Raw genomic sequence first — 138256 nt, 5'->3', positions numbered from 1 at the left:
GACTTTTAATTGGATGGACATTTCTACGTTTATGACTTCATTGTTGACGTGTTGTTACCACGGGGATCTATTTGGCCATAGATTGTAGAGCTGGAAGGGACCTCCCAGGTCATTGAGCCCAATCCCCTGCACACTGCAGGATCTTCACAAATACCTCCCCCCCCTCCACACCCCCAGTGCCCCTCCTCCCTGCCCAGAAGATGGCAAAAACCTCCGGGATCCCCTGCCTAAGGGGAGAAAAATTGCTGACCTCAATGTGACAATCAGCCTTTCACTGGACACAGAAACAGCAATGCTGTCATAGAATCATAGCATCCTAGAGTTGGAAGGGACCTCTAGGGTCATCTAGTCCAACCCCCTCCACAATGCCGGAAACTCACAAACCCCTCCCCCTAAATTCACAGGATCCTCATTGCTGTCAGGTGGCCATCTAGCCTCTGTTGAAAAACCTCCAAGGAAGGAGAGCCCACCACCTCCCAAGGAGGAAGCCTGTTAGAATCATAGAAGAGTTGTAAGGGACCTCCAGGGTCATCTAGACCAACCCCCTGCACTATGCAGGAAACTCACAAACCCCCCCCCCCAAATTCACAGGATCCTCATTGCTGTCAGGTGGCCATCCAGCCTCTGTTGAAAAACCTCCAAGGAAGGAGAGCCCACCCCCCCCCAAGGAGAAAACCTGTTACAATGATAGAAGAGTTGGAGGGGACCTCCAAGGTCCTCCACAGCACCCCCCCCATAGCTACAGCCCTGGTTACGGGGATGCTTCACTTTCGCAGCTCCAGCCAGTGGGGGGGGGGTGTCGAGGAAGAGGAAGAGTAGAAGGAGGTGGGCGCTTCCATCTCCCCCCTTATCATGGGGAGGTGCCTCACTCTGTCCCCCCCAGTGTCCCCCCCTCCCCAACCACCTGCCCGGAAGAGCGGGGGAGGCCCTTCTCCACTTCTACTTCCTCCTCTTCTTCCTCTCCTCTTCCTCCTCTACTTCCTCTTCTCTTCCTCCTCCTCTTCTTCCTCCTCCTCCTCTTCGTTCTCCTCCTCCTCCTTCCCTTCCTCCTCTTCTCTTCCTCCTCTTCTTCTTCCTCCTTCTCCTCTTCTTCCTCCTCCTCCTTTTCTTCCTCAATTCCTCAGTGAACAGGCTTCCTCCTTGGGGGGTGGGCTCCTTCCTTGGAGGTTTTTCAACAGAGGCTAGATGGCCCTCTGACAGCAATGCAGATCCTGTGAATTTAGGGGGAGGCGTTTGTGAGTTTCCTGCCTGGTGCAGGCGGCTGGACTAGATGACCCTGGAAGTCCCTTCCCACACTAGGATTCTAGTCCTAGATCTCGCCTGGGCTCATCACACCTGCAGGGGAGGGGAGGGGAGGGGGCAGGCCCGTAGCCAGGGGGGCATATTAAAGAGTCAGGGGGCACTTAACAGGTCCCCTCCCCTGGCCAGCGTGGCTCTGACCCCGGGCGCCCGACCTTCCCTTCTGCCCTCCCCCGCCAGCACAAGCCCCTGGGGGCTAGCAGAGGTGGGAGGGGCACCCAGTGGCAGCCATTGCAAGGTCTGGGGGGAGCAGCGGCTGCTCCAAGGTGCCCCTCCCACGCCATTTAAACCATGGGGAGAAGGAGGGGGAGCTGCAGTCCCTCAGCTGTTACACCCGTGGTGGGGGAGGGGGAGGTCAGGGGCACCCCACAGGAAGTCAGGGGGCGGGGCCTCTACAGCCCCCCCCCCCCCATAGCTACAGCCCTGGGAAAGGGGCTGCTTCACTTTCGCAGCTCCAGCCAGTGTGTGTGTGTGGGGGGGTGTCGAGGAAGAGTAGGAGGTGGCGCTTCCATCTCCCCCCTTACCATTGTCGGTGTATGGAGTCCTCCTTCCATAGCATGACAGGAGCAACAAGGAAGCAGGTGGATCTATCTGACAGGTCAGGTCAGAGTAATCTTGTCAGCAAGCCGGTTCTGGCTGGACAATACCTGCTGGAGGCAGCAAGTATATGGACTGCCTTGATGGGCTGGTGTACATATATAAGGACTGCATTGCCTATATATAGTTCTCTCACTCGAGAGGTGGATGCTGGCGGAGCACTCTGTCTATCGGATCTATGATTATCACCGCACTAGTTACTTTGGATATATTCTGTAAATACACTGATGCTGGTGTGTGGCCCACCTTCTTTCCAGAGCTTGCTCTTGTACATTTCCCTTTTCCTCCCTCTGCACACACACGACGCAAAAATCATGGGGAGGTGCCTCACTCTGTCCCCCCCAGTGTCCCCCCTCCCCAACCACTTGCCCGGAACAGTGGGGGAGACCCTTCTCTTCCACTTCTACTTCCTCCTCTTCCTCTCCTTCCTCTTCCTCCTCCTTCTCCTCCTCTTCTTCCTCTTCCTCTTTCCTCCTCCTCCTCTTCCTCCTCCTCCTTCTCTTCTTCCCCAGTTCCTCAGTGGAAGACGCTTCCTCCTTGGGAGGTGATGGGCTCTCCTTCCTTGGAGGTGTTTCAACAGAGGCTGGATGGCCATCTGACAGCAATGTGGATCCTGTGAATATAGGAGGAGGTGTTTGTGAGTTTCCTGCATTGTGCAGGGGGGTGGACTAGAGGACCTCGGAGGTCCCTTCCAACTCTCGGATTCTATGCCTTGGAAGCCCAGAAGTGTCCCACGTTTCCTGCTTAATGGGAAAATGCTGTTCAGACACGACAAATGCGATCTTTCAGCAGGGTTAGCAAGAGCAAGAAGAATCTTGCAGGGCATATTCCGGGAGGGGCATCTAACTTCTCCCTCCCAGATATTCACTCCCATACAGGTGAGCTTGCTGCAGCGCCAAGCCCAGGTGAGGGAGAGGAGGAGGAGATGAAAGGCAGAAGGCCAGCCAGGGCCAAGGGTCTGCAGGAGCTCCCCCGGGAGAGAGGGGGCAACCGTCTCCCCCCCCCCCGCGCCAGCCTCTCTTGCCAGCCCCTCCTCCTCCTTCCAGCTGGGGGGGGGGAGGAGAGAGAACTGCATTTCCCAGAAGGCCTTGCAAGCCCCTGTCAAGTCAGCCCCGCCTTTTCCAGGGAGGGGAGGGGGCAGCATGAGCAGCCCCCCTCTCCTCCCCTCCCCCGCCTGCTGGGGGCAGGATCCGGCTCCGGCACCTTTACAGCAGCAGCAGCGGGAGGAGGAGGAGGGCAGGTGAGCGGAGGGGGGTGCAAGACGGAGGGGCGGGGGGAGGAGAGGCTCAGCTCCTTCTGCAGCCTTGGAGGGGGGCCGGGCTGATCCGGAGCCGCTTCTCTTTCTGGCCTTCCCTGCGGAGAAGCCCTGAGGATCAGGCAGCCTGAAGGAGCGGGCCTCGGGTTTGCAAGGGGGGGAAATAGAACAAAGTATAGGAGGAGTTTAATTAGGCCAGTTTATGTTCACAGAGCTAGAGGTAAGTTTTAGAGCAGTGCAGAAAGTCTCTGCAAAAAAAAAAAGTTAAAGCAGAAACCTCTGGAAACACAATGTTGATATATTTCTGGGGTCAAACATGCAGATTAATATACTAAATGCAGGTAGCCGTGTTGGTCTGAAGTAGTAGAACAAAATAGGAGTGAAGTGACACCTTTAAGACCAACTTAGTTTTGCAGAGCTGGACTTTCTATCCCAGCCGTTGGCTGTGAGATCTAAGGAAGAAACAAGAAAATACTGGATGAAATTTTATGCCTGGCTAGACACTCAAGACTCTTAAGATTCTCTGGTGTGAACTTATTTCTCCTCCCCACCCCCCGTATTTTATATTACAAAATTGCCTTTACTGGAATTGTCAAACTAATAGATAACTTAACCAAAAGATTTATAGTATACAATTTTAAAATGTTGATGATGTTTAGTATAATATGGGACAATTTATATAAATAAAGTATTGAAGATGTAAGCTTGTATTTTTTGAAAGTATCTTTATGCAGAATAAGGTTAAAATGTATTCTGCTCTCTATTCTCCCAATCCCCTACCCTTACTCTTTCTGAAACAAAACTTTTTAAAATGGAAGACCAACTTAGTTTTATTCAGAACGTCAGCTTTCGTGTGGATGCACATTTCTTCCGATGAGGAATCCGGTTCAGTGAGCAAAACCACACATAGCTGGTAGTCAGTGGCTCAGAATGCGAAATGGTACAGATTTAAGATTCAATGACAGAATAGTAAAATTATCTGGTAGTGAGTGGTTTAGAATGCAAAATGGTACAGATTTAAGATTCAATGACAGTATAGTGAAATTATCTAGTAGTGAGTGGTTTAGAATGCAAAATGGTACAGATTTAAGATTCAACGACAGTATAGTGAAATTATCTGGTAGTGAGTGGTTTAGAATGCAAAATGGTACAGATTTAAGATTCAATGACAGAATAGTGAAATTATCTGGTAGTGAGTGGTTTAGAATGCAAAATGGTACAGATTTAAGATTCAATGACAGAATAATGAAATTACCTGGTAGTGAGTGGTTTAGAATGCAAAATGGTACAGATTTAAGATTCAATGACAGTATAGTGAAATTATCTGGTAGTGAGTGGTTTAGAATGCAAAGTGGTACAGATTTAAGATCCAATGACAGAATAGTAAAATTAAGAAATTGAGCAAGCCTTTGATCTGAGTCGCATGAGCATGCAAAAGCAATAAAACAGTAATATGTCAAAATGTAAGAATGTCTGTTAATAACTATATTGTATTAAGCCTGGTCAAAAAGAAGGTATTTATATCTCAAAAGATTTCCCATCCAACTATTATTATCCCTTTAATATACTAGACAGTCTTTTTACAGTCAGGGTCAATTCCCCTCCCCCCCCCCATTTAATTTGTCTAGATTAAGAGAAGCCCAAGTTCATGCAGATTTCTGGATTTGTATTTCTTGGAGACTCTCAGTATATAATCAAGGGAGTGGGCGATGGGATCCTTTTCTTCTTGAAAGGACAGGAACGGTTGTTCACGCGGGCCGTGTTCCCCTCTTCCAGAGCTCCCCGGTGTCCCTTGAGGAGGCGGCCATGTTCTTCACGGAGGAGGAATGGGCCCTGCTGGATCCAGGCCAAAGAAAACTCTTCTGGGAAGTGATGGAGGAAACGTACGAGATGGCCGCCTCTCTGAGTGAGGCTCTTTCCCCTTTTATTATGAACACAGCAGAGCAGGGAGGGGGCCTTTGACCCTCTTGGTGTTTCGAACCCACTTCCCCACCTTTCCCTTTTTGTCCTTATGGTGTAAGGCTTCCCCTCAGGGATGAGATGTTTGGGGAGGGACGGTGGCTCAGTGGCAGAGCATCTGCTTGGCAAGCAGAAGGTCCCAGGTTCAATCCCCGGCATCTCAACTCAAAAGGGTCCAGGCAAATAGGAGTGAAGAGTGAAAAACCTCAGCTGGAGACCCTGGAGAGCCGCTGCCGGTCTGAGTAGACCAGACTGACTTTGAGGGACCCAGGGGGGTCTGATTCAGTAGAAGGCAGCTTCAGAGGTTCTTTGGGTCACTGCTGGGAGGGAAGCTTTGTGTTGAGCTGAAGAGGACAGAGATAATGGAAAGGGGGTGAGAAAACAAGAAGGAAGATTCATTCATATGCACAGGAAGCTGCCCCACAAAACCACAAATGAGCAAAGAAACCTTCTTTCCACATTCTGAAGTGCCTCACTTTTTAAAATTCTGTCTGGGTGTTGCTGTTGCAGGAGACTACATTTCCCAGGAGGACTTGCGAGCGCCAGAGAGATCTACCCTGCCTTTCCTAGGTGCCCCGGGGGCAGTTTTCCCTCCAGATGGAAATAAAAATATATGGAGTATGCCCTTCCCCGGGGCCTCCCTCCTTTCGTGCTTCCCCTGGCTTGGGGGAGAACTTGGCCTTTGCTCGTCTGCAGGAAAGGTGAGTTTAGGGTGTGGAAGTGGAAGTGATGGCCGGAAGGAGTCCTGAGAGAGAGAGAGAGAGAGAGGCAGAGAGAGAGATGAGGCTTCCTGGCCAAGATCGGGGGGGGGGGGGGGGGGGGTAACGTGCTTTCACCCCCTTGAATATGTTCCCTACAGCCAGCCTGGGGTTCTTCTTATCTTAACTCTTACATGGACCCCCGGTCTGACCCAGCAGGGCTCATTGTCTGGTTCGGTGCAGTGGTTAAGTGTGTGGACTCTAATCTGGAGAACCGGGTTAGATTCCCCCCTCCTCCTCCACATGCAGCCATCTGGGTGACCTGGGGTCAGTTACAAGTTCTCTCGGGGCTGTTCTTTCAAGAGCAGTTCTTTCAGAGCTCTCTCAGCCCCTCCTGCCTCACAGGCACAGCTCCCTCTATGCTGCACTGGGGGGTGCTGGTGCACAGATGTTCAACAGGCTGCTCATAGGTTTCTGCTGTATGCTCACCAGGCATTTTCCTTCCTTTGAGCCAGTTTGGTGTAGTGGTTAAGTGTGCGGACTCTTATCTGGGAGAACCGGGTTTGATTCCCCCACTCCTCCACTTGCACCTGCTGGGATGGCCTTGGGTCAGCCATAACTCTGGCAGAGGTTGTCCTTGAAAGGGCAGCTGCTGTGAGAGCCCTCTCCAGCCCCACCCACCTCACAGGGTGTCTGTTGTGGGGGAGGAAGGTAAAGGAGATTGTGAGCCGCTCTGAGACTCTTCGGAGTGGAGGGCGGGATATAAATCCAATATCTTCTTCTTCTTCTTCTTCTTCCTTTGGAAACAATGGAGGATGCGGTCACCTCCTTCTGCGGCTCATAGAATTGGACTCCTTGGTCTGATCTTTTTGAAATTTGGGGAGGTGTTTGAGGAGAGGCAACAGCAGCTACGCTGCAAGTTTGGTGCCTCTACATAAAAAAGCAACCCTGAAGCCCCAGATACTCCAGGTGGATTCTCCATTATAACCTATGGGGCCCATAGACTATATTGGTCTCTATAGGCTACACTGGAGCAGGGGGGAAGCGTATTTTGACACCCCTATTATGCTTTTTAGTATGATTTATGATTTTGCCTTATCAGAGAAAAGTGGGATATAAGTATTTGAATAAAGAAGTAAGTTAGTCCTGGAGCATTTAGAAAGGAAGGCTGTGATGACTAAGAGCCAGCATGGGTTTCTCAAGAACAAGTCCTGTCAGACTAACCTGATCTCTTTTTTTGAGAATGTGACTACCGTTGTGGGATGAATCTGGGCCACCATATTTTTATTTTTTGTTGCTGAAACTGGTTGGTGGCCAATTCTGAGGCTCTTCTCTTTCACATTTTTATCATAGATCAGCTTAGAAATGTTTCAGGCAGTATTCCCCCCCCCCTTGTTTTGACTCACATCCAGTTCCCCGGACAAGAGGCTACTCTTAGGTCAGAATATGGAGAACCAGAAGGTCAAGATGTCAGACAACAAGGAGGCTTCTTCTCTCCCCCTCTCTTCAGTCTACATGCAGAACATCTCCTAAAGCATGATGGATTAGAGCGGGGGGGGGTCAAAGATGCGACCTGGGGGGCCGAATCAGGCCCCCGGAGGGCTCCTATCAGGCCCCTGAGCAACTGGCTGTCATCTGCCTCCTTCTCCCTCTCCCTTGCTTCCTTCTGCATCACAGCTTGCTTTGCCAGGCTTGCTCAATCGCACAGGAGCTACAGAGCAAAGCCTCTGTTTTCTCCATTGGCTGACGCTCCTCCCTTGGGGAAGAAGGGGGGGGAGGGAGAGCTTGCTTTGCCAGGCTCTCTCAATCACACAGCAGAGCTATTGAACCAAGCCTCTCTTCCTTCTATTGGCTGAGGCTCCTCCCCCTCCTGGTCCCTTGGGGAAGGAAGGAAAGAGCCGGAGCTTCCTTTGCCCAGTTCCCTGGATCCCAGGGGAGAAATACAAAGAAAGCACCTTTAAGACCAACGAGTGCTAATGTTTTAAGCATGTTTTATTTTAAAGTTTTTCAAAATCTTTACTTGTTTTTGCCTGTGTCCTTTATAAAGTTATCTCTCTGCTACCTGGCATTACACTTATGAGGCAGATGGCCCGGCCTGACGAGGTCTGATTTATGCCAGATCTGGAGCTCAGAACAAACGAATTCAGCACTGCTGTATTAGAGTTCTGTGGAGCTGGAGTGAAACTTGGTGGAAGGAGCATTCCAACTTTGAGACAGGCAGAGGGCCCCCGATTGGTGGCAGAAACGGTGAAGACTAAAGAGGACTCCTGTGGAAGGCTGAAGCAAGGGGGCAAGGGTAGCCCCGAACATCCAGGAGACAGAAGTAGGGAGTGCTCCCAGATTCGACAACTTCCAGGCTGGTGATGGAGAAACTTAAATGGTTCCAGATTCTCTGTTTCTTGGCTCCCTCCTCACCCAAAGGGAGACTGGACCAAAGAAACCAGAAGGAGAAGTCAGGCTGGGAAAGGCAGCCCCTGCAGGAGCTGGGAAAGGCTTTTAAGGGTGAGGTTGTGTCACTTGTGCCAAAGATACCCTGGTCACGTTATGAGAAGACAAGAACATAAGAACATAAGAGAAGCCATGTTGGATCAGGCCAACAGCCCATCAAGTCCAACATTCTGTGTCACACAGTGGCAAAAAAATTTATATACACACATACACTGTGGCTAATAGCCACTGATGGACCTGTGCTCCATATTTTTATCTAAACCCTTCTTGAAGGTGGCCATGCTTGTGGCCGCCACCACCTCCTGTGGCAGTGAATTCCACATGTTAATCACCCTTTGGGTGAAGAAGGACTTCCTTTTATCCGTTTTAACCCGACTGCTCAGCAATTTCATAGAATGCCCACGAGTTCTTGTATTGTGAGAAAGGGAGAAAAGTACTTCTTTCTCTACTTTCTCCATCCCATGCAAGAGAAGACAAGAGAAGAATAAGAAGAATTGCAGATTTATACCCCGCCCTTCTCCCTGAATCAGAGACTCAGAGTGGCTTACATTCTCCTATATTTCCTTCCCGCACAGCAGACACCCTGTAAGGTGAGTGGGGCTGAGAGGGCTCTCACAGAGCTGAACTTTCAAGGACAACTCCTATGAGAGCTCTGGCTGACCCAAGGCCATTCCAGCAGCTGCAAGTGGAGGAGTGGGGAATCAAACCTGCTTCTCCCAGATAAGAGTCCGCACACTTAACCACTACATCTATAGTCACTAGAAAAGGCAGTCATGCTAGGGAGAGTGGAAGGCAACAGGAAAAGAGGAAGAACAAACAGGGAATGGATTCATTCAGGTTTTTGCCTTGAATCTGTCACTCACCAGCCCCCACGGATCACACGGCCTGGGGCGACTCAGCCTTTGGTTGGTTAGAGAGGAGACAAAACGGAAGACGCTTTGCCTTTAAGTCGGGCAGTTTATGTTTACACAGCTGGATGTAACCATTAGAGCAACACAAAATGTCTCTGCAGACAACAATGTTAAAAGCAGAAATCTTCTCTCAAACATTATTTGTCTTTATTTCTGGGATTAAACATGCAAGATAGTATAATGTCAGCCTTACAGTCAATTATTCCCCCCCCCCCCCCCACACACACACACACATTTAACTGGATTTGACCAAGAGAAGCCCAGTTCTTTGCAATTGTCGGAGTTTATATTTCTTGGAGACGTTCAGAATATAATAGCTGGCAGAGTCTGAAAAAGAAACTAGTTCTATTTTCCGTGCCTTTTGATTCTATAATTGGCTAGATCCAAATAGGCAGCTGTGTTGGTCCGAAGTAGTAGGACAAAATAGGAGTCAGTTGCACCTTTAAGACCAACTTAGTTGTATTCAGAATGTCCTCTTTCGTATACATGCCCACTTCTTCAGACGAGGAAGAGACAATTGATTGGCTGGTGGGGTTCTTCCTTCTTTCTTGAGTGGTCAGAGACAGGAACAGATGATCGAGAGGGCCATATTTTCCTCTTCCAGAGCTCCCCCGTGTCCTTTGTGGGGGTCGCCGTGTTCTTCACAGAAGAGGAATGGGCCCTTCTGGATCCAGGCCAAAGAAAACTCTACTGGGCTGTTATGGAGGAAATTTTGGAGACCGCGGCCTCTCTGGGTAAGGATCTTTTCTGCTTTGTTACAATTGCGGAAGAGAAGGGAGGGAGGGAGGGAAACTTCCTTTGCCAGTCTTTCATTTCAGGGCACACTTTCATGTCCTGTAGAGGAAAGAGCACGCTTGGGATCTTTCAGCTCCTGAAAAAGAAAGCACAGCATATTTTCATGCTGCAAAGAGAAACCTGTTGATGAAGAGGGCTCTGACTGGGAGAGATGGACCCTATCCAGCTGGGTTCCTGCTAGGACATCCCCACGGCTCCTGTTTCCTTCTAAGGTCTTTCTATTTGGGGGCCCAGCGGCTCTCTTCCTTGGACTGAGTGGGGCTGAGGGGAGGAGGGAGGAAAAGCCCCACGGATTGGACCAGGCCAGAGAAGGGGCTTCTGTTCTGCGTCTTCAAAGTCCCCGATTCAGTCGACAGCACTTGGAAAAGGAGTTGAGAGAGGAGGAGCTTCATTTGTAGGGCCCCCCTCCCCTCCCTGGGCTGTAACCTCAAATCTCCAGGAATTCCCCAGTCTGGTGGTTCTAGGGTTGCCAAGTCCAGTTCAAGAAATATCTGGGGACTTTGGGGGTGGAGCCAGGAGACTTTGGGGGGTGGAGCCAGGAGACATTAGGCGTGGAGCCAAGATCAAGGCTGTGACAAGCATAATTGAACTCCAAAGGGAGTTCTGGCCATCACATTTAAAGGGACAGCACACCTTTTAGATGCCTTCCTTCCATAGGAAATAATGAAGGATAGGGGCACCTTCTTTTGGGGCTCATAGAATTGGAACCCCTGGTCCAATCTTTTTGAAACTTGGGGGGTATTTTGGGGAGAGGCACTAGAAGCTATACTGAAAATTTGGTGCCTCTACGCTAAAAAACAGCCCCCCCAGAGCCCCAGATACCCATGAATCAATTCTCCATGATTTTCTATGGGAATAAATCTCCATAGGGAATAGTAGAGTTTTCAGCAGACAGTTCCCTCCCCTCCCCCCGCTTTCTGATGACCCAGAAGCGGGGGGAGGGCCTCCAAACCGGGGGATCCCCTGCCCCCACCTGGGGATTGGCAACGCAGTCTGGTGTTTCCAAGACTACCTCTGCCTCCTGAGTAATCATTTCCTCAGGCCCAGAGTCATGGTGGGCGTTGGAACAGATTGTTGTTAATTCGCACAGTGGAGTCCGACTCTTTGTGACCCCCCGGACCACGTCATGCCAGGCCCTCCTGTCTTCCACCATGAGCGGGAAGCCCCCCCAAATTCCTTTTCAAAGTCATCAACAAATAAATAACGTGCTACAGGCATCGAAGAAAGACAGAGGCTGCAGTGCGGCTCGTGAGCCACCTAGAGCATTTCGCGTGCTTTGAAACCTTTGCGGAGACCGTTGGGCCCAAGCGAGCCTTTACTATTGTATGGATTTATGATTAATCCTTTGCCTGATGAAGAATTTGGAAACAGCACGATAGCTGACTCACCTGTTGCATTCATAAGAACAGAAAAGAAGCCTTGTTGGATCAGGCCAATGGCCCATCCAGTCCAACACTCTGTGTCACATAAGAACATAAGAGAAGCCATGTTGGATCAGGCCAATGGACCATTCAGTCCAACACTCTGTGTCACACAGCGGGCAAAAAAAGGAGGTTCACAAGTTGGGCTAGAAGCCCTCCCATTCTGCCCCCCCCCAAGCACCAAGAACCCAGAGCATCACTGCCCCAGACAGTTCCAATGATATGTTGTGGCTAATAGCCACTGATGGACCTCTGCTCTATGTTTTTATCCAAACCCCTCTCGAAGCTGGCTATGCTTGTAGCCGCCACCACCTCCTGTGGCAGTGAATTCCTTGCACGATGTTTCCTTTAATGGAGGATTGAGAAATACATTTTCAACTGATTCACTTTAATATTGAAGACTTTCAACAGGAGCTGCACTGCAATTTGAGTCTTTCTTCACTGCTTATAGCATGTTATTTATTTGTTGATGACTCTGAGAAGGAATTGCATGTTTCTAATGCAGTAAGGATTTGGGCGGTATAGTAAAGGTGGCTGGATACTTTCCCTTTAAACTGGCTCCGACTGCTGCTGGGCCCGGCCCAGGGGAGTTGCACTTCAAAGGCTGGAGCAGCCCTTTCGAGGCCCTGTCGCCTGCCTCAGCCAGAGCTTGAAGGCAGACAGTACTGAGTGGTGGATTTGCAAAGACCACTAAAGGCCTTTGTTTCTTATGGGACAGGCACTGCTGCTATTATTTTGGGGTGTTGAGACCCCCTATGTTCTCCCCACCTCTCCGATTCTTCTGCAAGTCTAGATCACTTTCCAGGTTTCTAGGATTATCTATTTTGTCCACATCGCCAGTCTCTCGATTTAACTGTTGGATATATTTATTCTTTTTTATTTAATCAAAATATTTCAACATTTTTATTTTATTTAATCAAAATATTTTATGTGTTGCCTAAAGGTCTGCTAGAAACCTTATTAACCTGAATGGGAGCTCAAGAGCAAGCTACTGCAAGAGTGGAAAGAAAGGAATCAGCTCCTTCTTCCCTTGGTCACCCCTTTCTTCTTTTCCAGGTCATCCTGATGTGTCTTTAGATATTGCTGAGGTTTTTGCAAGCCCTTGGCTCTGGTTATAGAAAGCACCATTGACTACTGACCTTACCTGCTAACTGGTATTTTGTAACTTTTTCATTCATATATGATTTTGGTCTCTCTTTTGCAGTTGCAGATGTGTTTGAGAAGGAATCAGGAGGGAGAGTTGTGGTAAAAGACAACAACATACAAGTGGAAGCACAATCCGGGGGTCAAGCGGTACCCAAGAGACATTGCAGAAAGAACAGGGAATGGAAACAGAAGCAAAGGAAAGAATTGGTGGTCTGTCAGAGCAGAAAGAAGCCTGAGGTCTCAGCCCAAGATGAAACACGGAAGAGAAAGAAAAGGTCTAATGGTACCATGAACCAGAAGGGGTCCAGCTGCCAATTCAGTACTAAAACATCTCAGAAAGTTCCAGCATTCTTGAAAAGGCATAAATGTGTGGAATGTGGAAAGTGTTTCCACTGGAGTCAGTCACTAACTATCCATCAAAGGGTTTGCACAGGGGAGAAGCCATATAAATGCTTGGAGTGTGGGAAATGCTTCTCTCAAACTGGCACCTTAAAAACACATCAAAAGATTCATACTGGGGAGAAGCCATATAAATGCTTGGAGTGTGGAAAGTGCTACTCCCAGAATAGCAGCTTGACTGCACATCAAAATATTCATACTGGGGAGAAGTCATTCAAATGCTTAGAGTGTGGAAAGTGCTTCTCTCGGAATTACATCCTAAAGGAACATCAAACAATTCATACTGGGGAGAAGCCATATAAATGCTCTGAGTGTGGAAAGTGCTTCTCTCTCATTGGCAGCCTAACTACACATAAGAAGATTCATACTGGGAAGAAACCATACAAATGCTTGGAGTGTGGAAAGTGCTTCTCTCAGAATGGCAACCTAAGAGCACATCAAAAGATTCATACTGGGGAGAAGTCATATAAATGCTTGGAGTGTGGAAAGTGCTACTCCCATAATAGCAGCTTGACTGTACATCAAAAGATTCATACTGGGGAGAAGTCATTCAAATGCTTAGAGTGTGGAATGTCCTTCTCTCGGAATTTCATCCTAAAGCAACATCAAACGATTCATACTGGGGAGAAGCCATATAAATGCTTTGAGTGTGGAAAGTGCTTCTCTCTCATTGGCAGCCTAACTACACATAAGAAAATTCATACTGGGAAGAAGCCATACAAATGCTTGGAGTGTGGAAAGTGCTTCTCTCAGAATGGCAACCTAAGAGCACATCAAAAGATTCATACTGGGGAGAAGTCCTATAAATGCTTGGAGTGTGGAAAGTGCTACTCCCATAATAGCAGCTTGACTGCACATCAAAATATTCATACTGGGGAGAAGTCATTCAAATGCTTAGAATGTGGAAAGTGCTTCTCTTTCAAAGGCAGCCTAACTGCACATAAGAAGATTCATACTGGGAAGAAGCCATACAAATGCTTGGAGTGTGGAAAGTGCTTCTCTCAGAATTACGCCCTAAGAACACATGAAAAGATTCATACTGGGAAGAAGCCATACAAATGCTTGGAGTGTGGAAAGTGCTTCTCTCGGAATTACGCCCTAAGAACACATGAAAAGATTCATACTGGGAAGAAGCCATACAAATGCTTGGAGTGTGGAAAGTGCTTCTCTCGGAATGACCAGCTAACTAGACACCAAAGGTTTCATACTGGGAAGAAGCCATATAAATGCTTTGAGTGTGGAAAGTGCTTCTCCCAGACTGGCGGCTTGACTGTACATCAAAAGATTCATACTGGGGAGAAGCCACATAAATGCTTGGAGTGTGGGAAGAGCTTCTCTCAGAATGTCCAACTAAGGTCACATCAAAGGATTCATACTGGGGAGAAGCCATTCAAATGCTTGGAGTGTGGGAAGAGCTTTGCTCGGAATTACACCCTAAGAGCACATCAGACAATTCATACTGGGGAGAAGCCATATAAATGCTTGGAGTGTGGAAAGTGCTTCTCTCGGAATTACACCCTAAGAGCTCATCAGAAGATTCATACTGGGGAGAAGCCGTATAAATGCTTGGTGTGTGGAAAGTGTTACTCCCGGAATGGCGGCTTGATTGCACATCAAAAGATTCATACTGGGGAGAAGTCATTCAAATGCTTCAAATGTGGAAAGTGCTTCTCTCGGTATAACACCCTGAAACAACATGAAAAGATTCATTTTCGGGAGAAGCCATATAAATGCTTTGAGTGTGGACAGTGCTTCTCTCAAAGTGGCCACCTAAGGTCACATGAAAACATTCACACAGGGGAGAAGCCACATAAATGCTTGGAGTGTGGGAAGAGATTCTCTCGGAATGGTACCCTAAAAGAACATCAAAAGATTCATACTGGGGAGAAGCCACATAAATGCTTGGAGTGTGGGAAGAGGTTCTCTCGGAATGGCAGCCTAAGAGCACATCAAAAGATTCATCATGGGGACCTCCGTTGAGGAATGCGGGTGGGCTGAATTGAGGAACGACACGGTCAAGAGTCCAGTTTGGAGGAATCCCCCAGCTGTTGATTGATCTCTCTGGGTCTTAAGAGATGGTGAAAAGCTGGCTCCTTTTGTCCAGCGTCAGGAGCTCCCCGGGTTTTCCTACAGAGTCCTTGTTTTAGTCCTCAGACTAGAGTCCTGGAGATGTGAGATTTATGATCCAGCTCAGAGCCCTGCCAGAGTCTTTTTTGGGGGAGGGTGGGAATGCAGCCTGTCCCTTCCTCCCATCCTAAACTTCAGAGGAGTGCTCCACTGCTCTTGATAAGGAGTGACTTTCATCTCCAGCGAAGCAGCCCGTCTCTCAGACATGTCGGTGGGAAAAAATAAACCTCTCTCTTACAGCACTTTCCATGTAGTTGGTTTTCTCAGACACTGGTGCAAGAAGCATTTGAACAAGAAAATGTTATTGAGGAATTCTGAAAACGAAACATTTGCTTACCTGAAGGTTTCTTCACTTCCGTGGAGCAAAATCATCCAATTATTTTTCCCTCCCCAAGAGGCTGTTGTTACGCCTACTGGAAAGATTGGCTGTTTTTTCTTTTCTTCCCCTTTTGCATGGTTGGATTTATAAAGTCATATTACTTGGTTAGTTCCTTTTCTGAAAGTTTTCAGTAGTTTGGGGCTTGGCTATTCTACACCTGGGAAGGACACTCCCCCACCACCATGATCTGGAAGGCATCCCAAAAGTGTGCACAGCTCTGCCTGGAGGGAGAGGGGGGGTGACCTAACCACTGTGGATGACTTCCCCCACCAGAGAAGATGATGATATTGGATTTATACTCTGCCTGAATCTCAAGAGTCTCAAAGCGGCTCACAATCTCCTTTATCTTCCTTTTATATGTTTATCTTCCTTTTATATGTTTAACTTTAATTGTTAAATTCAATGTTTTATCATCTATGTTAATGTATGAATTGTTGTGAGCCGCCCTGAGCCGCCTAGGCGGGGAGGGCGGGATAGAAATAAAATCTATTATTATTATTATTATTATTATTATTATTATTATTATTATTATTATTATTATTATTCCTCCTCCTCCACAACAGGCACCCTGCGAGGTGGGTGGGGCTGAGAGAGCTATCGCAGAAGCTGCCCTTTCAAGGAAAGAGCATCAGAGTGGCCTACAATCTCCTTTATCTTCCTCCTTCACAACAGGCAACTGAGAGAGCTCTCCCAGAAGCTGCCCTTTCAAACACAACCTCTGCCAGAGCTATGGCTGACCCAAGGCCATTCCAGCAGGTGCAAGAGGAGGAGTGGGGAATCAAACCCGATTCTCCCAGATAAGAGAGCACTGGCTGACCCAAGGCCATTCCAGCAGCTGAAAGTGGAGGAGTGGGGAATCAAACTGTTCTCCCAGATAAGAGAGCTCTGGCTGACCCAAGGCCATTCCAGCAGGTGTAGATGGAGGAGTGGGGAATCAAATCATTTGTATAAATAGGGAGTTGTCCAAAAAGACCGCTACTACCATGTTTAACTTTAAAAGGGGTAAATACACTGAGATGAGGAGGCATGTGAGGAGGAAACTGAAAGGAAAGGTACATACAGTCAAAACCCTTGGGGAAGCTTGGAGACTATTTAAAACTATAATCCTAGAAGCTCAGATAAAATACATACCACAAGTTAGGAAAGGCACAAACAGGCATAAGAAAAGGCCTGCATGGTTAACAAACAAAGTAATGGAAGCTGTAAAAGGTAAGAAGGACTCCTTTAAGCGGTGGAAAACCAGTCCAAGTGAGATTAGTAAAAGGGAACACAGGCTGTGGCAAATCAAATGCAAGACTGTGATCAGGCAGGCAAAAAGGGACTATGAGGAGCATATTGCAAAAAACATAAAGACCAGCAATAATTTTTTTTTCAAATATATTAGAAGTAGGAAACCAGCCAGGGAGGCAGTGGGGCCCTTGGATGACCATGGGGTAAAAGGATAACTGAAGGAGGATAGGGAAATGGCTGAGAAGCTGAATGAATTTTTTGCCTCCGTCTTCACTGTGGAAGATGAGAACTTTTTGCCCACCCCAGAACCACTAATTTTGGAAGGGGTTTTGAAAGATTTGAGTCAGATTGAGGTGACAAAAGAGGAGGTCCTACAACTGATAGACAGATTAAAAACTAATAAGTCACCGGGTGCGGATGGCATACATCCGAGAGTTCTGAAAGAACTCAAAGTTGAACTTGTGGATCTTCTAACAAAAATCTGTAATCTTTCATTGAAATCTGCCTCCGTTCCTGAGGACTGTAAGGTAGCAAATGTCACCCCCATCTTTAAAAAGGGTTCCAGAGGAGATGCGGGAAATTACAGGCCAGTCAGTCTGACTTCAATACCGGGAAAGTTGGTAGAAACCATTATCAAGGACAGAATGAGTAGGCACATTGATGAACACGGTTTATTGAGGAAGACTCAGCATGGGTTCTGTAAGGGAAGATCTTGCCTCACTAACCTGTTACATTTCTTTGAGGGGGTGAACAAACATATGGACAAAGGAGACCCGATAGATGTTGTTTACCTTGACTTCCAGAAAACTTTTGTAAAGTTCCTCATCAAAGGCTCCATAGAAAGCTTGAGAGTCATGGAGTAAAAGGACAGGTCCTCTTGTGGATCAAAAACTGGCTGAGTAATAGGAAGCAGAGAGTGAGTATAAATGGGCAGTCTTTGCAGTGGAGGACGGTAAGCAGTGGGGTGCCGCAGGGCTCGGTACTGGGTCCCATGCTCTTTAACTTGTTCATAAATGATTTAGAGTTGGGAGTGAGCAGTGAAGTGGCCAAGTTTGCGGATGACACTATATTGTTCAGGGTGGTGAGAACCAGAGAGGATTGTGAGGAACTCCAAAGGGATCTGTTGAGGCTGGGTGAGTGGGCGTCAACGTGGCAGATGCGGTTCAATGTGGCCAAGTGCAAAGTAATGCACATTGGGGCCAAGAATGCCAGCTACAAATAAAAGTTGATGGGGTGTGAACTGGCAGAGACTGACCAAGAGAGAGATCTTGGGGTCGTGGTAGATAACTCACTGAAAATGTCAAGACAGTGTGCGTTTGCAATAAAAAAGGCCAACGCCATGCTGGGAATTATTAGGAAGAGAACTGAAAACAAATCAGCCAGTATCATAATGCCCCTGTATAAATCGATGGTGCGGTCTCATTTGGAGTACTGTGTGCAGTTCTGGTTGCCGCACCTCAAAAAGGATATTATAGCATTGGAGAATGTCCAGAGAAGGGCAACTAGAATGATTAAAGGGCTGGAGCACTTTCCCTATGAAGAAAGGTTGAAACGCTTGGGACTCTTTAGCTTGGAGAAACATCGACTGCGGGGTGACATGATAGAGGTTTACAAGATAATGCATGGGATGGAGAAAGTAGAGAAAGAAGTACTTTTCTCCCTTTCTCTCAATACAAGAACTCGTGGGCATTCGATGAAATTGCTGAGCAGACAGGTTAAAACGGATAAAAGAAAGTACTTCTTCACCCAAAGGGTGATTAACATGTGGAATTCACTGCCACAGGAGGTGGTGGCGGCCACAAGTATAGCCACCTTCAAGAAGGGTTTAGATAAAAATACGGAGCACAGGTCCATCAGTGGCTATTAGCCACAGTGTATGTGTGTATATAAAATTTTTTGCCACTGTGTGACACAGAGTGTTGGACTTGATGGGTCGTTGGCCTGATCCATCATGGCTTCTCTTATGTTCTTATATTCTTATGTATAAGGCCAATGGCCCATCCAGTCTAACACTGTCTCACATAAGAACAGAAGAGAAGCCATGTTAGATAGATAGATAAATTTATTGTCATTGTTCTCAACAAAAGGAGAGCAACGAAATGAGGTGCTCTTCCACAAACATACCAACACATCAAACACACATATTCATAAACCATTTAAATACATCTTAAACCATTTAAATACATCTAAAACAGATAAACATTCATAAAACCATTAAAACCATTTAAACCATTAAATACATCTAAAACAGATAATCCTTCATAATCCTGCATTTAACCTAACCACAGCACTTGGATAGAAACTGTCCTTAAATCTGTTTGTCCTAGCCTTCAACACTCTATATCGTCTACCTGACGGTAAGATCTCAAATAGCAAATGGCCCAGATGTGAAGGGTCCCTTAGGATCATTTGTATCTTCCTTTTACATCCCATATTATACAGATCCACCAATGAGGCGATCAGGCCAATGTTGGATCAGGCCAATGGCCCATCCAGTCCAATACTCTGTCTGTCACAGGCTAATATATGTGTGTGTACATACATATATATACATATATATATACACACACACACACACACACACACATATACACTTTAGCTAATAGCCAATGATGGACCTCTGCTCCATATTTTTATCCAACCCCCTCTTAAATCTGGCTATGCTTGTAGCCGCCACCACCTCCTGTGGCAGTGAATTCCACATGTTAATCACCCTTTGGGTGAAGAAGTACTTCCTTTTATCCGTTTTAACCTGTCTGCTCAGCAATTTCATCGAATGCCCACGAGTTCTTGTATTGTGAGAAAGGGAGAAAAGTACCTCTTTCTCTACTTTCTCCATCCCATGCATTATCTTGTAAACCTCTATCATGTCACCCCGCAGTCGATGTTTCTCCAAGCTAAAGTGTCCCAAGCGTTTCAACCTTTCTTCATAGGGAAAGTGTTCCAGCCCTTTAATTATTCTAGCTGCCCTTTTCTGGACTTTCTCCAATGCTAACCAACTTTGTTGGTCTTCAAGGTGCCTTCCTGGACTCAGCTTTATTTTGCTCTTCAGACCAACACGGCTACCCCACCAGAATCTAATTTCCGTTATTATTATTTCCTGCTTCAGCATCTGTTAATGGTAAAAGATTGAATGGAAGAACAATGTTGGGACCCGATGAAGAGGATAGAAGTTATGCAAACCGGTGTTGCAGCGAGGATAGGAACCCAGAGCTGGAAAGGAGCTGCCTCGTTCAACCTCCTGCCCGACGCAGGAAACGCACAGCTACCTCGTGGCCCGCTCACACCCGCACACCAGAGAGCGTCTTTGGGAGTCTCGCTTTGCCTTTCGAGTTTCGATCTTTTGCTTGCATTACTTCCTCCTGCCACCAGATGGTGCGCGTGTGCATTGAAAATTTCTTTGACCCGTTTCCTCTGAATCCAGCCCCAGGAGCCTTTTTAGAGGCCTGCGAAATGTGTGGGGGGGGGGGGCGTTATAAGACCTCTAGAGAGTCAAAGTTCCCTTTGTCAGATATCTAATGGCTCTACTGCAGACAATCTGACTTTTTTTCTAATCCCTGGGGTGGGTGCATGATTAAAAGACTTGCACAGGGCAGAAGCAGAAAAGACTCCAGCAGCATCTTAAAGACTAACAAAAGAAGTGAGCAGAGACGCTCAGGGAACAAACTCTTTCCCTGCCACAGATTCGATCCCTCATCTTCTTCTCTGATCCCTACTCTTGCGTGAAGAACTCTAAAATAAACTGAGTAGCTTCTGGCCCATTGACTCTGACAAAGTGGTGCCGGCTGCAAGCATAGCCAGCTTTAAGAGAGGACTGGATAAAAATAGGGAGCAGAGGTCCATCAGTGGCTACTAGCCACAGTGTGTGTGTGTGTGTGTGTTTGTGTGTGTATATGCATGTATGTGTGTATGTATGTATATGTGTGTGTGTGTATATATATATACACACACACAAACGCACACACATATATATTGACCACTGTGTGACACAGAGTGCTGGACTGGATGGGCCATTGGCCTGATCCAACAAGGCTTCTCTTATGTTCTTAAAGTCTGCCTGCACAGAGCCAGTTTGGTGTAGTGGTTAAGTGCATGGAGTCTTCTCTGGCAGAACCAGGTTTGATTCCCCACTCCTCCACTTGCACCTTCTGGAATGGCCTTGGGTCAGGCATTGCTCTGGCAGAGGTTGTCCTTGAAAGGGCAGCTGCTGTGAGAGCCCTCTCAGCCCCACACACCTCACAGGGTGTCTGTTGTGGGGAGAGAAGATATAGGAGATTGTAAGAACTGTCCTTGAAAGGGCAGCTGCTGTGAGAGCCCTCTCCAGCCCCACCCACCTCACAGGGTGTCTGTTGTGGGGGAGGAAGGGAAAGGAGACTGTGAGCCGCTCTGAGACTCTTCGGAGTGGAGGGCGGAATATAAATCCAATATCTTTATCTTCCTCACAGGGTGTCTGTTGTGGGGGAGGAAGGGAAAGGAGATTGTGAGCCACTCTGAGACTCTTCAGAGTGGAGGGCGGGATATAAATCCAATATCTTCATCTACCTCACAGGGTGTCTGTTGTGGGGGAGGAAGGGAAAGGAGATTGTGAGCTGCTCTGAGACTCTTTGGAGTGGAGGGTGGGATATAAATCCAATATCTTCATCTACCTCACAGGGTGTCTGTTGTGGGGGAGGAAGGGAAAGGAGATTGTGAGCCGCTCTGAGACTCTTCGGAGTGGAGGGCGGAATATAAATCCAATATCTTCATCTTCCTCACAGGGTGTCTGTTGTGAGGGAGGAAGGGAAAGGAGATTGTGAGCCGCTCTGAGACTCTTCGGAGTGGAGGGCGAGATATAAATCCAATATCTTCATCTACCTCACAGGGTGTCTGTTGTGGGGGAGGAAGGTAAAGGAGATTGTGAGCCCCTCTGAGACTCTTCGGAGTGGAGGGTGGGATATAAATCCAATATCTTCATCTACCTCACAGGGTGTCTGTTGTGGGGGGAGAAGATATAGGAGATTGTGAGCCGCTCTGAGTTTCTGATTCAGAGAGAAGGGCAGAACTGGAGGAACTTCAATCGAGACCCAAACTCATTACAAAGTATAGGCGTTTATTGAGAACTGCAGAGCTGAAGGTACAGGATAACACTGATACCAGTGTCTGGCATTCAGATACATTTTATGTGGTCAAAGTAACAATAATAAAACGATCTTTCACACGGTTGCAGACAAGTGTCTCTTTCCCAGGACTTGTTATCAGGAGGGAGGATGCAGTCCCGCTGAGAAGGCCTGCTCGGCCTGCCTTCAAAGGCCACCTGCAGATGTTGACCAGAGGTTATCTGTCACCCTCCAGTGAACACAGGGTGTTTGAAATGCAGAGCATCCTGTGTTAGTATCAAGTTACAGCATGGCGTTGGTTTGGCTAACAGCATACAGAAAAGTTACAAGTTCTGACAGGTATAAATCTGCAGTCTTATTGTTCTTCCACTAGCAGCTGCTGGAATGGCCTTGGGTTAGCCATGGCTCTCGCAAGAGTTGTCCTTGAAAGGGCAGCTGCTGTGTGAGCCCTCTCAGCCCCACCCACCTCACAGGGTGTCTGTTGTGGGGGGGAGAAGATATAGGAGAATGTAAGCTGAGTCTCTGATTCAGAGAGAAAGGCGGGGTATAAATCTGCAGTCTTCTTCTTCTTCTTCTGCAGTGCAGTGAATAGAATTTTGTGGGCCTTCCGGGTGTCTGACTGGATTCAGACTTTGTCCTGCTGTTTTGGACCGACACGGCCGCCCATCGGGATCCATGGCTCTGAAGAAGCATGCCTCCCCCATGGAAGCTTCTTCTACCCAAAACGAAACTTTGTTGACCTTCCCGGTGCCCGGCTGGATGCAAACTTTGCTCTCCCTCTTGTCCAACACGGCTGCCCGCCTGACTGCAAAATCAACAGTGGAGTGTTCTGTCATTGCACCCTGTTGCGTTGCTGGGCGGCTGGCCAGTGAATGGGGCCCACCCCAGATTCCAGAGTGCCACCTGGGGGCAGCGGCTGGCAGGGGATTGACCCCACAGCCAAGGATCGGGCGTTCAGGGTTGGGGGCAGGGAGGCCCTGTGTCCAGCCGACATGTGCAAAGTGGCTGGGGGGGCATTCCAGAAAGCAAGCCTGGGGGTCTCTCTTTGGCTGTGGCCTTGGGGGAGGGGGAGACCCTCTTCCAGACAACGTGACCCAAACCCTTCCTTGGAGGTTTTTAAACAGAGGCGAGATTCTCATCTGACAGCAATGCGGATCCTGTGAATTTAAAGGGAGGTCTTTGTGAGTTTTCTGCATTGTGCAGGGGGTTGGACTAGATGACTCTGGAGGTCCCTTCCAACTCTAGGATTCCTGACGGTTAAAGTGGTTCCTCAGTGGAACAGGCTTCCTCGGGAGGTGGTGGGCTCTCCTTCCTTGGAGGTTTGAAAACAGAGGCTAGATGGCCATCTGACAGCGATGAAGATCCTGTGAATTTAGGGGGAGGTGTTTGTGAGTTTCCTGCATCGTGCAGGGGGTTGGACTAGATGGCCCTGGAGGTCCTTTCCAACTCTAGGATTCTATGATTCTAACCCGACATGCCTGCCTCATAGGATTTCTGTGGCTTCCGGATAAACCAATTTGCACTTGGATCCTTCTGGTGAGGCCAGAAGGGGGCTCGATTTTGGTTCTGGGGTAGGTAGGGGGGATGATAGACTGCCTGACCCCTAACCTATCTTGCTTTCTGGGGCTGTGGGGAGGGTCCAAGACCCCCCTGTAACAATACGGACTCGAAAGAAGCTGGGGGACAGAGCTGGAAGGGGCCATCCAGTCCAACCCCCTGCTTAGTGCCAGTTTGGTGTAGTGGTTAAGTGCACGGATTCTTATCTGGGAGAACCGGGTTTGATCCCCCACTCCTCCATTTGCACCTGCTGGAACGGCCTTGGGTCAGCCAGAGCTCTCTTATCTGGGAGAAGCGGGTTTGATTCCCCACTCTTCCACTTGCACCTGCTGGAATGGCCTTGGGTCAGCCATAGCTCTTTTATCTGGGAGAACCGGGTTTCATTCCCCACTCCTCCACTTGCAGCTGCTGGAATGACCTTGGGTCAGCCAGAGCTCTCTTATCTGGGAGAACGGGTTTGATTCCCCACTCCTCCACTTGCACCTGCTGGAATGGCCTTGGGTCAACCATAGCTCTCTTATCTGGGAGAACCGGGTTTCATTCCCCACTCCTCCACTTGCAGCTGCTGGAATGACCTTGGGTCAGCCAGAGCTCTCTTATCTGGGAGAACCGAGTTTGATTCCCCACTCCTCCACTTGCAGCTGCTGGAATGGCCTTGGGTCAGCCAGAGCTCTCTTATCTGGGAGAACCGGGTTGGATTCCCCACTCCTCCACTTGCAGCTGCTGGAATGGCCTTGGGTCAGCCATAGCTCTCTTATCTGGGAGAACCGGGTTTCATTCCCCACTCCTCCACTTGCAGCTGCTGGAATGACCTTGGGTCAGCCATAGCTCTCTTATCTGGGAGAACCGGGTTTCATTCCCCACTCCTCCACTTGCAGCTGCTGGAATGACCTTGGGTCAGCCAGAGCTCTCTTATCTGGGAGAACCGGGTTTGATTCCCCACTCCTCCACTTGCACCTGCTGGAATGGCCTTGGGTCAGCCAGAGCTCTCTTATCTGGGAGAACCGGGTTTGATTCCCCACTCCTCCACTTGCAGCTGCTGGAATGACCTTGGGTCAGCCAGAGCTCTCCTATCTGGGAGAACCAGGTTTGATTCCCCACTCCTCCACTTGCACCTGCTGGAATGGCCTTGGGTCAGCCAGAGCTCTCTTATCTGGGAGAACCGGGTTTGATTCCCCACTCCTCCACTTGCAGCTGCTGGAATGGACTTGGGTCAGCCATAGCTCTCTTATCTGGGAGAACCGGGTTTGATTCCCTAGTCCTCCACTTGCAGCTGCTGGAATGGCCTTGGGTCAGCCAGAGCTCTCTTATCTGGGAGAACCGGGTTTGATTCCCCACTCCTCCACTTGCAGCTGCTGGATTGGCCTTGGGTCAGCCAGAGCTCTCTTATCTGGGAGAACCGGGTTTGATTCCCCACTCCTCCACTTGCACCTGCTGGAATGGCCTTGGGTCAGCCAGAGCTCTCTTATCTGGGAGAACCAGGTTGGATTCCCCACTCCTCCACTTGCACCTGCTGGAACGGCCTTGGGTCAGCCAGAGCTCTCTTATCTGGGAGAACCGGGTTGGATTCCCCACTCCTCCACTTGCACCTGCTAGCAAGGCCTTGGGTCAGCCATAGCTCTGGCAGAGGTTGTCCTTGAAAGGGCAGCTGCTGTGAGAGCCCTCTCAGCCCCACCCACCTCACAGGGTGTCTGTTGTGGGGGAGGAAGGAAAAGGAGATTGTGAGCCGCTCTGAGACTTTTCGGAGTGGAGGGCGGGACATAAATCCAATATCTTCATCTACCTCACAGGGTGTCTGTTGTGGGGGAGGAAGGTAAAGCAGATTGTGAGCCGCTCTGAGACTCTGTCCTTGAAAGGGCAGCTGCTGTGAGAGCCCTCTCAGCCCCACCCACCTTACAGGGTGTCTGTTGTGGGGGGGAAGATAAAGGAGAGTGTGAGCCACTCTGAGTGGAGGGCAGGATATCAATCCAATATCATTATGAATGCAGGGTCAGCCTAGAGCTGGGGTGTCGAATTCATTTGTTATGAAGTCCAGATTTGACATAAATGAGACTTTGTCGGGCTCGGCCACATGTGTTATAAAATGTAACAGTAGGTGGCAGACATATTAGTCAACATGAGTCAACAGTGTGATGCGGTGGCTAAAAAGGCCAATGCAATTTTGGGCTGTATCAGCAGAAGTCGAGTGTCCTGATCGCGTGAAGTGATGGTATCGCTTTACTCTGCTCTGGTAAGTCCTCACCTGGAGTCTTGTGTTCAGTTTTGGGCACCGCATTTTAAGAAGGATGTAGACAAGCTGGAAGGGGTCCAGAGGAGGACGACAAAGATGGTGAGGGGTCTGGAGACCAAGTCCTATGAGGAAAGGCTGAAGGAGCTGGGGATGTTCAGCCTGGAGAGGAGGCGGCTGAGAGGTGATATGATCACGATCTTCAAGTACTTGAAGGGTTGTCATATAGAGGATGGTGTGGAATTATTTTCTGTGGCCCCGGAAGGTAGGACCAGAACCAAGGGGTTGAAATTAAATCAAGAGAGTTTCCGACTCAACATTAGGAAGAACTTCCTGACCGTTAGAGTGATTCCTCAGTGGAACAGGCTTCCTCCTGGGGAGGTGTTGGGCTCTCCTTCCTTGGAGGTTCTTAAACAGTGGCTAGATGGCCATCTGACTGCAATGAAGATCCTGTGAATTTAGGGGGAGGTGTCTGTGAGTTTCCTGCATTGTGCAGGGGATTGGATTGATGACCCTGGAGGTTCCTTCTAGCTCTAGTATTCTATGATCCTATCCCACGGTGACCAGTTGCCCTCAGTGGCAAAAAACTTTTTTGACAGGTATGCCCACCCTCCCCTTCCTGTGATAATACTCCAGCTTGAGCGACATTGTTTGTGGCACATTGGACAACAAACTTTTTGTTCTCACCAGGGTGGATAAGGCTGGGTTCGGATGTAAATAAGCACTTTAGTTCATGGAATGCCCTTTGGCATTCTGGTGACCGGTCCAAGTGCACTCTGGACTTCTTAGCTTCTGCTCCCTCCCCCTTCGTTTTCGACAAGTCTGTGAGGGGAAGGGCAATGGTTGCAATGTTGCTGACGAAATTTCTGTAGAAATTTGTGAAACTGAGGGAACTTTGTAACTGCTTCTGGGTTTTTTGGAGGGGGGACAATTCACTACCGCCTGGATTTTGGCAGGGTCCTTTCCCAACACCCCTGCCAAGACTCAGTAGCCCAGGAAGTCTAGTCCTGTTTGATGGAATTCCTATCTGGAGAGTTTAGCAAAAAGTTTGTTGTCATAGAGGGTCTGTTCCACGTGGGAAGGGAGGTCGTTGGAATAAATCAAAACATCATCCAAGCAACAAAGCGCATTCTTAAACAAGTGCTTTTGTAGAACTTCATTGATAAGGTCCATGAACACCCCCAGAGCGCCCCTCCACCGAAACGGCGTGACCAAACACTCAAACTGGCCGAAGGGGGTGTTGAAGGTGGTTTCCACTCATCTCCGTCTTTGATGCATACTCTAAAGTAAGCCTCCCGTCTGCTCTCAAAGGAAACATATATAAGATGATTTATAGGTGGTACATTACTCCTCAGAAGCTCTACAAGATATATCAGAACACCTCTAAGAGATGTTGGAAAGGCCAGAAAACAATTGGCTTGTTTTATCACACGTGGTGGCGATGCGAAAGGGCGAGAAGTTACTGGACTCAAATACACACCTGGCTACAAAAAAATACTTAAAATAAATATAAACCACCTACCCGAATTTTATCTTTTGAGTATATGTCAAAACCCCATTTCTAAGACACGAGCTAGATTTTTGGTTCATGCAGCTACGGCAGCAAGAATGATATATGCTAGGTACTGGAAGACACCACAAATACCTAAGAAGGAAGAATTTGTGCAAAAAGTGTTGGAAAGAGCTGAAATGGACTTTCTCTCAACCAAATTGTTTACAAGTTAAATCAATGTAAAGAGGTTTGGCAGCCCATGTATGATTGGTTGAACATGCAGAAATTGGAACGGAAGGAGATTGAGACACAAGAGGGCTCGTTCCCCTTCCAGCCTGTCCCACCCCAAAGATAGCAGGTAGAAGGGCCAAGTGGAAACACTCGCCTCCGTCCCTGATACTGTGCAACGCCAGGTCCATAAATAATAAAACCTCAGTCCTGCAGGATTTTTTTATCAGACAGGACATGGACCTGGCTTGCGTGACGGAGACCTGGGTGCGAGAAGGGGAGACAGTGGCTCTCTCCCAAGTGGCCCCTCCAGGGTTCTCCGTAGTTCATCAGGTTCGGACTAGCGGGTGGGGGGGGAGGGCTGGCTATTTTCATACGGGAGGATTGCTCCTTCAGGGCGCTCCCTCCGCCAAAGATCGTAGGCATGGAAAGTGCTGGCCTGGTGTGGGATGTAGGGGAGAGTTTAGCAATCTGGCTGGTGTACCGTCCGCCTAGCGCACGGTACCCTACCGTCCCTATGGAGGCTGTAGCCGGCTGGGCATTGGAGCACCCTCGGCTTATGGTCTTGGGTGACTTCAATGTCCATGCCGAGGACGCAGCGTCCACTCGAGCAACTGACCTAGTGCTTTCCATGGCAGCACTGGGACTCTTCCAATATGTAACAGCGCCCACGCACCAGGCTGGGCATACATTAGACCTGGTCTTTGCGGCGGGAGTTGGAGTGGATCAGATTTCTGCCGAGGCGGTGCCATGGTCTGACCACTATGCCCCGAGGGCTCATGTGAATACGCCACCTCTTCTCCAGAGGGCACCTTCCCAAGTCCCTTGGCCTGGCGCTGGTGAGTGTGCTCCTGCAGGCCACAGCCGGTGCCCAGGGCTCTCTCAGCTGAAGAAGCAGCCAGGAAGGGGACCCAGCCATCGCCGGCAGGCAGGCAAGAAAGAAAAGGTCTCCAAAAGACAGGCTTAGGCAAGGCGGCAAGACCCTGAGCCAGCCAGCCAGCTGCAGGCTCTTGCGTGGCCTCCTCTCTCTCTGCGCTGGAGGCGTTTGCCCTCTGAGAGCCCCCTGCCCTTGGGTCCCTGCTGCTGCCCCAGGTGCCCTCACAACCTGAGGCCCCTGAGCAAGAGGCCCTCTCCTCTGGTCCCCAGGGAAGCCCACCCCTTCAGCTCTTTCAGCGCGGTGAAGGCCCAGGTCTCACGGAGGGGGTCCTCGTATTGGCGTAGCATTGCTAGCAGGAACCCACGCACGCTCCCCAGTTCTGGACCCCTGGCTTCGTACAGGCTCACATACCATCTCCTGGCCACTCCCGTCAACTTTGATCCCAAGTAGTCCACGTGGCTCGGCTCGTCGGGGAAAGTGTTCCCCCAGTAGTGCATGTAGCTGGTGGCTTGGATGGTGAAGTACTCCACTTCCTCCGGGTCTCCATCGTACTTGAGGTCGAGTTCTCTGGACTTTCCCGGATCCCGGGGCGCTGGGCCCCCTGGAGGTGGGGCAGGTGGTGCAGGTACCGGCGGTGGTTGAGCGGGCAAGTCTGGTCCACGGGGTTGCCGCCGTTCCATCTCCCACAGGGTTTGCAATCGGTCGATTTGTTGCCCCACCTCCCTGGCTATTGCTTCGGTGTTGCTTTGGATCTCTCCCCGGAGGTCCTTCGCCAATCCTTTCATCTGGGTTTTCACCTTCCCTAGGATTCTTTCCTCTAGCCGGGCGGCCTCACTCTCTCTCCCAGGGCCCTCGCCTCCATCCTCCTCCGAATCGGGTGAGCTTACGCGGGAGGCATCGGCCTCTTCCCCCGACTCTTCCGAAGTTCTCGTGACGGGCTGAGGCTGCGTCCATCAGTGCCGTGGAGGTTCTCGGCTTCCACTGCTTGCGGCTGATTAACAGTGTCTGGACGTAGGAGGGGGAATCGATCCCCGCAGCGCGCCTCGGTCCAAGGATGTGCCACGGAGGAGTTTTCGGTTCCCCTGGAGGTTCTCCGTTCCCCGGAACTTTTTCAGCCATTTGACTTCAAAGTGGCCGGTTCAGATAAACCCCTTTTTTAAGGGATTAGTCTCAAAATGTCAGGCGATGGAATCTCAAGGTGGTATTCATTGAAACAATGTATACTTTATTGGAAACTCATAGCTGGATACAAAAATTGAGACTAATGCCTGGGACCAGGCGGTTTCTAGTCTTAAGGAATCTACATCAAAGGGTTTTCTAAACAAAGCCACTATTCCCAAAACACGAAGGGAGGGAAGGTGCAAACTTTCACACAGGGGCTCCAGCTTATCTTCTTGCCCTGGGAAGATGCCTGGGGGCATGTTATCTACCAACGGTCGCATTCTTTTGTTCTATGATAACACAAGCAAAGTTCACACACCAGTTGCTAACTTCTTTGATATGCGCAGTGGTTACAGAATAATAAAAGCATTTGGTTAGTATGGAGAGTCCCATATGGTTAGTATTCTACATTGATATTATAATGACATTACAGAGCTTGACATTCATGGAGAAGAGGAAGAAGAGGAGCAGGAAAGGACACTCAATGAAATTGCTGAGCAGTCGGGTTAGAATGGATAAAAGGAAGTACTTCTTCACCCAAAGGGTGATTAACATGTGGAATTCACTGCCACAGGAGGTGGTGGCAGCTACAAGCATAGCCAGCTTCAAGAGGGGTTTGGATAAAAATATGGGGCAGAGGTCCATCAGTGGCTATTAGCCACAGTGTGTGTGTGTATATAATTTTTTTTTTACCACTGTGTGACACAGAGTGTTGGACTGGATGGGCCATTGACCTGATCCAACATGGCTTCTCTTATGTTCTTATGTGACACAGAGTGTTGGACTGGATGGGCCATTGGCCTGATCCAACATGGTTTCTCTTATGTTCTTATGTGACACAGAGTGTTGGACTGGAGGGGCCACTGGCCTGATCCAACAGGGCTTCTCTTCGGTTATTATGTGACACAGAGTGTTGGACTGGATGGGCCATTGGCCTGATCCAACATGGCTTCTCCTATGTTCTTATGTGACACAGAGTGTTGGACTGGAGGGGCCATTGGCCTGATCCAACAGGGCTTCTCTTCTGTTCTTTTGTGACACAGTGTTGGACTGGATGGGCCATTGGCCTGATCCAACAGGGCTTCTCTTCTGTTCTTATGTGACACAGAGTGTTGGACTGGAGGGGCCATTGGCCTGATCCAACAGGGCTTCTCTTCTGTTCTTATGTGACACAGAGTGTTGGACTGGAGGGGCCATTGGCCTGATCCAACAGGGCTTCTCTTCTGTTCTTATGTGACACAGAGTGTTGGATGGGGTGGGCCATTGGCCTGATCCAACATGGCTTCCCTTATGTTCTTATGTGACACAGAGTGTTGGACTGGATGGGCCACTGGCCTGATCCAACAGGGCTTCTCTTATATTCTTAAGTCACAGAGTATTGGAATGGATGGGCCATTGGCCTGATCCAACAGGGCTTCTCTTATGTTCTTATGTGACACAGAGTGTTGGACTGGATGGGCCATTGGCCTGATCCAACATGGCTTCTGTTATGTTCTTATGACCAGGGGGAGGGGAGAGAACGAAGCTAAAAACGATTTCTGCTTTCATTATTTATTTATTACTTTAAATTTCTATCTCGCCCTCTCCGCAAGCGGACTCAGGGCGGCTAACAACATACATTTTTACAATTTACAATTCATTCTCATGAACTATTTCAGGTTCATTCTCAATTCATTGCTACTGGGGGTGGGGGGAGGGAAAATTTGGGTTTCCCACCTCAGGGACCAGACACACTTTCTTCCTGGGCAGGGGAGCTGGTGAGGAGACATCATGTGGGCAGGGGGATGGATGGGGGTCTTGGGCACCCACCGGAGGGCAGGGGGGAGGACAGTGGTCTTGGGCACCCACCGGAGGGCAGGGGGAAGGATGGGGGTCTTGGGCACCCACCAGAGGGCAGGGGGAAGGACGGGGGTCTTGGGCACCCACCGGAGGGCAGGGGGAAGGATGAGGGTCTTGGGCACCCACCAGAGGGCAGGGGGAAGGACGGGGGTCTTGGGCACCCACCAGAGGGCAGGGGGAAGGACGGGGGTCTTGGGCACCCACCAGAGGGCAGGGGGAAGGACGGGGGTCTTGGGCACCCACCAGAGGGCAGGGGGAAGGATGGGGGTCTTGGGCACCCCCCGGAGGGCAGGGGGAAGGACGGGGGTCTTGGGCACCCCCCGGAGGGCAGGGGGAAGGAACTGGGCCATTTCAGAAGAGCTTCGCTGCTTCTTGACGAGTGAAAACCCACTGCCTGATGAGAGGACTGGGAGCCAAGTCCTATGAGGAAAGGCTGAAGGAGCTGGGGATGTTTAGCCAGGAGAGGAGGCGGCTGAGAGGAGATAGGATCACCATCTTCAAGTCCTTGAAGGGCTGCCATATAGAGGATGATATGGAATTGTTTTCTGTGGCCCCAGAAGGTAGGACCAAAACCAAAGGGTTGAAATTATATCAAGAGTTTCTGACTCAACATTAGGAAGAACTTCCTGACCGTTAGAGCGGTTCCTCAGTGGAACAGGCTTCCTCCTTCGGAGGTGGTGGGCTCTCCTTCCTTGGAGGTTTTCAAACAGAGGCTAGATGGCCCTCTGACAACAATGAAGATCCTGTGGATTTAGGGGGAGGGGTTTGTGAGTTTCCTGCATTGTGCAGGGGGCTGGACTAGATGACTCTGGAGGTCCCTTCCCACTCTTCTCAGATTCTATACGCCTGGTGGGAGGTGGCGGAGCTGGAAGGTGGGTTTGCAGAGTAGCCCTTTGGAGGAAAGGAGGGGAAAGCGGGCTCCTGCCGCCAGCTTCAGTTGACATTGTTGTGCTCCTTGAGCAAGGAGGCCTGGTCTCCCTGCGGCTTGTGTGTGGCGGGGCGGGGGGAGGGGAGGGGGCTGTTTGCAGGAAAGGGATGGAGAAGATGTTTCATCATCCGGATTTGTGGCGAGCAATTTCGGGGGAAGGGCTGTTGTGGAAACATCTGCTTGGCGAGTGTGTTGTCGGCATTCATGGGAAATGAGGCCTCTTTCTCCCCCCAGTGAGAAAAACCCAGGGAGCTGGTGCTGCTCTCTCCTGCCTGCTGAAAGCTCTGACTATCTTCAGGGCAGGGGGGCTGTTTCCTAGCAGGGAGGGTGAGCAGAGGGGCTCTTCAGTCTGCTCCCGCCCCCCCCCCCGTGGTTTCTGCTTCCCACTGGTCTGGTGGAGCGGCAAGGCAGGGCAGAGCGCTGGAGGGAGTGCCTGGGGACCAGGTTCGAATCCCACTCTGCCCAGGGGGGAGCTTGCTTGGGGCCCTTGGGCCAGGCACCCCCCCAGCGGTGGGAGGGGGGCAGGGAGGGCGGGAGGATGGGCCCGTTTCCTGCGAGGCGAGCTTTGGCCGGAGCCCCCTCCCGGCGCCGAAGTGGGCAGGCCCAGGCCTTTCTGCAGCAGGGCGGGAGCGCGCCCGGGAGGGGGGCTGGGCGGGCATCTGCGCGAGTCTGCGGCGGTGGAGGCGGCGGCGCGCAGGGCCGGAGCGCGTAGAGGAGAGCTCCGCCCGGCCTTGCCTGCATCCTCCGGAGAGCCGCTGCTGCTGCTTCCAGCTCCAGCTGCAGACGCCGCCTCTTGCACGGCCGTTGCTCTCCTGGTCGCTCTCGCTTTCTGCGGCGCGGGGGATGGCGCTGGCCGTGGGGCGCGCGGGCCGCTGGTGCTGCTGCTGCTGGTGGTGGTGCTGCTGCTGGTGGGGCGGGCGTCGCGGGGGGTGGCGGGGGGCGCTGGCGGCGGCGCTGGCTGGCCTGGGGGCGGCGGGGGCGCTGGTGGGCTGCGGGGCGCACGAGGAGCTGCTCTCGCGCGCCCTGGCGCTCTGGGTGGCCGCCCCGGTGGAGGCCTCCCCCGGGCCGCCCGAGCCGTCGGTGTCCCCGTCGTCGTGGTTCGCGCTGGAGCCGGCGGTGCCGGCGGGCTGCGGGGCGGGGGCCGGCGCGGGGGAGGCGCCGCTGCTGCTGGCGCTGGTGGCGAGCGCGGCGGGGCACTGGCGGGCGCGGGCGGCGGTGCGGGGCAGCTGGGGCAGCGGCGGGGCGGTGCGGCCGCTCTTCGTGGTGGGCGAGGCCGAGGGGCTGCAGGCGGCGCTGGAGGGCGAGGCGCGGCGGCACGGGGACCTCCTGCAGGGCCGCTTCGCCGACACCTACGGCAACCTGACGCGCAAGACCCTCTGCCTGCTGCGCTGGGCCGCCCTCCGCTGCCCCGCCGCGCGCTTCGTGCTCAAGGCGGACGACGACGTCTTCGTGAACGTGCCCGCCCTGGCCCGCCACCTGGCCGCCCTCGACGCCGCGCGCCCCCTCTACCTGGGCCGCGTCCACTGGCGCGCCCGCCCCGACCGCCGCCCCGCCAGCCGCCACCACGTGCCCGCCGCGCTCCTCGCCGCCGCCGCCTACCCGCCCTACTGCTCCGGCACCGCCTACGTGCTCTCGGCGCCCGCCGTGGCCGCCCTGCTGCGCGCAGCCCCCCGCCTGCCGCCCGTGCCCGTCGAGGACGCCTTCGTGGGCCTCCTGGCCCGCCGCGCCGGCCTCGCCCCCCGCCACCTGCCCCGCATGGCCGGCGCCGCCCGCCTCCTGCCGCCCGACCCCTGCTGCTACCGCCACGTCCTCTTCAGCGTGCACGGCCTCGACCCCCGCGCCATGCAGCGCGCCTGGCAGCAGAGCCCCCGCGACGGCCCCGCCGCCTGCAGCCCCCTCCAGCGCGCCCTCGGCCTCCTCCGCTGCCGCTTCCTCGCCTGGCGCACCAGCAGCCCCTCGCCCGCGCCCCCCTGAGCAGGCGCCCGCCGTCGGGGGACCACGAGACGCCCGGCCTGGCGCACCGCTGCTGGACCTCCGCCGGCCCCTGGCGCCCAGGGCTGGCCCGGAAGGGCCACGCGGCTTCTCCTCTTTGACGCGTGGGGGGCCACCGGGAGGACTGCTGCAGTTTGGCCCGCTGGGGGACCTCCAGACGGCACCTGGCCTTGGACCGCCCAAGACGCAGAGGGGCCGTCGGCCTGGCCCAACGTGGCTTCTCTCGGCTTCTTTCTGCTCCGGCTTCTGGGTGCTGGAGGGCGCAACAAGGCGAGGGCTCCTGGGGGACCTCCGGATGGCACCTGGCCTTGCGGCACCGCATGACCCAGAGAGGTGGACTGGAAGGGCCGCTGGTCCCAGGCAACGCAGCTTCTCTTCTTTGCCACTTGGGGGGCCACAGAGGGAAGGCTCCGTCTTCCTGCTGCTTGCAGCGAGGACCTCTGGATGGCATCTGGCATTGGACAACCGCATGATGCAGAGGGTTGGACTGGAGGGGCCATTGGCCTGATTCAACATGACCCAGAGAGGTGGACTGGAAGGGCCGCTGGTCCCAGTCTTCTTTTCCACTTGGGGGGCCACAGAGGGAAGGCTCCGTCTTCCTGCTGCTTGCAGCGAGGACCTCTGGATGGCATCTGGCATTGGACAACCGCATGACGCAGAGGGATGGACTGGACGGGCCATTGGCCTGATTCAACATGGCTTCTCTTATGTTCTTTCTGTTCTCTGACTTCTGGGTGCTGGAGGGAGCAACGGTGGGAGGACTTCTCGTGTCCTGGCCCCACTCGGTTGACACCTGCCTTTTGGCCACTGTGTGACATAGAGTGCTGGACTTGGCCCTATTCAACATGGTACATTTGCAGCACTGATGCTAAGTGTGCTCTCTAAGCTGAGTTAGCGTGAGCCGGCTCACAGATTTTTAGCCTCCAGCTCACACATTCTTGTCATAGCTGGGATGACCCCAAAGCACAGTAATGTATGCAGGAGCTCACAACTTTAATACTAGTAGCTCATAAAGTAGAATTTTTGCTCAGCAGACTGCAGCTTAGAGGGAACATTGGTGATGCTCGTGCTTGAGGGAGGGGCAACAGTGGGAGGGCTTCGAGTGTCCTGACCCCACTGATGGACCTCCTGATGTCTCCTGGGTTTTGGCCACTGTGGGACACAGAGCGTTGGACTGGATGGGCCACTGGCCTGATCCAACATGGCTTCTCTTATGTTCTTATGTGACACGGGGTGTTGGACTGGATGGACCACTGACCTGATCCAACATGGCTTCTCTTCTGTTCTTATGTGACACAGTGTTGGACTGGATGGGCCATTGGCCTGATCCAACAGAGCTTCTCTTATGTGACACAGAGAGTTGGACCGGATGGGCCATTGGCCTGATCCAACAGGGCTTCTCTTATGTGACACAGAGCGTTGGACTGGATGGGCCATTGGCCTGATCCAACATGGCTTCTCTTATGTTCTTATGTGACACAGAGTGTTGGACTGGATGGGCCACTGGCCTGATCCAATATGGCTTCTCTTATGTTCTTATGTGACACAGTGTTGGACTGGATGGGCCATTGGCCTGATCCAACATGGCTTCTCTTATGTGACACAGAGAGTTGGACCGGATGGGCCATTGGCCTGATCCAACAGGGCTTCTCTTATGTGACACAGAGTGTTGGACTGGATGGGCCACTGGCCTGATCCAACAGGGCTTCTCTTATGTTCTTATGTGACACAGAGTGTTGGACTGGATGGGCCACTGGCCTGATCCAACAGGGTTGCTCTTATGTTCTTATGTGACACAGAGTGCTGGACTGGAGGGGCCACTGGCCTGATCCAACAGGGCTTCTCTTATGTTCTTATGTGACACAGAGTGCTGGACTGGAGGGGCCACTGGCCTGATCCAACAGGGCTTCTCTTATGTTCTTATGTGACACAGAGTGTTGGACTGGATGGGCCACTGGCCTGATCCAACAGGGTTGCTCTTAAATTCTTAGGGTATAGATGGAACTCTCTGTCTGGGGCAGGGATGCTCTGTATTCTTGGGGCTTGGGGGAGGGCAGAGTGGGAGGGCTTCTAGAGTCCTGGCCCCACTGATGGACCTCCTGATGTCTCCTGGGTTTTGGCCACTAGAGGAGCCTGATCCAACCTGGCTTTTCTAATGTTATTATGTCTGGGGCAGTGATGTTCTGTATTCTTGGTGCTTGTGGGGACACAGTGGGAGGGCTTCTGCAGTTCTGGCCCCACTGATGGACCTCCTGATGGCTCATGGGTTTTGGCCACTGTGTGACACAGAGTGTTGGACTGGATGGGCCACTGGCCTGATCCAACGTGGCTTCTCTCATGTTTTTACAAAAAGAAGCAACTGGCACAAGCAGGTATTCTGTGAATGAGAACAGTCGTTTAATGCAGCTTTGAGTTTTACTGGATGGGGGGGGGGAGGGAATCAGCAGTCCACACGAACACATGATTCTGCCTTCTACCTAGTCTGGCTGCAGGTTCCTTGAGGCCGACACCGTCTGTCCAGAGCAGCAAATGATCTCCAGAGAGTCCATCTAAGCCCTTTCACATCTTCCCACCTCCAAAGCCCTGGAGGATGGAAGTTGGAGCTTCTTCCTGGGTCAGACCAGAGAGGGTCCATCTAGTCCAGCTTCGTAGTCCACTCCTCGAAGCTGGAGAGATTTAGTTCAGGAGCACCTTAAGAAACCAACAGTAGGAGTTCTCCAGAGTCGAAACTCTAGTATTAACAAAAGAATCCTTGGCTCTCAAAAAACCCAACCCAGAAAAACTGGTTGTCAGAAAGACCAAGACCTCTCTCCCTGAGAAGAACCGAGGCCTTCCCCTGAGAAGAACATCAGAAGAGCCCTGCTGGGTCAGACAAGGGAGGGTCCATCTAGTCCGGCCTCCTGTCTCACACAGCCCCACAAGATTAAGAACAGAATCCAGAGTTTTGACATACCCCTCCCTCCTAGTCCACTCCTCCAAGCTGGAGAGATTTGGTTCAGGAGCACCTTAAGAAACCAACAGTAGGAGTTCTCCAGAGTCGAAACTCTAGTATTAACAATGGGGCAGAGAGCCTGCTTTGCGGGGAGGGCGGGATATAAATAAAAAGTATTATTATTAACTAAGGAATCCTTGGCTCTCAAAAAACCCTACCCAGAAAAACTGGTTGTCAGAAAGACCAAGACCTCCCCCTGAGAAGAACCTCAGAAGAGCCCTGCTGGATCAGACCAGAGAGGATCCATCTAGTCCAGTCTCCTGTCTCACACAGTGGCCAACCAGTTCCTCTGGAGGGCCAACAACAGGGCAGAGAGGCTGAGGCCTTCCCCTGAGAAGAACCTCAGAAGAGCCCTGCTGGGTCAGACCAGGGGGCGTCCATCTAGTTCAGCATCCTGTCTCACACAGGGGCCAACCAGTTCCTCTGGAGGGCCAACAACAGGGCAGAGGCCGAGGCCTTCCCCTGAGATGAACAGCAGAAGAGCCCTGCTGGGTCAGACCAGGGAGGGTCCACCTAGTCCACCCTCCTGTCTCACACAGAGGCCAGCCAGTTCCTCTGGAGGGTCAGCAACAGGGCAGAGGCTGACGCCTTCCCCTGAGAAGAACCTCAGAAGAGCCCTGCTGGGTCAGACCAGGGGGCGTCCATCTAGTCCAGCATCCTGTCTCACACAGGGGCCAACCAGTTCCTCTGGAGGGCCAACAACAGGGCAGAGAGGCCGAGGCCTTCCCCTGAGAAGAACATCAGAAGAGCCCTGCTGGGTCAGACCAGGGAGGGTCCATCTAGTCCAGTCTCCTGTCTCACACAGTGGCCAACCAGTTCCTCTGGAGGGCCAACAACAGGGCAGAGAGGCCGAGGCCTTCCCCTGAGAAGAACATCAGAAGAGCCCTGCTGGGTCAGACCAGGGAGGGTCCATCTAGTCCAGCATCCTGTCTCACACAGGGGCCAACCAGTTCCTCTGGAGGGCCAACAACAGGGCAGAGAGGCCGAGGCCTTCCCCTGAGAAGAACCTCAGAAGAGCCCTGCTGGGTCAGACCAGGGGGCGTCCATCTAGTCCAGCCTCCTGCTCACAAAGTGGCCACCCAGTTCTTCTAGACAGCTAACAATGGGGCAGAGAGGCCGAGACCTTCCCTGAGGTTGCTTCCTGGCTCTGGGATTCAGAGATTGACTGCCTCTGAAGGTGGAGGCTCCCTTTAGTTACCGTGGCTGGTAGCCACTGATAGACCTTTTCCTCCATGGACCCCCTTTTAATGCCGTCCCTACAGCCTCTGGCAGCGAATCCCACATTTTAATCACTCTCTGTGTGAAGGAGTATTTCTTTTTCCTCCCGTTGGATCTCCCACCCACCAGCTCCATGGGCTGCCCTTGACCCCTAGGATTCAGGAGGGACGAAAAGTCCACGATCTCTGCTGTATGTGCCATTTATGTACCTGTATCATGTCCCACCTGCTGGGAATTATTAGGAAGGGAATTGAAAACAAATCAGCCAGTATCATCATGCCCCTGTATAAATCGATGGTGCGGTCTCATTTGGAGTACTGTGTGCAGTTCTGGTCGCCGCACCTCAAAAAGGATATTATAGCATTGGAGAAAGTCCAGAAAAGGGCAACTAGAATGATTAAAGGTTTGGAACACTTTCCCTATGAAGAAAGGTTAAAACGCTTGGGGCTCTTTAGCTTGGAGAAACGTCGACTGCGGGGTGACATGATAGAGGTTTACAAGATTATGCACGGGATGAAGAAGGTAGAGAAAGAAGTACTTTTCTCCCTTTCTCACAATACAAGAACTCGTGGGCATTCAATGAAATTGCTGAGCAGTTGGGTTAAAACGGATAAAAGAAAGTCCTTCTTCACCCAAAGGGTGATTAACATGTGGAATTCACTGCCGCAGGAGGTGGCGGTGGCTACAAGCATAGCCAGCTTCAGGAGGGGGTTAGATAAAAATATGGAGCAGAGGTCCATCAGTGGCCATTAGTGGGAACCTTTTGGCTCCTGTGTGACACAGATGTTAGGCCAAATGCCCTCAAAACGAGGTTGGGGAATTAGTTTAATGGACACTTGGCTTTAATAGGAATCTTTTTATCAATGTATACCAGGCTCAACCATTCAGAGAGTGATGCTCAATAAAAGGACTCTAATTTAATAAAAACCAATTGTAATTTATTTAGAATAATAGTTCTTTCACACAAGGTAAAAATACAAAACAATCACACATTCACACAGGTCTAAGGAAATACAGATAGATTGATAGGGGTAACATATATGGGTAGACAAACAGGGTCATATTTACCATCGTAGACTTCAGGGAAGGTTTCCAATGGTGACATAAGAGGACAGGGGAAATGGACCCAAAACTGTGGCCAGAATTGGAGATGGATCTAGACAGCGGACCTGGGATACTGTTAGATGCACCCATGAGTGGAGTTGGGTCAGAGGTTAAATAGGCTCCCTCAGACCCTACAGGGGCTGGGAGGTCTTGGGGAGGAGCAGGGGGAGTCTCTATGATGACCAAGGAGGCAGGACATTAGCAGAGCCAATGGTGAGTCCCTTGCTGACACCTAATTGGATGCCAGTTTGGGCCAATGAACTTCACCTGAGTCCGGTGAACCTGGAAATTTCCAAGCTGCAATGCTGCCTGGGGCGGCTCCAAGGTATTAGACTAGGGTGAGAATGGGAATGGCTGGATACTTAAGGTTAAATGGGATTATCTGGGAAGGTGACAATAGGGAATCAAATACTGGCCTAGGTACCACCCGGGTAAGACAAAAGACTTGATGAAGACAGGAGATGTTCCTCCTCTTATCTCATCTTCTGCTGGCAGGATCCATTGTCTAGGGTTCTGCTAAACAATCAGGACTAACAGTTGGGCTATTAATCCATTCATGAGGCAAATGGGTTGCTTGCAGGCAAAGGGTGACACAGGGTGATTACGTGATCTTCCCACTGAGAAGGAATGAGTCCAGCCTGGCAGAGTATGCTTGGATCAGGAAAGCAAGATGGATTCTGCTGTTAGCCTTTGGTTCATGGAGACAGGCTGGAAACATGGTGGCCTGGCTTCTTCCACTGCCGTGGCCAAGACTGGGCACACAAGGAGCAGCTGGAGCATGTCTGTAGTTCTGGCTCACACCCTTCAGAGATGTAGAATGCAAAGCTGCCACATAAGCCTTAGAAACTGTAAGCAAAGTCCACTTCTTAGAGCAGATGTGTGAGAGTCAAATCTCCAGGCACCCTGGCAACCATACTGGTGATCATGATGTCCATGTGTATGAAAGGTAGGGGGCTTTTCCTCACACAGAGCATTTGACTGGATGGGCCCAATCCAACATGGCTTTTCTTATGTGACTCAGAGTGTTGAGGGGGTGAACAAACATGTGGACAAAGGAGACCCGATAGATGTTGTTTACCTTGACTTCCAGAAAGCTTTTGATAAAGTTCCTCATCAAAGGCTCCTTAGAAAGCTTGAGAGTCATGGAGTAAAAGGACAGGTCCTCTTGTGGATCAAAAACTGGCTAAGTAATAGGAAGCAGAGAGTGAGTATAAATGGGCAGTCTTCACAGTGGAGGACGGTAAGCAGCGGGGTGCCGCAGGGCTCGGTACTGGGTCCCATGCTCTTTAACTTGTTCATAAATGATTTAGAGTTGGGAGTGAGCAGTGAAGTGGCCAAATTTGCGGATGACACTAAATTGTTCAGGGTGGTGAGAACCAGAGAGGATTGTGAGGAACTCCAAAGGGATCTGTTGAGGCTGGGTGAGTGGGCGTCAACGTGGCAGATGCGGTTCAATGTGGCCAAGTGTAAAGTAATGCACATTGGGGCCAGGAATCCCAGCTACAAATACAAGTTGATGGGGTGTGAACTGGCAGAGACTGACCAAGAAAGAGATCTTGGGGTCATGGTAGATAATTCACTGAAAATGTCAAGACAGTGTGCGTTTGCAATAAAAAAGGCCAACGCCATGCTGGGAATTATTAGGAAGGGAATTGAAAACAAATCAGCCAGTATCATAATGCCCCTGTATAAATCGATGGTGCGGTCTCATTTGGAATACTGTGTGCAGTTCTGGTCGCTGCACCTCAAAAAGGATATTATAGCATTGGAGAAAGTTCAGAAAAGGGCAACTAGAATGATTAAAGGGCTGGAACACCTTCCCTATGAAGAAAGGTTGAAACGCTTAGGGCTCTTTAGCTTGGCGAAACGTCGACTGAGGGGTGACATGATAGAGGTTTACAAGATAATGCATGGGATGGAGAAAGTAGAGAAAGAAGTACTTTTCTCCCTTTCTCACAATACAAGAACTCGTGGGCATTCGATGAAATTGCTGAGCAGACAGGTTAAAACGGATAAAAGGAAGTACTTCTTCACCCAAAGGGTGATTAACATGTGGAATTCACTGCCACAGGAGGTGGTGGCGTCCACAAGCATGGCCACCTTCAAGAGGGGGTTAGATAAAAAAATGGAGGCTATTAGCCACATTGTGTTTGTGTGTGTGTGTGTATGTATATATATATATATATATATATATATATTTGGCCGCTGTGTGACACAGAATGTTGGACAGGATGGGCCATTGGCCTGATCTAACATGGCTTCTCTTATGTTCTTATGGACTGGATGGGCCACTGGCCTGATCCAACAGGGCTTCTCTTATGTGACTCAAGAGTGTTGGACTGGAGGGGCCATTGGCCTGATCCAAGATGACTTCTCTTATGTTCTTATGTGACACAGAGTGTTGGACTGGATGGGCCATTGGCCTGATCCAACATGGCTTCTCTTATGTTCTTATGTGACACAGAGTGTTGGACTGGATGGGCCACTGGCCTGACCCAACATGGCTTCTCTTATGTACTTATGTGACACAGAGTGTTGGACTGGATGGGCCACTGGCCTGATCCAACAGGGCTTCTCTTATGTTCTTATGTGACACAGAGTGTTGGACTGGATGGGCCATTGGCCTGATCCAACATGGCTTCTCTTATGTTCTTATGTGACACAGAGTGCTGGACTGGAGGGGCCACTGGCCTGATCCAACAGGGCTTCTCTTCTGTTCTTATGTGACACAGAGTGTTGGACTGGAGGGGCCATTGGCCTGATCCAACAGGGCTTCTCTTATGTTCTTATGTGACACAGAGTGCTGGACTGGAGGGGCCACTGGACTGATCCAACAGGGCTTCTCTTCTGTTCTTATGTGACACAGAGTGTTGGACTGGAGGGGCCATTGGCCTGATCCAACAGGGCTTCTCTTATGTTCTTCCGTGACACAGAGTGTTGGACTGGATGGGCCACTGGCCTGATCCAACAGGGCTTCTCTTCTGTTTTTATGTGACACAGAGTGTTGGACTGGAGGGGCCATTGGCCTGATCCAACATGGCTTCTCTTATGTTCTTATGTGACACAGAGTGTTGGACTGAATGGGCCATTGGCCTGATCCAACAGGGCTTCTCTTATGTTCTTATGTGACACAGAGTGCTGGACTGGAGGGGCCATTGGCCTGATCCAACAGGGCTTCCCTTATGTTCTTACGTGACACAGAGTGTTGGACTGGATGGGCCATTGGCCTGATCCAAGATGGCTTCTCTTATCTTATGTCTCTTTTCCAAACGGAAGAGTCCCAGAGTCTTAAAGAAGCTGCTCTAACCCCTTATCCACAGAGACTGCACCGTAGAGCTATACCAGGGCAATATAATGTCAGCCATTTTGTGTTCTGTCCCTTTCCCAATCCCCGCTAGGGTTTGCCTTCTTCATCGCTGCAGCACACTGGCTTGGTCCTTTCATTGCGTTGTCCACTACGACCCCAAGATCTTTTCCTGGTTCGGTCTCAGCAAGTTTAGATCTCATTCATGTACAGTTGAGACTGGGGTTCCCCATGTGCAGCGCCTCACGCGATGTTGACGTTCATTTGCCGCTTGGTGGGCTGAGCGCCCAACCTGTGAAGACCCTCCTGGAGTGATTGGTTTATATTTCTTCGGAGCCCGGCTGGAGGTGACTTGTGGCGAAGTCACAGTATGACAGCAGGGGGGGGTCTTCACAGTCAGCCTCAGGGGTTTCTGCTGTCCTGAATACTTTTGTGCCATCTCTGGAAACTTGGCCATGTCAAAAGTCCTTTGAGAGCCCATGGACATAATGTCCGCAGTGTTCTATCCCACTCAAAGTGGGCTCTTGGGATTCATTGGTTTGAAAACAATGCATTCAGCCTCTGGGCTGAACTGAGATATTCTGCCTAAGAATCAATCCGTAACAGGTTGACTGAAGAGAAGGCAGGAGTTTATTCATTCCAGGTGGAAAGGGAAAAGAAAAACTTGTATCCCAACCAAAGATCGCGCAGTGTTACTTGTTAAGATTTTAATTTAAAGGCAGTATTGAAACGCTTCAATAAAGAATAATGATACAAGAAACACTTGTCTATTGTCAAGGAAATTAGAAATAAAAATGTATATGTCATTCCATATCCTGTCTTAAAATTCAAAAAATAAAAGTTTCTGGCATTCTTAAGTGTTTTCAGCAACCTCAGTCTCAGAATTCGGAGCGGGGGGGGGGGGAGAGGGTGTGGCTATCATAGATCCTCAGTTCTGTAAATGTCACATGACTTAAAACCAATTGGTTTCCTCCGAGACAGCCAGTTTGGTGCAGTGGTTAGGAGTGTGGATTTTCATCTGGGAGAACTGGGTTTGATTCCCCCCTCCTCCACTTGCAGCTGCTGGGATGACCTTGCGTCAGTCACACGTTCTCTCAGAGCTGTTCCTCTCAAGAGCAGTTTCTGTCTGAACTCTTTCAGCCCTGCCTCCCTCCCAGAGTGTCTGTTGCGGGGAGGGGAGACTGGAAGTTGCTCTGAGACTCTCAGTGAAGGGTGTGGTCGAAATGCAGCTTCCTCCTCTTCCCAGGAGGTCAGATCCCTGGAGGCACTTGCTTGGCATTTCCCCAAAGAATGCTAGACTTGCTTTGCATCTGCCTCGTGCTTGTATTTCTTCTGGGCACGAGGCCATAGATTCATTCCCAAGGATGAGTCAGCAAGAACATTGCTGATACAGTAAGAATCATGGGCGTGTTTGCAGATTTGAAAACAAACGCACACTCCCAGGCCTGCCCTCTTCAAAAACCTGCTCCTTTAGAGTCAGGCCGAGCCCACTGGGGGCCCCCACCAATCTTCCCTCTCAGCTGTGGAGTCTTGTGAGCAAGAATTCCACTCTGTGAGCAACTGGCATTAAAGCTGTGAGCTGCTGCAAGAATTAGTTTGCTCTGGGGACATTTTTCTTGAGTTGAGACAAAAAATTGCGAGCTAGCTCACACTAACTCAGCTTAGAGGGAACACTGGTCATCACCACCACCTATGTGCCTCCTCACTTTCTCCATGAAGGCCAAAAGGTATCTCAAAAAGTGAGCTGTGGCTCACTAAAGCTACTCCCCGCCCACCACTGTGGTTAGTCTCGAACAGGGGTAGAATCCTAGAGTTGGAAGGGATCTCTAGAGTCATCTAGTCCAACCCCCTGCACAATGCAGGAAACTCACAAACGCCTCCCCCTAAATTCACAGGATCTTCATTGCTGTCAGGTGGCCATCTAGCCTCTGTTTAAGAACCTCCAAGGAAGGAGAGCCCACCACCTCCCGAGGAGGAAGCCTCTTCAACTGAGGAATCAGAACGGTAAAGTTCTTTCTAATGTTGAGCCAGAAACTTTATTGATTTAATTTCAACCTATGGGTTCTGGTCCTACCTTCTGGGGCCACAGAAAACAATTCCACCCCATCCTCTAGATGACAGTCCTTCAAGTACTTGAAGATGGTGATCCTATCACTTCTCAGCCGCCTCCTCTCCAGGCTAAACATCCCCAGCTCCTTCAGCCTTTCCTCAGAGGACTTGGTCTCCAGACCCCTCACCATCTTCGTCGCCCTCCTCTGGACCCCTTCCAGCTTGTCTAGATCCTTCTTAAACTGTGGTGCCCAAAACTGAACACAAGACTCCAGGGGAGGTCTTACCAGAGCAGAGTAAAGCGACACCATCACATCACGCGATCTGGACACTCGACTTCTGCTGATACAGCCCAAAATTGCATTGGCCTTTTTAGCCGCCGCATCACACTGTTGACTTAATGTTTACAATAAACAAGTTTGGCTGGCCAAACTTGCTTAATGTAAATGCTACGTAGAATAAACGGCAGGTGTTTGAGAGCAGGAAGGCAAGCAAATAGAAGGGGGAGGTGGAAAGAAAGCAACTTTAAATGCATCCTCCAAACTGCCAGTTGGCCACCCCTTCCCCAGCCTTGCTGTTGCTGCAGGCCAGCTGGAGAAGGGAGGGGGGGTGGCACTTAAATGCCTCCCCCTCCCTTCTCCAGCAGGCCTTCAGCTGCTGGAATGGCTTGGGTAGCCAACTCTTGCAGAGTTGTCCTTGAAAGGGCTGCTTCTGGAAGAGCTCTCTCAGCCCCACCCACCTCACAGGATGTTTATTATGTGGGGGGAGGTAAACGAGATGGTAAGCAGCTGTGAGACTCCGGGCTGGGGATGTTTAGCCTGGAGAGAAGGTGGATGGGAGGGGATATGAGCACCATCTTCAAGTCCTTGAAGGGCTGTCATCTAGAGGACTGGGTGGAATTTTTTGTGGCCCCGGAAGGTAGGACCAGAACCAGTGGGTTGAAATTAAATCAAATGAGTTTCCGGCTCAACATTAGGAGGAACATCTTGACTGTTAGAGTGATTCCTCAGTAGAACAGGCTTCCTCGGGAGGTGGTGGGCTCTCCTTCCTTGAAGGTTTTTAAACAGAGGCTGGATGGCCATCTGACAGCAATGAAGATCCTGTGAATTTAGGGGGAGGTGTTTGTGAGTTTCCTGCATTGTGCAGGGGGTGGACTAGATGGCCCTGGAGGTCCCTTCCAACTCTAGGATTCAGAGTGGAGGGCAGGATATACATCCAATATCTGATTATTGAGAGAACCATTTTGGTGCAGTGGTTAAGTGTGTGGAATCTTATCTGTGAGAACTGGGTTTGAGTCCCCACTCCTCCACTTGCAGCTGCTGCAATGGCCTTGAGTCAGCCACAGCTCTTGCAAGAGTTGTCCTTGAAAGGGCAGCTTCTGGGAGAGCTCTGTCAGCCCCACCCACCTCACAGGGTGTTGTTGTGGGGGAGGAAGGGAAAGGAGATTGTGAGTTGCCCTTTCAAGGACAGAGTCTCAGAGCAGCCTACAATTTCCTTTCCCTTCCTCCCCCACAACAGACACCCTGTGAGGTGGGTGGGGCCGATAGCTCTCCCAGAAGTTGCCCTTTCAAGGACATTCTCAGAGGGGCTTACACTCTCCTTCCCCTTCCTCCCCTACAACAGACACCCTGTGAGGTGGGTGTGGCTGAGAGAGCTCTCCCGGAAGTTGCCCTTTCAGGGACAGAGTCTCCAAGCAACCTACAATCTCCTTTCCCTTCCCCACAACAGACACTCTGTGAGGTGGGTGGAGCTGAGAGGGCTCTCACAGCAGCTGCCCTTTTAAGGACAACTCTGCTAGAGCTCTGGCTGACCCAAGGCCATTCCAGCAGCTGCAAGTGGAGGAGTAAGGAATCAAACCGGGTTCTCCCAGATAAGAGTCCGCACACTTAACCACTGCACCAAACTGGCTCCCTTTAACCACTACGTCACCTTGTCCTAGAGCTCTTCCCGCAGTGTTGGGGGCTTTCCTTGCCCGGCACTGGTACTTAATTCGCATCCTGAGTCAGGATTGCAGACTTGCTCCAAGCTACAGTGTGGCTGCAGGAGAAGCCCTGGAAAGGAAGCAGGAGGAGGGGTTTGCTTGGGGTCTGGATTCGAGTCCTGAGTGGGACAGATCCATCCTATGGACTGCACATTTGACCCCCCTGCTGTAGAGACAAGAAACAGAGCCCAACTGGTCCCAAGAAGTAATCCATTCAATTATTTTAAAAAGATAGACAGAAAGGCGTTAACATGGGCTTCTCAATATGCCCTTTTAGCCAAATCAATCCAATTACCAGCAACACTTGCCGGGGTTTCCGATCTCCCCGAGATGCAGCGACTGACCTCTTACTGGGTTTAGAAAAACAAAGAGCTTAGAGACACAGGAATTCGACCAGACTTTCAGCATGAACCCACGTCACAGGGACAGTCCGAGTGGACACTGCAAATCTGGGAGATGTTCCGTTTGTCCCTTTTCTTCGTCGGTTCAAAGGTTTGAACAGCCAGAAGGGATCTCTGCGGGGACTCCTTGCAGACGCCGCTCTGCTGCGACTTTTCTTCTCCGTTTTGCTAAAACGTCCCATCGACTGTGGTGAAATCTTGGTCGTTACAGAATCAGTTGCAGTGAAACTGTGCGTGTTACACCTGGCAGCCATTCCTCACAGTGCTGACCCCCCCCCCCCAAAAAAATCTGGCTCCTTCTCCCCTCCCTGGCATTTCACCCCTCAGGCCTTCTTTGGGGTCCCTGCTGCTGGGAACCGAACCGGCCACTTCCTGCTCCAGCCCCATCTCCCCCCACTGAGGACCTGGCCGGGGTTGGAAGGCAGGAGCCCCCCCGCCCCCAAAGTCCCTCTTCCATGGGGGAAGGGAACAGGAGGCCTGCCCACTGAGCGATGGTGGCAAGGCAGCCAATGGGAGAAGAGCATCAGAGAAGCCCTGCTGGATCAGGCCAAGGGCCCATCTCGGCCTACACTCGGGGCCCAAGCCCAGGCCCTCTTCTGCCAGCCAGGCCAGACCCTCCCACAAGAGCCTGCCTGGGTGGCCCACCCTTGGCCTGTGCGCTGCCGCTGCCCCAAAGAAGCCGGACTCGGGGGGGCAGTGAGACGGGGAGAGTGTTGTGCACACACACACACACCCCTGCCAGCAGATCCCAGGCCTGAGAGCGCTCGGGAAGCCGGGTGGCTGGCCCATTGCTGGCCTCTGACCTGCAGAGGGGGCTGCTGGTCTAAGGGGGGGGCTGGAGAGGTCAGAGGAGGGAAGAGGCTGGAACAGGCAGGGCCACCCCTTGGCTTGCCACTGTGCAGCCCTGGCACGGAGCCCGAATTCAGCTGCCCGCTGGTAACAAGAGGTCCTCGTTTGCACAGCCCAGCTGCGGAAGGAACCGCTGGCCCCAACCTCCCCGGGGGCACCTCAGGAATAAGGCCCCCCAGGCTCTGAAAGGGGTGGGCAGGCTGGCTGCGAGAGGCAGCTAGAGCAGGGGTGTCAAACATGCAGTTCGGGGGCCGAATCAGGCCCCCGAGCAACTAGCTGTCATCTGCTTCCTTCTCCCTCTCTCTTGCTTCCTTCTGCATCACAGCTTGCTTTGCCAGGCTTGCTCAATCGCACAGGAGCTACAGAGCAAAGCCTCTGTTTTCTCCATAGGCTGAGGCTCCTCCCTTGGGGAAGAAAAGGGGGGAGAGGGAGAGCTTGCTCCTATCAGGGGCCTGAGCAACTGGCTGTTATCTGCTTCCTTCTCTCTCTCTCTTGCTTCCTTCTGCAAAGCAGCTTGCTTTGCAAGGCTTGCTCAATCGTACAGGAGCTACAGAGCAAAGCCTCTCTTTTCTCCATTGGCTGAGGCTCTTCCCTTGGGGGAGGACGGGGGGAGGCAGAGCTTGCCTTGCCAAGCTCTCTCAATTGCACAGCAGAGTTACTGAGCCAAGCCTCTCTTCCTTCTATTGGCTGAGGCTCCTCCTCCTGGGGAAGGAAGGAAAGAGCCAGAGCTTCCTTTGTCCAGTTCTCTGGATCCCAGGGGAGAGATACAAAGAAAGCACCTTTCAGACCAATGACTGCTAAAGTTTTAAGCATAAGATTTTTTTAGAAAAAAAAATAACTGTCTGTGTCTTTTATAGGTAATCTCTGTGCTACTAATCTTAAATAGGTACGCACAAGGCCTGGCTTGAAAAGGTCTCATTTATGTCAGATTCGGCCCTCATAAGAAAATGAGTTTGCCACCTCTAGGCTAGAGCATCAGACTAGACTGGGGAGGCCTGGGTTCGAATCCCCACTCTGCAGTGGAAGTTCACTGAGTCACTCACCGGGTGGGTGTGAGGATACACTAAAGAGGGGGAGAAACACAAACTGCTCTACACTGATGGGACGAGAAAGGATACTTTGCCTGGCGCGAACAACATTGGAACATTTTGTTTTCCTCAAGGCGGAATTGGGCAGGGTAGGGTGGGGGGGGCACAGAATTCATCTTCCACCGAAGGGACATGCCAGAAAAATCAGCCAGAGACCAGCAGCCTCATTGCCCCCTCCCCCCAGCCTGGCAAGAGACAGGGTGGGGGCTCTCCTGCTGACCCTCTCGCCCCTCTGCCCTCAGACTCCCCCATCTTCTCACCCCCATCTCCCCACTTTTCCCCAGAAAGGCCCCAGAAACTGCCAGTGCTCTGGCCCTTAATGCCTCCCTCTCCCACCCATCCCACCTGCCCTCCGCAATTCCTAGGCCTTCAGCCCCCCTTGCCAGAGACATTTTGCTGCCTTTGCCTCTTTTGGCAAGCAAGAGGCCGGCAGAACTCGCCCCCCCCCCCCACGGTGTACCAGTCAGGAAGGAGAAAGTGTGGGCCGGGGGTCTGGTGCTCCCCCCACAACCTCCCGAGGGCCAAAATCCCCCCACCCCACCCCCACAAAGAAGGAGGCAGGTGAGAACTCTGTAAAGGTGCTTTATCACAAAGGTCCTTCCTTGGGGGGCCTCCCCACACAAGTCCACGTGCCAGGCCCAGAAGCACAGCCCTCCCTTTTGTGACGCCAGGGGGCATCAGAGGTCCCGGCCCAGAAGTGGAACATGAACAGCAGCCGGGACGGCCGAGAGCCCAACGCCCAGGGGCCCCCAGCAAAAAGGGCCCCCTCTGCTCCTGCCACACCCGATGGGCACCGGAGGCCCCCTTCGCCCCCACTGGGGCAGCCTCTCCTCCTCCTGAGTGGGCGCCTACTTCCGGAAGCGATCCAACGCTGAGCGCGGAGAGGCAGGGATCCCCTCTCGCAGGGCCTCCCCTTTGCGGGCCCGATCCTTCTCCGCCAGGCTCTTCCGAATGGCCACCTGAGGACAGGAAGCCGCATTAGCAAGGAGGGGCTGAGCATAGAAGCCTCGGGGGGGGGGGGGCAACATGACCGTTGTCCGGGGGGGGGGGGAGGGCTTGGCCAAGGCCACCCCCTTTCCCTTTCGCACACAGCAGGGAAGCAGAGGTCCCTGAGGCCGCAGAGGCCCTCTGCCCGGAGGAATCATCCTAGAAGAGCTGGAAGGGATCCCCAGGGTCATCTAGTCCAACCCCCTGCACCATGCAGGAAACTCACAAACCCCTCCCCCTAAATTCACAGGATCCTCATTGCTGTCCGATGGCCATCTAGCCTCTGTCTGAAAACCTCCAAGGAAGGAGAGCCCACCACCTCCCAAGGAGGAAGCCTGCTCCACTGAGGAACCACTCTCACGGACAGGAATCCTAGAGTTGGATGGGACCTCCAGGGTCCTCTAGTCCAACCCCCTGCACCATGCAGGAAACTCACAAACCCCTCCCCCTAAATTCACTGGATCTTTATTGCTATCAGGGGGCCATCTAGCCTCTGTTTAGAAACCTCCAAGGAAGGAGAGCCCACCACCTCCCAAGGAGGAAGCCTGTTCCACTGAGGAACTGCTCTAACAGGAATCCTAGAGTTGGATGGGACCTCCAGGGTCCTCTAGTCCAACCCCCTGCACAAGGCAGGAAACTCACAAACACCTCCCCCTAAATTCACAGGATCTTCATTGCTGTCAGATGGCCATCTAGCCTCTATTGAAAAACCTGCAAGGAAGGAGAGCCCACCACCTCCCGAGGAAGCCTGTTCCACTGAGGAACCGCTCTAACGGTCAGGAAGTTCTTCCTGATGTTGAGCCAAAAACTCTTCTGATTTAATTTGAACCCACTGGTTCTGCTACCTTCCGGGGCCACAGAAAACAATTCCACCCCATCCTCTATATGACAGCCCTTCAAGTCCTTGAAGACGGTGATCCTATCACCTCTCAGCCGCCTCCTCTCCAGGCTAAGCAGTCCCAGCTGCTTCAACCTTTTCTCACAGGACTTGGTGTCATAGGAGCTGAGAAAGTCTCCAGAGTGACTCCAGTGTCCCCTCTCAGCTGAGTTTTTAGCCTCCAGCTCACAGCTTTTTGTCTTGGCTCAGGAAGTCTGGCCCCAGAGCAAACGAATATTTGCAGGAGCTCACAGCTTTAATGCCAGGAGCTCACGAGGCAGAATTTTGGCTTGCCCGACTCTGCAGCTTAGGGGGAGTCCTGGACTCCACGCCCTTTTTGGAGCACCTCGTGAAGACCCGCAGCTCACAGGCAGTGACAACAGAGCCCTGCTGAATCAGAATCCGCCCAGCCCAGCCTCCTGCCTCACACCCCGCCCCCCTGGGCACAGAGGCCGAGGCCTTCCCCTGGAACTGCCGCCAAACCCCTGGGAGCCTCTGGCTGGGAAGGCCCAAACGGGGGCGGCACAAAGGAAGAGAAGGAGACTCACCCGCTGCTCCTCGGCCGCTACCTTCTGTTTGCGCTTCAACCGGCCCCCGGCCGAGTCCTTCCCCTTCAGCCGCCGGCGGGGGGAGAACTTTTCCTTGGCTTCGGGGTCGTAGCCCTGCCGGGGGGGGGGGAAGAGGGGAGAGGGTGTGAGGCCCCCCCCAGTGCAGCTTCAGCAGCACCCCCCCCCCCCAAATGCACCCCCAATTCCACTGAGGGCAAGCGCAGTCGAGACCCAAGTCCAGCAGCAAGACGCCTCCGGTAGGGTCAGGCATGGGCCACTGCCCTTCCTCGACCCCCCCCCACCCGCCAGGCCCCCGCGATGCCCCTCACCAGCCTGGCCACCCGCTCCTGCCGCTGCTGCTGGAGGGAGATGGCATCCACTGTGCCCAGCTGCGTGGAATCCAGCGAGATGAGCTCCGATGGGATCTGGGGAAGGGGAAAAGCACCGATTCAGGGGAAGGGCTGGCCCCATCATCACCCCCACGGAGAGGACAAGTGGGAGGCCCCGAGGCTCAGGTGGCCAGTTGCCTTCGGCCTGCAGGAGGCAGCCCCCGCCCAGACCCAAAGCCCCACTGGGCAGCAAGGTTTCGGCAGGACCGTGCCCTGCAGGGGCGGAAAGGGGTGCCCAAGGCTGACACCCGCTTGCTCCTCAGGACCCCCAGGGCAGCCCCCCCCCCATCCACAGAGACCTCTGTGGGTGATCCAGCCACAGGAAGCTCAGAGGGATTTCACTCTCCGGCCGGGGATCTCTGAGTCTCTCCTGGAGGAGGGAGATGTGGGGGGCGAGCAGGCAGGCCCCCCCCCAGGAGGTGTCTCTTCGGAAGGTGCTGCCAGTGGACTGTCGCTGCTCAGACACCATCTCTCCCTCGCCCCAGCTTTCCTCTGCAGCTTGGTTCGCTTGCTCGAGCCACCTAGACGCCGCTCTGTCCGCCGGCCTTCTGCAGACTGCCGCGTTTACACAGAGAGGAGAAGGCCTCCTCATCTCTCCAGCTGGACCCTAGTGCTTGAAGGGCCCCCCCATGGGACCCAATCCCATCCAGTGGGGAGGGGCTGGAGGAATGCCCTCCCCCCCCCAAGGTTACCTTCTCCAGCAAGGCCTTGACCTCCCACTCCTGGCGTTGCTTCCGGCTCCGGAAGGGGTTGCTCTCCAGGGCATCGAAGTTGGGCTCTCCGGCTCCTGAGACAAGGGAGGGTGGGTGGGTGGGTGGGTGGGCATCAGAGGGGCCCCCCGCTGGCTCCAAAGCAGCCCCCACCGGCCCCCCCTTACCTGGCACCAGGAGGCTGGCAAAACCTTCTCCGTGGCCGACCCCCAGCACGTCCTCAAAGGGGCAGAAGCGCAGGCCGTGGGCGGGGCGGGGGAGGGCGTGGCAGAGGTACGGCTTCGGGGAGGGGCAGACCAAGATGTCCTTATGCACCTGGGGGGGAGGGGGAGAGAGGGGAGACATGGGGCACAGCCAGGAGCTCTGGGGACCTTCCCTAGGCCAGCTGGCACAGAGGGCACCTTCCAGAGGTTCCCTGCAAAGAACGCCCAGCTAGGTGGGCCCTGCCCAGATCCAGCCCGGCCCTTCCGATGTGCCCAGGCAGAATCGCAGGCCCATCCCTGACCCCTCCTCCCACCCAGCCAGGGGACGGCGGAGATTCCAGAGCGAAGAGGGCAGCCTCACCCACACACAACACCCCGGCCCCTTTGTCCTACCACACCGGACAAGAAAGCAACCAACGTGTGCAGCAGATGCCACAAAACGGGGAGGAATGGCAGTGAACCCCCCAAGAGCCCAGATCCGAGGGAGGGAGGAGAGCAAGGCCAGGCCCCGTGGGGTGGGAAGAGGCCTCGCTCCAAGCCCTGAGAAGCCTGGCTGGCGTGGGGGGCTGGGAGGGCCATGGGCCCCACTGAGGGCAAGAGGGGTTCTTTCCACCGACCCTCCCGCCCCAACTTTCCCTGTCCCTGGGGGCTCCGCTCTGGCTCCTGCCCCTCATCCCGAGGGATCCCTGCCCCCCGAGATACCTGGACCACCTCCTGACAGGCAGCTCCCAGCAGACCCCTCTGGCTGAAGTCCAGGTGGCCGGCCCCCGTGGGCAGCAGCAGGGAGTGGAGGCGCCGGTAGGCCCGCAGGTCGTAGATGTGGAGCTTCCGGTCCAGGCCTGAGGTGGCCATGTACCTGCCGGGAGAGAGCAGCGGAGGCCTTGTCCAATTAGGGGCTGCAGGCAGGCCTCTCCCATCTCTTCTCAAGCCAAGGCTGGGCCTTTTCCACGGCTCTGTGGGAGGTGCTTCCTGAAGCCCCCCCCCCTCAGAGATCTTTGGAAGGGGCTGCAAGGCCTGCCGGCTGGTTGCCACGGAGCTGGAGGCCCTGAGGGCGGAGGCAGCTTTCGAGGGGGGGGGGGCTTGAAGAAGAAATTGGATTTATATCTCGCCCTATACTCTGAATCTCAGAGCGGCTCACAATCTCCTGTATCTTCCTCCCCCACAACAGACACCCAGTGAGGTCAGTGGGGCTGAGAGAGTTCTTACAGCAGCTGCCCTTTCAAGGACAACTCCCGTGAGAGCTATGGCTGGCCCAAGGCCATTCCAGCAAGTACAAGAGAGCCAGTTTGGTGTAGTGGTTAAGTGTGCAGACTCTTATCTGGGAGAACCAGATAATTGATTCCCCCCTCCTCCACTTGCACCTGCTGGAATGGCCCTGGGTCAGCCAGAGCTCTCTAATCTGGGAGAACCGGGTTTGATTCCCCCCTCCTCCACTTGCACCTGCTGGAATGGCCTTGGGTCAGCCATAGCTCTCTTATCTGGGAGAACCAGATAATTGATTCCCCCCTCCTCCACTTGCACCTGCTGGAATGGCCTTGGGTCAGCCAGAGCTCTCTAATCTGGGAGAACCAGATAATTGATTCCCCCCTCCTCCACTTGCACCTGCTGGAATGGCCTTGGGTCAGCCATAGCTCTCTTATCTGGGAGAACCGGGTTTGATTCCCTACTCCTCCACTTGCAGCTGCTGGAATGGCCTTGGGTCAGCCATAGCTCTCTTATCTGGGAGAACCGGGTTTGATTCCCTACTCCTCCACTTGCAGCTGCTGGGATAGCCTTGGGTCAGCCATAGCTCTCTTATCTGGGAGAACCGGGTTTGATTCCCTACTCCTCCACTTGCAGCTGCTGGATTGGCCTTGGGTCAGCCAGAGCTCTCTTATCTGGGAGAACCGGGTTTGATTCCCTACTCCTCCACTTGCACCTGCTGGAATGGCCTTGGGTCAGCCATAGCTCTCTTATCTGGGAGAACCGGGTTGGATTCCCCACTCCTTCACATGCACCTGCTGGAATGGCCCTGGGTCAGCCAGAGCTCTCTTATCTGGGAGAACCAGGTTGGATTCCCCACTCCTTCACATGCACCTGCTGGAATGGCCCTGGGTCAGCCAGAGCTCTCTTATCTGGGAGAACCAGGTTGGATTCCCCACTCCTCCACTTGCACCTGCTGGAATGGCCCTGGGTCAGCCAGAGCTCTCTTATCTGAGAGAACCGGGTTTGATTCACCACTCCTCCCCTTGCAGCTGCTGGAATGGCCTTGGGTCAGCCATAGCTCTCTTATCTGGGAGAACCGGATTGGATTCCCCACTCCTCCACTTGCACCTGCTGGAATGGCCTTGGGTCAGCCATAGCTCTCTTATCTGGGAAAACCGGGTTGGATTCCCCACTCCTTCACATGCACCTGCTGGAATGGCCCTGGGTCAGCCAGAGCTCTCTTATCTGGGAGAACCAGGTTGGATTCCCCACTCCTCCACTTGCACCTGCTGGAATGGCCCTGGGTCAGCCAGAGCTCTCTTATCTGAGAGAACCGGGTTTGATTCACCACTCCTCCCCTTGCAGCTGCTGGAATGGCCTTGGGTCAGCCATAGCTCTCTTATCTGGGAGAACCGGATTGGATTCCCCACTCCTCCACTTGCACCTGCTGGAATGGCCTTGGGTCAGCCAGAGGTCTCTTATCTGGGAGAACCGGATTGGATTCCCCACTCCTCCACTTGCACCTGCTGGAATGGCCTTGGGTCAGCCAAAGCTCTCTTATCTGGGAGAACCGGGTTTGATTCCCCACTTGCAGCTGCTGGAATGGCCCTGGGTCAGTTATAGCTCTCTTATCTGGGAGAACCGGGTTTGATTCCCCACTCCTCCACCTGCAGCTGCTGGAATGGCTTGGGTCAGCCAGAGCTCTCTCATCTGGGAGAACCAGGTTTGATTCCCCACTCCTCCACTTGCAGCTGCTGGAATGGCCTTGGGTCAGCCATAGCTCTCTTATCTGGGAGAACTGGGTTTGATTCCCCACTCCTCCACCTGCAGCTGCTGGAATGGCCTTGGGTCAGCCATAGCTCTCTTATCTGGGAGAACCGGGTTTGATTCCCTACTGCTCCACTTGCAGCTTCTGGAATGGCCTTGGGTCAGCCATAGCTCTCTTATCTGGGAGAACTGGGTTTGATTCCCCACTCCTCCACTTGCAGCTGCTGGCATGGCCTTGGGTCAGCCATAGCCCTGGCAGAGGTTGTCCTTGAAAGGGCAGCTGCTGTGAGAGCCCTCTCAGCCCAACCCACCTCACTGGGTGTCTGTTGTGGGGGGAGAAGATACAGGAGATTGTAAGCCGCTCTGAGTCTCTGATTCAGAGAGAAGGGCAGGGTATAAATCTGCGATTCTTCTTCTTCTTCTTCAAGTGGAAGAGGGGGGAATCAAACCCGGTTCTCCCGGATAAGAGTTTGCATGCTTAACCACTACACCAAACTGGCTTCTTTTAACAGAGCAAGATTTAATTGTTATCACGGGATCCTAGAGTGGGAAGGGACCTCCAGGGTCATCTAGTCCAACCCCCTGCACAAGGCAGGAAACTTGCCAATGCCTCCTCCACACACATACCCCCCAGTGCCCCCTGCAGGCTCCATGGCCAGAAGATGGCAAAAACCCTCCAGGATCCCTGGGCCAACCTGGCCTGGAGGGAAACTGCTGCCGTTCCCCCCACAAAGTGCCCTCACCCAGGAGGAAAGGTAGAATTATGGCTGTTTTAATAAAGGTATAAATAATAAAGGTCCTACTCACGTCCCGGAGCCGTCAACAGCAAGAGCCCTCACGGCCCCGCGGTGGCACAGCATTCGCACCAGGGGCTCCTTAATGCTGGGGCTCCACAAGGTCACTGTGCCTGGAGGAGGGGAGGAAGAAGCCGGTCAGCCCCTGAGGGAAGAGCCCCAGGCGGTAGGGGGCGGGGGGGGGAAGAGGAGGAGGGCGCCCCACTCACCATTGCTGTGCCCCAGGTGGACGATGGCGTTGGAGGGGTTCTGGCTCATGACTCCCAGCCGCCCCCCCTTGGTGCAGATGGTGGCCACCTCCTTGCCCACGGAGATGTCCAAATACTGGAGGAAGCCCGTCTCGCTCTGTGCAGTGGAAGGAAAAACAGTGAGGGGCCCCTCCCCACTCGCAAAGCCCCCCCCCCCCGAAAGCCTCGCTCCCTCAGACTCGATCTGGGCTGGCCTTCTCTCAGGGGAGGGGCCCCAGCCGATGCCCCCCAAGTGGCCCCATCCCAGCCTCCACGGGGAGGCAGAAGAAACAGCGACCTGAGACCACACGTCAAATTACAAGAAATACAATCACACACACACAGTGTGACATACTGGCTAGTACTTTGTGCACAGGAGAATTTTGTTATGTGTGGAATTAATCTACTTCAGGCGTGGCCAACGGTAGCTCTCCAGATGTTTTTTTGCCTACAACTCCCATCAGCCCCAGCCAGCATGACCAATGACTGGGGCTGATGGGAGTTGTAGGCAAAAAAAAAACCATCTGGAGAGCTACCATTGGCCACCCCTAATCTACTTGAGACTGCCTCATCCAACAAAGTTCTGTATAACTAGGAATTCTTAAAATAAACGTATCATGTTAAAAAAAACAAAAACCCTTACTAATCTTTTGTCACATTAAAACGAAGTCCAACCCTGCAATATTACAACGGAAAGTTCATCCAATGAGCACCCGGAGAGAGGCTCATTTGGTCACGTCTTCCTCAGAAGGGCTTCTGTTTCCTTCCAAGTTATCCGCCTCTTGGTCCAATTCAGGGTTGACACTGGGACCAGCCAGGCCCGAACCTCGTCTCTAAACAGATGCAAAAGCCTTCTGGATCTGGCTCTCCGCAACCCCTTTCTTTTCTTCGGAATTTCTCATCCTCCTAATACCTCTTCAGTGTTGGTATCAGCAGCAAGGCAGGCCCGAACCTCCCGTCTTCCAAACCAGGAGGCTTTTGCGTCTGCTTAGAGACGAGGCCCAGGCCGGCTGGCTCCCAAGACCAACACTGAAGTAGAACTTTGAAGAAAACAGGAACACTCTTGAGGAAGACTTCGACGAAATGAGCCTACATCTGAATCCACCAGGAGAGAAGAAGTCAGAAGAGAAACTTCAGTTCAGACCAGCTCGTTGAAGCCTCGTGTGAAACGGGGCATTTAGCGCATCCCTGTTGCATCTTATTGCCTTGCTGCGTTCCATCCAGATACTGGCTAACAGAAAAGAATTGGAGCACTGGGCTCCGTTTCCACGGCATTGCACACCACTTCCCGACTCCAGTTTCAAGGGACAGACTGTCAGATATCAATGTAGGAATGGTTGTTTCGCGAGTAGTTTTTCTTTGCACTTTGTGATACGCTGTATTTTCTATGCATAATTTGCTATATAAATAACTGAATTTCTAAGCATTTGAGGTTGATTTAACGTGAATGCCTGTGCCTCTCTCCAGCCCCCAGCAGACCGGAGGAAGGAGGGGCTCTGAATGGGCAGGGGGTGGAAGCAATGTCCGCCCCCCACAACTGTCCGTGGAGGAAAAGGGGGGCTGCTCTGGAGTTGCAAGCTAGCACAGGGCAAGTCCTCTCTCTGCTTCAGTGTTGATGGTTTTACGCTATAAGCTGCCCTGAGCCCATTTTGGGGCATAAATGAGAGAAATACACAAAGCCCCTCCCCCCCCCCCACTCACCGCCGTGGCCAGCAGGAAGTGGTAAGGGAGGAACTCCATCTGCTGGATTCTGTGGAAGCGCTTCAGGCAGTTGAGCTCCACCCCCTGGTTGTCGTAGACGTACAGCCACTGACGCTGGGCCACCGCAAACATGGTCTCCGTGTGCAGCCACCTGCCGCAGAGGAGAGGGGGGGGGGTCAGCAGCAGAGAGAGAGGCCCCCCTCTCCACCCACGGAAGAGGGACTTCCTGTCCTGTGCAGAGGGCTGGACTAGACGGCCCTGGAGGTCCCTTCCAGTTCTACGGTTCTATGAAGACCAGGTGCGAAGTTTTACATAATCATTTGCACATTTCATCTACGCTTAACTATCTCTCAGTGGGGGAGAGCAATTCCGTGTACTATTTCTGCATTCAAAAGAAACTTTTGGGGAGTTTCTATCCCACCATTGTATCCCCAGAATGTCAAAAAAGCCCTGCTGGATCAGACAAGCAAGCGTTCCTCTAGTCCAGCATCCTCATGACTCACACAGCAGCCAACTAGTTCCTCTGAAGGTCCAGCAACGGGGCATGGAGGCCGAGGCCTTTGTAAGAACATCAGAAGAGCCCTGCTGGGTCAGACCAGGGAGGGTCCATCTAGTCCAGCCTCCTGTCTCACACAGGGGCCAGCCAGTTCCTCTGGAGGGCCAACAGCAGGGCAGAGAGGCTGAGGCCTTCCCCTGAGAAGAACCTCAGAAGAGCATAAGAACATAAGAGAAGCCATGTTGGATCAGGCCAATGGCCCATCCAGACCAACACTCTGTGTCACACAGTGGCCAAAAAAAAAATATATATATATATACACACCACACACACACACACACACACACACACACACATATATACACACTGCAGCTAATAGCCACTGATGGACCTCTGCTCCATATTTTTATCTAACCCCCTTTTGATGCTTGTGGCCGCCACCACCTCCTGTGGCAGTGAATTCCACATGTTAATCACCCTTTGGTTGAAGAAGGACTTCCTTTTATCCGTTCTAACCCGACTGCTCAGCAATTTCATCGAGTGCCCACGAGTTCTTGTATTGTGAGAAAGGGGGAAAAGTACTTCTTTGGAAAAGGGGAACCCCCCAATCCTCCTAGCAGAGCAGGAATTTGAACCCAGGTCTCTCCAGCACAGCACTCTGCACCACAGAAGCCCTTTCACCGAACCGAGTACAAGCAGCACATATGGGGAGTGCCCCAAACCCCTGCTCTCTTCTGTGGGCCTGCTTCGAACCCTGCTCCTGTATGGGCAGCGGCCACCCCCCCCCCGCGGACCTCCCCTGCACGCCCCCCCCCTGCCCTGCTCACGCCAGGTCCGTGAGGCTCTCCATGACGTTGATCTCGCACATCAGGGCCTTCGTGTGCCAGTCCAGAGCCGCCACATGGCCCCGCCGTCCGCCCAGCAGCAGGTGCCTGAGAAACAGAAAGTGAGGGGGGGCACAGGGACCAACCTCTCCCACGACCCCCCCCCCCAAAGCCCCAGTTGAGGTCCTCACCGGCCGTTGCGCGTGTAGCTCACCCTGTAGGGCCCAAACTGCTCCAGCCTCAGCTCGAAGCGCTGCCGGGAGGAAGAGGGGCCGAGTCAGAGGCCAGGAGGCCACGCCCCCTCCCCGCCCCTCCCCCTCCCCACCGATCCCCCCACCTTGGCACTGGCGGCCAGGTCCACGGCGTCTGCGATGTCCGCCTGACTGATGGTGCAGGTGTCTTCGCCCTCCTCGCCCTCCAGGAAGCTGCCGGAAGAGGGAGAGAAAGAGGTCAAGGGGCGCTGGCCCTTTTTATGTTTCTGGATGCAGGTGGTCTGAGGAGGGGGGGAGGGGGTGTGGTGCCGGCTTCACCTGGGCTGTGCTTTGTCCCCTTTAACAGTCCGAAGAATCCACTTCCGCCCCGCGGAAGGGAGTGAAGCTTTTGTCTCAAGGACACTTTATCTCTTCTCAGAGACAGCCCAGGCTGCTAAACGTGCAATGGACGGAAGGTGTTGGTGGGAACCAGTTCGGACTGTGTTGTGCAGGCTTTTTGGACTGCAGTTTTGGCGGGCTGCATAATGGCCCTAGATAAGGTATAAAGAAGACTGCAGACTTATGCCCTGCCCTTCCCTCTGAATCAGAGACTCGGAGCGGCTCACAGTCTCCTATATCTTCTTCCCCCACAACAGACACCCTGTGAGGTGGCTGGGGCTGAGAGAAGAAGAATTACAGATTTATACCCCACCCTTCTCCCTGAATCAGAGACTCAGAGCAGCTTACAATCTCCTTTACAACAGACACCCTGTGAGGTGGGTGGGGCTGAGAGGGCTATCACAGCAGCTGCCCTTTCAAGGACAACCTCTGCCAGAGCTCTGGCTGACCCAAGGCCATTCCAGCAGCAGCAAGTGGAGGAGTGGGGAATCAAACCCAGTTCTCCCAGATAAGAGTCCACACATTTAACCACTATGGCTGACCCAAGGCCATTCCAGCAGCTGCAAGTGGAGGAGCGGGGAATCAAACCCCGTTCTCCCAGATAAGAGTCCACACACTTAACCACTGCACCAAACTGGCTCTCTGAGAACTGGCCACCCAAGGGTCAGACATTTCAGATGTGTATCACTACTGTTTCTGTCTACCGATAAAGCCAGCTTTCTGATAACACTGGAAGCCTTCTTTTATTGAGGACAGAGCTGAAAAAATGGGGGGCTCAACTGGGGGCTAGGGGGCACAGCCCCAGGCAAAACACCCCGGTTGTGCAAACAACATTTGTGTCATTATTCACATCATAATCACTCCAGGGAACCATAACGTGACGGTCAACGGAGAGCGAGAGCTGCTACAGCCCAAGGGCTGAATTCCAGTGCCCCACGTGTGGGAAAAGATCCAACTGTACCAACAGCTGGAACGAAGCCTCTCCCCAAATTTGACAAGGATGGGCGGTGTTGCTCCCAGATGCGGTCAGCATTTCCAACCTTCTTCAGGTCAGGAAGCTGGAATTATTAGCCACCTCAAGCAAAGCTGACAATCGTTCCAGCACTTCTGCTGCCGGCAGGGATTCTCCTCCGCGTGTCCTTTGTGCCGACTGCTGCGTTCCTGTTCCCGGTGGGGATTCCAATGTGAGAAATGAAACCTTTTCTTATAGTGCTACACAGTTGGGAGGGCTTCATTGAATGGGGTCTTTACAACTGGAGATCCTTGGGTCTGTAGGGGTGGCTCATTAGCCAACCCCTTCTTTTGGTAGCCACCATGCTTCCTGGCATGGAGAACCTGCGGGAATCTCTTGCTCCACAGACATGGGGGGAGACGCTGACCAAATCTCCGCGGAAAACCTCTTCCCACTGGGAACATGAGTTCTTCAGCCCGCTCTTGTTCTATGTCTACTGCAGAACATCTTTCTTTAATAGCATTGCACTGACCTTAATTGCTCGCTCTCTTCCCCCCACCCCGTTTTTTTGGTTTTGTTGTAGATGTGTGTGTGTGTTTATATGTGTTAAGTGTTTTGTCTCGACAGGAGCTTATTCTAGGCACGTGCTTAATATTAATAACCTCAGTTGTAAGTTGACAGCACTCGTCTAGCAGTTTGAGCTTCAAAATCTGCTGACGTTTATTTTATGATTGTATTGGATTACACAGCGTGTGGAGAATACTTTATATGTATGGTTAATTCATATTTTAAGAACATAAGAGAAGCCATGTTGGATCAGGCCAATGGCCCATCCAGTCCAACACTCTGTCTGTCACACATAAGAACATAAGAGAAGCCATGTTGGATCAGGCCAATGGCCCCTCCAGTCCAACACTCTGTGTCACATAAGAACATAAGAGAAGCCATGTTGGATCAGGCCAATGGCCCATCCAGTCCAACACTCTGTGTCACAAAAGAACATAATAGAAGCCATGTTGGATCAGGCCAATGGCCCATCCAGTCCAACACTCTGTCTGTCACACATAAGAACATAAGAGAAGCCATGTTGGATCAGGCCAATGGCCCCTCCAGTCCAACACTCTGTGTCACATAAGAACATAAGAGAAGCCATGTTGGATCAGGCCAATGGCCCCTCCAGTCCAACACTCTGTGTCACAAAAGAACATAATAGAAGCCATGTTGGATCAGGCCAATGGCCCATCCAGTCCAACACTCTGTCTGTCACACATAAGAACATAAGAGAAGCCATGTTGGATCAGGCCAATGGCCCATCCAGTCCAACACTGTGTGTCACATAAGAACATAAGAGAAACCACGTTGGATCAGGCCAGTGGCCCCTCCAGTCCAACACTCTGTGTCACATAAGAACATAAGAGAAGCCCTGTTGGATCAGGCCAATGGCCCATCCAGTCCAACACTCTGTCTGTCACACATAAGAACATAAGAGAAGCCATGTTGGATCAGGCCAATGGCCCATCCAGTCCAACACTCTGTGTCACAAAAGAACATAATAGAAGCCATGTTGGATCAGGCCAATGGCCCATCCAGTCCAACACTCTGTCTGTCACACATAAGAACATAAGAGAAGCCATGTTGGATCAGGCCAATGGCCCATCCAGTCCAACACTGTGTGTCACATAAGAACATAAGAGAAACCACGTTGGATCAGGCCAGTGGCCCCTCCAGTCCAACACTCTGTGTCACATAAGAACATAAGAGAAGCCCTGTTGGATCAGGCCAGTGGCCCATCCAGTCCAACACTCTGTGTCACATAAGAACATAAGAGAAGCCATGTTGGATCAGGCCAATTGCCCATCCAGTCCAGCACTCTGTGTCACAGAAGAACATAAGAGAAGCCCTGTTGGATCAGGCCAGTGGCCCCTCCAGTCCAACACTCTGTGTCACATAAGAACATAAGAGAAGCCATGTTGGATCAGGCCAATTGCCCATCCAGTCCAGCACTCTGTGTCACATAAGAACATAAGAGAAGCCATGTTGGATCAGGCCAGTGGCCCATCCAGTCCAACACTCTGTGTCACAGAAGAACATAAGAGAAGCCATGTTGGATCAGGCCAGTGGCCCATCCAGTCCAACACTCTGTGTCACATAAGAGAAGCCATGTTGGATCAGGCCAGTGGCCCATCCAGTCCAACACTCTGTGTCACATAAGAACAGAAGAGAAGCCATGTTGGATCAGGCCAATGGCCCCTCCAGTCCAACACTCTGTGTCACATAAGAACATAAGAGAAGCCCTGTTGGATCGGGCCAATGGCCCCTCCAGTCCAACACTCTGTGTCACATAAGAGAAGCCCTGTTGGATCAGGCAAGTGGCGCCTCCAGTCCAACACCCTGTGTCACATAAGAACAGAAGAGAAGCCATGTTGGATCAGGCCAATGGCCCCTCCAGTCCAACACTCTGTGTCACATAAGAACATAAGAGAAGCCCTGTTGGATCGGGCCAATGGCCCCTCCAGTCCAACACTCTGTGTCACATAAGAGAAGCCCTGTTGGATCAGGCAAGTGGCGCCTCCAGTCCAACACTCTGTGTCACATAAGAACAGAAGAGAAGCCATGTTGGATCAGGCCAGTGGCCCATCCAGCACAACACTCTGTGTCACATAAGAACATAAGAGAAGCCCTCTTGGATCAGGCTAATGGCTCATCCAGTCCAACACTCTTGGTCACATAAGAACATAAGAGAAGCCATGTTGGATCAGGCCAATGGCCCCTCCAGTCCAACACTCTGTGTCACATAAGAACATAAGAGAAGCCCTGTTGGATCGGGCCAATGGCCCCTCCAGTCCAACACTCTGTGTCACATAAGAGAAGCCCTGTTGGATCAGGCCAGTGGCCCATCCAGCACAACACTCTGTGTCACATAAGAACATAAGAGAAGCCCTCTTGGATCAGGCTAATGGCTCATCCAGTCCAACACTCTTGGTCACATAAGAACATAAGAGAAGCCATGTTGGATCAGGCCAATGGCCCCTCCAGTCCAACACTCTGTGTCACATAAGAGAAGCCCTGTTGGATCGGGCCAATGGCCCCTCCAGTCCAACACTCTGTGTCACATAAGAGAAGCCCTGTTGGATCAGGCCAGTGGCCCATCCAGCACAACATTCTGTGTCACATAAGAACATAAGAGAAGCCCTCTTGGATTAGGCTAATGGCTCATCCAGTCCAACACTCTTGGTCACATAAGAACATAAGAGAAGCCATGTTGGATCAGGCCAATGGCCCATCCAGGCCAACACTCTGGGTCACATAAGAACATGAGAGAAGCCATGTTGGATCAGGCCAATGGCCCCTCCAGTCCAACACTCTGTGTCACACAAGAACATAAGAGAAGCCATGTTGGATCAGGCCAATGGCCCCTACAGTCCAACACTCTGTGTCACATAAGAACATAAGAGAAGCCCTGTTGGATCAGGCCAGTGGCCCATCCAGGCCAACACTCTGGGTCACATAAGAACATGAGAGAAGCCATGTTGGATCAGGCCAATGGCCCATCCAGGCCAACACTCTGGGTCACATAAGAACATAAGAGAAGCCATGTTGGATCAGGCCAATGGCCCATCCAGGCCAACACTCTGGGTCACATAAGAACATGAGAGAAGCCATGTTGGATCAGGCCAATGGCCCCTCCAGTCCAACACTCTGTGTCACACAAGAACATAAGAGAAGCCATGTTGGATCAGGCCAATGGCCCCTACAGTCCAACACTCTGTGTCAAACAGCGGTCAATATATTGTGTGTGTATATACATATATAAATATACATACACACACACACTGTGGCTAATAGCCACTGATGGACCTCTTCTCCATATTTTTATCCAATCCCCTCTTAAAGCTTAAACATTTTGAATTAAAAAAAATCTCCACACCATCCAGACGGGACCCTGCCTCTCTTGCCAGCTCTCGGCCCGCACTGGAGGGAGACGCACCTGCCGGGGGCCGCCCTCCTCAGGAGCAGGGGGGTCTCCTCTGAAGCCATGTGGCCCCCAGCCACGGGTGATGCTGATCCCAGAGACGAGTGGCCCAGTGCCTGAGGGCCATGCCAGGGCAAACAGGGCCAAAGCGTGAGGGTGAGGAGACCCAGGGCTCACATCGGGGGGGGGGGAGGGGGGATTACCCAGGCTCCTCCAGGAGCAGTAGGTCCATCCGAGCCGCTTGCTTGGCTGCCGCCTCGGCCTTCTCCTCCTGCAGGGCCAGCTGCGACTGGAGCCGCTTGCTAGATGCCTTCCTCTGCAGAGAAGAAGAAGAATTGCAGATTAATACCCCACCCTTCTCTCTGAATCAGAGACTCAGAGCGGCTCACAATCTCCTTTCCCTTCTTCCCCCACAACAGACACCCTGTGAGGTGGGTGGGGCTGGAGGTCTCTCACAGCAGCTGCTCTTTCAAGGACAACCTCTGCCAGAGCTATGGCTGACCCAAGGCCATTCCAGCAGCTGCAAGTGAAGGAGTGGGGAATCAAACCTGGTTCTCCCAGATAAGAGAGCTCTGGCTGACCCAAGGCCATTCCAGCAGGTGCAAGTGGAGGAGGGGGGAATCAAACCTGGTTCTCCCAGATAAGAAAGCTCTGGCTGACCCAAGGCCATTCCAGCAGGTGCAAGTGGAGGAGTGGGGAATCAAACCCGGTTCTCCCAGATAAGAGAGCTCTGGCTGAACCAAGGCCATTCCAGCAGCTGCAATTGAGGAGTGGGGAATCAAACCCAGTTCTCCCAGATAAGAGAGCTCTGGCTGACCCAAGGCCATTCCAGCAGGTGCAGGTAGAGGAGCGGGGAATCAAACCCGGTTCTCCCAGATAAGAGAGCTATGGCTGACCCAAGCCATTCCAGCAGGTGCAGGTACAGGAGCAGGGAATCAAATCCGGTTCTCCCAGATAAGAGAGCTATGGCTGAACCAAGGCCATTCCAGCAGGTGCAAGTGGAGGAGTGGGGAATCAAACCCGGTTCTCCCAGATAAGAGTTATGGCTGACCCAAGGCCATTCCAGCAGGTGCAAGTGGAGGAGAGGGGAATCAAACCCGGTTCTCCCAGATAAGAGAGCTCTGGCTGACCCAAGGCCATTCCAGCAGCTGCAGGTGGAGGAGTGGGGAATCAAACTCAGTTCTCCCCGATAAGAGTCCACACACTTAACCACTACACCAAACTGGCTCTCAGGAAGGGGAGCCCACCAACTCCCAAGGTAGCCTGTTCCACTAAGGAACTGCTCTAACGATCAAGAAGTTCTTCCTAATTAAGAAGAAGTATTGCAGATTTATACCCCACCCTTCTCCCTGAATCAGAGACTCAGAGCGGCTCACAATCTCCTTTCCCTTCTTCCCCCACAACAGACATTTTGTGAGGTGGGTGGGGCTGAGAGAGCTCTCACAGCAGCTGCCCTTTCAAGGACAACCTCTGCCAGAGCTATGGCTGACCCAAGGCCATCCCAGCAGGTGCAAGTGGAGGAGTCAGGAATCAAACCTTGTTCTCCCAGATAAGAGTCCACACACTTAGTCACTAGACCGAACTGGCAGAGGAGGGGCGCAGAGGAAGGTCAGAGGCAGCCCCCGCCCCAAAGGAAGGCCAAGGGAGAAGCAGCTCACCCACCTGGGGCTTGGTCCCTCGCTGGAACTTGGCCACTCGCTCGGGGGAAACGATGGCCGGTCCGGGAAACGGGTCCACCTTCTGCAAAGAGAGGGCTTGGTAGTTAGGGAGGGGGCAGAGGTCACCCCCCCCCCCCCCCCACAATTCCTGCAGCCCAGCCCTCTGGAGCCAGTTTGCAGGCATGCTCCACCCACATCTCACCCCTGAAATCCGTTCCGTGCCCCCAGGCTCCGAGGGCTTCTCCATGTGGCCCCCATCCTGACGGGGCTTCTTGGTGCTCAAGGGATCTGCCCACTTTGGGGGTTCCGGCTGGCTGACGTCCTCCTCCCAGTATCGCTGGGGCTTCTTCTTCTGGGGGCCAAAGAGGGGGGATGGTTATTTCTGTCAGCTCCTCCAGTCTTCCAGGGGCAAGCCGAAGAAGTGGCCAAGAGAGGCCCGACAGCTACGAGGCTGTTATTCAGGATGGGCACAAAGCAAGAGGTTCTCCAGAAAGGAAGCCCCACAACCCAGCCCTACACCGGCTTCTGGCCAAGAGAGACCCGACAGCTACAAGGCTGTTATTCAGGGTGGGCACAAAGAAAGAGGTTCTCCAGAAAGGAAGCCCCACAACCCAGCCCTACACCGGCTTCTGGCCAAGAGAGACCCGACAGCTACGAGGCTGTTATTCAGGGTGGGCACAAAGAAAGGTTCTCCAGAAACAAAGCCCCACAACCCAGCCCTACACCGGCTTCTGGCCAAGAGAGACCCGACAGCTACAAGACTGTTATTCAGGGTGGGCACAAAGAAAGAGGTTCTCCAGAAAGGAAGCCCCACAACCCAGCCCTACACCGGCTTCTGGCCAAGAGAGACCCGACAGCTACAAGACTGTTATTCAGGGTGGGCACAAAGAAAGAGGTTCTCCAGAAAGGAAGCCCCACAACCCAGCCCTACATGGGCTTCTGGCCAAGAGAGACCCCACAGCTACAAGACTGTTATTCAGGGTGCGCACAAAGCAAGAGGTTCTCCAGAAAGGAAGCCCCACAACCCAGCCCTACACCAGCTTCTGGCCAAGAGAGACCCGACAGCTACGAGGCTGTTATTCAGGGTGGGCACAAAGAAAGAGGTTCTCCAGAAAGTTAATTCTGGGTGTACGTTTCTGTGTGCCTGCTACAAACTTTAATTCTGGGTAAAGTCTGAGACCAGGGACCCCTTTGAGACCACCCTATCGGCCAGCTTGGAGAATGCATTAAAAACTTAAAGCTGCTTTCTTTCCATTATCTCCTTCATGCTTGTAGCTCTGAAACATCTGACGCTCATATCTTGAGGCTCTCAAACATCTGTGGCTTGTTCACATATATTATGTGGTTCTCGAAGCCCCCCCCCCCCCCCGCATTAGCTGGCTTAGAATCATAGAGTGGGAAGGGACCTCCAGGGTCATCGAGTTCAACCCCTGCACAATGCAGGAAACTCACAAACACCTCCCCCTAAATTCACAGGATCTTCATTGCTGTCAAATAGCCATCTAGCCTCAGTTTAAAAACCTCCAAGGAAGGAGAGCCCACCACCTCCCGAGGAGGAAGCCTGTTCCACTGAGGAACCGCTCTCACGGTCAGGAAGTTCTTCCTAATGTTGAACCGGAAACTCTTTGGATTTAAGTTCAACCCATTGGTTCTGGTCCTACCTTCTGGGGCCCCAGAAAACAATTCCACACCATCCTGAAGATTGGATTTTTCCTACCTAAATGCAGAACTTTACATTTATCCCTGTTAAAATTCATGTTATTGGTTTCAACCCAATTTCCCAGCCTGTCGAGGTCATCCTGTATTTAGACCCTGCTTGGCCCCCCCTGCTTCACCCCCCCCCCCAGGCTGCCCACCCGGATGTAAGTTTGGCTGCACCTGCACCAGAGTTTGGGAAGACCCTCCCGTGCACAAGCACCCCCCGCATTTGCTCCAGGGCTTCTGGGCTCGCAAGGACGCCCCCCCCCGACTCACCTTTTTGGAGGCTCCCCCCGCCATGGCTCCCCCCTCTGGCCCCAGCAGCGCCCACGTGGAGTCCCCCCGCCGCCACTTCCGGGTCTTCCCCGCGCCGCCCAATCCGAGCGCGCCCTCTCCTCCCCTCAGCGCCCGCCCCGGAAGTGAAGCCGCCCAGGGGCCCGCGGGGCTGCCGAGGGCAGCGGCCATCTTAGAGAAGGGCAGAGCGCCTCCGCGGCGGCCATCTTGGACACGGGCAAATGGCTGGCGGCTGCGCAAGGGGCGGGGCCGGGTCAGGCGGCCCAATTTGGGGGCAGTGCGGGGGGGGGGGAGGAAGCCCATGGAGGAGCTGCAACGATTAGGGCTGCCAATCCCCAGGTGGGGGCAGGAGATCCCCCGGTTTGGAGCCCCCCCCCCCGCTTCATAGAATCCTCGAGTTAGAAGGGACCTCCAGGGTCATCTAGTCCAACCCCCTGTTGAAAAACCTCCAAGGAAGGAGAGCCCACCACCTCCCAAGGAGGAAGCCTGTTCCACTGAGGAACTGCTCTAACAGTCATAGAATCCTAGAGTTGGAAGGGACCTCCAGGGTCATCTAGTCCAACCCCCTGCACAATGCAGGAAACCCACAAACACCTCCCCCTAAATTCACAGGATCTTCATTGCTGTCAGATGGCCATCCAGCCTCTGTTGAAAAACCTCCCAGGAAGGAGAGCCCACCACCTCCCGAGGAAGCCTGTTTAGGGTCATCTAGTCCAACCCCCTGCACAATGCAGGAAACTCACAAGCACCTCCCCCTCAATTCACAGGATCTTCATTGCTGTCAGATGGCCATCTAGCCTCTGTTGAAAAACCTCCAAGGAAGGAGAGCCCACCACCTCCCAAGGAAGCCTGTTCCACTGAGGAATCCCTCTAATGATCAGGAAGTTCATAGAGTCATGGAGTTGGAAGGGACCTCCAGGGTCATCTAGTCCAACCCCCTGCACAATGCAGGAAACTCACAAACACCTCCCCCTAAATTCACAGGATCCTCATTGCTGTCAGGTGGCCATCTAGCCTCTGTTGAGAAACCTCCAAGGAAGGAGAGCCCACCACTTCCCAAGGAAGCCTGTGGGAGCTTAGAATAATAGAGTGGAAGGGACTCCCAGGGTCATCTAGTCCAACCCCCTGCACAATGGAGGAAACTCACAAACACCTTCCCCTAAATTCACAGGATCTTCCTTGCTGTCAAGTGGCCATCTAGCCTCTGTTGAAAAACCTCCAAGGAAGGAGAGCCCACCACCTCCTGAGGAAGCCTGTTCCACTGAGGAACCGCTCTTAACAGTCAGGAATCCTAGAGTTGGAAGGGGCCTCCAGGGTCATCTAGTCCAACCTCCTGCACAATGCAGGAAACTCACAAACACCTTCCCCTAAATTCACAGGATCTTCCTTGCTGTCAAGATGGCCTCCAGGGTCATCTAGTCCAACCTCCTGCACAATGCAGGAAACTCACAAACACCTTCCCCTAAATTCACAGGATCTTCCTTGCTGTCAAGTGGCCATCTAGCCTCTGTTGAAAAACCTCCAAGGAAGGAGAGCCCACCACCTCCTGAGGAAGCCTGTTCCACTGAGGAACCGCTCTTAACAGTCAGGAATCCTAGAGTTGGAAGGGGCCTCCAGGGTCATCTAGTCCAACCTCCTGCACAATGCAGGAAACTCACAAAGCCCTCCCCCTAAATTCACAGGATCTTCATTGCTGTCAGGTGGCCATCCAGCCTCTGTTGAAAAACCTCCAAGGAAGGAGAGCCCACCACCTCCCAAGGAAGCCTGTTCCACTGAGGAATTCCTCTAATGGTCAGGAAGTTCTTCCTAATGTTGAGCTGGAAACTTTTGATTTAATTTTAACCAGTTGGTTCTGGCCCTACCTTCTGGGGCCACAGAAAATAATTCCACACCATCCTCTACATGACACCCCTTCAACTACTTGAAGATGGTGATCCTATCACCTCTCAGCCGTCTCCTCTCCAGGCTCGACATCCCCAGCTCCTTCAACCTTTCCTCCTAGGACTTGGTCTCCAGACCCCTCACCATCTTCGTCGCCCTCCTCTGGACCCCTTCTAGCTTGTCTATATCCTTCTTAAAATGTGGTGCCCAAAACTGAACACAAGACTCCAGGTGAGGTCTTACCAGAGCAGAGTAAAGCGATACCATCACATCACGTGATCTGGACACTCGACTTCTATTGATACAGCCCAAAATTGCATTTGCCTTTTTAGCTACTGCATCACACTGTTGACTCATGTTCAGTGTATGATCCACTAAGACCCCTAGATCCTTTTTGCACATACTACTGCTAAGACAAGTCTCCCCCATCCTATAACCATGCATTGGATTCTTCCTACCTAAACGCAGAGCTTTACATTTATCCCTGTTAAAATTCATTTTATTGATTTTAGCCCAGTTTTCCAGCCTGTCAAAGTCATCCTGTATCCTGTTTCTGTCTTCTTCTGTGTTTGCAACCCCTCCCAATTTAGTCTCATCTGCAAATTGAATAAGCATTCCCTCTGTTCCTTCATCCAAATCACTGATAAAGATGTTGAACAAAGCAGGTCCCAGGACAGATCCCTGAGGCCCTCCACTTGTCACTCCTCTCCAAGAGGATGAGGAAGAAGTCAAACGATCTCAGACACGAATATGTAGTAAAGACAACTGCCGATAGGCAAAGTTCTTTAAAGGAGGTGGGGTCTGTGGAGCACAAGTTTTCCAGTTGTACATTTTATGTTACTCCCTTGTTGGAGAAGTAAAGTCCTATCTGACATCAACCCTCAAACCATCTCTCAAGCTGCCAGGTTTTGTGGGTTGGCTGAGGCTGCGGAAGATGTACAGGTTTGAATACTGGACTTGAATCATTGGCATGTTTCATCTCTCTCCTCTCTGCCTGTGTAGAAGAATGCATCCTTCCCAACTTTTAATTTTTAACTTCTGTATTTTCTCTTTTGTGCATGGATGGTCTAACGACTGTAATAAATATGACTTACTGGCGTGACCATCAGGAACTGAAATACACAATATGTGTGGGGGGGATTAAGTAAAGGCCAATCTTTCACATACTTTTACAACTACAGGCAGAAACTGACAGGTAGAGTTCATAGACAAGTTAGTTTCAAAGAAGTTTCACTTTTCCCCTTGGTACGTTTTAGGTATCGATGTTTTTTGTGCTTTTATGTATGTTACTCCAATACTGAGTGTTCTTCATACAATGACTGGAGTGGGCGCATTTTGATCCTCTCTCCCGTCTCTGGTTCTTTCTGTCTTGGACTCCAGAGACTTTGCCTGGGGAGGTAAGGTGCCTGATGCAGGCTGGAAAACACCTGGAGATGAGGGCATGAAGCCTGAAGAGGACTGGGACCTCACTGGGGGGCAAGGCCAGAGAACAGCTCCCCCCCCCAGAGCAGCCATTTTCCCCAGGGGGGGACTGATCTCTACTCTGGAGAGGAGTTGCCACTGCAGACGGGATCCCCAGGGCCCACCTGGAGGAAGCCTGGGGTAGGCTTCCCAATCCCCAGGTCCCAGCGGGGGATCCCCCCGTTTTACAGGCTTCCCCCCACACCCACAGCCACCACGCAGCTCTAGAGCTCTGGCAGGTTTAGAAACCTGCAAACAGGTCCGTTTCAAAATGTGTGTGTGTGCCTTTAAAGTTGAGCAGGAAGTACTTCAAGGGAAGGGTCAGCAACACAGTCCCGTGGTTTGTTTTGCTTTCCGTTTCAGTGCAACTAAGCGTGTGTGTGTGTGAGAGAGCGAGCAGCTTAGCCCGTTCTTTTCAAATTTCCTTGTGGAGGAACAAGACCCAGTGTGTGTGTGTGTGTGAGAGAGAGAGAGAGGGTTGCCAATCCCCAGGTTTCGAGGCCCTTCCCCCCCCCCTCCTTTAAGGTCATCAGAAAGCGGTGGGGGGGGGGGGAGAGGGAAGGGAAATGTCTGCTGGGCACTCTATTATTCCATATGAAGAATGATTCCCATAGGGAATAATGGGGAATTGACCTGCAGGTATCGGGGGCTTGGGGGGGGTATTTTTTTTGGTAGAGGCACCAAATTTTCAGTATAGCATCTAGTGCCTCTCCCCAAAATACCCCCCATGTTTCAAAAATATTGGACCAGGGGGTCCAATTCTATGAGCCCCTAGAGAAGGTGCCCTTATCCTTCATTTTTTCCTATGGAAGGAAGGCATTTAAAAAGGTGTGCTGTCCCTTTAAATGTGATGGCCAGAACTCCCTTTGGAGTTCAGTTGTGCTTGTCACAGCCTTGCTCCTGGCTCCACCCCCAGTGTCTCCTGGCTCCACCCCCAAAGTCCCCAGATATTTCTTGAATTGGACTTGGCAACCCTAGCCTTGGGGGGCGGCACTCCTCAGACCCACCGCAGGGGCCCAGTTCATGCACACATCCCTCCCCCAGTGGGTTCTGTTGCCATCTCTGCTCTGCAACACAGCACAACACAACACAACCAATTTTAAAATGTGTTTTATTTCCCGGGGAACCGGCACAAAACACAGAAGAGATGGTCACACATCCCCGGGGCGGGGGGGGGGGGGGGGGCTAGCAACTTAGACAAGACAAAAGCTTTGTGGCAGGGTGTGGGTCAGAATCCAGAGCCAGCTCTCCCAGATCCTCAGGGGATCCACTCTAGCCACCGAGAGAGAGCTGACTGTTTTGGGCGTTCCGGCACCGTGGGGAAACAGCCGCTGCTGACCCTGCCCCTCTTCACCTGGAAAACGCCCAGGGGGCCGTAGGACTCGCACCATGCTCTCAGCGTGGGCAGCTGGGGATGCTGGTGGTGCCCAAGCCGGAAGCTGGCCCGCTCACTCCTGAGGAGGAGGTCCGTGGAGAAGCCCCCACACTCCTCATTCAGCCGGCAGATACGAAACAAGGTTTTGAGAGATGGGAGACAACACACACACACACACACAAAGAGGCTTCTTCCAGTGGAGTGTGACCATCCCTGAGTCCTGCCGTTTCAGCCCTGCGCACAGAACACACGGGGTGGGGGGCATCTTTGCCTACTCAAAGCAAGAGGTGGGGGGAGGAGGAGGAAGGGCCCAGGGACCCCTTTTGGAACTTCATCTCTTCGAAGGCCTCTGAGGAGAGACACACAAACCCCAGCTGTGGATTCGGCGGTTCCCATTCACTCCAGTTTCTGTGGGGGAGAAGATGGACACGTGAGATTCACTTGACCCTGAAGGACGGACGCAGCCTGCCCAGCTCTCCAGAAGGCGGCTTGAGGTGTCTGGACTGTCCCGCCGATCAAAGCAGCTTGTCGGGTGGGCCCAAGAGGGCAGGGCCTTTTCAGGGACAGCCCCACGACTGCAGAACACCCGCCTGAGGGAAGGAGCTGTGCCTGGGCCCCCCTTTCACACTTCAGGAGGCAGCCGAAGACACTGCTATTCAGGACTGCAGGTGGGTTTTATTTACTGGCAGTCCTGATAAAGCCTTTTAAATTGTAATCTTTTACATGACTTTTATAATTTTGGTTTTATTTATGTTGTAAGCTGCCCTTTAGTTCCACGAGGTAAAAAGGCAGCTCAATCGAGGCCTTTGTCTTGATGCCTCCCTCCAGCAGCCCTCCTGAGCAGCCTCCAGACAAGAAACGGGGAGGGGGAGAGGAAGGGGCGCCTGCAGAAACCTCTAACCAACTGCCCTGCTGCCTCTCCAGAGAGGCTGCCTGTTGGACTGCCCCCCCCCAAGGATCAGGGGCTCTTCCAGGCCTCAGCCAGTCCTGCCCCACCCTGGGGCCACCAGAGACGCTGCCTTCTGCCCCTGAGGCCGGCTGGGCCTGACAAAGGCCTCTCTCTCTCTTTCAGCGGCTGCTGGTTTTGCAAGAAGCTTTTGCAGGCCAGTCTCCAAGAGCGGGGCCTAAAAGAGGGGCTGGTTGACCCAGCCAGGCAAGGCGGGGTGGGGTGGGGCTAGGACTGCAGGCCTTGGGGCTGCCCCCAAACTTACCTGAGTTTTTTCCGTGTCGCCAGTGGCTGTAAAGGAGAAAAAGAGAGAGCGAGATGAAAGGGGGCCGGTGGGAATCTGCCCGGGGTGGGGGGTGGGCTTTGCAGGAGAGCCGCTTACCCCGCCTGAAGAAGAGCTGCAGGATCCCGTAGAGCCCAAAAGCCGCCAAGAAGAGCCCGATGGCGTCCTCCCAGGAGGGTCCCGAGGAGCCTGAAAGAAAGGGGAGGTGGAATCTGAGAAACCCCCGAGTCCCACCCCCACGGAGGATTCTGGGCATGGAGCAGGGGGCACTGGGGGGTAGGTGTTTGTGAGTCTCCTGCATTGGGCAGGGGTTGGACTAGATGACCCTGGGGGGCCCCTTCCAACTCTATGATTCTGATAGAGCGGTTCCTCAGTGGAACAGACTTCCTCCTTGGGAAGTGGTGGGCTCTCCTTCCTGGGAGGTTTTTCAACAGAGGCTGGATGGCCACCTGACAGCAATGCAGAGCCTGTGAATTTAGGGGGAGGGGTTTGTGAGTCTCCTGCATTGGGAAGGGGTTGGACTAGGTGGCCCTGGGGGGCCCGTTCCAACTCCAGGATTCTAGGATTTTCATCTCGCTCGTCCTCCAAGCAGCTCAGCAGCCGTCCTCAGGGTTCCCAAAGTGTGTGTGTGGGGGGGGGGGGAGGCCTGGCTGAAGCCTTGCACCCCTCCAACACACACTAAGCCAAACACGCATTCAACATTCACCTCAGGGCCCCCCACGGCCTTTGCTTGCTCTCCCCCAAGAGTCCCTCAGCAACGTAAGCGCTGATTTGGGCCAATGAGCCAAGGCTGGCCCAGAAAAGCAAAGGGCTTTGCCAGCGCTCGGCTCCTTGGCAAGGCGGTTAACGGAGGCCAGCCGCTCTCTGCAAAGACCTCGGCTGTGGTTTGGTTGGTCCTTAAAAGCTGTGACTTGCTCTTCTAGATCTGGTGCCCCACGTCAGCCTAACCGAAACGATGCTCATTTTGCACGAGGGGGTGAGAACCCAGCGATACACCCTGCAAATCACCCCCAAATCACAGCTCGCAGCCTGGCCTCTGGGTGAAGGAGGTTCCAGGACCACCTAAGCAACAGCCCCCCCAGACACTGAGCCGCCAATCAGGACCCCCCAACGTGGTATGCCCACTTGTGCTTTCTTGACAGCAGGCCTGGCCAGCTGGGGCTTTTTAGCAGATGGCACACTGGAATTCCGATTGGCTGAGCCAGCCACAGTCGAAAGGTCTTCAGCGTGTGACTGAAGGGAAGCGGCGGCAGCCATTTTGTGGTAGGCTCTGCCCCCCCCGCAGCAGCCATTTTGTGACTCTGCCCACCATAAAGGTCACGGCGGTCCCCTGTGCAAGCGCCAGTCGTTTCCCACTCTGGGGTGACGTCGCATCATGACTGTCAAGCATCCATATTTCTCAAAGATTTCAGGTTTTCACGGCTGGTAACATCATTAGGGTTTGTAGAATCTTTCAGGCTCAAGTGCCGTGTTCTACTGGAGAAAGTTTTCCTTCCAGACGTTTCATTCTCAGCTGCGGAGAACATCCTCAGTGGAACATTCCACTGAGGATGTTCTCCGCAGCTGAGAATGAAACGTCTGGAAGGAAAACTTTCTCCAGTAGAACACGGCACTTGAGCCCGAAAGATTCTACAAACCCTAATGCATATTTCTGTAACCTAATGGTCCCTTCAACAAGGAACAGAGCGCCCATCCGCCACTGCTCCCCCTTCCGTTACAACCTTTGGGCAAGGACTAAATCCATCTGGCCCAAGGATGTTTATGCTACAGCCTGGCTGTGGCTACTCTCCTGCCGCCGCCCCCAGGTTCACACCGGCAGTCTTATCGGAGCTGAAAGAAGTGTGAGAACGGGAGATGTTTTTAATAGCCTACATTCCTTAGTGATAAAAGAGATCGCATGTAGTAACCGTTGAACCCGTGACTCAAGCTCCATCTGTATGGTACCCTTTGAAGTTATCCTGTACAGCAACTGCGGAACTCTGTGTACGTCCAAGGTGTGTTATCTTCAAACAGGGTTACTGGAATAGGCTCTTCTATTCCAAAGTCTCTCAGCAGGTGCAGGATCCATTCAAGCTCATTGCAGGCACCTGCTGCAGAATCAAACTCAGCTTCCGTTGTGGACAAGGCTGCTCTACTCTGCTTGCGACTTGCCCAGTTGATCAGGTTGCTTCCAAGGCCTGTGTCCTTGGCAAAGCTTCTGAGTTTCTTAAATAAAGCAACTTTTGATTCAACACCAAAAGACTGATTATCAGGAAATATCAACGCTTGACACAGACTTTTGACGGGGGGGTTTGCCATTGCATTCCCCAGTCAGCTACACTTATATCTACTATACTGCCCACGATACTGTTTCAGATTTCCAAAGGTGCCTCCAGGCTCAAAGAAGGGGAGTGGGGGTCAGCAGAGACCCCTCTTCTTCGAAAGTGTTTCTGAAGTGCATCGTCACAATAAACGTCCCCCCCTCCCCTCACAAGGCAGCTCAGAAGCAACAGAACTCTATTAAGGCAGGAATCAAGAGTCCGGCGGCTTCCATAAGGGAGACGGGGCCACGAAGGAGAGACTTTGTGCCGCCCCCCCCCCAAGTTCCCCACTGCTTAGCCCTCCCCCCCTCCAGTATGAGCGTGTTTTGGGGGGCACGCCTGGGTTATCTCGTAGGCGGCTTCAGGGGCTGGTCTCCCTACCGGCCACGTGGAGTTTCACGGCCTTCCGCAGCTCTGCATCCCCCAGCCCGGCGTGCGTGACGTGGCAGGCGAAGGAGGCCCCGTGGTCTTGGGGCTGGACGCCTCTCAGGCGGGCGTAGCTGGTGAGGCTGAAGGTGCCGTCGGGTGACTGTCTGTGCCCAGACTCCCAGGTGTCCATGAGGGCTTCAGGGTGAGAGCCCGGGCTTCTCCGCTTCCAGCTCACGGACACCCCCAGCGGGTAATAGCCGGAGATCTCGCAGGCCAGCTCGGCGTGGCCGCTGGGGGGCACGGAGAGAGGGGTGGGGCGCAGCGTCACCCTGGGAGGCTCTGGGGGGGGAAAGAGACGGGCGTTAGAAGAAGGTGGACATGACTCCCCTCCGCCCCCAGTTGCAAAAAAGAAAGAACCCGCAGGGCCAGTGGTCAGCCCTGGGGTTCCCACACGCTGGCCCCTCCCCGAGCCACTGTCCAGACCCCAGACCCAGAGCAAAGGGGGGCACAAAGAGGCGACCTTAGTTACCCATGAAGAAGAGACTGGATTTATTCCCCTGCCCTTTACATGGGAGCGGCTCACAATCTCCTTTCCCTTCCTCCCCCACAACAGACACCCTGTGAGGTGGGTGGGGCTGAGAGGGCTCTCCCAGAAGCTGCCCTTTCAAGGACAGAGGCTCAGAGCTGCCCACAATCTCCTTTCCCTTCCTCCCGCACAACAGACATCCTGTGTGGGTGGGGCTGAGAGAGCTCTCCCACAAGCTGCCCTTTCAAGGACAGAGTATCAGAGTGGCCTACAGTCTCCTTTCCCTTCCTCCCCCACAACAGACATCCTGTGTGGGTGGGGCTGAGAGGGCTTTCACAGCAGCTGCCCTCTCAAGGACAGTCTCAGAGCAGCCTACAATCTCCTTTCCCTTCCTCCCCCACAACAGAAACCCTGTGAGGTGGGTGGGGCTGAGAGGGCTCTCCCAGAAGCTGCCCTTTCAAGGACAGAGGCTCAGAGCTGCCCACAATCTTCTTTCCCTTCCTCCCCCACAACAGACATCCAGTGAGGTGGGTGGGGCTGAGAGGGCTTTCACAGCAGCTGCCCTCTCAAGGACAGAGTCTCAGAGCGGCCTACAATCTCCTTTCCCTTCCTCCCCAACAACAGACACCCTGTGAGGTGGGTGGGACTGAGAGGGCTCTCACATCAGCTGCCCTTTCAAGGACAGTCTCAGAGTGGCCTACAATCTCCTTTCCCTTCCTCCCCCACAACAGACCCCCTGTGAGGTGGGTGGGGCTGAGAGAGGTCTGACAGAAACTGCTCTTGAGAGAACAGCTCTGAGAGAACTTGTAACTGACCCAAGGTCATTCCAGAAGTGCAGGTGGAGAAGGGGGGAAGCAAACTCAGGTATCCCAGATAAGATTCCACGCTCTTGACCGCTACACCAAACTGGCTGCATTTTATGCTGCCAGGAAAGTATTCTTTATATTTCACTTTCCCCCCAAACCTGTTTTCTTGGGCACGGGATTTCCCCCCTGGCCTCACAGCCTGTCCCTCCTCGCAGGGTCCACCGCAGAGGCCGAGACTCACCCATGGCCTTCAGCTCCAAGGCCTGCTGGGCGTGCAGGTGGGGCAGGTAGACGGTGCAGATGTAGGTCCCCTCCTGGAGCACGCGGAGGCCGCGCAGGCAGAGGGAGACGTTGCTGCTGTCCGGGTCCAGGAAAAGCTCCACGCCCTTCTCCGCCACGGAGATCTGCTTGGCCGCCCCGTCGTAGGCCAGGATCACCCGCCCGGCCCCGCGGTGCTGATGGCGCCACTCGACGGAGAAGGGGGCCGCGGGGGCGGAGAAGCCGCAGTCGAGCACCACGTCCTCGCCCAGGCGGGACTGCAGGTGGGGGGTCCGCGTGAACACAGAGAAGACCGCTGGGGGACAAGGAGGGGGCAGAGGAGAGAGAGCAGAGTCTGGAAGGCGGAAACCAAGAGCTTTCCACGCCAGGCCGAGCCACACTCAGAAGGCGGCCAATTGCTTCACTGGGGCCTTCAGCAGTTTCTGCAGCAAGTGGCCCTCACTGGCACCAGCTTTCCTTCTGCACCCAGCAGTGTTCCCTCTAAGCAGAGTTCCCTCTTAGCCCAGGAAAAACAGCCCCAGAGCAAACTAATTGAGGCAGCAGCTCACCACTTTAATGCCAGGAGCTCACGAAGCACAATTTTTGCTCAAAAGACTGCAACTGACATAGAGTATTGAAGAAGATGATATTGGATTTATATCCCGCCCTCCACTCCAAAGAGTCTCTGAGAGGCTCACAGTCTCCTTTCCCTTCCTCCCCCACAACAGACACCCTGTGAGGTTGGTGGGGCTGAGAGAACTCTCCCAGAAGCTGCCCTTTCAAGGACAACTCCTGCCAGAGCTATGGCTGACCCAAGGCCATTCCAGCGGGTGCAAGTGGAGGAGTGGGGAATCAAACCTGGTTCTCCCAGATAAGAGTCCGCACACTTAACCGCTACACCAGACTGGCTCTCTACTGGTGCCCCTGCATGCCATCTCAAAAGGAAAGGCGGTGGGGAAGCCAAGGCAGGTTTACTCCCAAGGAAGTCCCACGAGGCCCAATCCCCTGAATCCATTTGTCTTGGATCGCAGCCCTGCCTCTCTGACTCCTCACAGCCTGTCGCATTTCTGGGCATGTGCAAAGGAGCCAACAACCCTGAAGGAAATGGGGGACCACGGTTTCAGGAGATGAAAGGGGCTGAGAGCTCAGAGCGGGAGGGCAGGAAGGGCTTAATCAGGGCTCAGTTCTCATGGCCCCTTCTTGCACACCCAGGGAAATGCTGAGTGGCAGTTTCGGGTCAAACAGAAATTTTCTCCAGGCCAGTTTGGCAAAGGTTCCTGAAGGGTTCTGCCATCTTCTGGGCATGGAGCACGGCTCACCGGAGGTGTTGGGAAGAGGAGGTGCTTGTGAATTTCCTGCATTGTGCAGGAGGGGGCTGGACTAGATGACCCTGGAGGTCCTTCCAATGGTAGGATTCCTCAGTGGAAGAGGCTTCCTCCTGGGGAGGTGGTGGGCTCTCCTTCCTCGGAGGTTTTTCAACAGAGGCTAGATGGCCATCTGACAGCAATGAGGATCCTGTGAATTTAGGGGGAGGGGCTTGTGAGTTTCCTGCATTGTGCAGGGGGGTGGACTAGATGGCCCTGGAGGTCCCTTCCAACTCTAGGATTCTATGATTCTTCTGGAGACGGTGGGTTCTCCTTCCTTGGATGATTTTCAACAGAGGCTAGCTGGTCATCTAACAGCAATGAAGATCCTGTGAATTTAGGGGGAGGTGTTTGTGTTTCCTAAATTGGGCAGTGGGTTGGACTAGATGACCCTAGAGGTCCCTTCTAAATCTATGAGTCCTGACTGTGAGAGCAGTTCCTCAGTGGAACAGGCTTCCTTGAGAGGTGGTGGGCTCTCCTTCCTTGGAGGTTTTTCAACAGAGGCTAGGCAGCCATCTCACAGCAATGAGGATACTGTGAATTTAGGGGAGGGGGTTGTGAGTTTCCTGCATAGTGCAGGGGGTTGGACTAGATGTCCCTGGCGGCCCCTTCCAACTCTTCTATGATTCCAACAGTCTTCCTCCTGGGGAGGTGGTGGGCTCTCCTTCCTTGGAGGTTTTTCAACAGAGGCTAGATGGCCATCTGACAGCAATGAGGATACTGTGAATTGAGGGGGAGGTGTTTGTGAGTTTCCTGCATTGTGCAGAGGGTTGGACTAGATGACCCTTGTGGTCCCTTCCAACTCTATGATTCTCTGGTTCCATCCTATCCCCTCCTCCTCCAGCGTTTGCATGAGCGAGACCAGAAGGAAGAGGCTTTTCTAAGAGGGCATCTGCCAAGTACTGCTTTTGGAAACATTTACCATTTTGTTTGGTTTTTAAAAAAATCATTTGGACTTTTGCTGGTCCCTTTTTTGCCAATTGAGGGCCCCACCCGATGAAGTGGCTTTGAGGCCCCTCCTGTGGCTCTTGGGGGGGGGGGGCAAGGAGCCTCTTTTGAAGAGCAGCCTAAATTCCTCGCTGGCAGCAGCCTTTGTGCGACCAGCCTTCTGCAAGTAATTGGAAATCAGTGTTTACCATCCCCTCGTTTGTGGGCTGACAAAGCATCTGAATTATCTGCCTGCTGCGGCCTCTTACCGAAAGCGCCGCTGCTATTTTTAAGAACGACAACTGCGATTTGTGTGTTTGCTGTTCCTGTTCTGAGGCCGAGAACAGAGCAGCTATTTTAGAAGCAGATTGTTCCCAGTGCTGGAATCGTTGCTTTCCTGCCTCTGCTGAAAGGGCCCTGAAGAGCTGCGGGCAACGGAAAGGCCCATCTTCCCACGCTCTGCCTGGAGAAGGCCGAGACCCCCCAGCAGGACACAGACCGGGTCTGCCTCCCCTGAGTCTCCCCCCACCCACAACCCAGGGAGGGAAGGAGGGGAGATGCTGTCACTGGGGTACCTGTTGTCGTGGTGATGATGCTGGTGGCTGCAGCCTCCTGTTTCCAAGGCAACTGTGGCTCCTCCTCGTGCAAGATGCTGCTGACCCCGTAGCCGGCTTCTGAGTTCTGGATGCTGACAATGAACCACTTCCCTTTCTCCAGGGAGCGCGGGCAGCCCTCTTTGCCGGCCAGCCCCACAGCCCAGGAGACGTGGGCCTCTTGGAGAGAGTAGGTGTTGATCTCGCAGGAGACGGAGTGGGCCTCTGCCCCCAGCCAGAGCGGAGGGACCCTGGGGTCGCTCCCTCCCCACAGAGTCCCGGAAGGGTCTGCAGAGACAGGAGTTGTGGGGAGAAGATGGGTTAAGGAGGCAGGAGAGTGTTGGGACGTGTGTGTGTGTGTGGGGGGGTGCTTTCTGCCTTTCCCCACCTCTAGATCTCTCTTCCAGGTGATTCTGTGAACTTTGGGAGATCATGAGAGGTGCTGATGCAAGTCCACTGAACACTGCTTAAAGCGCCTGAGAAACCCTTTCGACAGTCTCATGTGGTAAAGTTCAATATCCCTATTGGTGGCAGGGACTGTTTGGAAGTGATTTCTCTACAGAGGGGAAGACAAGACCCTGCCGCTTTAAGAGACGTCTGGATACTGGCTCTCTCTTGGGGACTTCGTTGTAAACATCTTTATTGGTGTATGGAATGGGCTGATCAATTAATCATATAACATTCCATGAGTATTCTTATGATTACTGCATATGGGGATATTATTTTCTCAACAGTTCTCACAACACCCGTTTTGCAGGCCCTCTGCTCAGTTGCAGCCCGAGGAAACACAAAACCTTGTGTGACCTTCAGCTCCCATCACCCTGGGCTCCTGCACAACACCTTCGCTCATCTCTTCTGCAGGCGCAAACGGGCACTCGGTTGGCACTACCACCCTCCATGAGGGCAGGGGGTCCAGAGGAACTGGCTGGCCACTGTGTGAGACAGGAGGCTGGACTAGATGGACCCTCACTGGTCTGACCCAGCAGGGTTCTTCTGATGTTCTTCTCAGGGGAAGGCCTCAGCCTCTCTGCCCTGTTGTTGGCCCTCCAGAGGAACTGGCTGGCCACTGTGTGAGACAGGAGGCTGGACTAGATGGACCCTCACTGGTCTGATCCAGCAGGGCTCTTCTGAGGTTCTTCTCAGGGGAAGGCCTCAGCCTCTCTGCCCTGTTGTTGGCCCTCCAGAGGAACTGGTTGGCCCCTGTGTGAGACAAGAGGCTGGACTAGATGGACCCTCCCTGGTCTGATCCAGCAGGGCTCTTGTGAGGTTCATCCTAGAGGAAGGCCTCATCCTCTCTGCCCTGTCGTTGGCCCTCCAGAGGAACTGGTTGACCCCTGTGTGAGACAGGAGGCTGGACTAGATGGGCCCTCCCTGGCCTGACCCAGCAGGGCTCTTTTGAGGTTCTTATGAAGGCCTTGGCCTCTCTGCCCTGTTGTTGGCCCTCTAGAGGAACTGGTTAGCCACTATGTGAGAAAGGAGGCTGGACTAGATGGACCCTCCCTGGTCTGACCCAGCAGGGCTCTTCTGATGTTCTTCTCAGGGAAGGCCTCAGCCTCTCTGCCCTGTCGTTGCCGCTCCAGAGGAACTGGTTGACCCCTGTGTGAGACAGGAGGCTGGACTAGATGGGCCCTCCCTGGCCTGACCCAGCAGGGCTCTTCTGAGGTTCTTATGAAGGCCTCGGCCTCTCTGCCCTGTTGTTGGCCCTCCAGAGGAACTGGTTAGCCACTGTGTGAGACAAGAGGCTGGACTAGAAGGACCCTCCCTGGTCTGATCCAGCAGGGCTCTTCTGATGTTCTTCTCAGAGGAAGGCCTCGGCCTCCATGCCCTGTTGTTGCCCTCGTGATAAACTGGCTGGCCACTATGTGAGAAAGGAGGCTGGACTAGATGGACCCTCACTGGTCTGACCCAGCAGGGCTCTTCTGAGGTTCTTCTCAGGGAAGGCCTCAGCCTCTCTGCCCTGTTGTTGGCACTCCAGAGGAACAGGCTGGCCACTGTGTGAGACAAGAGGCTGGACTAGATGGACCCTCCCTGGTCTGATCCAGCAGGGCTCTTTTGAGGTTCATCCTAGAGGAAGGCCTCAGCCTCTCTGCCCTGTCGTTGGCCCTCCAGAGGAACTGGCTGGCCACTGTGTGAGACAGGAGGCTGGACTAGATGGGCCCTCCCTGGTCTGACCCAGCAGGGCTCTTCTGAGGTTCTTCTCAGGGGAAGGCCTTGGCCTCTCTGCCCTGTTGTTAGCCCTCCAGAGGAACTGGCTAGCCCCTGTGTGAGACAGGAGGCTGGACTAGATGGACCCTCCCTGGTCTGATCCAGCAGGGCTCTTCTGATGTTCTTCTCAGAGGAAGGCCTCGGCCTCCATGCCCTGTTGTTGTCCTCGTGATAAACCGGCTGGCCACTATGTGAGAAAGGAGGCTGGACTAGATGGACCCTCCCTGGTCTGACCCAGCAGGGCTCTCCTGTGTTCTTCTCAGGGGAGGGCCTCAGCCTCTCTGCCCTGTTGTTGGCCCTCCAGAGGAACTGGTTAGCCACTGTGTGAGACAAGAGGCTGGACTAGATGGACCCTCACTGGTCTGACCCAGCAGGGCTCTTCTGATGTTTTTCTCAGGGGAAGGCCTCAGCCTCTCTGCCCTGTTGTTGGCCCTCCAGAGGAACTGGCTGGCCACTGTGTGAGACTAGAGGCTGGACTAGATGGACCCTCACTGGTCTGACCCAGCAGGGCTCTTCTGATGTTCTTCTCAGGGAAGGCCTCAGCCTCTCTGCCCTGTTGCTGGCCCTCCAGAGGAACTGGTTGGCCACTGTGTGAGACAGGAGACTGGACTAGATGGACCCTCCCTGGTCTGACCCAGCAGGGCTCTTCTGATGTTCTTCTCAGGGGAGGGCCTCAACCTTTCTGCCCTGTTTTTGTCCCTCCAGAGGAACTGGCTGGCCACTGTGTGAGGCAGGAGGCTGGACTAGATGGACTCTCCCTGGTCTGATCCAGCAGGGCTCTTCTGATGTTCTTCTCAGGGGAGGGCCTCAACCTCTCTGCCCTGTTGTTGGCCCTCCAGAGGAACTGGCTGGCCCCTGTGTGAGACAGGAGGCTGGACTAGATGGACCCTCCCTGGTCTGACCCAGCAGGGCTCTCCTGTGTTCTTCTCAGGGGAAGGCCTGAGCCTCTCTGCCCTGTTGTTGGACCTCCAGAGGAACTGGCTGGCCACTGTGTGAGACAGGAGGCTGGACTAGATGGACCCTCCCTGGTCTGACCCAGCAGGGCTCTTCTGATGTTCTTCTCAGGGAAAGGCCTCGGCCTCTCTGCCCTGTTGTTGGCCCTCCAGAGGAACTGGCTGGCCCCTGTGTGAGACAGGAGGCTGGACTAGATGGACCCTCCCTGGTCTGACCCAGCAGGGCTCTCCTGTGTTCTTCTCAGGGGAAGGCCTGAGCCTCTCTGCCCTGTTGTTGGACCTCCAGAGGAACTGGCTGGCCACTGTGTGAGACAGGAGGCTGGACTAGATGGACCCTCCCTGGTCTGATCCAACAGGACTCTCCTGATGTTCTACTCAGGGGAAGGCCTCAGCCTCTCTGCCCTGTTGTTGGCCCTCCAGAGGAACTGGCTGGCCACTGTGTGAGACAGGAGGCTGGACTAGATGGACCCTCTCTGGTCTGACCCAGCAGGGCTCTCCTGTGTTCTTCTCACGGGAGGGCCTCAGCCTCTCTGCCCTGTTGTTGGCCCTCCAGAGGAACTGGCTGGCCCCTGTGTGAGACAGGAGGGTGGACTATATGGACGCTCCCTGGTCTGACCCAGCAGGGCTCTTCTGATGTTCTTCTCAGGGGAAGGCCTCGGCCTCTCTGCCCTGTTGTTGGCCCTCCAGAGGAACTGGCTGGCCCCTGTGTGAGACAGGAGGCTGGACTAGATGGACCCTCCCTGGTCTGACCAAGCAGGGCTCTCCTGTGTTCTTCTCAGGGGAAGGCCTGAGCCTCTCTGCCCTGTTGTTGGACCTCCAGAGGAACTGGCTGGCCACTGTGTGAGACAGGAGGCTGGACTAGATGGACCCTCCCTGGTCTGATCCAACAGGACTCTCCTGATGTTCTACTCAGGGGAAGGCCTCAGCCTCTCTGCCCTGTTGTTGGCCCTCCAGAGGAACTGGCTGGCCACTGTGTGAGACAGGAGGCTGGACTAGATGGACCCTCTCTGGTCTGACCCAGCAGGGCTCTCCTGTGTTCTTCTCAGGGGAGGGCCTCAGCCTCTCTGCCCTGTTGTTGGCCCTCCAGAGGAACTGGCTGGCCCCTGTGTGAGACAGGAGGGTGGACTATATGGACGCTCCCTGGTCTGACCCAGCAGGGCTCTTCTGATGTTCTTCTCAGGGGAAGGCCTTGGCCTCTCTGCCCTGTTGTTGGCCCTCCAGAGGAACTGGCTGGCCACTGTGTGAGACAGGAGGCTGGACTAGATGGACCCTCCCTGGTCTGACCCAGCAGGGCTCTTCTGATGTTCTTCTCAGGGGAGGGCCTCGGCCTCTCTGCCCTGTTGTTGGCCCTCCAGAGGAACTGGTTGACCCCTGTGTGAGACAGGAGGCAGGACTAGATGGGCCCTCCCTGGCCTGACCCAGCAGGGCTCTTTTGAGGTTCTTATGAAGGCCTTGGCCTCTCTGCCCTGTTGTTGGCCCTCTAGAGGAACTGGTTAGCCACTATGTGAGAAAGGAGGCTGGACTAGATGGACCCTCCCTGGTCTGACCCAGCAGGGCTCTTCTGATGTTCTTCTCAGGGAAGGCCTCAGCCTCTCTGCCCTGTCGTTGGCGCTCCAGAGGAACTGGTTGACCCCTGTGTGAGACAGGAGGCTGGACTAGATGGGCCCTCCCTGGCCTGACCCAGCAGGGCTCTTCTGAGGTTCTTATGAAGGCCTCGGCCTCTCTGCCCTGTTGTTGGCCCTCCAGAGGAACTGGTTAGCCACTGTGTGAGACAAGAGGCTGGACTAGAAGGACCCTCCCTGGTCTGATCCAGCAGGGCTTTTCTGATGTTCTTCTCAGAGGAAGGCCTCGGCCTCCATGCCCTGTTGTTGCCCTCGTGATAAACTGGCTGGCCACTATGTGAGAAAGGAGGCTGGACTAGATGGGCCCTCCCTGGCCTGACCCAGCAGGGCTCTTCTGAGGTTCTTATGAAGGCCTCGGCCTCTCTGCCCTGTTGTTGGCCCTCCAGAGGAACTGGTTAGCCACTGTGTGAGACAAGAGGCTGGACTAGAAGGACCCTCCCTGGTCTGACCCAGCAGGGCTCTCCTGTGTTCTTCTCAGGGGAGGGCCTCAGCCTCTCTGCCCTGTTGTTGGCCCTCCAGAGGAACTGGTTAGCCACTGTGTGAGACAAGAGGCTGGACTAGATGGACCCTCACTGGTCTGACCCAGCAGGGCTCTTCTGATGTTTTTCTCAGGGGAAGGCCTCAGCCTCTCTGCCCTATTGTTGGCCCTCCAGAGGAACTGGCTGGCCACTGTGTGAGACTAGAGGCTGGACTAGATGGACCCTCACTGGTCTGACCCAGCAGGGCTCTTCTGATGTTCTTCTCAGGGAAGGCCTCAGCCTCTCTGCCCTGTTGCTGGCCCTCCAGAGGAACTGGTTGGCCACTGTGTGAGACAGGAGACTGGACTAGATGGACCCTCCCTGGTCTGACCCAGCAGGGCTCTTCTGATGTTCTTCTCAGGGGAAGGCCTCAGTCTCTCTGCCCTGTTGTTGGCCCTCCAGAGGAACTGGTTGGCCACTGTGGAAGACAGGAGGCTGGACTAGATGGACCCTCCCTGGTCTGACCCAGCAGGGGTCTTCTGATGTTCTTCTCAGGGGAGGGCCTCAACCTTTCTGCCCTGTTTTTGTCCCTCCAGAGGAACTGGCTGGCCACTGTGTGAGGCAGGAGGCTGGACTAGATGGACTCTCCCTGGTCTGATCCAGCAGGGCTCTTCTGATGTTCTTCTCAGGGGAGGGCCTCAACCTCTCTGCCCTGTTGTTGGCCCTCCAGAGGAACTGGCTGGCCCCTGTGTGAGACAGGAGGCTGGACTAGATGGACCCTCCCTGGTCTGACCCAGCAGGGCTCTCCTGTGTTCTTCTCAGGGGAAGGCCTGAGCCTCTCTGCCCTGTTGTTGGACCTCCAGAGGAACTGGCTGGCCACTGTGTGAGACAGGAGGCTGGACTAGATGGACCCTCCCTGGTCTGACCCAGCAGGGCTCTTCTGATGTTCTTCTCAGGGAAAGGCCTCGGCCTCTCTGCCCTGTTGTTGGCCCTCCAGAGGAACTGGCTGGCCCCTGTGTGAGACAGGAGGCTGGACTAGATGGACCCTCCCTGGTCTGACCCAGCAGGGCTCTCCTGTGTTCTTCTCAGGGGAAGGCCTGAGCCTCTCTGCCCTGTTGTTGGACCTCCAGAGGAACTGGCTGGCCACTGTGTGAGACAGGAGGCTGGACTAGATGGACCCTCCCTGGTCTGATCCAACAGGACTCTCCTGATGTTCTACTCAGGGGAAGGCCTCAGCCTCTCTGCCCTGTTGTTGGCCCTCCAGAGGAACTGGCTGGCCACTGTGTGAGACAGGAGGCTGGACTAGATGGACCCTCTCTGGTCTGACCCAGCAGGGCTCTCCTGTGTTCTTCTCACGGGAGGGCCTCAGCCTCTCTGCCCTGTTGTTGGCCCTCCAGAGGAACTGGCTGGCCCCTGTGTGAGACAGGAGGGTGGACTATATGGACGCTCCCTGGTCTGACCCAGCAGGGCTCTTCTGATGTTCTTCTCAGGGGAAGGCCTCGGCCTCTCTGCCCTGTTGTTGGCCCTCCAGAGGAACTGGCTGGCCCCTGTGTGAGACAGGAGGCTGGACTAGATGGACCCTCCCTGGTCTGACCCAGCAGGGCTCTCCTGTGTTCTTCTCAGGGGAAGGCCTGAGCCTCTCTGCCCTGTTGTTGGACCTCCAGAGGAACTGGCTGGCCACTGTGTGAGACAGGAGGCTGGACTAGATGGACCCTCCCTGGTCTGATCCAACAGGACTCTCCTGATGTTCTACTCAGGGGAAGGCCTCAGCCTCTCTGCCCTGTTGTTGGCCCTCCAGAGGAACTGGCTGGCCACTGTGTGAGACAGGAGGCTGGACTAGATGGACCCTCTCTGGTCTGACCCAGCAGGGCTCTCCTGTGTTCTTCTCAGGGGAGGGCCTCAGCCTCTCTGCCCTGTTGTTGGCCCTCCAGAGGAACTGGCTGGCCCCTGTGTGAGACAGGAGGGTGGACTATATGGACGCTCCCTGGTCTGACCCAGCAGGGCTCTTCTGATGTTCTTCTCAGGGGAAGGCCTTGGCCTCTCTGCCCTGTTGTTGGCCCTCCAGAGGAACTGGCTGGCCACTGTGTGAGACAGGAGGCTGGACTAGATGGACCCTCCCTGGTCTGACCCAGCAGGGCTCTTCTGATGTTCTTCTCAGGGGAGGGCCTCGGCCTCTCTGCCCTGTTGTTGGCCCTCCAGAGGAACTGGTTGACCCCTGTGTGAGACAGGAGGCTGGACTAGATGGGCCCTCCCTGGCCTGACCCAGCAGGGCTCTTTTGAGGTTCTTATGAAGGCCTTGGCCTCTCTGCCCTGTTGTTGGCCCTCTAGAGGAACTGGTTAGCCACTATGTGAGAAAGGAGGCTGGACTAGATGGACCCTCCCTGGTCTGACCCAGCAGGGCTCTTCTGATGTTCTTCTCAGGGAAGGCCTCAGCCTCTCTGCCCTGTCGTTGGCGCTCCAGAGGAACTGGTTGACCCCTGTGTGAGACAGGAGGCTGGACTAGATGGGCCCTCCCTGGCCTGACCCAGCAGGGCTCTTCTGAGGTTCTTATGAAGGCCTCGGCCTCTCTGCCCTGTTGTTGGCCCTCCAGAGGAACTGGTTAGCCACTGTGTGAGACAAGAGGCTGGACTAGAAGGACCCTCCCTGGTCTGATCCAGCAGGGCTCTTCTGATGTTCTTCTCAGAGGAAGGCCTCGGCCTCCATGCCCTGTTGTTGCCCTCGTGATAAACTGGCTGGCCACTATGTGAGAAAGGAGGCTGGACTAGATGGGCCCTCCCTGGCCTGACCCAGCAGGGCTCTTCTGAGGTTCTTATGAAGGCCTCGGCCTCTCTGCCCTGTTGTTGGCCCTCCAGAGGAACTGGTTAGCCACTGTGTGAGACAAGAGGCTGGACTAGAAGGACCCTCCCTGGTCTGATCCAGCAGGGCTCTTCTGATGTTCTTCTCAGAGGAAGGCCTCGGCCTCCATGCCCTGTTGTTGCCCTCGTGATAAACTGGCTGGCCACTATGTGAGAAAGGAGGCTGGACTAGATGGACCCTCACTGGTCTGACCCAGCAGGGCTCTTCTGAGGTTCTTCTCAGGGAAGGCCTCAGCCTCTCTGCCCTGTTGTTGGCACTCCAGAGGAACAGGCTGGCCACTGTGTGAGACAAGAGGCTGGACTAGATGGACCCTCCCTGGTCTGATCCAGCAGGGCTCTTTTGAGGTTCATCCTAGAGGAAGGCCTCAGCCTCTCTGCCCTGTCGTTGGCCCTCCAGAGGAACTGGCTGGCCACTGTGTGAGACAGGAGGCTGGACTAGATGGGCCCTCCCTGGTCTGACCCAGCAGGGCTCTTCTGAGGTTCTTCTCAGGGGAAGGCCTTGGCCTCTCTGCCCTGTTGTTAGCCCTCCAGAGGAACTGGCTAGCCCCTGTGTGAGACAGGAGGCTGGACTAGATGGACCCTCCCTGGTCTGATCCAGCAGGGCTCTTCTGATGTTCTTCTCAGAGGAAGGCCTCGGCCTCCATGCCCTGTTGTTGCCCTCGTGATAAACCGGCTGGCCACTATGTGAGAAAGGAGGCTGGACTAGATGGACCCTCCCTGGTCTGACCCAGCAGGGCTCTCCTGTGTTCTTCTCAGGGGAGGGCCTCAGCCTCTCTGCCCTGTTGTTGGCCCTCCAGAGGAACTGGTTAGCCACTGTGTGAGACAAGAGGCTGGACTAGATGGACCCTCACTGGTCTGACCCAGCAGGGCTCTTGTGATGTTTTTCTCAGGGGAAGGCCTCAGCCTCTCTGCCCTGTTGTTGGCCCTCCAGAGGAACTGGCTGGCCACTGTGAGAGACTAGAGGCTGGACTAGATGGACCCTCACTGGTCTGACCCAGCAGGGCTCTTCTGATGTTCTTCTCAGGGAAGGCCTCAGCCTCTCTGCCCTGTTGCTGGCCCTCCAGAGGAACTGGTTGGCCACTGTGTGAGACAGGAGACTGGACTAGATGGACCCTCCCTGGTCTGACCCAGCAGGGCTCTTCTGATGTTCTTCTCAGGGGAAGGCCTCAGTCTCTCTGCCCTGTTGTTGGCCCTCCAGAGGAACTGGTTGGCCACTGTGGAAGACAGGAGGCTGGACTAGATGGACCCTCCCTGGTCTGACCCAGCAGGGGTCTTCTGATGTTCTTCTCAGGGGAGGGCCTCAACCTTTCTGCCCTGTTTTTGTCCCTCCAGAGGAACTGGCTGGCCACTGTGTGAGGCAGGAGGCTGGACTAGATGGACTCTCCCTGGTCTGATCCAGCAGGGCTCTTCTGATGTTCTTCTCAGGGGAGGGCCTCAACCTCTCTGCCCTGTTGTTGGCCCTCCAGAGGAACTGGCTGGCCCCTGTGTGAGACAGGAGGCTGGACTAGATGGACCCTCCCTGGTCTGACCCAGCAGGGCTCTCCTGTGTTCTTCTCAGGGGAAGGCCTGAGCCTCTCTGCCCTGTTGTTGGACCTCCAGAGGAACTGGCTGGCCACTGTGTGAGACAGGAGGCTGGACTAGATGGACCCTCCCTGGTCTGACCCAGCAGGGCTCTTCTGATGTTCTTCTCAGGGAAAGGCCTCGGCCTCTCTGCCCTGTTGTTGGCCCTCCAGAGGAACTGGCTGGCCCCTGTGTGAGACAGGAGGCTGGACTAGATGGACCCTCCCTGGTCTGACCCAGCAGGGCTCTTCTGATGTTCTTCTCAGGGAAGGCCTCAGCCTCTCTGCCCTGTTGCTGGCCCTCCAGAGGAACTGGTTGGCCACTGTGTGAGACAGGAGACTGGACTAGATGGACCCTCCCTGGTCTGACCCAGCAGGGCTCTTCTGATGTTCTTCTCAGGGGAGGGCCTCAACCTTTCTGCCCTGTTTTTGTCCCTCCAGAGGAACTGGCTGGCCACTGTGTGAGGCAGGAGGCTGGACTAGATGGACTCTCCCTGGTCTGATCCAGCAGGGCTCTTCTGATGTTCTTCTCAGGGGAGGGCCTCAACCTCTCTGCCCTGTTGTTGGCCCTCCAGAGGAACTGGCTGGCCCCTGTGTGAGACAGGAGGCTGGACTAGATGGACCCTCCCTGGTCTGACCCAGCAGGGCTCTCCTGTGTTCTTCTCAGGGGAAGGCCTGAGCCTCTCTGCCCTGTTGTTGGACCTCCAGAGGAACTGGCTGGCCACTGTGTGAGACAGGAGGCTGGACTAGATGGACCCTCCCTGGTCTGACCCAGCAGGGCTCTTCTGATGTTCTTCTCAGGGAAAGGCCTCGGCCTCTCTGCCCTGTTGTTGGCCCTCCAGAGGAACTGGCTGGCCCCTGTGTGAGACAGGAGGCTGGACTAGATGGACCCTCCCTGGTCTGACCCAGCAGGGCTCTCCTGTGTTCTTCTCAGGGGAAGGCCTGAGCCTCTCTGCCCTGTTGTTGGACCTCCAGAGGAACTGGCTGGCCACTGTGTGAGACAGGAGGCTGGACTAGATGGACCCTCCCTGGTCTGATCCAACAGGACTCTCCTGATGTTCTACTCAGGGGAAGGCCTCAGCCTCTCTGCCCTGTTGTTGGCCCTCCAGAGGAACTGGCTGGCCACTGTGTGAGACAGGAGGCTGGACTAGATGGACCCTCTCTGGTCTGACCCAGCAGGGCTCTCCTGTGTTCTTCTCACGGGAGGGCCTCAGCCTCTCTGCCCTGTTGTTGGCCCTCCAGAGGAACTGGCTGGCCCCTGTGTGAGACAGGAGGGTGGACTATATGGACGCTCCCTGGTCTGACCCAGCAGGGCTCTTCTGATGTTCTTCTCAGGGGAAGGCCTCGGCCTCTCTGCCCTGTTGTTGGCCCTCCAGAGGAACTGGCTGGCCCCTGTGTGAGACAGGAGGCTGGACTAGATGGACCCTCCCTGGTCTGACCAAGCAGGGCTCTCCTGTGTTCTTCTCAGGGGAAGGCCTGAGCCTCTCTGCCCTGTTGTTGGACCTCCAGAGGAACTGGCTGGCCACTGTGTGAGACAGGAGGCTGGACTAGATGGACCCTCCCTGGTCTGATCCAACAGGACTCTCCTGATGTTCTACTCAGGGGAAGGCCTCAGCCTCTCTGCCCTGTTGTTGGCCCTCCAGAGGAACTGGCTGGCCACTGTGTGAGACAGGAGGCTGGACTAGATGGACCCTCTCTGGTCTGACCCAGCAGGGCTCTCCTGTGTTCTTCTCAGGGGAGGGCCTCAGCCTCTCTGCCCTGTTGTTGGCCCTCCAGAGGAACTGGCTGGCCCCTGTGTGAGACAGGAGGGTGGACTATATGGACGCTCCCTGGTCTGACCCAGCAGGGCTCTTCTGATGTTCTTCTCAGGGGAAGGCCTTGGCCTCTCTGCCCTGTTGTTGGCCCTCCAGAGGAACTGGCTGGCCACTGTGTGAGACAGGAGGCTGGACTAGATGGACCCTCCCTGGTCTGACCCAGCAGGGCTCTTCTGATGTTCTTCTCAGGGGAGGGCCTCGGCCTCTCTGCCCTGTTGTTGGCCCTCCAGAGGAACTGGTTGACCCCTGTGTGAGACAGGAGGCAGGACTAGATGGGCCCTCCCTGGCCTGACCCAGCAGGGCTCTTTTGAGGTTCTTATGAAGGCCTTGGCCTCTCTGCCCTGTTGTTGGCCCTCTAGAGGAACTGGTTAGCCACTATGTGAGAAAGGAGGCTGGACTAGATGGACCCTCCCTGGTCTGACCCAGCAGGGCTCTTCTGATGTTCTTCTCAGGGAAGGCCTCAGCCTCTCTGCCCTGTCGTTGGCGCTCCAGAGGAACTGGTTGACCCCTGTGTGAGACAGGAGGCTGGACTAGATGGGCCCTCCCTGGCCTGACCCAGCAGGGCTCTTCTGAGGTTCTTATGAAGGCCTCGGCCTCTCTGCCCTGTTGTTGGCCCTCCAGAGGAACTGGTTAGCCACTGTGTGAGACAAGAGGCTGGACTAGAAGGACCCTCCCTGGTCTGATCCAGCAGGGCTTTTCTGATGTTCTTCTCAGAGGAAGGCCTCGGCCTCCATGCCCTGTTGTTGCCCTCGTGATAAACTGGCTGGCCACTATGTGAGAAAGGAGGCTGGACTAGATGGGCCCTCCCTGGCCTGACCCAGCAGGGCTCTTCTGAGGTTCTTATGAAGGCCTCGGCCTCTCTGCCCTGTTGTTGGCCCTCCAGAGGAACTGGTTAGCCACTGTGTGAGACAAGAGGCTGGACTAGAAGGACCCTCCCTGGTCTGACCCAGCAGGGCTCTCCTGTGTTCTTCTCAGGGGAGGGCCTCAGCCTCTCTGCCCTGTTGTTGGCCCTCCAGAGGAACTGGTTAGCCACTGTGTGAGACAAGAGGCTGGACTAGATGGACCCTCACTGGTCTGACCCAGCAGGGCTCTTCTGATGTTTTTCTCAGGGGAAGGCCTCAGCCTCTCTGCCCTATTGTTGGCCCTCCAGAGGAACTGGCTGGCCACTGTGTGAGACTAGAGGCTGGACTAGATGGACCCTCACTGGTCTGACCCAGCAGGGCTCTTCTGATGTTCTTCTCAGGGAAGGCCTCAGCCTCTCTGCCCTGTTGCTGGCCCTCCAGAGGAACTGGTTGGCCACTGTGTGAGACAGGAGACTGGACTAGATGGACCCTCCCTGGTCTGACCCAGCAGGGCTCTTCTGATGTTCTTCTCAGGGGAAGGCCTCAGTCTCTCTGCCCTGTTGTTGGCCCTCCAGAGGAACTGGTTGGCCACTGTGGAAGACAGGAGGCTGGACTAGATGGACCCTCCCTGGTCTGACCCAGCAGGGGTCTTCTGATGTTCTTCTCAGGGGAGGGCCTCAACCTTTCTGCCCTGTTTTTGTCCCTCCAGAGGAACTGGCTGGCCACTGTGTGAGGCAGGAGGCTGGACTAGATGGACTCTCCCTGGTCTGATCCAGCAGGGCTCTTCTGATGTTCTTCTCAGGGGAGGGCCTCAACCTCTCTGCCCTGTTGTTGGCCCTCCAGAGGAACTGGCTGGCCCCTGTGTGAGACAGGAGGCTGGACTAGATGGACCCTCCCTGGTCTGACCCAGCAGGGCTCTCCTGTGTTCTTCTCAGGGGAAGGCCTGAGCCTCTCTGCCCTGTTGTTGGACCTCCAGAGGAACTGGCTGGCCACTGTGTGAGACAGGAGGCTGGACTAGATGGACCCTCCCTGGTCTGACCCAGCAGGGCTCTTCTGATGTTCTTCTCAGGGAAAGGCCTCGGCCTCTCTGCCCTGTTGTTGGCCCTCCAGAGGAACTGGCTGGCCCCTGTGTGAGACAGGAGGCTGGACTAGATGGACCCTCCCTGGTCTGACCCAGCAGGGCTCTCCTGTGTTCTTCTCAGGGGAAGGCCTGAGCCTCTCTGCCCTGTTGTTGGACCTCCAGAGGAACTGGCTGGCCACTGTGTGAGACAGGAGGCTGGACTAGATGGACCCTCCCTGGTCTGATCCAACAGGACTCTCCTGATGTTCTACTCAGGGGAAGGCCTCAGCCTCTCTGCCCTGTTGTTGGCCCTCCAGAGGAACTGGCTGGCCACTGTGTGAGACAGGAGGCTGGACTAGATGGACCCTCTCTGGTCTGACCCAGCAGGGCTCTCCTGTGTTCTTCTCACGGGAGGGCCTCAGCCTCTCTGCCCTGTTGTTGGCCCTCCAGAGGAACTGGCTGGCCCCTGTGTGAGACAGGAGGGTGGACTATATGGACGCTCCCTGGTCTGACCCAGCAGGGCTCTTCTGATGTTCTTCTCAGGGGAAGGCCTCGGCCTCTCTGCCCTGTTGTTGGCCCTCCAGAGGAACTGGCTGGCCCCTGTGTGAGACAGGAGGCTGGACTAGATGGACCCTCCCTGGTCTGACCCAGCAGGGCTCTCCTGTGTTCTTCTCAGGGGAAGGCCTGAGCCTCTCTGCCCTGTTGTTGGACCTCCAGAGGAACTGGCTGGCCACTGTGTGAGACAGGAGGCTGGACTAGATGGACCCTCCCTGGTCTGATCCAACAGGACTCTCCTGATGTTCTACTCAGGGGAAGGCCTCAGCCTCTCTGCCCTGTTGTTGGCCCTCCAGAGGAACTGGCTGGCCACTGTGTGAGACAGGAGGCTGGACTAGATGGACCCTCTCTGGTCTGACCCAGCAGGGCTCTCCTGTGTTCTTCTCAGGGGAGGGCCTCAGCCTCTCTGCCCTGTTGTTGGCCCTCCAGAGGAACTGGCTGGCCCCTGTGTGAGACAGGAGGGTGGACTATATGGACGCTCCCTGGTCTGACCCAGCAGGGCTCTTCTGATGTTCTTCTCAGGGGAAGGCCTTGGCCTCTCTGCCCTGTTGTTGGCCCTCCAGAGGAACTGGCTGGCCACTGTGTGAGACAGGAGGCTGGACTAGATGGACCCTCCCTGGTCTGACCCAGCAGGGCTCTTCTGATGTTCTTCTCAGGGGAGGGCCTCGGCCTCTCTGCCCTGTTGTTGGCCCTCCAGAGGAACTGGTTGACCCCTGTGTGAGACAGGAGGCTGGACTAGATGGGCCCTCCCTGGCCTGACCCAGCAGGGCTCTTTTGAGGTTCTTATGAAGGCCTTGGCCTCTCTGCCCTGTTGTTGGCCCTCTAGAGGAACTGGTTAGCCACTATGTGAGAAAGGAGGCTGGACTAGATGGACCCTCCCTGGTCTGACCCAGCAGGGCTCTTCTGATGTTCTTCTCAGGGAAGGCCTCAGCCTCTCTGCCCTGTCGTTGGCGCTCCAGAGGAACTGGTTGACCCCTGTGTGAGACAGGAGGCTGGACTAGATGGGCCCTCCCTGGCCTGACCCAGCAGGGCTCTTCTGAGGTTCTTATGAAGGCCTCGGCCTCTCTGCCCTGTTGTTGGCCCTCCAGAGGAACTGGTTAGCCACTGTGTGAGACAAGAGGCTGGACTAGAAGGACCCTCCCTGGTCTGATCCAGCAGGGCTCTTCTGATGTTCTTCTCAGAGGAAGGCCTCGGCCTCCATGCCCTGTTGTTGCCCTCGTGATAAACTGGCTGGCCACTATGTGAGAAAGGAGGCTGGACTAGATGGGCCCTCCCTGGCCTGACCCAGCAGGGCTCTTCTGAGGTTCTTATGAAGGCCTCGGCCTCTCTGCCCTGTTGTTGGCCCTCCAGAGGAACTGGTTAGCCACTGTGTGAGACAAGAGGCTGGACTAGAAGGACCCTCCCTGGTCTGATCCAGCAGGGCTCTTCTGATGTTCTTCTCAGAGGAAGGCCTCGGCCTCCATGCCCTGTTGTTGCCCTCGTGATAAACTGGCTGGCCACTATGTGAGAAAGGAGGCTGGACTAGATGGACCCTCACTGGTCTGACCCAGCAGGGCTCTTCTGAGGTTCTTCTCAGGGAAGGCCTCAGCCTCTCTGCCCTGTTGTTGGCACTCCAGAGGAACAGGCTGGCCACTGTGTGAGACAAGAGGCTGGACTAGATGGACCCTCCCTGGTCTGATCCAGCAGGGCTCTTTTGAGGTTCATCCTAGAGGAAGGCCTCAGCCTCTCTGCCCTGTCGTTGGCCCTCCAGAGGAACTGGCTGGCCACTGTGTGAGACAGGAGGCTGGACTAGATGGGCCCTCCCTGGTCTGACCCAGCAGGGCTCTTCTGAGGTTCTTCTCAGGGGAAGGCCTTGGCCTCTCTGCCCTGTTGTTAGCCCTCCAGAGGAACTGGCTAGCCCCTGTGTGAGACAGGAGGCTGGACTAGATGGACCCTCCCTGGTCTGATCCAGCAGGGCTCTTCTGATGTTCTTCTCAGAGGAAGGCCTCGGCCTCCATGCCCTGTTGTTGCCCTCGTGATAAACCGGCTGGCCACTATGTGAGAAAGGAGGCTGGACTAGATGGACCCTCCCTGGTCTGACCCAGCAGGGCTCTCCTGTGTTCTTCTCAGGGGAGGGCCTCAGCCTCTCTGCCCTGTTGTTGGCCCTCCAGAGGAACTGGTTAGCCACTGTGTGAGACAAGAGGCTGGACTAGATGGACCCTCACTGGTCTGACCCAGCAGGGCTCTTGTGATGTTTTTCTCAGGGGAAGGCCTCAGCCTCTCTGCCCTGTTGTTGGCCCTCCAGAGGAACTGGCTGGCCACTGTGAGAGACTAGAGGCTGGACTAGATGGACCCTCACTGGTCTGACCCAGCAGGGCTCTTCTGATGTTCTTCTCAGGGAAGGCCTCAGCCTCTCTGCCCTGTTGCTGGCCCTCCAGAGGAACTGGTTGGCCACTGTGTGAGACAGGAGACTGGACTAGATGGACCCTCCCTGGTCTGACCCAGCAGGGCTCTTCTGATGTTCTTCTCAGGGGAAGGCCTCAGTCTCTCTGCCCTGTTGTTGGCCCTCCAGAGGAACTGGTTGGCCACTGTGGAAGACAGGAGGCTGGACTAGATGGACCCTCCCTGGTCTGACCCAGCAGGGGTCTTCTGATGTTCTTCTCAGGGGAGGGCCTCAACCTTTCTGCCCTGTTTTTGTCCCTCCAGAGGAACTGGCTGGCCACTGTGTGAGGCAGGAGGCTGGACTAGATGGACTCTCCCTGGTCTGATCCAGCAGGGCTCTTCTGATGTTCTTCTCAGGGGAGGGCCTCAACCTCTCTGCCCTGTTGTTGGCCCTCCAGAGGAACTGGCTGGCCCCTGTGTGAGACAGGAGGCTGGACTAGATGGACCCTCCCTGGTCTGACCCAGCAGGGCTCTCCTGTGTTCTTCTCAGGGGAAGGCCTGAGCCTCTCTGCCCTGTTGTTGGACCTCCAGAGGAACTGGCTGGCCACTGTGTGAGACAGGAGGCTGGACTAGATGGACCCTCCCTGGTCTGACCCAGCAGGGCTCTTCTGATGTTCTTCTCAGGGAAAGGCCTCGGCCTCTCTGCCCTGTTGTTGGCCCTCCAGAGGAACTGGCTGGCCCCTGTGTGAGACAGGAGGCTGGACTAGATGGACCCTCCCTGGTCTGACCCAGCAGGGCTCTCCTGTGTTCTTCTCAGGGGAAGGCCTGAGCCTCTCTGCCCTGTTGTTGGACCTCCAGAGGAACTGGCTGGCCACTGTGTGAGACAGGAGGCTGGACTAGATGGACCCTCCCTGGTCTGATCCAACAGGACTCTCCTGATGTTCTACTCAGGGGAAGGCCTCAGCCTCTCTGCCCTGTTGTTGGCCCTCCAGAGGAACTGGCTGGCCACTGTGTGAGACAGGAGGCTGGACTAGATGGACCCTCTCTGGTCTGACCCAGCAGGGCTCTCCTGTGTTCTTCTCACGGGAGGGCCTCAGCCTCTCTGCCCTGTTGTTGGCCCTCCAGAGGAACTGGCTGGCCCCTGTGTGAGACAGGAGGGTGGACTATATGGACGCTCCCTGGTCTGACCCAGCAGGGCTCTTCTGATGTTCTTCTCAGGGGAAGGCCTCGGCCTCTCTGCCCTGTTGTTGGCCCTCCAGAGGAACTGGCTGGCCCCTGTGTGAGACAGGAGGCTGGACTAGATGGACCCTCCCTGGTCTGACCCAGCAGGGCTCTCCTGTGTTCTTCTCAGGGGAAGGCCTGAGCCTCTCTGCCCTGTTGTTGGACCTCCAGAGGAACTGGCTGGCCACTGTGTGAGACAGGAGGCTGGACTAGACGGACCCTCCCTGGTCTGATCCAACAGGACTCTCCTGATGTTCTACTCAGGGGAAGGCCTCAGCCTCTCTGCCCTGTTGTTGGCCCTCCAGAGGAACTGGCTGGCCACTGTGTGAGACAGGAGGCTGGACTAGATGGACCCTCTCTGGTCTGACCCAGCAGGGCTCTCCTGTGTTCTTCTCAGGGGAGGGCCTCAGCCTCTCTGCCCTGTTGTTGGCCCTCCAGAGGAACTGGCTGGCCCCTGTGTGAGACAGGAGGGTGGACTATATGGACGCTCCCTGGTCTGACCCAGCAGGGCTCTTCTGATGTTCTTCTCAGGGGAAGGCCTTGGCCTCTCTGCCCTGTTGTTGGCCCTCCAGAGGAACTGGCTGGCCACTGTGTGAGACAGGAGGCTGGACTAGATGGACCCTCCCTGGTCTGACCCAGCAGGGCTCTTCTGATGTTCTTCTAAGGGGAGGGCCTCGGCCTCTCTGCCCTGTTGTTGGCCCTCCAGAGGAACTGGCTGGCCACTGTGTGAGGCAGGAGGCTGGACTAGATGGACCCTCCCTGGTCTGACCCAGCAGGGCTCTTCTGAGGTTCTTATGAAGGCCTCGGCCTCTCTGCCCTGTTGTTGGCCCTCCAGAGGAACTGGCTGGCCCCTGTGTGAGGCAGGAGGCTGGACTGGATGGACCCTCCCTGGCCTGATCCAGCAGGGCTCTTCTGATGTTCTTCTCAGGGGAAGGCCTCGGCCTCTGCCCTGTTGTTGGCCCTCTAGAGGAACAGGCTGGCCCCTGTGTGAGGCAGGAGGCTGGACTAGATGGACCCTCCCTGGTCTGACCCAGCAGGGCTCTCCTGTGTTCTTCTCAGGGGAAGGCCTGAGCCTCTCTGCCCTGTTGTTGGCCCTCCAGAGGAACTGGCTGGCCACTGTGTGAGGCAGGAGGCTGGACTAGATGGACCCTCCCTGGTCTGACCCAGCAGGGCTCTTCTGAGGTTCTTATGAAGGCCTCGGCCTCTCTGCCCTGTTGTTGGCCCTCCAGAGGAACTGGCTGGCCCCTGTGTGAGGCAGGAGGCTGGACTGGATGGACCCTCCCTGGCCTGATCCAGCAGGGCTCTTCTGATGTTCTTCTCAGGGGAAGGCCTCGGCCTCTGCCCTGTTGTTGGCCCTCTAGAGGAACAGGCTGGCCCCTGTGTGAGGCAGGAGGCTGGACTAGATGGACCCTCCCTGGTCTGACCCAGCAGGGCTCTCCTGTGTTCTTCTCAGGGGAAGGCCTGAGCCTCTCTGCCCTGTTGTTGGACCTCCAGAGGAACTGGCTGGCCACTGTGTGAGACAGGAGGCTGGACTAGATGGACCCTCCCTGGTCTGATCCAGCAGGGCTCTTCTGATGTTCTTCTCAGGGGAAGGCCTCGGCCTCTCTGCCCTGTTGTTGGCCCTCCAGAGGAACTGGCTGGCTACTGTGGGAGACGGGAGGCTGGACTAGATGGACCCTCACTGGTCTGATCCAGCAGGGCTGTTCTTAGGTTCTTATCAGGGGAAGGCCTCAGCCTCTCTGACCTGTTGCTGTCCCTCCAGAGGAACTGGCTGGCCACTGTGTGAGACAGGAGGCTGGACTAGATGGACCCACACTGGTCTGACCCAGCAGGGCTCTTCTGATGATCTTCTCAGGGGAAGGCCACGGCCTCTCTGCCCTGTTGTTGGCCCTCCAGAGGAACTGGTTGGCCCCTGTGTGAGACAGGATGCTGGACTAGATGGACCCTCTCTGGTCTGACCCAGCAGGGCTCTTCTGATGTTCTTCTCAGAGGAAGGCCTCGGCCTCCATGCCCTGTTGTTGCCTTCGTGATAAACCGGCTGGCCACTATGTGAGAAAGGAGGCTGGACTAGATGGACCCTCCCTGGTCTGACCCAGCAGGGCTCTCCTGTGTTCTTCTCAGGGGAAGGCCTCAACCTCTCTGCCCTGTTGTTGGCCCTCCAGAGGAACTGGCTGGCCCCTGTGTGAGACAGGAGGCTGGACTAGATGGACCCTCCCTAGTCTGACCCAGCAGGGCTCTTCTGAGGTTCTTATGAAGGCCTTGGCCTCTCTGCCCTGTTGTTGGCCCTCCAGAGGAACTGGTTAGCCACTGTGTGAGACAAGAGGCTGGACTAGATGGACCCTCCCTGGTCTGATCCAGCAGGGCTCTTCTGATGTTCTTCTCAGAGGAAGGCCTCGGCCTCCATGCCCTGTTGTTGCCCTCGTGATAAACCGGCTGGCCACTATGTGAGAAAGGAGGCTGAACTTGATGGACCCTCCCTGGTCTGACCCAGCAGGGCTCTCCTGTGTTCTTCTCAGGGGAAGGCCACGGCCTCTCTGCCCTGTTGTTGGCCCTCCAGAGGAACTGGCTGGCCACTGTGTGAGACTAGAGGCTGGACTAGATGGACCCTCCCTAGTCTGACCCAGCAGGGCTCTTCTGGTGTTCTTCTCAGGCGAAGGCCTCAACCTCTCTGCCCTGTTGTTGGACCTCCAGAGGAACTGGCTGGCCACTGTGTGAGACAGGAGGCTGGACTAGAGGGACCCTCCCTGGTCTGACCCAGCAGGGCTCTTCTGATGTTCTTCTCAGGGGGAGGCCTCGGCCTCTCTGCCCTGTTGTTGGCCCTCCAGAGGAACTGGCTGGCCCCTGTGTGAGACAGGAGGCCGGACTAGATGGACCCTCCCTGGTCTGACCCAGCAGGGCTCTTCTGATGTTCTTCTCAGGGGGAGGCCTCGGCCTCTCTGCCCTGTTGTTGGCCCTCCAGAGGAACTGGCTGGCCCCTGTGTGAGACAGGAGACTGGACTAGATGGACCCTCCCTGGTCTGACCCAGCAGGGCTCTTTTGATGTTCTTCTCAGGAGAAGGCCTGAGCCTCTCTGCCCTGTTGTTGGACCTCCAGAGGAACTGGCTGGCCACTGTGTGAGACAGGAGGCTGGACTAGATGGACCCTCCCTGGTCTGACCCAGCAGGGCTCTTCTGATGTTCTTCTCAGGGAAAGGCCTTGGCCTCTCTGCCCTGTTGTTGTCCCTCCAGAGGAATTGGCTGGCCACTGTGTGAGACAAGAGGCTGGACTAGATGGACCCTCACTGGTCTGACCCAGCAGGGCTCTTCTGATGATCTTCTCAGGGGAAGGCCACGGCCTCTCTGCCCTGTTGTTGGCCCTCCAGAGGAACTGGCTGGCCCCTGTGTGAGACAGGAGGCTGGACTAGATGGACCCTCCCTAGTCTGACCCAGCAGGGCTCTTCTGAGGTTCTTATGAAGGCCTTGGCCTCTCTGCCCTGTTGTTGGCCCTCCAGAGGAACTGGTTAGCCACTGTGTGAGACAAGAGGCTGGACTAGATGGACCCTCCCTGGTCTGATCCAGCAGGGCTCTTCTGATGTTCTTCTCAGAGGAAGGCCTCGGCCTCCATGCCCTGTTGTTGCCCTCGTGATAAACCGGCTGGCCACTATGTGAGAAAGGAGGCTGGACTAGATGGACCCTCCCTGGTCTGACCCAGCAGGGCTCTCCTGTGTTCTTCTCAGGGGAGGGCCTCAGCCTCTCTGCCCTGTTGTTGGCCCTCCAGAGGAACTGGCTGGCCACTGTGTGAGACAAGAGGCTGGACTAGATGGACCCTCACTGGTCTGACCCAGCAGGGCTCTTCTGATGATCTTCTCAGGGGAAGGCCACGGCCTCTCTGCCCTGTTGTTGGCCCTCCAGAGGAACTGGCTGGCCACTGTGTGAGACTAGAGGCTGGACTAGATGGACCCTCCCTAGTCTGACCCAGCAGGGCTCTTCTGGTGTTCTTCTCAGGCGAAGGCCTCAACCTCTCTGCCCTGTTGTTGGACCTCCAGAGGAACTGGCTGGCCACTGTGTGAGACAGGAGGCTGGACTAGAGGGACCCTCCCTGGTCTGACCCAGCAGGGCTCTTCTGATGTTCTTCTCAGGGGGAGGCCTCGGCCTCTCTGCCCTGTTGTTGGCCCTCCAGAGGAACTGGCTGGCCCCTGTGTGAGACAGGAGGCCGGACTAGATGGACCCTCCCTGGTCTGACCCAGCAGGGCTCTTCTGATGTTCTTCTCAGGGGGAGGCCTCGGCCTCTCTGCCCTGTTGTTGGCCCTCCAGAGGAACTGGCTGGCCCCTGTGTGAGACAGGAGACTGGACTAGATGGACCCTCCCTGGTCTGACCCAGCAGGGCTCTTTTGATGTTCTTCTCAGGAGAAGGCCTGAGCCTCTCTGCCCTGTTGTTGGACCTCCAGAGGAACTGGCTGGCCACTGTGTGAGACAGGAGGCTGGACTAGATGGACCCTCCCTGGTCTGACCCAGCAGGGCTCTTCTGATGTTCTTCTCAGGGAAAGGCCTTGGCCTCTCTGCCCTGTTGTTGTCCCTCCAGAGGAACTGGCTGGCCACTGTGTGAGACAGGAGGCTGGACTGGATGGACCCTCCCTGGCCTGATCCAGCAGGCTCTACTGATGTTCTTCTCAGGGGAAGGCCTGAGCCTCTCTGCCCTATTGCTGGCCCTCCAGAGGAACTGGGTGGCCACTGTGTGAGACAGGAGGCTGGACTAGAGGGACCCTCCCTGGTCTGGTCCAGCAGGGCTCTTCTGAGGTTCTCCTAGGGGAAGGCCTCAGCCTCTCTGCCCTGTTGTTGGCCCTCAAGAGGAACTGGCTGCCTCTGTGTGAGACAGGAGGCTGGACTAGATGGACCCTCCCTGGTCTGACCCAGCAGGGCTCTTCTGATGTTCTTCTCAGGGAAAGGCCTTGGCCTCTCTGCCCTGTTGTTTGTCCCTCCAGAGGACTGGCTGGCCACTGTGTGAGACAGGAGGCTGGACTAGATGGACCCTCCCTAGTCTGACCAGCAGGGCTCTTCTGATGTTTCTTCTCAGGGAAAGGCCTTGGCCTCTCTGCCCTGTTGTTGTCTCTCCAGAGGAACTGGCTGGCCACTGTGTGAGACAGGAGGCTGGACTGGATGGACCCTCCTGGCCTGATCCAGCAGGCTCTACTGATGTTCTTCTCAGGGGAAGGCCTGAGCCTCTCTGCCCTATTGCTGGCCCTCCAGAGGAACTGGGTGGGCCACTGTGTGAGACAGGAGGCTGGACTAGAGGGACCCTCCCTGGTCTGGTCCAGCAGGGCTCTTCTGAGGTTCTCCTCAGGGGAAGGCCTCAGCCTCTCTGCCCTGTTGTTGGCCCTCCAGAGGAACTGGCTGGCCTCTGTGTGAGACAGGAGGCTGGACCTAGATGGACCCTCCCTGGTCTGACCCAGCAGGGCTCTTCTGATGTTCTTCTCAGGGAAAGGCCTTGGCCTCTCTGCCCTGTTGTTGTCCCTCCAGAGGGAACTGGCTGGCCCACTGTGTGAGACAGGAGGCTGGACTGGATGGACCCTCCCTGGCCTGATCCAGCAGGCTCTACTGATGTTCTTCTCAGGGGAAGGCCTGAGCCTCTCTGCCCTGTTGTTGGCCCTCCAGAGTAACTGGCTGGCCTCTGTGTGAGACAGGAGACTGGACTAGATGGGACTCTCCTGGTCTGATCCAGCAGGGCTCTTCTGGTGTTCTTCTCAGGGGAAGGCCTCGGCCTCTCTGCCCTATTGCTTGCCCTCCAGAGGAACAGGCTGGCCCCTGGGTGAGACAGGATGCTGGACTAGATGGACCCTCCCTGGCCTGATCCAGCATATATCATGTCTAATGTTTTTTGCTTGTTTCATATTGCTGTCACCTCAGTCTTATTCCATCCTCACTCGAGGCGTCACCCGATGGATAGTGTTGATTTCCCCGTCTCTAACCTGCCCTGAGCCGCAGTGAGAAAAGCAAATGTCAAATCCCTCCATGTGTGGAGCCTGCCTGCCTATTCGAGCTCACACAAACACACCCCCACACCCTGCCCCTCAGCCCTTCCAAGGACATGTATGTGGAAGACCCTTTTACGCAGCGCTCTTCTTCTCTAGGATCTAAACTCTGTGTTAAATCAGGAGTTTTTTGTTTTGCTAGGATCTAATTTCCTGAAGGCCACGGAGAAGGTGCAGGGTTACCTGGGAACCCCATACTGAGCCAGGTTATGCCTTGAGCACCCTCTCCCCCTGCCCCAAGCCTCAGTTGGCCCCAGTTTCCACCCAGGAGAAGGTCTCTGTGAGGGTCAGGGCAGGAAAGTGCTCAACTTCTACTGTGTTCATCTCTGCCCTACCTGTATCTCCAGGGGGTCCCAAGGCGGCTTCCATCGTGTTCCTCGCTTTTATTCTCACCATGGCTGCCCTGGGAGGGGGTGACTGACCCCAGCCTCCCCTGGCCAAGGGGCGGGGGGGGGGGTTCGACTGACCCTGGGTCTTCCCTGGATCCTGGCCTGTCGACTCACCAGAGCCCCTCCCCTGCCAACTACGCCCTGGGTCTTGGGGGAGGGTACTTTCGTGCTGTGTGTATGCGGGTGTGTGCACCTGGATGTCACAGGGACCTCTGGTGAGCGACCCTTGCTGGGGGCCTGGATGATATTCAGGGAGGGGCTGAATAAGGCCTGCCCCGCCTCCCAGCTGCTGGTATTCCCAGGAGCTCTCCCCTCCCAGCCCTTGCCTGAGTCGGCCCTGCCGAGGTGCTCTCTGTGCTTGTGGCTGGGCTGTCCCCAGTCGTGAGTCTGGAAGGAGCCCCTGGACCCCGCCCCCTTTTGAGGAGGCTGCCCGTCCAGACGTACCTGACGAAGGGGGCGGCCCCCAGAACGAAACTTTGCGGGTCTTCAAGGCGCTGCTGGACTCCGCCTGTGTTCTCTCGGCATCTCCAGCAAAGTTTGAGCCGGGGGGAGGGAGCAAGCAAGTTTCATCCCCCCGTGTGAGCTTTCCTGGGCAACCTGGCTGCTTCAGACATCCGCTGCAGGAGTGTGTGTTTGTGTGCGGTGTGTGTGTGCAGAGGGAAGCTCCGGCCCAGGGGAGAACTCTTCCGGCCTTCAAGGTGCCCCCCACCCTCTGCGCCCTGCTGGGAGGCCCCCCCGCCCGCCCGCCCCCCCGGGACCTACCGAGGAGCTGGAAGGCCAAGGCGGGCTCGACGTCGGGGGGCAGCTCGGCCTCCTCCTCCTCCCGGGGCAGCAGCCGTCTCCCGGGCGGGGGCAGGAGCAGCAGGGCGGGGCGCTGCTTCAGCTGGCTGGGCATCACCGACCCGCCGCCCCCCGTCTCCTCCACGAACCAGCAGCCCACCCGCAAGGCGCCGCCGGGGGGGCCCGCCGCGGAATTCGCACTCGCCGCCGCCGCCGCTGCACCTAGACGGCCGGGAGGGAGGGAGGGAGGGAGGGGAGGCGGCTCAGTGGGAGGAAGAGAAAGTGAAAGTGCCAGCAGAGGGCCCCCCTCCGCCCCCCCCCTCGCATGGAGGCAGCCGCCCGTCCGGCCAAGCCGCCCCCCAGCCCCGGCAGCGCTCACCCGCGAGCAGCAGCAACAACAGCAGGCGGAGGGAAGGGGGGGCCCGCGTGGTGGTGGCGCCCTTCATCGCCCTCGAGGCCGCCGCCGCCGCCGCTCCGCTGCGCCCAGAAGCTCCCTCGCCGCCGCTTTCGCTTTCGGAGGAAGGCAGGAGCCGGGCGGGGCTTGGGGCGGGCCCGCCTCTGAGCATGCACAGAGCGCCTCCCCGTGGCGGGGCCGAGTCCTGCGCCCGCCTCCCCCGCAGATAGAGGACCCGAAGCCGGCCAGAGTCAGGGGGCGTCTCTCTGCCGGCTGGACGAGAGCGGCGGCCTGCCTCGCAGGGGGGTTGTGTGCCGGTGGGCGAGCCGCTGAGAAGCCCCCATGCGGGACCCCCGGCCTCAGACCAGCCCCAGGCATGAGGGGGAGCAGGCGGAAATCCCTCCCCCCCCTCCCGAGATGTGTGGGGGAGGGGGTGGCACCGAGCCCCCTCTCCTCCCCGCCCTCCCCCAGTGGGCAAAGGCCTCCTGCATCCCCCAGACCTGGACTCTGCTTTGGCACTCAGTGACTCCCTTCCCTTTCCCTCCACTGGGCACCCAAAGCCGCTGCCGTCTTGTGTTTGTTATAATGACACCCCCGGTGTGGCCGTGGCTGCAGCAGAGCCTGGAGATCCCAAGATTGTCTGGCAGGCAGAAGTTCTGGCTCAGGACTGGCCAAACTTCCACAATACAAGAGCCAGATGTTGGAGAGCTCCACAACATGAACATCCAGCATTTGAGGGAGGAAAGGAAATAGATGGAGGAGGGCGATATGGAAAGAAAGCAACTTTAAATGCACTTTCCAAGCCACCAGTTGGCTTGACTAGGAGGAGCGATTTCAAGAAACAGAAGCTTTCTCCAAGCCGGCCAATGGGGCTCCCAGAGCCACAGAATGTGTGGGGAGGAGCCACAGTTCACCCCACCTGGTGGTGAGTCAGAGGTGGCTTCAGGCCCCTTCCAAGTACCAGCCAAGGCCGCCCTGCTTTGCGTCTGGGACCTGACAGGATGGGGCTGCCTGGGCTTGGGAGAATGCTTCCTTGAACCCGCAGCTGCCCTGGTGGCTCTGGGGAGGGGCACAGAGGGTGCAGTCCACGTGGGCGGCCCACCCCCACCCCCAACCACCGGAAGCCCCGGGTCACGAAGCAGAGGCAGGCAAGGGCAAACCATCATCCCTCCATCCCAGAAGATCGGCAGCATCAGCCCTGGTTCTCTCAGAGCTCTCTCAGCCCCCCCCACCACCATGTGTCCCTTGTGGGGAGGAGAAGGGAAGCCCCTCTAAGAACATAAGAGAAGCCATGTTGGATCAGGCCAGTGGCCCCTCCAGTCCAACACTCTGTGTCACACAGTGGCCAAGAAAAGCAGGTGCCATCAGGAGGTCCATCAGTGAGGCCAGGATACCAGAAGCCCTCCCACTGTGCCCCCCGCCCCCGCAAACACCAAGAGTACAGAGCATCACTGCCCAGGCAGAGACTCCCAACAATACGCCGTGGCTAACAGCCACTGATGGACCTCTGCTCCACATGCTTATCCAATCCCCTCTTGAAGCTGGCTATGCTTGTAGCCACCACCACCTCCTGTGGCAGTGAGTTCCACATGTTAATCACCCTTGGGGTAAAGAAGTACTTCCTTTTATCTGTTCTAACCCGACTGCTCAGCAATTTCATCGAATGCCCACGAGTTCTTGTATTGTGAGAAAGGGAGAAAAGAAGAGAAGAATTGCAGATTTATACCCCGCCCTTCTCTCTGAATCAGAGACTCAGAGCGGCTCACAATCTCCTTTACCTTCCTCCCCCACAACAAACACCCTGTGAGGTTGGGGGGGGGCTGAGAGAGCTCTTACAGCAGCTGCCCTTTCATGGACAACCTCTATGAGAGCTATGGCTGACCCAAGGCCATTCCAGCAGGTGCAAGTGGAGGAGTGGGGAATCAAACCCGGTTCTCCCGGGTAAGAGTCCACACACTTCACCACTACAAAAGGACTTCTTCTTCTACCTTCTCTATTCTGAAAGACTCCCAGAGAAGGCTAAATCCAGCCTCCTCTTCTTCTGACCAGCCTTGAGAGGAATTCCAGGAGTCACCACAAAGCCAGCCAAAGAGTGGGCCTGTGTACGAAGGACTCCGCAGGGCTCCCCAGCTGGGCCCCTGGCTTCAAGATGGCCATGGGAGTCGCAGGGCCCCACACCCAAGAAGCTGGACCTCGAGGGCCCACCTCATCCTTTTGGGAGTGCAAGCCCAGTGGTCCTGGGCAGTTGGAAAGGAGCCGCTGAGCTTGAGAGGGTCGAGGCCGAGGCAGTAGCCACAAGGCAGCAGCTCTTGAGAGGCTGGCCCCGGGTGTCAAGCATAGTCTGTTATTTATTGATTATAGTTACCAGTATATAGAAATGTTACTAACCATAAATTTAGCTTGGGCACATCAAAGTAGAACCCCCCCCCCCACTCCTTTCGCCTTTACTAACAAATGCAGGAATGCACTCTTTGAAGATAAGACCTCCTGGGACTAATTCCCATGCCAGCCAGGCTGGAACACAGGAAGCGCTGACTGCAGGGAGATGAGGAAGTTACAGTGAGAAAGTTCACACGTGAATAGAGATTTGTTTAGAGAATGTAGGATTGTTTATGGAACCTTTGATGTGCCATCTTTAAGTATGCATTTTACTGTTACTCTGTATCAGTTCCAATACCTAGCTCCTCTGAGCCACATGGATTATCAATAAACCAAACTTTGTTTCATAATTCAAGGATTGGTTTACTTTGAGATCTAATGCTTGACACTGGGCTCTGTCCAGAACGCCCCCCCCCCCCCACTTACGGTCACTTGCAGTCGGTGTAACTCACCCCCAGACCACGGAGGCAACGAGAGACGGCAGGCCGAAGTGCTCCCGGGAGAGAGAAAGGCCCGGACTCACCTGGCCCAGCAGCTTCTGGAGGAGGGGAGAGGGGTGGGCCAGAGGAAGGGGGTGTCGCTCCAAGAGGCAGAAGCATTGGGGGTCCCCTCTCTGGGGTCTCCTGGCCAGGCCTCCTGCAAGGGCTGCCGGTTCTCGCCCTCCAGAGGGGTCTGAGCTGCTCTCGGCCGTGGGTCTGGCTTGTGGGGCAGTGGAAATGGTCACCTGTTCTCCGGGGCTCAGGAGCCACCCCAGCGGACTTCAGGAGAGGCAGCTACATTAAGAGGCAATGAACTCTGCCCGCCTGGATGGCACAGCTGCAGCAAACACCCCCATCTGGCCCCTCCAGGAGATGCTGAATGACAAGACATCGCAAATCAGTTGCTTGCAGCGTTGCCAGTGAAGGGATGAGGAGCCTTCCACAAGGCCTTCCTTCAGGGAACCAGAAAAGCTGTCAGAGCTGAACCTGAGGTCAATTTGATTGATTGATTGATTGACTGGATTTGCTTTCTATCGGGCCCTCCCCGCAGAAGCAGGCTGAGGGCAGCTGACACAGACTCAAGCTTCATGGCTCACAGTGGAATCCCTGGAGAAGGAAGGAAGCCTGGGTCAAAAGCCGCTGAAATTCAGGTTCCAGTTTGACAGCCTGATAGCGGAAGACGACCAGTCTTGAAGCGTCTTGAAATCTAGAGGGGGCATCTCAGGGAGGCTGTGAGGGTTTCCTGGCCCTTCCACTGGAAAGAATCTCAAGCCGTCTGTGTTATGACCTTCATGTGCTGAAGGAAGGAATGGTTGAAGATTACCCATCCCTCTACTGGAAACGCTGGACGCAAATGATTTCTAGTGTATTGTAATCATACTTTTTTTGGAGGGAAGGTATGATACCCTGTATACGTTGTCTACACTGGTTTAAATTCTAATAGGATTGAAGCAATTGTATTGTTTTCCAGCAGTGCTGTTTGTAGCAGTATTGATTTTTTTGCTTGCATTCATGCTGAAACCCCTTCTGTGGTGAGACAGAACATGGCGGGGGGGGGGGGGGACTGCAGTGGGAAAATGCCTTTGGCTGACATGTCCCCCCCCGAGGTACCCCCCCTGGTGACCACATCTGGCATGGGCCTGGCAGCCCGTAAGCCCAAAGCCCCCATGGGGCTCCAATCCACACTCCTGGGACCCCCCACAATCTCTTTGCCCCACAAACACACGAGAACTTTCAGAACCGAGGTGGCCCCCCCCCCGACCCCTCCTTAGCTGGAAAATCCACAGGATGACAGAAGCCAATGGCAGCAAGGGGGTCAAACAGAGCAATAAATATTTATAGATAATCACTTCTTTAAAAAAAGAAAAAGGCCCAAACCAGATTCGGTTACAAAAAACTAAACTTGATGGTGTGACAGAGGCAGAAACAGCAGAAGGGTGAGGCTGCGGGGCAGGGAGGGGGGTCCACAAAAGGCAGTAGTCAAGACGGCTGGTTCTGTCTGCAAGGTGGACCTTTGTCCTTCCCAGACGCTGGGACCTCAGCCCCCCGCCCCCCAGAGACCGGCCAGAGCAGGGCAGCAGCAGAAGCTGAAGACAGAAACAAAACTCCCCCCCCCCCCCGCAAGGAAGGAGCCAAAGGCGAACGCTCCCTTCCACCGATTCCATCCGCTTGGGTCCCTCTGGGGGAGAAAGGCCACCTCTGCCTGCCCCCCTCTCCCCCCTGCAGGGCAGTCAAGGAGAACTGGAGACCTTCTGCATCCCAAGCAGGCGCTCTGCCACAGCCCCCCCCCCCTTTCCCTTCTGCCCTCTCGACGGGTGCCGGTCCAAAGCCACAGAGACACACAGACACATACACGGGGGGGGGGGGCTGCTACTTGAGGGGACCCCCCCAGACAGCCCGGGGGGGCGAGAGGCCTGTAGTGCTGGCTTCCGTCCCAAGGGGGGAGGCAGCCCCTTCCCAGGCAGACAGACACAGACACCAACCAGCAGCAGCAGGAGGCTTGGCTGGGGGGGCCGAGGGGGCAAATCCAGTCCCTGGGGGCTCCAGCCCCGCCCCCCAGGAGGGGGAATGCCAGCCACTGGCCTGGGGCCTCCAGTGGGAGTCCAGATCACCATGACCAGCAGGGCAGCAAACTCAGTGGGGAAAATCCGCTCCACCCCCCCTTCAGTCTGCACTGCCCCCCACGCAGGAGCTCTGCCCCACTCTTCTGGGTGAAGGGGCTGCTGGGGGAACTGCCAGCAAAGCAGAGAGGACTCCGGCCTGACCGCCCCCCCCCGGCCCCCTCACATCTTGCTGCTCCCAGCAAAGGCCAGTTCTCCGCGGGGGGAGCGTCCGGGGGCCCACTCGGCGTCCCCGCTGGTGGGGGAGGGGGAGGCCTCCTTCTTGACGGTCCCGGAGGCGGCTGGCACTCCTGCGCTCCCCCCCGCCCCCAGGCGGTGGCGCCGCTCGCAGTGGCCCTTGTGGCGCATGAAGCTGTCTCGCCACATGAACTTCTTGGCGCAGACATCGCACTCGTAGGGCTTGAGGCCCGTGTGGGTCTTCATGTGTTCCGTCAGGTGGTGCTTCATCTTGAACTTCTTGTTGCAGACGGGGCAGTCGAAGGGGCGCAGGTTGAGGTGCATGTTGACGTGCCGGTCGCGCATGCTCTTGTGGGAGAAGGCCTTCCCGCAGTGGCACATGAAGATCTTGCTGCCGTCCCCGGAGCTGGCGGCCAGCGGCACCGCCCCGTGCTCCACGGGGGCCTGCGGGGGGAAGACCAGGATCTGGTTCCCCTGCATGTCCATGGGCATCAGCGAGCGCTGCGGGAAGGAGCCGGGGAGCGGCGAGGCGTCCTCCAGGCCCTCGTAGGGCGAGGGGAAGTCCTCCGAAGACTCGCAGAAGTTCACCTGCTCCTCCAGCTTGCGAGGGCCGCCCCCGCCGGGCTTCGTCAGGGTCCGCACGTCGGTGATGCTGAGGGCGGCCGCCTCGGGGGCCGGGCCGGCCGCTTCCACGGGGTCCTCGTCTTCCTCACACGTCAGCACCAGGTCCTCCTGCGAGCGCTCCTTCTTGACAAAGACCCACTGCTTCTGGGGCATGATGCTGGGCCGCACGTAGGCCGGCCGGCGCCCCTCGCAGCTGCCCGTCGTCTCCCCGCTGTCGCTGACGTCGTCGTCCGTCTCCAGGATGAACTTGCTGCCCCCGGCGAAGGGGTCTGCACAGCGCGAGGGGCCTTTCTCCGCCTGGAAGATGACCTCCTCATCGTCCCGCTCCCCGGCCGAGGCGGCTCCCCCCCGCGGGAGGTACTTGGGGGGCTCCGGGCCGTCTCCGGAGTCCCGGGGGCTGAAGTAGTTGCTGCTGCTGGGGGACTGGTTGTCGCTGGTGCGGCTGGAGTGAGGCCGGGAGCAGGAGGAGGTGGAGGACGGCCCCAGGAGGGCCCCGCGACGCTCCTTGAGCAGCTCCGTGCACTTGTCCACGATGTGCCACATCTGCAGGACGCTGCCCACCGTCAGGTAGTTGACGATCTCGTCCGAGGCCATGCTGAGCTTGCCCGTGTAGGCCGAGCCCAGCACCATCTCGAAGGCCACGGGGTCCATGACGCTGGGCAGCACGATGGACATCATGTTCTTCAGCAGCACCTGGTCGTGGAAGTAGGGGGAGGAGGCCGCCAGCACCGCCCGGTGCGCCCGGAAGATGCGGCCCTGCACGTGGATGGAGATGTCGCACAGCTTCCCCTCCAGCCGCTGCTGGTTCAGGTTCTCCAGGAGGGCGCTGGTGATCTCCGGGAAGTCCACGTGGACGATGGAGGCCTCCATGGTGCCACGGGAGAGCCCCGCTTCCTGCCAAACAAAAGACGGGGAGACGGTTCAGCCACGCTGGGGTGGAAATCCGGACACGAAGCAAGCAGGGGTCTTGGGTTGGGGGCCCAACGCGGCAATCCAGCAGAGGCCGCCTGCGTGGCTGTTTGAAGGAGATCAGCATGGGGCAGACCTGGGGCAGGTCTCCTCTGGGGCAGGAGTCGCACAGGGGGGTCTGTCTCTCTGGAGGGCAAACAAGAACAGCGGAGAACACTCAGCACTCTCTCAGGTTAATTCGCAGAACCATGGAGGTGGAAGGGACCTCCAGCGTCATCTAGTCCCACCCCCTGCACAAGGCAGGAATCTCACAAAGACCTCGCCCCCACCACACCCCCAGGGCCCTGCTCCAAGCCCAGATCATGGCAAAGGGGGGGGGGGACGCCTCTCCGAAATCCCTGGCTAAACTGACCTAGAGAAAAAGTGCTGATTGACCCCAGCTCCTTCCACCTTTCCTCATAGGACTTGGTCTCCAGGCCCCTCACCATCTTCGTCGCCCTCCTCTGGACCCCTTCCAGCTTGTCTATATTCTTCTTAAAATGTGGTGCCCAAAAGTGAACACAAGACTCCAGGTGAGGCCTTAGCAGAGCAGAGTAAAGCGATACCATCACATCACGTGATCTGGACACTATACTTCTGTTGATACAGCACAAAACTGCATTTGCCTTTTTAGCCACTGCATCACAGGACATCAATTCATAAATGACTATTCAAAAGTGGTAACGAATTATTGGGGGGGGGAGGGGTGTCTCCCGCCTCCTGCAACCTCCCCAGGTGCTGGGCACAGAACTGCTGGGCAAAGAAACCCAATTCTACCCCTGAGCTGCAGCTCCAGGGGAGGTTTCAGAAAGCAGCACATGGCAGCTCTGCCACTTTCTGGTTGAGACTGTAAGCTCCTTGAGGCAGGGACCTCCCTTCTCGGTTCTGCTGCCAGCAAGACTGACCAACCCAGAGAGTTGCCTGCTGCCCCCCTCCCCAAGAGAGGCATTTGGCTCAGAGGGCAGCAAGAGAAACCCCAGGCTGGGGGGGTCCTGGGTGGATGCCAGCCTCCAGGGGAGGCCTGCGGAGAGATTGGGGGAGGGGCTCTCCTGCTCCGGCCCCTGCCCTCCCCAGCCGCCACTCCAAAACCCTCCAGCCTGGAGGTGGCAACCCCAGCTGGGCATCGCAGGGGCGGGGGAGACCTTTGTGTGGGGGGCTGTGAATGGGCGGGGGGGGGAGGGAGACATTCTGCAGGTTCTGCAGCTGCTGGCCCCGGGGCGGGGGGGGGGGAGAAGGGTCCCAGGCACGAGCTCCCCTCCAGCTTCCGGCCCTGCTGCAAATTCTTTTCCTGCACGGTGCAGGGGGCTGGACTAGATGACCCTGGCGTGGCCCTCCCCCTCCCCCTCCCCCAGGCACCCCCCCCCGGCAGAGAGAGAGAGAGAGAGGGGGGCGGGAGGCCTGCTGCACATGCGCGGGCCCGGAGGCGCTCTGCACGCGCTCAGAGGAGCCCCCGCGGCCGAAGGAGAAGGAGCCCCGCGGGAGGGACGGACGGACGGCCTACCTCGCCCCTTCCCTGCCCGTCCCTTCCGGCCGCCGCCTCCGCCCTCCCGGTCCTCCGGCCGCCTCCCCTTTAAGGGCTCCCTCCGCGCATGCGCCCCCGCCCCCTCGCTCTTAAAGGGGCAGGCGCCCGGGGGGGAGGGGAGGGGAGGGGGGCTGCAGCCGCGGGGGGTTTCTGGGCTTCTTGCATTGCCCCGGGCTGAGGGGGCGGGGAGCACGGGAGCCCCCCCCGCCCCATGGGCTGCCCTTCTCCCCCCCCCCCAGCTCCCCCACGTTTATGGCCTTCGGCTGCCCCCCCGCCCACCCTGCACCCCCCACACCGAGCTCCTCTTCATCCTGCAGCTGGAAGGGACCTCCAAGGTCATCTAGTCCCACCCCCTGCGCCAGGCAGGAAACCCACAAACACCGCCCCCCCCCCCCCCAATTCACAGGACCCCCGTGGCTGTCAGCCTCTGCGGAAGAACCCCCAAGCAAGGAGAGCATATTCATTTCACTCTCTCTTAACCCACTAGCGAGTTTACATTCCTTGGTTAGCGTCTAACTTGCACTATTCAGACCAAGCTGTTCTGTCATAGAATCCTAGAGTTGGAAGGGACCTCCAGGGTCATCTAGTCCAACCCCCTGCACAATGCAGGAAACTCACAAAGACCTCCCCCTAAATTCACAGAATCCGCATTGCTGTCAGATGGCCATCTAGCCTCTGCTGAAAAACCTCCAGGGAAGGAGAGCCCACCACCTCCCGAGGAGGAAGCCTGTTCCACTGAGGAACCGCTCTAACGGTCAGGAATCATAGAGTTGGAAGGGACCTCCAGGGTCATCTAGTCCAACCCCCTGCACAATGCAGGAAACTCACAAAGACCTCCCCCTAAATTCACAGAATCCGCATTGCTGTCAGATGGCCATCTAGCCTCTGCTGAAAAACCTCCAGGGAAGGAGAGCCCACCACCTCCCGAGGAGGAAGCCTGTTGGAATCATAGAAGAGTTGGAAGGGACCTCTAGGGCCATCTAGTCCTACCCCCTGCACAATGCAGGAAACTCACAAAGACCTCCCCCTAAATTCACAGGATCTTCATTGCTGTCAGGTGGCCATCTAGCCTCTGTTGAAAAACCTCCAAGGAAGGAGAGCCCACCACCTCCCAAGGAGGAAGCCTGTTAGAATCATAGAAGAGTTGGAAGGGACCTCCAGGGTCATCTAGTCCAGCCCCCTGCACAACGCAGGAAACTCACCAACCCCTCCCCCACCTCCAGACCCTCCCCCATCTCAACCGCTGCCCACCAGCTCGATCTAGGTCTGCTCACTGCACCCCATTCCAGGGTCTGTCGAAGGGGCCTTTTCGCACACCAAAGCTTACGTTCTGAATCAAACTTTGTTGGTCTCAGAGTGCCCAGCTGGACTCCTCCTCCCACCAGGGCTCCTGCCCACCTGCGTCTCTCTGCTTGGAATACAAATCCGTGGCCTGAAAGGAGCCCCCCCCCTTTGTTCTGCTGCTTCAGGCCAGCCACCAAACGGTGGCTCTTTCACACCCGTCGTGTGGCTCTCGAAGCCCCCCTCCCCACATCGACTGGCTTGGAGAAGGCATTTCTCTCTATAGCACTTTGCCAAGCCAGATGGCAGCTTGCAGACTGCATTTAAAGTTTCCTTCTTTCCACCTCTCCCTCCCTCCTTTACACAACCAGCAGGTAGGCATAACTTCCTATAGACCAAACAGTAAGCCAGGAAAAGTGTGGCAGAGACAGAGCACGGATCCTGACCCCCTCCTCCCTTGCCCTTCCACATGCCTGCCTGCCTTTCTGCTCTCAAACATCTGGCATTTATTCTGGGTGGCTCTTATGTTAGAGAGCCCCGTGGTGCAGAGCGGAAAAGCTGCAGTACTGCAATCGGAGCCCTCTGCTCACGACCCAAGTTTGATCCCAGCAGAAGCTGGTTCAGGTAGGTGGCTCCAAGTTGACTCAGCCTTCCATCCTTCCGAGGTCGGTCAAAGGAGTCCCCAGCTTGCTGGGGGGGGGGGGGAGTGTAGACTGTGGAAGGCAATGGCAAACCACCCTGTAAAAAGCCTGCCATGAAAACGTGAAAGCAACATCACCCGAGTTGGAAACTCTAAGCCGCAGAGTCTTGTGAGCAAAAATTCTACTTTGTGAGCTGCTGGCATTAAAGTTATGATCTACTGCATAAATTAGTGTGCTCTGGGGCTATTTCTCCTGAGCTAAGCCAAAAATGGAAGTCAAGTTGCACCTTGAAGACCAACTTAGTTTTATTCAGAACGTCAGCTTTCGTGTGCTCTTCCGCACACTTCCTCAGACGAGGAATCCGGCACAGTAAGCAAAGCCACACAGAGCTGAGCAGAGCCATACAGAGCTGGGAGGTATGAAGTGTGCTTAAGAGCACACGAAAGCTGACGTTCTAAATAAAAATTGGTTGGTCTTAAAGGCATAAGAACATAAGAGAAGCCATGTTGGATCAGGCCAACGGCCCATCCAGTCCAACACTCTGTGTCACACAGTGGCACAACTGACTCCTGCTTTGTTCAACCGCTTCAGCCCAACACGGCTGCCCGCTTGCATCTACAAGACAAGTGAGTTGGAGGCTGACAATCTGTGAGCTGCCTCACGCTCACTCAGCTGAGAGGGACCACCTTTGCCTTTCCTTATGGATCTCAGAAGCCCTTCAGTGGCAGCAGAGGAGAGGAGTGCTCACTCAGGCACGCGCAGGCCCCCCTCCCCTCCCCCCAGCCCCAAAAGGGAGACCGGAAGCAGCCAGCCAGAGCCCTTCAAGGTTAACACTCTCGATTGTAGCAGAAACTTTCGAGATCCGCAGCCAGGTTGTTATTGGAGCGACCTTTAGGGGAGCACTTTCAACCTGCGCTGGAGACGTGGCACGTTGTCTGTGGCGCTCCAAGCTGCCTTCAAGGTGTTAGTTATGGCCTTTAAAACCCTCTCTGGCCTGGGACCTGCCTGCCTCCGGGACCGCCTTTCCCCACATGAGCCTCAGAGAGCACAATCCAGCTCACAACCCCCCTTAACAATCCTTGGGCCAAAGGACGTTCACCTGTCCACCACCTGGGCAAGGGCCTTTTCGGTGGCAGCCCCTACCCTCTGGAATGCTCCCCCTGAAAACATCAGGGCCCTGCAGGCCTCGCCACCATTCCGCAGGGCCTGCAAGACAGAACTGTTTAAACGAGCTTGGAGCATCTAATGGAGGCGACCAGAACCTCACCACCCCGCAGCATTATCATCTCAACCCGACCCAAACAGAATGTAAGGCGCTCAATAATATTTCATAACATCATGGCAAACAGCGCTAAGCAAGACTTACCACCACCACCATCTAGGGATTAAAACCGTATACGCTTGAGATGTTTTAATAATTTACTGTGATTTTATTGTAACAATTTAATTTCATGTTGTTTTAATTGTAAAGTGCCCTGAGTCCGCCAGAGGAGAGCGGGATATAAATATAATAAAATAAAAACAAATTTTCACCTTCTGACGAAGAGAGCTGTGTTTCTCAGAAGCTTGTGCTACAATGAAATCTGTTGGTCGTAAAGGTGCTACTGGGCTCTTCGGTATTTTGGAGGCAGGAAGGGGGCCAGGGAGAAGCGCCACACAGGGGTAAGGAGGGGGGGGTGACAGAGCCAGAAGCTGCTCCCCCCACCAGCCGCCCACCCCGGGCCGCAGGCTTTCGCAGGGGGCACATGCTGGGGAGCAGGCCGCTTCCTGAGGGGCAGGCCAAGGGGGAAAGGGGAGGGGCTGCTGCTGCTCCCCCCTCCTTCACAAGAGGGGCCAGCAGCTCAATCTCCTCCCTCCACCACCCCCAGGCAACAAAAGACACTCCAAACATCAATGCATAAAAATAGTTCTTTATTTCCCCACCCCCATTTCACCCCTTTTTGAAAAAGGAACCCCCAAGACAACAGGGCATGAACCCAGCCCCCTCCCCGCCAACAGCCCATGCACCAACACAAAGCACCCCAGAGTCCAGCCACCGCCCCCCACCCCTGAGACAGCAGCAGCAGATCTCTCCTCCTGCTCCCCCTCGGGGCCAGGGAGTGCAAGAGCAGGGCTCTTCTGGGCAGGCCCTCCCCACTGGCACCAGCGCTGCTCCTCCCCCCTCGGGGGGGCTAGTCCGAGTCCGAAAGGATGATGATCTCCTCTGGGTCACACTGCGTCGCTACGCTGGTCTGCAGGGAAGGAAGAAGAGGGAGGAAGTTAAGAACATCAGAGAGGCCCTGTTGGGTCAGGCCAATGGCCCATCTAGTTCAACACTCTAAAGTGTCACACAGTGGTCAAAAAAGACAAGGTGCCCTCAGGAGGTCCACCAGTGCGGCCAGGACACTAGGAGCCCTCCCACTGTGCCCCCCCCAAGCACCAAGAATACAGAGCCTCACTGCCCCAGGCAGAGAGTCCCAACGATAAGCTGTGGCTAAGAGCCACTGATGGACCTCTGCTCCAGATGTTTATCCAATCCCCTCTTGAAGGTGGCTATGCTTGTAGCCGCCACCACCTCCTGTGGCGGTGAATTCCACATGTTAATCACCCTTTGGGTGAAGAAGGACTTCCTTTTATCCGCTCTAACCCAACTGCTCAGCAATTTCATCGAATGCCCACGAGTTCTCGTATTGTGAAAAAGGGAGACAAGTACTTCTTTCTCTACTTTCTCTATCCCATGCATTATCTTGTAAACCTCTATCATGTCACCCCGCAGTCGACGTTTCTCCAAGCTAAAGAGCCCCAAGCGTTTTAACCTTTCTTCATAGGGAAAGTGTTCCAACCCTTTAATCATTCTAGTTGCCCTTTTCTACACTTTTTCCAATGCTATAATATCCTTTTTGAGGTGCAGTGACCAGAATTGTACACAGTATTCCAAATGAGACAGCAGCATCAATTTATACAGGGGCATTATGATACTGGCTGATTTGTTTTCAGTTAGCATTGTCCTTTTCTCTTCCAAATCGCACACAGTCTCGACCTTTTCGGTGAGTTCTCCACCACGACCCCAAGATCTCTCTCTCTCTCTCTCTCTGCCAGTTGCTGCCCCATTTGGGTTGGAAGGAGATCCTGCCCTTGGGGGGAAGGCACAGAGGAGGCCTGGGGCTCCGGGGGGCTCACCTTGCAGATGAAGGGGGGGCTGCCCTGGGAGCTGGAGACCACGCCCAGCCCTGGCGAGTCGGCCCAGGTGGAATCAGCCACAGGGGCGGGGCTGGGCAGGCCGAAGCCCTCTTCTCCTTCCGAGGAGGCGGTGCTGGGCACCTCGATCCAACTGCTGGAAAGGGGGCTGCGGGGGGGAAGAGAGACTGCGTCAGCACCAGCGGCCTCCTTCCTGGTGAGCAGCGGCCAAGAGCAGCAAGGGGAATGGGCTGGGTTATCCCTTCCAGACCCCCCCTCCCTCCCTCGCCTGCTAGCCCCAGCCACTCCCAAGGGAGGGAGGGAGGAAGGGAAAGGCCTCCTCCTCCTCCAGGCCTCACCTCTTGGCCAGGCCCTGCCACTCCGTCCTGGGCCTCTTGCACGGGGGCTCCGGCAGGCAGGTCCCGCCATTCTCCAGCGTCCTGCTGCTGCTGCGCTTGAGGGGGGGTGGCCCCTTCTGCAGCCCCTGGCAGGTCCACGGGGGAGGGGGGGAGGGGGGAGGGGTCTCCCGGCCTTCCAGGGGCAGCGGCTCCTCCTCCACCTCCAGCACAAAGGGCTCTGGGGGCTGCTCCACTCCCTGCAGGAGGGCCTCCTCTCCTTCCCCCCCGGCTGCAGCGGCTTCTTCTTCGTCCTCCTCTTCGTCCTCTTCCTCCTCCTCACTCGAGGAGGACAGAATCACTTCGGGCACCTCTGTGGCCTCCGGGAGCTTCATGCACTGGTCGGCCTCCACCTCCTGGGCGGGCGGGTCTTCCTCATCTGGAGAAGGGAGGAAGCTGTCAGAACCCGCCTGCCCCGCCCCCCGCCTCCAGGTAGGCTATCAGGCCCCCCCGGGAGGTTGTCTTCAGCCCCCATCTCAGCCAGCTGACTCCCCAGGGGCACAAGGCAACAGGAAGAAGCCAAGATGGCTGCTCTCCCCCCCTCCCCCCGCCACCAGAACTGCTGGTTTAGTCAGCTCCAAACACAAGGGGAAATCTCTCCCACACACACACACACAGACACAAGAAACCCCATGGAAATCGGCTATGCAATTCACAGAATCACGGAGTTGGAAGGGACCTCCAGGGTCATCTAGTCCAACCCCCTGCACAATGCAGGAACTTCACAGAGACCCCCCCTGCCCCATACAGAGACACCCCCATTGCCCCTTCAGGCTCCATGCCCAGAGGATGGCAATCGGTGGTTTCTTTACACCCGCAGGGAAATGCTGATTATCAAGCCGCTGTATTCAATCCCTCACATAAAAGCACATATAAATCCAAAGCATAAATCTGACCCGAATGAGACAGACGTATCACATTAGATGAAGAGAACCAGTTAGAATAAGAGATGGTGGGGAATGAAACGGACCCACGGTTTAATGCAAAGTAGGACATTTTACGCACCCAGAACAGAATCAACGAATCTTCTGGGCATCCTAAAAATCCCAAACCCTTCATCAAGCTCCAACGGCAACACGCAGAAATCGTCTCGCCCGGAACATTTCTTGCAAGGCAGGTTGGCCAGCCAGACAGCGGCTGTTGAGGGCTTGTGATTACGATGCCGGGAGATTGTTTTGGAAAACATTCTACTTTGTCTGCCCCAAATTAATCCTATGTTTTTGGTCCATAATCTTCAGGAGGGGATTGGATAAATCTGGAGCAGAGGTCCATCAGTGGCTCTTAGCCATAGCATATTGTTGGAACTCTCTGTCTGGGGCAGGGATGCTCTGTATTCTTGGTGCTTGGGGGGCACAGTGGGAGGGCTTCTACTGTCCTGGCCCCACTGATGGACCTCCTGATGGCACCTGGGTTTTTTTACCTCTGTGTGACACAGAGTGTTGGACTGGAGGGGCCATTGGCCTGATCCAACATGGCTTCTCTTATGTGACACAGTGTTGGACTGGAGGGGCCACTGGCCTGATCCAACATGGCTTCTCTTATGTGACACAGAGTGTTGGATTGGAGGGGACATTGGCCTGATCCAACATGGCTTCTCTTATGTGACACAGAGTGTTGGAATGGAGGGGCCACTGGCCTGATCCAACATGGCTTCTCTTATGTGACACAGTGTTGGACTGGAGGGGCCACTGGCCTGATCCAACATGGCTTCTCTTATGTGACACAGAGTGTTGGATTGGAGGGGACATTGGCCTGATCCAACATGGCTTCTCTTATGTGACACAGAGTGTTGGAATGGAGGGGCCACTGGCCTGATCCAACAGGGCTTCTCTTATGTTCTTATGTGACACAGAGTGTTGGGCTGGAGGGGCCATTGGCCTGACCCAACATGGTTTCTCTTATGTTCTTATGTGACACAGAGTGTTGGACTGGAGGGGCCATTGGCCTGATCCAACATGGCTTCTCTGATGTTCTTATGTGACACTGAGTGTTGGGCTGGAGGGGACATTGGCCTGATCCAACATGGCCTCTCTTATATTCTTATGTGACACAGAGTGTTGGGCTGGAGGGGCCATTGGCCTGACCCAACATGGCTTCTCTTATGTTCTTATGTGACACAGAGTGTTGGGCTGGAGGGGCCATTGGCCTGACCCAACATGGCTTCTCTTATGTTCTTATGTGACAGAGTGTTGGGCTGGATGGGCCATTGGCCTGACCCAACATGGCTTCTCTTATGTTTTTATGTGACAGAGTGTTGGGCTGGAGGGGCCATTGGCCTGACCCAACATGGCTTCTCTTATGTTCTTATGTGACAGAGTGTTGGGCTGAAGGGGACACTGGCCTGATCCAACATGGCTTCTCTGATGTTCTTATGTGACAGAGTGTTGGGCTGGAGGGGCCATTGGCCTGATCCAACATGGCTTCTCTGATGTTCTTATGTGACACAGAGTATTGGGCTGGATGGGCCATTGGCCTGATCCAACAGGGCTTCTCTTATGTTCTTATGTGACACAGAGTGTTGGGCTGGATGGGCCACTGGCCTGACCCAACAAGGCTTCTCTTATGTGACAGAGTGTTGGACTGGAGGGGCCATTGGCCTGACCCAACATGGCTTCTCTTATGTTCTTATGTGACAGAGTGTTGGGCTGGAGGGGACATTGGCCTGATCCAACAGGGCTTCTGTTATGTTCTTATGTGACACAGAGTGTTGGACTGGAGGGGCCACTGGCCTGACCCAACATGGCTTCTCTTATGTTCTTATGTGACACAGAGTGTTGGACTGGAGGGGCCATTGGCCTGATCCAACATGGCCTCTCTTATATTCTTATGTGACACAGAGTGTTGGGCTGGAAGGGCCACTGGCCTCATCCAACATGGCTTCTCTTATTTTCTTATGTGACACAGAGTGTTGGACTGGAGGGGCCACTGGCCTGATCCAACAGGGCTTCTCTGATGTTCTTATGTGACACAGAGTGTTGGGCTGGAGGGGCCATTGGCCTGACCCAACATGGTTTCTCTTATGTTCTTATGTGACACAGAGTGTTGGACTGGAGGGGCCATTGGCCTGATCCAACATGGCTTCTCTGATGTTCTTATGTGACAGAGTGTTGGGCTGGAGGGGACATTGGCCTGATCCAACATGGCTTCTCTGATGTTCTTATGTGACACAGAGTGTTGGACTGGAGGGGCCACTGGCCTGATCCAACATGGCTTCTCTTATATTCTTATGTGACACAGTGTTGGGCTGGAGGGGCCACTGGCCTGATCCAACATGGCCTCTCTTACGTTCTTACGTGACACAGAGTGTTGGGCTGGATGGGCCACTGGCCTGACCCAACAAGGCTTCTCATGTTCTTCTGTTTTTGGTCCATCGGCTTAGCTGGGCCCTCTCTTGAGCGCCCCCCCTGCAATGACTGCTGTGGCAGAAGCAGCCCTGCCAGGAAGGGGGGGGAGGAAGCCACCCTGAGGGGGGGGCGGCTCTGTGGCAGCTCCCAGGCCCTCTCAACCCTTCATGGCACATCTAACAAGCACCGCAAGAAAGGGCTTCTAGTCAGAGAGGAAGCTGAGCTGCTTCGGCCACAGCTGTGAGGTGGAAAAGGTGGCTGGGCTGGTGTGGGGGGAGGGGCTTCTCAGCAGAAGAGCTCAGCTTGGAGGGGGGAGGTCTGTGGCTGGCTGTCCTGCCCTCCCCCACAACCCACCTGGGCCCGGGCCTTCCTCCTCCTCCTCCTCCTCCTCTCCGCCCTCCAAGCTCTTCTCCAGCTCCGCCTCAAGGTCGGACTCCGAGGAGGACTCTTCTTCCTCCTCCTCCTCCTCGTCCTCCTCTTCCTCGTCTGCCTTCGAAGTCTTTCTGGCCGCTCTGGGACTGAGTCTGCCCTGGGGAGAAGAATCGGGGGGGGGGAGGGGATCATGTCATGCACCCACGCCCTTCCGTGCTCTCTCCTCCCCACCCACCCACCCACCCTCCGCAACCTGGGACAGGCGCTTCACTCTGGAATAAGCCCTGGGGAGGAAAGGCCCGGCACTTCCACAACAAGAAGAAATTGGATTTATATCCCGCCCTACACTCTGAATCTCAGAACGGCTCACCATCTCATTTACCTTCCTCCCCCACAACAGACACCCTGTGAGGCGAGTGGGGCTGAGAGAGCCCTCACAGAAGCTGCCCCTTCAAGGACGACTCTGTGAGAGCAATGGCTGACCCAAGGCCATTCCAGCAGCTGCAAGTGGAGGAGTGGGGAATCCAACCCGGTTCTCCCAGATAAGAGAGCTCTTGCTGACCCAAGGCCATTCCAGCAGCTGCAAGTGGAGGAATGGGGAATCCAACCCGGTTCTCCCAGATAAGAGAGCTCTTGCTGACCCAAGGCCAGCACGAAATGGGGGGGGGGGAGGGCATATCAGCAGCTTCCACCGCCTGCCCCTTCTCCAGAGCTTCTCTGTGCGCCCCCCTTGTTTGCAGCTGGTGCCAGCCCCGTCTCCCTCTCCACTGCTGCCCCAGCATTTCTCCCCCCCTGCAGCCAAGCCAGTCTTCCTGGTGGAGGAGATGCCGCACACACGAGAGGGCAGCTCTGGCCGGCTCCACCACCCAGCCCCCCGCACCTTGGCAGTGAGCACACAGGCAGACGCCCCCCTCCCTCCCTCCCTCCCCCAGCCAGGCCCAGGAAGAATCAGGGAGTGGGAAGGGGCACAGAGGCCATCTAGTCCAACCCCCTGCTCAGCCTAGACTGGGGTGGCCAAACTGTATTTCGGGAGCCACATGCGGCTCTTTCACCCACACTGTGCAGCTCTCCTGCCCTGTTGAGCGGCTTGGAGAAGGCACTGTTGGGCGGAGAGCCAGTTTGGTGTAGTGGTTAAGTGTGTGGACTCTTATCTGGGAGAATCGGGTTTGATTCCCCACTCCTCCACTTGCAGCTGCTGGAATGGCCTTGGGTCAGCCATAGCTCTGGCAGAGGTTGTCCTTGAAAGGGCAGCTGCTGTGAGAGCCCTCTCAAGCCCCACCCACCTCACAGGGTGTCTGTTGTGGGGGAGGAAGGGAAAGGAGATTGTGAGCCGCTCTGAGACTCTTCGGAGTGGAGGGCGGGATAGAAATCCAATATCTTCTTCTATCTTCTTCTCCTCTTGAAAGCACTGCTCCAAGCCAAGCCAGCTGGCAGCTTGGAGAGTGTATTTAAGATCAAAATTTATTTCTTTCCCCCCTTCCCATCTATTTGCCTTCCTTCCTTCCTAAGTTAGAGCCCCGTGGCGCAGAGTGGGAAAGCTGCAGTCCTGCAGTCGGAGCCCTCTGCTCACGACCCGAGTTCGATCCCAGTGGAAGCTGGTTTGGGTAGTCATCTCCAGGTTGACTCAGCCTTTCATCCTTCTGAGGTCGGTCAAAGGAGTCCCCAGCTTGCTGGGGGGGGGGGAGTGGAGAGGACTGGGGAAGGCAGGGGCAAACCACCCCGTAAAAAAATGGTCTGCCGTGAAAACATTGTGAAAGCAGCGTCACCCCCGAGCGGGAGAGGGCTGCTGCTTGCCCAGGGGACCTTTCCTTTCCCTTCCGGCTCTCCAACACCCAACATTTCTTCTCTGTGGCTCTTCTGTTGAGCCAGTTCGGCCACCCCTTGGCCTACAGCCGCCCTGCCCAGGTGTGTCCAGCTGCTGCTTCAAGACTTCCCGGGAGGGGGGCAAGCTCACCACCTCCCACCAGAGCTGCTTCCACTGCTGAGGAGCTCGGACTGCAAAGAGCCAGCCGGAACCTTCCTGCCCCTCATGCAGAGTCGGGACTGCGAGTCCTCAGCTCCCTGCCCCCTCCTCTAAGGGGCAGCAGCCCTTCCCGCCCCCTCCCAAGTCCCTCTGCCTTTGCTCCCGCAGAGAACCCCAGAAGGCCAGGCAGGGAAGGGGCCACGCAGCAAGGCTCTCCTGCTCCCGAGGCGCCAGCAAAGGGCAGCGCGCCCCCACTGGCCCTCCTGCAGGACACCCCCCCACAAGGGACACCCCCTTACCTCTGGGCCGGCAGCCCCCGAGGAGGAGTTGGGAGAGGCCGGCTCCCCCTTCTGGCGGGCGGCAGCGCTGCTGGGGGTCTGCCCCCGCTTCCGGCGCCACTCGTCCTCCTCGCTCTTGTCCTGCAGCTGCGTGTAGTGCGAGACCACCTGCTCCAGCCGCTGCAGGGCCTGTTCCCGGTTGTGCCGCAGGCGGCGGGCCAGCTCGCTGTCCGACAGGGCGGGGTCTGAGCCTGCGGAGAGGCAGAAAAGAGGTTCCGGGGCCCTGAGCCTCCAAGACGCTGCGGGTGGGATCCAACCCACAGCCACGAGGGCGGCGGTTCCGTGGCAGGCAGAAGGTCCCTGCTTCAACCCCCGGCGGCAGCAGCACCTCCAGGGCAAAGGAGCGGGCAGGAAAGGCCCTTCTCTGCCTGAGAGGGACCCTGGAGAAAGAGCGGCTGCCACGCTGAGCAGGCAACAGAGAGCTGGAGGGGCCTGACTCAGCAGACCCCAGCGTCCCTGAGAGCAGAATCGGGGGTGGAAACAAGCGCCCCACTCAGGTGCCACCTCCAGCCAGGAACCCCCCCCCCCCTCCCCATGGCTAGGGCAGGGATCTCGCCAGAACCTGCCAGCAAAGGAAAAGATCTCAAGACCTTCAAGGAAGGCTGTAAGACTAGAGAGGGAGACATGTAAGCTCTTTGTTGCAACTCCGCAACTCTTCGTTGCATTTCTGCCTTGGAGGAGTTGCAAGACTCCTCCAAGGCAGAAGCGATTTAAGAGCACAGGGAGGGAGGGGGTCTCCTGACTGTCCCATCGACCAAAGAAGCCCTTCAGTGGGCACATGAGACAGGGCCTCTTCAGTGGCAGCTCCACAATTCTGGAACTGTCTTCCACAGGAGGTGTGCCTGCCGAACATTTGCAGAACAGCCCCCCAGACCTTCTCGGGCCGAGGGTCATGGCGATGCTTTGGTTTTGCTTCAGTTCAGTTTTGTTAAGATTTCTGCTTGGCTCAACAACCCCAAACCCACTTCGCTGTTCAACAAAAGTCGCACCCCACCGACTGCATTAACGTACTCCGTGTCATCCGCCTTTAGAGCCAGTGAGAAACGCCAACCATAAACAACAGACGTGCCTGCCTGGGTACACACACAAACCTTAAAAAGGTCAAGGTAGACCCCTGTGCAAGAACCAGACATTTCTGACTCGGGTGACGCTGCTTTCACAACGTTTTCACGGCAGACTTTTTACGGGGTGGTTTGCCATTGCCTTCCCCAGTCCTCTGCACTTTCTGCCCAGCAAGCTGGGGACTCCTTTGACCCTCGGCAGGAGGGAAGGCTGAGTCAACCTGGAGCCGGCTACCTGAACCAGCTTCTGCCGGAATCGAACTCAGGTCATGAGCAGAGGGCTCTGACTGCAGTACTGCAGCTTTCCCGCTCTGCACCACGGGGCTCTACACAAACCTTAGCTTATCTATCTCCTGGTCTCAGTTGCCCTGGTATCCAGCAGTGACCTTCCTAATTCTCCCTTCCAACTCCCGTCTGCTTTGCCCCCTCATCTGAGCCAAGGTCCCACTGCTGCGGCCTTTGGGGGCAACGCTGAGCCTGGCACTGCCCTCCACTGGCACGACAGCCCCTCCGCTCCGCCCCTCCACTGCTGGGAGAAGGCTGGAGAGGCCAGTGATGCTCGTGCCGCCCAGTGGCAGAGCTCCCCGCCTCCCCCCTCCCCCGGCTCACCTGGCCGGTACTGGTCGGTGAGGTGGCTGCCGAAGTTGTAGACCAGGTCGAGGTGGCGGCGCTCCTGCAGGCGGTTGCCCACCTCGCGGAAGGCGTCTGCGGCCATGCTCTCCATCTGGCGCTTGGGCAGGCCCAGGCTGTGGCGGCTATTGGCCTTCAGCACCACCTTCAGGATGTCGTTGTAGTCGGGGAAGGCCTCCGGGTGGTTGATGAGGCGCTCGATGCGGCGGTTGACCTCCGGGTAGCGGGTCCCCCGGTAGGGGATGCGCTGCTCGATGACGCGCCCCGTCAGGCTGTTGCAGTCCTTCAGCTCGCAGAGGCGCTCGAAGATGCGCATCATGCGCCGCTTCAGGCGGTTCTCCTGCAGGTAGGCCGAGTCCTCGCGGTCCAGCTCCTCCAAGTCCAGCTCCCGCTCCTGCAGCCGCCGGATCTCCACCGCGTAGACCTGCAGCAGGTTCTCCAAGTACCGGATCTGCCGCTTGGAGCCCCTCCGCCGCTCCGGGGGCTCGGCCTGCGGCTCTGCGGGGTCTGCGGGGGCAGAGGAGGCCTCGGGGGGCTCTGCGGGGGCGGAGGAGCTCAGGGGCAGCTTCCTCTTCTGGGAGTGGGCCTTGAAGACCGTGCACAGCTCGTTGATGTAGACGTAGACCTTGCTGCGCTTGGCCTGCACGCGGCTCAGGCAGCGGCCCAGGACGTTGCAGAACTCCACGGAGGCCAGGAACTGCGGGGTGGTCTTCTGGTGGCGGCCGGCCAGGTACGTCATCACCTCCGGGTGCTCCTTCGTGTGCTGCGAGCAGAAGTCCACAAACTGCAGGGGAGGGGGAAAGGCAACTCAGAGCACGCCAGAATGAGGGGAGGGGGCAAAACCCTCCCTGACCCCCAGGAATCCAGCAAGCCACACTGCAGCTGCCAGACAAGCACAGCGCGAGGGTTGTGATGAGACCGCTCTCCCCTCCAGACGGCTTGCCCGCCCGAAGGAAAACCGAAGAGTATCGGCACCCACGAAATAGCCCCGGGAAGCGGGGGCTTTTCCTCCCCTCCCAGCAGGCCCCTCTAATATCCACAGAGCCCTTCGAAGAGGAGTCCCCTTGGAAGAGAAACATCCCTGGAGGTGACTTGGGAGGATCACAGAGCCTTACTGGGACCAGCTGGCCGCTCTCCTCTTTCAAGTTCCAGGGGGAGTGTGGAGGGGCAGAGGCCTCTCACCCACGCTGCACTCAAGACACACAAGACAAGGCGCTGCACAGCTCCTGACACACAGACGCTTTGAGGACCTGCAGCCGCACACACACACGCCCCAGAAGCCTCGGATAGCCAGCAGGCGGCAGCCAGCTTCCTTCTCTCCTCTCCTGCCATGGAAGAAGTGCCCGAGGCGGCCAGGCCTCACCCGCCTGAGCTGCAGGTGCTCAGGCAGGACGCTCCACCCCCCCCCCCGGCTCCTCTGGGGCCACACTTCCCGCTTCCCAGCAGCCAGACAAGGCAACGAGCAACTCTCTTCCCGGGGCAGAAAGGCAGCAGCACACAGGGAAGGGCCGAGACAGCAGAACAGCCACAGTCAAGCCCAGGAGCGCTTCTAGGGCAACACGCTGCGCAGGGCGATCTCACGCTGCCCATCAGGGGATGCCATAAGCAAGGACGCACTCGGAGGGCTGCCCTACAGAGGAGGGGGCGGAATTGTTTTCTGTGCCCCGGAAGGGAGGACCAGAACCAGCGGGTTGAAAGTAAATCAGAAGTTTCGGGCTGAACGTTAGGAAGAACTTCCTGACCACTAGAGCAGTTCCTCAGTGGAACAGGCTTCCTCCTGGGGAGGTGGTGGGCTCTCCTTCCTTGGAGGTTTTTAAGCAGAGGCTAAGAACATAAGAGAAGCCCTGTTGGATCAGGCCATGGCCCATCCAGTCCAACACTCTGCGTCACACAGCGGCCAAAAAAGAATTATATATATATACACACACATATACATATATACACACACTGCAGCTAATAGCCACTGATGGACCTCTGCTCCATATTTTTATCTAACCCCCTCTTGAAGGTGGCTATGCTTGTGGCCGCCACCACCTCCTGTGGCAGTGAATTCCACATGTTAATCACCCTTTGGCTGACGAAGGACTTCCTTTTATCCATTTTAATCTGACCGCTCAGCAATTTCATCGAATGCCCATGAGTTCTTGTATTGTGAGAAAGGGAGAAAAGGGCTTCTTTCTCTACTTTCTCCATCCCATGCATTATCTTGTAAACCTCTATCATGTCACCCCGCAGTCGATGTTTCTCCAAGCTAAAGAGCCCCAAGCGTTCTGACAGCAATGAGAATCCTGTGAATTTAGGGGGAGGTGTTGGTGAGTTTCCTGCATTGTGCAGGGGTTGGACTAGATGACCCTGGAGGTCCCTTCCAACTCTAAGATTCCTGACCGCTAGAGCGGTTCCTCAGTGGAACAGGCTTCCTCCTTGGGAGGTGGTGGGACCTCCTTCCTTGGAGGTTTCTAAAGAGAGGCTCGATGGCCCTCTGACAGCGATGAGGATCTTGTGAATGAGGCAGGAGGGGCTGCTTGCCCCAGGGCTTCATTCTCGTGGCCCCTTCTTGCATGCCCAGGGAAATGCTGGTCACCACTGCGGGGTCAAGCAACAACTGCTGAGCATTTCTCCAGGTCAGTTTTGACAGGGATCCTGGAGGATTTTTTTTTTTTTAACATGAACATATGAAGCTGCCTCAGACCCCCCTGGGTCCCTCAAAGTCAGTCTTGTCTTCTCAGCCTGGCAGCGGCTCTCCAGGGTCTCCAGCTGAGGTTTTTCACTCTTCACTCCTATTTGCCTGGACCCTTTTGAGTTGGAGATGCCGGGGATTGAACCTGGGACCTTTCTGCTTACCAAGCAGATGCTCTGCCACTGAGCCACTGTCCCTCCCCTAAATAATATGAACCTCTGAAGCTGCCTTCTACTGAATCAGACCCCCCTACGTCCCTCAAAGTCAGTCTTGTCTACTCAGACTGGCAGCGTCTCTCCAGGGTCTCCAGCTGAGGTTTTACACTCAGATTTGCCTGGACCCTTTTGAGTTGGAGATGCCGGGGATTGAACCTGGGACCTTCTCCTTACCAAGCTGATGCTTGACCACTGAGCCACCGTCCCTCCCGTTTTGCCTTCTTCTGAGCCTGGAAAAGGGTCACGGTGGGTCTGTGAGTGAAAGTGATACTTGAGAATTTCCTGCCCTGTGCAGGGGGCTGGACTAGATGGCCCTGGGACCCTTCCAATGCTGTGATTCTACCCTTCCGAGTCCAAGCCCCCTTGCCCAGAAATGGGGGAGGGGGGCCTGTTACTTCACCTGAGCTCGAGAACGGACAGCAAGACCCCCTCCCCAAAGCGTCCTCCACCAGCGAGCCCTGTGACCTCTTCCCTTCCGAGAGACAAGCCCCCTCTCAAAGTCTCGCCCCAGAAAGACACCACACCGCTTCCCAGGCAACTGAACAGCCAAGCCTCTACTGCAAGCAGGGCTCCGGACGGTGCCACGGCAGCCAGAAGAGAAAACCCACCCGGGCAGCAAAGCGGGGGGGGGGGGGGGAACCGCCTGGCACAGCACCGCCCTCTTGCCCCTCACCAGCCCTGCCCAGCCGTCCTTCCCCTTCACAGCAAGCAGCCTTGTGGGGGAACCGTCTCCCGGGCAGAACCCCGATCCAAAGCCACCTCAGGATCCTGAACACGACAGGACATTCCAGCTGCGATGGGCACACAACCAGACAGGCCCCCAACGGCCCCCGACTCAAGAGGCGGGCATTCCCCACCCGCTCCCCACGCTGAGCAGAGCAAGGGAGGCAGCTCACCTGCAGGCTGCAGTGTCTCTGGAGGGCACCCCACAGAGGAGGTCCCTGCACTCCCCAGGCTCCAGCCCCACACCCCCAGGAGCTCCCCACCCTGGAGCTGCCGCCGGCCCGAGACCCAGCAGGCCGAAAGCGCAGCTGCCCCAGCAGCATCCGGGAGGAGGAGGAGGAGGAGGGGAAGGTGCAGGGAGGGGGTGCAGAAGGCACACCTTGCTGGGCCCACAGAGGGTTGCCAGCCTCCAGGGGGGGCCTGGAGATCTCTCCAGCTTTGGAGGGGGGACCTGTGCCAGAGTGCCACATGGAAGCCCCTCCCCAACGTCAAGAACGGGTTCTTGCCACGACTGCAGGCACCACTGGGGCAGCTCTGCTTTTTGCACAAGGCCTGCGTGTCAAGGAAGAACTCCCTCTGCCCTGCCGACAGAAGGGGCTCAGGCACATTCCACAGCTCAGCTGCGAAGGTCATCCCTTATCTGGAGGGCCTGTCTGAGAAGACCTCTGGAATTCTCTTCCCACGCTCACCTCGCTTATCTGTTAACTGGCTGGGGGAGAGTAGAATGCAGCTCTTTGTTGGTCAGCTCTAACAAAGAACATCTTGACTGTGAACATGAGCACAGAATCATAGAGCTGGAAGGGACCTCCAGGGTCATCTAGTCCAGTCCCCTGCACAATGCAGGAAACTCACAAACCCCTCCCCCTAAATTCACAAGATCTTCATTGCTGTCAGGTGGCCATCTAGCCTCTGTTGAAAACCTCCAAGGAAGGAGAGCCCATCACCTCCCAAGGAGGAAGCCTGTTCCACTGAGGAACCGCTCTAACGGTCAGGAAGTTCTTGCTAATTATAGAATCATAGAGGTGGAAGGGACCTCCAGAGTCATCTAGTCCAACCCCCTGGACAATGCAGGAAACTCACAAACCCCTCCCCCTCAATTCACAGGATCCGCATTGCTGTCAGATGGCCATCTAGCCTCTGTTGAGAAACCTCCAAGGAAGGAGAACCCACCACCTCCCCAGGAGGAAGCCTGTTCCACTGAGGAACCGCTCTAAACTCACAAACCCCTCCCCCTAAATTCACAGAATCTTCATTGCTGTCAGATGGCCCTCTAGCCTCTGTTGAAAACCTCCAAGAAAGGAGAGACCACCACCTCCCAAGGAGGAAGCCTATTCCACTGAGGAACGCTCTAACAGTCAGGAATCCTAGAGTTGGAAGGGATCTCCAGGGTCATCTAGTCCAACCCCCTGCACAATGCAGGAAACTCACAAACCTCTCCCCCTCAATTCACAGGGTCCACATTGCTGTCAGGTGGCCATCCAGCCTCTGTTGAAAAACCTCCCAGGAAGGAGAGCCCACCACCTCCCGAGGAAGCCTGTTAGAATCATAGAAGAGTTGGGAGGGACCTCCAGGGTCCTCTAGTCTAACCCCTGCACAATGCAGTAAACTCACAAAACCCTCCCCCCTAAATGGGATGCTCACTTAAGCCTTATTTGAACTATATCCAAGAGACTGAGTTAATAAGAATTGTACAGAACTTGACACCCCAACTCTGCCCTCTCCTGGCTCCACCCCCAAGATCCCCAGCTAGGGTTGCCAGCCTCCAGGTGGGGCCTGGAGATCTGATGCTTTGAAGAAGAAGAATTGCAGATTTATACCCTGCCCTTCTCCCTGAATCAGAGACCAGAGCAGCCTACAATCTCCTATATCTTCTCCCCTCACAACAGACACCCTGTGAGGTGGGTGGGGCTGAGAGAAGAATTGCAGATTTATACTCTGTCCTTCTCCCTAAATCAGAGACTCAGAGCAGTTTACAATCTCCTATATCTTCTCCCCCCACAAGAGACACCCTGTGAGGTGGATGGGGCTGGAGAGGGCTCTCCCAGCAGCTGCCCTTTCAAGGACAACCTCTGCCAGAGCTCTGGCTGACCCAAGGCCATTCCAGCAGGTACAAGTGGAGGAGTGGGGAATCAAACCCGATTCTCCCAGATAAGAGAGCTATGGCTGACCCAAGGCCATTCCAGCAGCTGCAAGTGGAGGAGTGGGGAATCAAACCCAGTTCTCCAAGATAAGAGTCCACTCAATTATCCACTACACCAAACTGGCTCTCGACCACTGCTCTCCAGCTGGCAGAGACCAGCTCCCCAACAGAAACATGGCTGCTCTAGAGGGCGGAGCCTATGGGGTTGCGTCTCCCAGGGTTGCCATCCTCCCGGAGAGCTCCCTGGGAGGGAGGGAGGGCGGCCTGGCTGCTCTGGAGGGCGGAGCCTATGGTGTTGCACCTGCTGAAGCCCCTCCCCTGTCCCCTGGGGTTGCCATCCTCCCGGCGGGGCCTGGAGAGCTCCCTGGGAGGGCGGCCTGGCTGCTCTGGAGGGCGGAGCCTATGGCTGAAGCCCCTCCCCTGTCTCCTGGGGTTGCCATCCTCCCGGCGGGGCCTGGAGAGCTCCCTGGGAGGGCGGCCTGGCTGCTCTGGAGGGCGGAGCCTATGGCTGAAGCCCCTCCCCTGTCTCCCGGGGTTGCCATCCTCCCGGCGGGGCCTGGAGAGCTCCCTGTGAGGGAGGGAGGGCGCCTGGCTGCTCTGGAGGGCAGAGCCTGTGGCTGAAGCCCCTCCCCTGTCTCCTGGGGTTGCCACACTCCCGGCGGGGCCTGGAGAGCTCCCTGTGAGGGAGGGAGGGCGGCCTGGCTGCTCTGGAGGGCGGAGCCTGTGGCTGAAGCCCCTCCCCTGTCTCCCAGGGTTGCCACCCTCCCGGCAGGGCCTGGAGAGCTCCCTGTGAGGGAGGGAGGGCGGCCTGGCTGCTCTGGAGGGCGGAGCCTGTGGCTGAAGCCCCGCCCCTGTCTCCCAGGGTTGCCACCCTCCCGGCGGGGCCTGGAGTGCTCCCTGTGAGGGAGGGAGGCCTGGCTTATCTGGAGGGCGGAGCCTGTGGCTGAAGCCCCTCCCATCTCCTGGGGTTGCCACCCTTCCGGCGGGGCCTGGAGAGCTCCCTGGGAGGGAGGGAGGGCGGCCTGGCTGCTCTGGAGGGCGGAGCCTGTGGCTGAAGCCCCTCCCCTGTCTCCCAGGGTTGCCACCCTCCCGGCAGGGCCTGGAGAGCTCCCTGTGAGGGAGGGCGGCCTGGCTGCTCTGGAGGGCGGAGCCTGTGGCTGAAGCCCCTCCCATCTCCTGGGGTTGCCACCCTCCCGGCGGGGCCTGGAGTGCTCCCTGTGAGGGAGGGAGGGCGGCCTGGCTTATCTGGAGGGTGGAGCCTGTGGCTGAAGCCCCTCCCATCTCCTGGGGTTGCCACCCTCCCGGCGGGGCCTGGAGCCCCCTCCCTCCCCCCCCGGCCTGCTGACCTCCTGGAAGAGGCGGCGGTTGTGGCTGCGGAGGCTGGCGGGGTCCTTGCCGGCGGGCGGCGGGGGGTGCGGGGCGGGGGACGGGGGGTCGAGGACGATGACGCCCCCCTCGCAGGAGGCCATGCCGCCCCCCAGGGAACGCGAGGCCTCCACGTGGCCCCTCCTCCAGCAGCCTCTCCCGCCTCCGCTCCGCTTCCTGCCGCGCCCCACTGCGCAGGACCGGAAGCGCCGGGCCCAACGGGCGCCGCCATCTTCCCCTTCCTTCCGGTGGGCGGGGCCGCGCCTCCCCGCCGCCATTTTCCTGTACGGAAGAAGCGCGCGCCTCGTCCCACGTGACTCCCCGGGCGGAGGCCGACATCTTTCGCCACCTGCGCATGCGCTGCTGCTGGTGCCTGCTCGGCGCTTCCCCCCCCTCCAGCCAAGCAAACGAGGGCGGCTGCCGCGGAGGGAGCGCGCATGCGCGGGTCGTGCTCTGCCCACAAAATGGCGGCGGGGAAGGAGGCTATGCCCAGGGTTGCCAACCCCCAGGTGGGGGCGGGGGATCTCCCGCCCCCTTCAGGGAAATGGCTGCTGGGCGCTCCATTCATCCCTATGGAGAGACTCCCATAGGGCTGAATGGCGAATTGGGGCTCTGCATTTGCAGCACAGCATCCCCCAAACGCCCTCCAAGGCGCCCCCCCTTCATTGCTTCCGGCGGAGAGGAGGTGGGCGGTGCTCCCCTTGCAGGGTGGGGGTCAAGTGTGCTTCCACAGCCCCAGATATTCCTGGAGCTGGACTTGGCAGCCCTTGACCCCCTCCCTTCCCCCCAGTGCAGAGGGGGCCCCCTCTGCAGGCACTGCCCCTCCCTCCGCAAGGGAAGCCCCCAAGTCAGGAGTCTCTGCAGCAGCCACACTCAGGGCCATGGAACCCCCCGGGCCTAATACAGACAGCGGCCTCTTCTCTCAGCCACCCCCTTGCCGTGACGCTCCCTTGGCCGTCAGGACACCCCTGGAGCAGACTCGGTTCCGGCTCCGCTCGCCTGCTACGACACACAGCGCTTCCCAACTGTTTTCAGCTGCACTCGGCCCCCAGTTACATGTGCATAGTCCCCCTCCTAACCCCCCCCCCCCCGAAGCCTCTTCGCATGTGTCTGACGAAGGGAGCATGCACACTACGGCCTATACCCAGAGTTAAAACTTTGGTCTTAAAAGCGCTGCTGGAGTCAGCTGAGATACAGCCCCAGCACATTTTGACGTGTCCTGGTGCATTCCAATAGGAGGAAGGCACGATCTGAGATCCGGGTGACAGCATCGCCAATGGCCTCGAATCAGAGCCCAACAGGAAGACAGCAGGGTTTACGGTCTAGTTTAACCAGTTCTCTCTAGTTTAACCAGCTCCATCCAAGATTGAGATTCACCAATGGAAGAAAGCCAAGTCAGGTTAATGTTGCTTGTGCATCCGATGTTTGCTTGAATAATGTATGTTTGATGTCTGCCTGCACCATCTGGGGTATGAGACCCTGCAGTGTCTGGAGGCTTCCAAGTCTTGTGGGCCCAGAACGCCCTGCCAGGACATGAATAAAAAGCTCTTTCGGTTCTTCTCTCCTCACTGGACTCCGTTGTGTGTTGCTCAATTGGGCTTCAGAGCACCATAAGAACATAAGAGAAGCCATGTTGGATCAGGCCAACGGCCCATGCAGTCCAACACTCTGTGTCACATAAGAACATAAGAGAAGCCCTGTTGGATCAGGCCAGTGGCCCATTCAGTCCAACACTCTGTGTCACATAAGAACATAAGAGAAGCCCTGTTGGATCAGGCCAGTGGCCCCTCCAGTCCAACACTCTGTGTCACATAAGAGAACCCATGTTGGATCAGGCCAATGGCCCATCCAGTCCAACACTCTGTGTCACATAAGAACATAAGAGAAGCCCTGTTGGATCAGGCCAATGGCCCATCCAGTCCAACACTCTGTGTCACATAAGAACATAAGAGAAGCCCTGTTGGATCAGGCCAATGGCCCCTCCAGTCCAACACTCTGTGTCACATAAGAACATAAGAGAAGCCCTGTTGGATCAGGCCAGTGGCCCCTCCAGTCCAACACTCTGTGTCACATAAGAACATAAGAGAAGCCCTGTTGGATCAGGCCAATGGCCCATCCAGTCCAACACTCTGTGTCACATAAGAACATAAGAGAAGCCCTGTTGGATCAGGCCAACAGCCCCTCCAGTCCAACACTCTGTGTCACATAAGAACATAAGAGAAGCCCTGTTGGATCAGGCCAATGGCTCCTCCAGTCCAACACTCTGTGTCACATAAGAACAGAAGAGAAGCCCTGTTGGATCAGGCCAGTGGCCCCTCCAGTCCAACACTCTGTGTCACATAAGAACAGAAGAGAAGCCCTGTTGGATCAGGCCAATGGCTCCTCCAGTCCAACACTCTGTGTCACATAAGAACAGAAGAGAAGCCCTGTTGGATCAGGCCAACAGCCCCTCCAGTCCAACACTCTGTGTCACATAAGAACATAAGAGAAGCCCTGTTGGATCAGGCCAGTGGCCCCTCCAGTCCAACACTCTGTGTCACATAAGAACAGAAGAGAAGCCCTGTTGGATCAGGCCAGTGGCCCCTCCAGTCCAACGCTCTATGTCACATAAGGACATAAGAG

At 55.4% G+C, this 138256-nt stretch overlaps 7 protein-coding genes across 7 annotated transcripts; 2 read left to right on the top strand and 5 right to left on the bottom strand.

The window, feature by feature from the left end:
- Positions 1-3078: 3078 nt before the first annotated feature.
- LOC132571022 (zinc finger protein 665-like) lies at positions 3079-15933 on the top strand. The gene is made up of 5 exons (XM_060237653.1): positions 3079-3136; positions 4928-5057; positions 5621-5811; positions 9772-9901; positions 12588-15933. The coding sequence occupies exons 2-5, from the start codon at positions 4958-4960 to the stop codon at positions 14906-14908; spliced, it is 2742 nt and encodes a 913-aa protein (XP_060093636.1). The 5' UTR covers positions 3079-3136; positions 4928-4957; the 3' UTR covers positions 14909-15933.
- Positions 15934-32912: 16979 nt separating this feature from the next.
- On the top strand, positions 32913-34043 carry B3GALT4 (beta-1,3-galactosyltransferase 4). The gene has a single exon (XM_060237651.1). It carries the CDS (start codon positions 32913-32915, stop codon positions 34041-34043), a length of 1131 nt encoding a protein of 376 aa, XP_060093634.1.
- A 15570-nt stretch (positions 34044-49613) lies between these two features.
- WDR46 (WD repeat domain 46) lies at positions 49614-69091 on the bottom strand. The gene is made up of 16 exons (XM_060237650.1): positions 68903-69091; positions 67131-67280; positions 66933-67010; positions 65474-65586; positions 60093-60180; positions 59947-60008; positions 59759-59863; positions 58436-58586; positions 56717-56852; positions 56521-56620; positions 53464-53617; positions 52726-52873; positions 52541-52635; positions 51789-51884; positions 51460-51573; positions 49614-50006 (listed from the first exon to the last, which is right to left on the bottom strand). Exons 1-16 carry the CDS (start codon positions 69089-69091, stop codon positions 49896-49898), a joined length of 1890 nt encoding a protein of 629 aa, XP_060093633.1. The 3' UTR covers positions 49614-49895.
- A 5866-nt stretch (positions 69092-74957) lies between these two features.
- Positions 74958-107256, bottom strand: TAPBP (TAP binding protein; the record flags this gene model as incomplete). The annotated part of the gene is made up of 6 exons (XM_060237649.1): positions 107070-107256; positions 106673-106912; positions 81992-82297; positions 79109-79441; positions 77548-77874; positions 74958-75055 (listed from the first exon to the last, which is right to left on the bottom strand). Coding segments are annotated over exons 1-6 (1491 nt in total), but the record flags the coding sequence as incomplete, so codon positions are not given.
- A 4968-nt stretch (positions 107257-112224) lies between these two features.
- On the bottom strand, positions 112225-113756 carry ZBTB22 (zinc finger and BTB domain containing 22). Its single transcript, XM_060238930.1, is given in 3 exon segments — positions 112225-112757; positions 112760-112856; positions 112858-113756. Coding segments are annotated over 3 exon segments (1506 nt in total). The 5' UTR covers positions 113734-113756.
- Positions 113757-119149: 5393 nt separating this feature from the next.
- LOC132572084 (uncharacterized) lies at positions 119150-121082 on the bottom strand. Its single transcript, XM_060238877.1, has 3 exons — positions 120771-121082; positions 120415-120580; positions 119150-119486 (listed from the first exon to the last, which is right to left on the bottom strand). Exons 1-3 carry the CDS (start codon positions 120838-120840, stop codon positions 119477-119479), a joined length of 246 nt encoding a protein of 81 aa, XP_060094860.1. The 5' UTR covers positions 120841-121082; the 3' UTR covers positions 119150-119476.
- Positions 121083-124315: 3233 nt separating this feature from the next.
- DAXX (death domain associated protein) lies at positions 124316-135912 on the bottom strand. Its single transcript, XM_060237648.1, has 5 exons — positions 135616-135912; positions 128494-129298; positions 126785-127014; positions 124505-124679; positions 124316-124326 (listed from the first exon to the last, which is right to left on the bottom strand). Exons 1-5 carry the CDS (start codon positions 135910-135912, stop codon positions 124316-124318), a joined length of 1518 nt encoding a protein of 505 aa, XP_060093631.1.
- Positions 135913-138256: the final 2344 nt, after the last annotated feature.

The sequence above is a fragment of the Heteronotia binoei genome, chromosome 5 (assembly GCF_032191835.1).
Source record: "Heteronotia binoei isolate CCM8104 ecotype False Entrance Well chromosome 5, APGP_CSIRO_Hbin_v1, whole genome shotgun sequence".
NCBI lineage: Eukaryota > Metazoa > Chordata > Lepidosauria > Squamata > Gekkonidae > Heteronotia > Heteronotia binoei.
This window is presented reverse-complemented; position numbering and strand designations above follow the sequence as displayed.

Bases quoted from the DNA above. Each gene is read 5' to 3' on its own strand.
- LOC132571022 (XM_060237653.1), top strand. From the start codon at position 4,958: ATGTTCTTCACGGAGGAGGAATGGGCCCTGCTGGATCCAGGCCAAAGA. The intron at 5,812-9,771 runs GTGAGTTTAGGG...TTCCTCTTCCAG, and splicing joins TTTGCTCGTCTGCAGGAAAG to AGCTCCCCCGTGTCCTTTGT. The intron at 9,902-12,587 runs GTAAGGATCTTT...TCTCTTTTGCAG, and splicing joins GGAGACCGCGGCCTCTCTGG to TTGCAGATGTGTTTGAGAAG.
- B3GALT4 (XM_060237651.1), top strand. From the start codon at position 32,913: ATGGCGCTGGCCGTGGGGCGCGCGGGCCGCTGGTGCTGCTGCTGCTGG.
- WDR46 (XM_060237650.1), bottom strand. From the start codon at position 69,091: ATGGCCGCTGCCCTCGGCAGCCCCGCGGGCCCCTGGGCGGCTTCACTT. The intron at 67,281-68,902 runs GTGAGTCGGGGG...TTTGGCCCCCAG, and splicing joins CGGGGGGAGCCTCCAAAAAG to AAGAAGAAGCCCCAGCGATA. The intron at 56,853-58,435 runs GTGAGTGGGGGG...TCCACTGCACAG, and splicing joins ACTTCCTGCTGGCCACGGCG to AGCGAGACGGGCTTCCTCCA.
- LOC132572084 (XM_060238877.1), bottom strand. From the start codon at position 120,840: ATGGCGGGACCTGCCTGCCGGAGCCCCCGTGCAAGAGGCCCAGGACGG. The intron at 120,581-120,770 runs GTGAGGCCTGGA...TCCCCCCCGCAG, and splicing joins TGGCAGGGCCTGGCCAAGAG to CCCCCTTTCCAGCAGTTGGA.
- DAXX (XM_060237648.1), bottom strand. From the start codon at position 135,912: ATGGCGGCGGGGAGGCGCGGCCCCGCCCACCGGAAGGAAGGGGAAGAT. The intron at 129,299-135,615 runs GTCAGCAGGCCG...CCTCCCCTGCAG, and splicing joins ACCGCCGCCTCTTCCAGGAG to TTTGTGGACTTCTGCTCGCA. The intron at 124,680-126,784 runs GTAAGGGGGTGT...TCTTCTCCCCAG, and splicing joins CGGGGGCTGCCGGCCCAGAG to GGCAGACTCAGTCCCAGAGC.